The sequence below is a fragment of the Anthonomus grandis genome, chromosome 14 (assembly GCF_022605725.1).
Source record: "Anthonomus grandis grandis chromosome 14, icAntGran1.3, whole genome shotgun sequence".
NCBI lineage: Eukaryota > Metazoa > Arthropoda > Insecta > Coleoptera > Curculionidae > Anthonomus > Anthonomus grandis.
This window is the reverse complement of record NC_065559.1, coordinates 23,158,916-23,303,094: the sequence shown is the minus strand read 5'-3', so window position 1 is coordinate 23,303,094 and position 144,179 is coordinate 23,158,916. Positions and strand designations below refer to the sequence as shown.

Below are 144,179 nucleotides of genomic sequence, written 5' to 3'. Positions count from 1 at the left end.
TGATTGCAGTACCGCACCACGAGCTCCTTATTCAAATTCTCCGGGGCATACCCCGATCTTCCGCACCCAGCAGCTCTGGTCCAGCTGGACATCCAAAATCATCTCCAATAGGTTTTCTATTAAAACCGCCTGTTTGCACTCTACATTGTCCTTGATCAAGTAGGTAAAGAAAGCGACCACTACCGTCCACTGAGGTATCAGGTCCGACCGAATACTGGGCCCATAAAGGAGACGATCCATGACAAAGTGTGCTACATGTCTGCACATACGTCCCCCACCACTGTTTCGGTCATTTTTAGAAAGAGAAGTTAGTCCTGGTCGTTGCAGAGAGAGCTGAAAAATAAAAGGTATGGTCACATGTAAACGAGTGAGTCAACCCATATCCCCCACCCGCCCCACACTGTTTATCAGTAAGAAATTATATACCCCCCTTTCAAATTTTTTCATAATTTTTTTTTTTATTCGAATTCCAACTAACTATAACAGCGGATTATTCTCATCAAGTAGATCACGAAAATACCGGGTTATAAGGGAATCTGAGCAGAACTAAGAAATCGAGTATTTTTTCGACCTCGATTTTGAGGCCAAAAATGGGCTACAAAAATGCCATATCTCGGCTATCGTAGAAGATACGACCTTGCGGATGGTCTCGTTGGATTCAGAAGGACGAAACTAAGATAAGGCCGTTGGAATTTTCCCGATAGCTCCTATAGAAGCCGAGATATGAGTCTTCAAACTTTGGGTTTTTTCATTTTTCGGGTATACCCCCCCGTATCGAATTATTCACCAAAAATTGATTTTTTTCAAAATCAAACTAAGTATACCAGCGTCTTATTTGGATCACCTAAATTACGAAAACACCAGGTTATACCAGGATCCGAGCAGAACTAAGGGAATGAGAGCACTTTGAAAATCCTGAAAAAGTCGTTTTCGACGTCCGTTTTTGAGGCCAAAAATGGGCATCAAAAATGCCATATCTCGGCTATCGTAAGAGCTACGACCTTGCGGATGGTCTCGTTGGATTTAGAATGACGAAACTAAGACAAAACCGTTGGAATTTTCCCGATAGCTCCCATAGAAGCCGAGATATCGACCTTCAAAGTTTGGGTTTTTTAATTTTTCGGGTATACCCCCCCGTATCAAATTTTTTTACCAAAAATTGATTTTTTTCGAAATCAAACTAAGTATACCAGCGTCTTATTTGGATCACCTAGATTACGAAAACACCGGGTTATAACAGGATCCGAGCAGAACTAAGGGAATGAGAGCACTTTGAAAATCCTGAAAAAGTCGTTTTCGACGTCCGTTTTTGAGGCCAAAAATGGGCATCAAAAATGCCATATCTCGGCTATCGTAAGAGCTACGACCTTGCGGATGGTCTCGTTGGATTCAGAATGACGAAACTAAGACAAAACCGTTGGAATTTTCCCGATAGCTCCCATAGAAGCCGAGATATCGACCTTCAAAATTTGGGTTTTTTCATTTTTCGGGTATACCCCCCCGTATCGAATTTTTCACCAAAAATTGATTTTTTTCGAAATCAAACTAAGTATACCAGCGTCTTATTTGGATCACCTAGATTACGAAAACACCGGGTTATAACAGGATCCGAGCAGAACTAAGGGAATGAGAGCACTTTGAAAATCCTGAAAAAGTCGTTTTCGACGTCCGTTTTTGAGGCCAAAAATGGGCATCAAAAATGCCATATCTCGGCTATCGTAAGAGCTACGACCTTGCGGATGGTCTCGTTGGATTCAGAATGACGAAACTAATACAAAACCGTTGGAATTTTCCCGATAGCTCCCATAGAAGCCGAGATATCGACCTTCAAAGTTTCAGTTTTTTCATTTTTCGGGTATACCCCCCCGTATCAAATTTTTTTACCAAAAATTGATTTTTTTCGAAATCAAACTAAGTATACCAGCGTCTTATTTGGATAACCTAGATTACGAAAACACCGGGTTATAACAGGATCCGAGCAGAACTAAGGGAATGAGAGCACTTTGAAAATCCTGAAAAAGTCGTTTTCGACGTCCGTTTTTGAGGCCAAAAATGGGCTACAAAAATGCCATATCTCGGCTCTCGTAAAAGCTACGATCTTGCGGATGGTCTCGTTGGATTCAAAATGCCGAAACTAAGACAAGACCGTTGGAATTTTCCCGATAGCTCCCATAGAAGCCGAGATATGAGTCTTCAAATTTTGGGTTTTTTCATTTTTCGGGTATACCCCCCCGTATCGAATTTTTTCACCAAAAATTGATTTTTTTCAAAGTCAAACTAAGTATATTAGCGTCTTATTCTGATCACCTAGATTACGAAAACACCGGGTTATAACAGGATCCGAGCAGAACTAAGGGATTGAGAGCACTTTGAAAATCCTGAAAAAATCGTTTTCGACGTCCGTTTTTGAGGCCAAAAATGGGCTACAAAAATGCCATATCTCGGCTCTCGTAGAAGCTACGATCTTGCGGATGGTCTCGTTGGATTCAAAATGCCGAAACTAAGACAAGACCGTTGGAATTTTCCCGATAGCTCCCATAGAAGCCGAGATATGAGTCTTCAAAGTTTGGGTTTTTTCATTTTTCGGGTATACACCCCCGTATCGAATTTATTCACCAAAAATTGAATTTTTTCAAAGTCAAACTAAGTATACCAGCGTCTTATTCTGATCACCTAGATTACGAAAACACCGGGTTATAACAGGATCCGAGCAGAACTAAGGGATTGAGAGCACTTTGAAAATCCTGATATATCGTTTTCGACGTCCGTTTTTGAGGCCAAAAATGGGCTACAAAAATGCCATATCTCGGCTCTCCTAGAAGCTACGACCTTGCGGATGGTCTCGTTGGATTCAGAAGGACGAAACTAAGACAAGACCGTTGGAATTTTCCCGATAGCTCCCATAGAAGCCGAGATATGAGTCTTCAAAGTTTGGGTTTTTTCATTTTTCGGGTATACCCCCCCGTATCGAATTTTTTCACCAAAAATTGATTTTTTCGAAATTAAACTAAGTATACCAGCGTCTTATTCTGATCACCTAGATTACGAAAACACCGGGTTATAACAGGATCCGAGCAGAACTAATGGATTGAGAGCACTTTGAAAATCCTGAAAAAGTCGTTTCCGACGTCCGTTTTTGAGGCCAAAAATGGGCTACAAAAATGCCATATCTCGGCTATCGTAAGAGCTACGACCTTGCGGATGGTCTCGTTGGATTTAGAATGACGAAACTAAGACAAAACCGTTGGAATTTTCCCGATAGCTCCCATAGAAGCCGAGATATCGACCTTCAAAGTTTCAGTTTTTTCATTTTTCGGGTATACCCCCCCGTATCGAATTTTTCACCAAAAATTGATTTTTTTCGAAATCAAACTAAGTATACCAGCGTCTTATTTGGATCACCTAGATTACGAAAACACCGGGTTATAACAGGATCCGAGCAGAACTAAGGGAATGAGAGCACTTTGAAAATCATGAAAAAGTCGTTTTCGACGTCTGTTTTTGAGGCCAAAAATGGGCTACAAAAATGCCATATCTCGGCTCTCGTAGAAGCTACGACCTTGCGGATGGTCTCGTTGGATTCAGAAGGACGAAACTAAGATAAGACCGTTGGAATTTTTCCGATAGCTCCCATAGAAGCCGAGATATGACCCTTCAAAATTTGGGTTTTTTCATTTTTCGGGTATACCCCCCCGTATCGAATTTTTTCACCAAAAATTGATTTTTTCGAAATCAAACTAAGTATACCAGCGTCTTATTCTGATCACCTAGATTACGAAAACACCGGGTTATAACAGGATCCGAGCAGAACTAAGGGATTGAGAGCACTTTGAAAATCCTGAAAAAGGAGTTTTCGACGTCCGTTTTTGAGGCCAAAAATGGGCTACAAAAATGCCATATCTCGGCTCTCGAAGGAGCTACGACCTTGCGGATAGTCTCGTTGGATTCAGAAGGACGAAACTAAGATAAGACCGTTGGAATTTCTATGATAGCTCCCATAGAAGCCGAGATATCGGCCTTCAAAGTTTGGGTTTTCTCATTTTTCGGGTATATCCCCCCGTATCGAATATTTTCACCAAAAATTGATTTTTTTCAAAGTCGAACTAAGTATACCAGCGTCTTATTCTAATCACCTAGATTACGAAAACACCGGGTTATAACAGGATCCGAGCAGAACTAAGGGATTGAGAGCACTTTGAAAATCCTGAAAAAATCGTTTTCGACGTCCGTTTTTGAGGCCAAAAATGGGCTACAAAAATGCGATATCTCGGCTATCGTAAAAGCTACGATCTTGCGGATGGTCTCGTTGGATTCAAAATGCCGAAACTAAGACAAGACCGTTGGAATTTTCCCGATAGCTCCCATAGAAGCCGAGATATGAGCCTTCAAAATTTGGGTTTTTTCATTTTTCGGGTATACCCCCCCGTATCGAATTTTTTCACCAAAAATCGATTATTTCGAAATCAAACTAATTATACCAGCGTCTTATTCTGATCACCTAGATTACGAAAACACCGGGTTATACCAGGATCCGAGCAGAACTAAGGGAATGAGAGCACTTTGAAAATCCTGAAAAAGTCGTTTTCGACGTCCGTTTTTGAGGCCAAAAATGGGCTACAAAAATGCCATATCTCGGCTCTCGTAGGAGCTACGACCTTGCGGATAGTCTCGTTGGATTCAGAAGGACGAAGCTAAGATAAGACCGTTGGAATTTTCCCGATAGCACCTATAGAAGCCGAGATATCGGCCTTCAAAGTTTGGGTTTTTTCATTTTTCGGGTATACCCCCCCGTTTGGATTTTTTTCAGAAATTTTTTTTTTCGAATTCGAACTAACTATACCGACGGATTGTTCTTATCAAGTCGATCACGAAAATACCAGGTTATAACAGAATTTGAACACAAATAAGGGCATGAGACCACTTTGAAAATTCGGAAATTGTCACTTTTTGACCTCGTTTTTGAGGCCAAAAATGCCATATCTCGGATATAGCTATGACCTTGCGGATGGTCTCGTTGGATTCAGAACGACGAAACTAAGACAAAACCGTTGGAATTTCCCCGATAGCTTCCATAGAAGCCGAGATATCGGCCTTCAAAGTTTGGGTTGTTTTCATTTTTGACCCGAATTTTTGGTTCACCGAATTTTTGACCTCGTTTTTGCCAAAATGGGCTTCGCCAAAAATGGGCATCAAAAATGCCATATCTCGGCTATCGTAAAAGATACAATCTCGCGGATGGTCTCGTTGAATTCAGAATGACGAAACTAAGACAAACTCGTTGGAACTTTCCCAATAGATCCCATAGAAGCCGAGATATTGACCTCCAAAATTTGGAAATTTTCATTTTTCGGGTATGCAGCATTTTTTCACCAAAAATTGATTTTTTTCGAAATCCAACTAACTTTACCATCGGCTTGCTCGTATCACCTACATTACGAAAAAATCAATGCGTGTGAGAGAGAGACAAAGAGGGATCGGCCAGAAGCTGGAGGAAGAACTTGAACCGGGAACAAAAGACGTTCAGGCGGCCATTTTGGAAAATAAACTCTGAGTACCGGGATCTTAAGTCTGGTGTTTGGGAGGAACTGGTGACAGATAGCTCAGAAATTGCTGAACTCCGAAAAATGCCAAAATGTTGCTTAATAAATTCTGCTTATTTAAGTGAAGTCTCACTTAGGTACCTCAAAAAGTGCCTAAGATATCTTCATAAACCCTTAAGAAACAATATTGCTCTAATTTAGCCATGTTTTTTATAGAACCATTTTTAACATAGAATCATTCTATAAAGTGATCTCGATAATATCACAGCATAAAGAAACCAGCAGTCGCACTCCGCTCGAAAATGTAAGCGAACTAATAGCATCCTTAGCCATGCCGCAGCCATGTTCTCCGGATGCGGAGCTCACTGTTTATCGAACTGTGTTCATAGGTGTATCGCCTAGTTCAGCGCCGTACTTAGTGACTATTTTGATAGCGTTTTTACAAAGCGTAGCCTTTTTTATAAAAAACTTTTGTGTGTTTGTTTTGTGATTTTGATTAAAACGGCTACAGAATCGCGGGGAATGAGTCGTTGTGCGGCTGTTTAATGTAAAAACAATTCAAATAATTGTGATTTGAGTTTTTTAGATTTCCGAGAGATCAGAAAGGTAAGTACACAGCAATAAGCTTTATTGCTTGCAAATTTTAACACCCTGTATATACACCCTGAGAACGAAGAATTTCTGGACATATGTTTATATGAACTTTTTGTTTTAAAATTACTCAAAGAATGGTCTCTTAAATTTATGGTACATACCTAATTAACTTCCTGCACGTATTCTTCTATATCGTCGTTGTAAGACGTAGAAATGCGATGTTTATTTTTGTTTAAATATTTTGTTAATGTATGAACTTTATTAATATGATTATTTATTGTATTTATTATATGATTAATATTAATATGTGAAAGTTTCATTTAAGTACATAAAGAATTGATTAAGATATTTGCACAAATTAAAAAATATTACCGCATCATAAAACTCGCTTTGGATCGGTCAGTTTTGATGCAAAAAAAATAATTTTTTATATAAATTCAAACTACAAAATGCCCGTTATTATATTTTAAAAGGATCACTGAAATACCTCAAAATTATACAGGGTGTTCGAAAAATAGACGGAGATATTTCAATGGGTGATTCCTAGTAAAAAATATGAGAAAAAGTTTCTATAAACATGGGTCCGCAAATGCACAGTTTTCAAGATACAAAGTGATAAGTTTTTTTAAAAATACTAAGTTGGAAGCTTTTATTTCCCATACAGTGAAAGGAAAAACTTGAAAAAGTAGTTTCCAAAAAGAGCCATTTTCTCAAAATCTCTGAAAAATTTTGGGTTTTTATTAGGACAATAAATGATGTCTTTAAACTCAATTAAAAAACTATTTTGCATGTTTTCTCGAAATTTGGACACAACAAAAGTTATTCGCAATTTACCATGTCAATGGGGAAGAAAACAAACAATTTATACATATTCAAACATATTAATTACATGACACAATGAAAAATTACACATTAATAGAATTAATAAATTACTAAAACGTCATCCTAAAAGGTCATCTGCTGTGGAGAGAAGTGGGGCCCCTGGTGCCTTGTTGAAACAAAAGAAAAAGTGGTGGTCTATGGGGTGCATTTGTTTTCCAAGTCTCTAAATCTAATTTAAGCTATGCTGGGTTTTAAGCCATTTTAAAGTGAAAGTTTTTTCCAGTGAAATTTGCCACAGGCACACACAAAACACGACAAATATATAAACCACAACACCAATGTAAGCAAACAAGCGAGGACAAAAGTGCTATTTGCTTTAGAACACCCTGTATATCACCTTAGGAGAGTAATACCAAAATATGCAAAGAAAAACCGAGTTAACAGGTGTAGTCATGCGTGTAAATCATGCGACATTGCACCCAATGAAATGTGTTCAAATACTTTTTCCCCTATGTAAGCGTTATCAAATTTCGCAAAAACATGCACCAATGTTAACCAATAATTTCGAATGCTAAGCAACATTTGCAAATGTACAATTAATTAACAAAAATGTCACTAACCTCTGGCCTCGGAGAGGCATTTCTTGACTTCCTTTGTTAGCACTGCATTGGGCAAGAGGAGCCGCCACTGTTCTGAAACAAACGGAAAAACATATTTAAGAAAAATAGAAACCACGAGAAATATTACAAATTTCGATGGAAATTCAATAATAAAACCGACATTTTATAAGGACGTCATTAAAATGAGTGTTAAGATCCTTGCAAAGTGAAAATCGTTTTCCCGAAAAAAAACTTATGCCCCCCAATGAAATATACGCCAAAATGTAGCCACCGATTCATAGAACACGATGCAAATACTTTTTAGATGTAACTTTCAAATTCACCCAATTTTAGCACTAAAAACGCTGTTGCCCATTTATAACAACCGATCAAAATCTTACCTCGCGATTTTCGATAAAAATAACAGGTGCACACCATTGAAAATTACACCAAAACGAAGTGCGCGGTTTAGAGAACACTTTTCAAGCACTTTTTTAATTATTCCCCACATTTCCCTTTTTCGTGGACGATTTCCCAGGAGCAGTATCAGGAGTTGTGGCGTCTATCTTCGCAGCTGGTAACACTACTGAGACCGAGGTTTTGTGGTGTTCGACAAGTCAGAACTCGCCTTAAGGGCATGCGCGTTAGTAACGCGACTTACACATTAGTAACACAATCGAAGTAAATAGCGTGGTTCGATCGGGTATTTCGCACGAACTTATAAATACAGTGCGAACGTAAAGGTTGGAATAAATTCATTTAAAATTCAGGGGTATGTTCAAAAAAAAAAACGCTCGGACATGTCGATTTTTATTTTTAACTGCAGGTTTTCTTACTATAATTTTATGTATACAGGGTGGCCCAAAAATAAGTTACAGTTGTCAACGTAATTTTTTAAAATGTAAACACCTATTTTTTATTTTAGATTTAGGTTCTACATCAAATTCTAAGTACATTTCATGTACCATGTCCTATACCTAAACTCGACCGTTGACGATTGAACACAATAAAAGGCTATTTTTGGAAGAGTTATTTATATCAAGCAACCTATCAGTTATTGTTTGGTTATTTACATTTGTGGTTGGTGTTTTTGATTGTTAACTTGTCACAATTTGTTAACATCAAATAATTTTGAGTGAATTTAGTTTGATGTAGATGCCTAAGCAAAGTTTTGCTTGTGTTAAGTTTATCAAAAGATAAAATTAAAATTTTAAAAAATGGTACGTCTTAGTGAGCGAGAGCAAATAGAGATTTTGATGATGATTGGTTCTGGAAACAGGATGCGCACTCAGATGGAAGTCTGTGAAATTTATCATGTTTACCAAGTATCCTGATAGGCCACGTATATCTCAAAGTACTGTCAGTAAAATAGAACAGAAATATCGGGATTTGGGTCATGTCAGGGATAATTATACGAAAGTTCGGTCAAGTATATCAGAAGAGAAGCAACTAAATGTTTTGCTGGCAGTTGAAGAAGATTGCCATAAAACGACTCGCAATATTGCGTTAGAAAATCAGATATCCCAGACATCCGTCGTTAAGTATTTAGGTATAAATAAATGGCACCCTTACAAAGTTCAATTGGTTCATGAACTAAATGAAGATGACCCAGATAGGCGTTTAGAATTTTGTGAGAGACTTATGGACTTGTGCCATGCTAATCCACAATTTTCAAAAAAAATTGTATTTTCTGACGAGGCAACGTTTTGTCTTCATGGTAGTGTAAACCGGCAAAACTGCCGATATTGGGCTACTGAAAATCCGCACTGGATGATGGAGTGCCACAGCCAAGTCCCTCAAAAAGTAAATGTTTGGGCGGGGGTGATTGAAAACAGGGTTATAGGGCCCTTTTTCTTTGAAGGATACTTGAATGGTGAGAGGTATTTAGAGTTCTTAGAAAATGACTTGGTTCCATGCCTTGCCACTTTATACCCCGATCCAGAAGACCCGGATATATTAGATAATTCCTTATGGTATCAGCAAGATGGAGCTCCAGCCCATTACACTCGTCCCGTGCGCCAGTACCTGGATACCGTTTTCCCTGGACGTTGGATTGGTTGGAGGGGTGCAATTGAATGGCCGGCCAGATCGCCGGATCTGACTCCTTTAGATTTTTTTTGTGGGGGTATCTTAAGTCCAAAGTTTATGTTAATCGGCCAAACAACATTGAAGACTTAAAAATTAGAATAACGGAAGAAATTAGATTGATAGAACCTTCTGTTATCGATAACGTTTTACAAGAATTTCAGCATCGACTGGAATACTGCCAAGAGGTTCGTGGCAGCCATTTTCAACACTTAATAAATTAATTAAAATATTTTTATGTATTCTTGCTTGATACAAATAACTCTTCCAAAAATAGCCTTTTATTGTGTTCAATCGTCAACGGTCGAGTTTAGGTATAGGACATGGTACATGAAATGTACTTAGAATTTGATGTAGAACCTAAATCTAAAATAAAAAATAGGTGTTTACATTTAAAAAAAATACGTTGATGACCGTAACTTATTTTTGGGCCACCCTGTATACATAAAATTATAGTAAGAAAACCCGCAGTTAAAAATAAAAATCGACATGTCCGAGCGTTTTTTTTTTTAACATACCCCTGAATTTTAAATGAATTTATTCCAACCTTTACGTTCGCACTGTATATAGTTCAGTTCAGAGATCTATTAGAATCTTTGATATGCCGCGAATAGTTCGTGTGCCGGTGTTGCTCGTATTGTCACATGGCATGCATGTTTAAATCGAAAAATTTTGTGTGGAAAAAGTCATAAAGTAATATTCTAAGCGATATTTAATCATTTCATTAAATAAAAGTACATGCGCCCACGTACTATTTTGTTAGACGCCTGACCTCAGCCACAGCCACTCAAGCGTGAAAAGTTGCTCAGGTCCGGCCTTACAATTTATTTGTATTTAAAACTTTATTATTCAGGATTTTTGGGTTTAGTTTTATTAAGTTAGAAATTCAGGATAGTTGATAACAAGATAATATTTAATTTAACTTCGTAAAATGAGTTTAACCAAAAATTTTAATTTAAAAGTTTAGTTTTTAGCGCCATAGTGGGGTGTGTCAAGTGATAAGAGAATAGGTGGTACGAATTACTTAGGCCCATTTATTCTGTAGATTAAGGCATTAAATATTTACTTTTTGACACAAAAGTGTAAAATGTTTTGGTTTGTCTTCAAATTTTATACATATATTTCCTTCTTTTGGGTATTGAGATTTATTTTTACTTGGTGGTGATTGTTAATGGGGATTTTGGCTGCCATATTCAATGTTCTTTATTATTGTTTTTTTTTTAATTAATACATATTATGATATATTATTATAATAATATACTCATGAAAATCCCCCATCTCTATATTTAGTACCAAATTCTTTTGATAAAATGTAATTATGTAGTCAGAAAAGTGTAAGTTTTTTTTTAAATAAACTTTTACATTCAAAATCATCTAGCTGTCTATATTTTATGCATTTAAAAAACACAAGTTTTACTTACAAAAAACACACTTTACATCCTGAATGTAATATTTATTAATTTCTTTGCCTCATATTTATTTATTATGCATATTAGGAGAGATTAGATAAAAATTAACAAAAATAAATGCTTATACTAAAAATCTTATGCAAAACAGTACATTTAATGTATACTGGATCCTAAAACTACAGTAAGGATACTAAATACTTTTATAAATTTAACCACTCTTTTGAATCTGGCCCAAAAAGTTAATACACTTTTCTAAATTCTGTTTTTTTGCCATTGTTCTTTAGCAGTTTCTTCCATTAAAGAAGGAAACAGTTTCTCTGTTGCTCCATGGATTCCAAGTTCATCTCGCACATCAGCATATGGATACTAAAGCATTACATTATATATACTTTATTGTGTCGCTGAAGGACAAACAGGGGCAGTAAGCTGAAAAAAACAAAACTTTAAACTTGCTTAATTAATAAAAATATGATTTTCTTACTATAGCAAAAAATTGACTTTTTTCCAGAGAATGGAGGAAGAAGCAGTCTTTATTATGTTGCTGAAGGACAGCAGGGGTAGTAAGCTGTAAGAAACAAACTTTTAGACTTGTTTTCTTATTAAAAACAGTGATTTTCTTACCATAGCAAAAAAGGGTTTTTCCCAGAGGATGGTGGAAGAAGCAGTCTTTATTGTATCACTGAAGGACAAACAGGGGCAGTAAGCTGTAAAAAACAAAATTTTAAACTTGTTTAATTAATAAAAATATGGTTTTCTTACTATGGCAAAAAAGGGACTTTTTCCCAGAGAATGGAAATCATACATCAATCATAAATGTATCATACTATGTTTCGGCTAAATAATATATGGATCTTTCTTCCTCCCAAAATTTTTTAATTTTCCAAATATTCTATACACCACCCGACAATTCCATTATAGCAGCTCTTTTGTTAACCATCTTAAGCTTAAATCCATTGAAATCATTAAAATTGAGACTGAGAAATGTTTGTCCCTTGCCGATAAGGTGTCTCTATGGTCAGAACCTCATTGTTTTTTGAGAATACACACCTTTCCTTAGCAATTTGGCAATATCCGTGTCCAGTCCCTTTGATTGTCCTGCATCTTCCCTTTTTATTCTGCCTTTAATCCTTTTTTTACAGGCATATTGTACTATAGGGAACCCCTGTTAAAAACGCTGTTTTTTGCAAAGCACTACAATCATTTGTGAACTGAGGATCATTCCTTAGATTGTTATAAATATTTAAATAAATTTGTTTGGCGTCTGTACAGGGTGAGTTTTTTAAAGCGCGGAGTAGTATTATGCATTGATGATATTATTTATCGATGACGTGCTCCTGGACTATTATTTGGTTAAGCATTCTTCACATTTTAAAAATATTTTGGACTATACAGGGTGCTTCGAAAAAGCAGGGCACTACAAAAGTTAATTTTTTTAAATGGAACACCCTGTATTGCAAAACACTTTTGAATTCTTTGCGTAATTACCAATCTTTTTTGATAATGGTTTAATATGCCAAAAACTAATAGGTTAGGAGATAAATCAAATTTTGTTAAAAATTTAGAATTTGCACGCATCTCTTTAATATTAAAATTTAGCACCTAAATTTTGAATACAGACTTAATTTTTATCATCAGAAGTAAAATAAAGTTACTTTGATATGCGTGCTATGTAAAATTATTCATTTTGTTATACAGGGTGTTTTTTTTTGAAAGGCCAAACTTGCCCAACTTTAAATATAAAAATCTCTCTTATTTTAAATGAAACACCCTGTATATTTTCATGTCATCTAATAGCTTACTTAAGAGCCTATAAATTTTATTAATAATATTCTATCCCTATCTCTAATAGTTTTTGAAATATACTTATATTTCTTCATTTCGTGTTATTTTTTTCTTATAAAATGAAACAAATTTATGGACGTTTCTTTTTATTAAATTCACTTATTTTTATATAATAAAAGTTAATTTCTGTTCAACGATATGTCCTCCTTGTTCGATACAAATATTAATTCTTTTAATTATATTTTGTCAAACATGGTATAACATTCCTGGTGTTACGGTTTGACAGGCATCCCTAATTCTAATAATCATATCCTCCCTTGTAGTTGGTTTTGTTGCATAGACTTTATCTTTGAGATAACCCCACAGAAAGAAATCTAGCGGCGTAAGATCGCAAGACCTTGGCGGCCATGCAACAAATCCTCCGCGACCAATTCATCTTTGAGGATATTCTTGATCCAAATATTCCCTTACTGCACGATGAAAATGGGGAGGCGCACCATCTTGTTGAAACCACATACTTTGCCGTTCCTGGAGATTGACTTCTTCTAATAATTCAGGCAATTGCTGCTGTAAAAATACTCGATATGAATGCCCATTCAAAGGTTCATTAAAAAAATATGGTCCAATTATACGGTTATTATGGATGCCGCACCATACATTAAGGGACCAATGATTCTGGTGCTAAACCTCACGTACCCAATGAGGGTTCTCTGTTGCATAATAGTGCATATTATGCCTATTGACAGCACCATTGCTTTTAAATGTCGCCTCGTCGGAATACATAATATAGTTAACAAAATTTGGATTAATTTCAATTTTGCGAAGTAACCATTCACAAAAAGTTACACGTAGCTGAAAATCTTGATTGTGAAGTTCTTGATGCAACTTAATGTGATATGGGTGGTATTTATATTTCCGTGTTGTCCGGTTTACCGTTGTCTGCGAAACATCAGAAAGTAAGGCTAACCTACGGCTACCAATGTGGGGATCCTCCTCAATTTGCAAAAGAATTTCAAGTTCTTTACCTTTATTTGCCACCCTATTAGCAACATTACGTTTTGGCAGATCCACGCTACCAGTCGTCATAAATCGGTCCATAACAACGCGAAAACTGCGGGAATCGGGTGTGCGCCGTTGAGGATATTTTTCTCTATATAGCCTTTGAGCTAGCAGACAATTTTTATTTGCTTCACCCAAAACAAAAATCATATCAATAAATTCATTTCTTGAATAATTCATTTTTAATATTGAAAACAAATATCTAAAAAACACCTTAAAACAAATCTAACTATTAATCTCTAATTAACTAATGTAACTGTCTTTTTGTTATTGAGATTTTTTTCATTTGTTTCCACGGCGCCTTGATGGATACATAAAAAATACGAGGTGCTTCAAAACTTCAAAAGTCGGCATTGTCAGTTTTTACAGGAGAAAAACAGAAAAATCCATGATATCTCAAAAACTGTTAGATATAGAGATAGGACATTATTAATAAAATTTATAGGCTCTTAGGTAACCTATTAGATGACATGAAAATATACAGGGTGTTTCATTTAAAATAAGAGAGATTTTTATATTTAAAGTTGGGCAAGTTTGGCCTTTCAAAAAAAAACACCCTGTATAACAAAATGAATAATTTTACATAGCACGCATATCAAAGTAACTTTATTTTACTTCTGATGATAAAAATTAAGTCTGTATTCAAAATTTAGGTGCTAAATTTTAATATTAAAGAGATGCGTGCAAATTCTAAATTTTTAACAAAATTTGATTTATCTCCTAAACTATTAATTTTTGGCATATTAAACCATTATTAAAAAAGATTGGTAATTACGCAAAGAATTCAAAAATGTTTTGCAATACAGGGTGTTCCATTAAAAAAAATTAACTTTTGTAGTGCCCTGCTTTTTCGGAACACCCTGTATAGTCCAAAATATTTTTAAAATGTGAAGAATGCTTAACCAAATAATAGTCCAGGAGCACGTCATCGATAAATAATATCATCAATGCATAATACTACTCCGCGCTTTGAAAAACTCACCCTGTACTTAAACAATTACGTTTTAAAACTGCTTGATTTTCCTCTGTAGCTTCTACTTCCCTTGCTTCTTTTTGCTTCCTCAACACTATCAGAACTATGTAAGTCTAAATCACTGTCCAGATTACTCTTATTGTTTTCATCACAAATGTTATTGCCTTTCTTGTACACCCACGGCCTCCATAAGTCCGCACAAACACTTTCCTCTTCATTTGCCAAATTTTCCTGCCTATTTTCCTAGGGTCGAAACATTTTAAGGTCTTTAGGTATAGTACCAAAACAAATATAATAAAAAAACACACTTCCTCACAGTAAAAACTGCAAAAAATTAAAACGTGTAAAAAGCATAACCGGCAAAACACATCAAATAATAACCTCACATGACCCCCCTCCCAACTATTAAAGGCGATAGACCCATCCTTAAAGATCTCTTTAAAAACCCGTTGAAAGTAATACAAAAACAGCCAAAAAATTTATTTGGGTACGGCCCCGTAATTCTCAAAATCAGTAGGAATCGCCAGAACGCAGGTGTTTTATCTTTGTTTAATAGACTGGCTAAAAAGAGGTGACAAGTCTGTGAGTGCTGGAAGTGTTAAAAATATTTTGTAAGCTTGGATTTTAGTCCGCGGTCAATTTTTTGATATTATTTTCTTTCTAAAAATTGACATTTTTGAAAGAAAAATAAAAAATAGTATAAAACATGGGGTTTTACGTATATTTAAAATGATTTCATAGATAAACAATATAAAATTTTGCCATTTAAACATGTATATCATGCGATAATAAATATGACATAGGCGCACGGACTAGTTAGTGCAGTATCTGCGACACATCAAAGATTCTAATAGATCTCTGAATTGGACTTTACCACAAGACCTTAAAGAGCAACGGTCACAATTTGATTGACAGGGGGTTATGCGGGCACGGTTGCCAAGTTGACTGCAATTAAGGCAGAACTGCGGTATTTTGTCTGGTTTGAAAAATTAAGGTTTTTTTATTCTTAACCGCATTAAGCATTTAATTGATGATCTATAAATTATATGACATTAACACGAGTCTGAATATATAGCTATTAACACGAGTTTTTATGTTCGCATAATTTTAATAGAATTATTAAATGGTTTTAAATTTCTCTTGTAGGTAGGTATACCTACCCTTTATACATATATTATATATAGGATGTATAATATATGTATAAAGTGGTTAAAGTATATAACTTTATCAATATCAATATACCTAAAGATGTATGCTAAATGGTATGGTCATTAAAAAGAGTCCATTAAGATTTATACATTCAGTTATTGAATATAAAATGATTAAAATTTTATATAGTAAACACTCACAACAAGAACAGCGTTATTATAGTGATCGCATAACATACAGAATGTAATATACGAAGCTTTTATTTACTATAATATTACGTCTAAATCGAAAAGTTCTTTCCTTAGTGGATGGCTATTTGATTTTGATAATTGTTGATTTTGCTTTGTAAATGTTTGGTTGGTGCTATAAAGGTTATACCTCCATCAACTCCGATTTTAGAGAGTAAGATTTTTTTATGAGCATTACATAACATTTTCTTAGTGATTCATTTTTACCTGTTGCTTCACCTCCACCAAAATCGATCCCAAATTCTGGATGAAATAAAACTATTCTTTTGGACTAATTTTTATTAATAAATGAGAGTAATATAATTAAATATCATGTAAAGAGGAAAATAAATGGTAAATTAAAGGTGTTTCACAAATTATCTGATCTGAAATTTTTGAACCATACCTAAGCTATGCAGTGACAGCACATAAGGCGCTGCGTTAAAAAAAAGTCTATATATTGCTAACCTTTTTGCATCTTTAACATACTAATAAAGTCCAAACGATTTGAGAGAGAAAAAAACGTTGCGTGTTTTTTTTCTCTCTTGGTTGCATTTGTCTGTCTTTAACTTTTTAAAAGCTGTCCAGTAATATAAAATTAAAATCCTGTTCCTTTTCAAAATTTGTGCGTTTTGGTAAGAAATATTTCTTACAAAAATGTTGACAAAATGTAAAATTTTGTTAGTGGATAACTTTAAAAAAAAATGGAACGTAAAATTGCAGACCATTTGTCTCTATCTAAAATCGTTTTGATTTTGCTTGAGAGGAGGTTAGCTCATAGTCACTGGCCAACAAAACAAAACAAAACCTCAAAGGCCAAAAGCTACTTAAACCAAACAGAAATGTAACACGATCGGTCGCTCTTTTTCTGAAGAATCGGCAACGTTGCGCTCCTTGCCAGCTGAATTATATTTTGTGACCGTGGCTGCTTAAGGTCTTGTGACTTTACCTGAACTGCTAATGCATATGGCCACGATACCCAGAAATGACCACTGCATGGTGGCCGCCATTTTTATAGTGGTTGTGTCCTTTTGATGTTGGTCACTCTGAAAATTTTTAGTGTTGCCAACAAAAAATATATTAAATAACGGTAATGAAGTTGACGACGCTGACATTTGACATGTGAGTATAGCGGATTGCCTAGTTTTTGGCGATTTGTAAACGACGCTTGGGTATATCGTCTGGAACAGGCGATGGATCTTTCTCCTTATTTAATACGTAAATAATATATCACCATCTTTATTTAAAGGTATTTGGTTTAGTTTCTCAAAACCGAATTATTACAGCGAAGCTCTTATGTGCTCGTGAAGAATTGACAGACTCGCGTCACATAAACGTTAATAACTTAATAACGTTAATAACCACGCAAAAACTGCTTTTTTCGCGAAAACAGTCGGTGCAGCAGTTTGTGGAAAACTGACTGAGCCGAATTTTCTGAAACTCATTGATGTCAAAGGCCTTTATGCAAAGCAACTTCCAAAGGACGCTTTTTAAGATAAACCTTTTAGAAGTCGGATTTTTCTGTGAATGAATTTTGTTGACCCCGGATTTTGTTCAAAAATCGAAAAATGCAAAGAAATAGGTTTTCTGTTCATTTTAGAGTCGAATTGGTAATAACCTTTTTTAAAGGTATTTTGAAGTAGTACAGGATTAAAAAGTAAAAAATTTAAATTTTTCCATAGGGCTCTTGATAATTCGATATTTATGTTTAATAGTTTTTTCCAATTTTCTCCGATCCTATAATGACTAGAACCGATTAGTTTTGACAGACGGATATCTCTTAATATTCCCAAGAACTTTTATTTCATACAAAAAGTTGTCTGAGTTATAGTTTATTTATAAAAAAATAAAAACCATTTTTTCGAAATTTTTCGTGGGTAAAATGTACCGTGAGCAAAAACCAGTTTTCTTTTGTTTTTCCCACATTTTTACTAATATCTCAGCTTCTACAGCTTCGATTCAATTCGTTAATAGTTTCTTTTATTACTAATTTATTTCCTATTAATTCTTTTTATATTTGATTACTATTGCTTTTCAAAATAAAAATGGAAAATAAAAAAAATCGACATAAAAACCCGGTTGTCTGATCCCAATAACCTAATAAATGGGACCCTCTTTTTCCTTTATCTTGTGGCACATATAAATCGTGAAAAATTTACTTATTAAACTTTTCTAAGTTTTGAATGGCCTTTGACCCCTTGTTGCATGATTTTTTATTTTTGTCGGAAAAAATAATCATATGAATCAATGCGCACACGTAAATGGAAAAATACTTAAAAAATTATATATTGTGTTTTTATCAAAATTTTTAATAAAAAAGTGTATGTACCATATATGAAGCGCTATGCACTAACTATTTTTTAATCCATACTGAAAAAGTTTTACAAACTTATTCAGTATGGAATCGAATGAAACAATTTCTGTCTTTATTTAAGCATAGGGGTAATTTACACAATAAATGTACGTCTGGGATTTGCACTCTGAATGCTTGCATCTATTTCTGTCATTCTCTCTCCATTCTGGCAAATGATCGATTCCGTCTCTTCGAACTTCAGTTTGGGGTATTTCAGTCGTAGGGCCACGTTTCTTCTTTTGCAAATAAGCATTTTCAAGATTGGCGCTAGGTCGTCCACGTTTTCTGGTTAATACAGATTTTTCACTGTTGCATAAGGCATCTGCAATAGCCACCTTAAAATCTGCAAGTGGCATATATATATCATTTTGCCTTCTCCATAAAAGCCAAATATTTACAACGCACATGTCCATAAAATGAAAGAAAATGCCAAGATTAACCGAGCATAGAGTCTAATAAGTCTACACCTCCCATGTATCCATTATATTTCAAAATTATTGTTTGCGGGCACTCCACATTCTTGTAGCATTACTCGCTTCTAAAAAATCTTTGCTTAGTTCCCGTTGGCTGTAAACCGACGTAGGATGATAAAGTTGAGACAATTTTATTGTCATACCAGCAAACGGTACTTAACTTTACATCGTCTTTAATAGCAGTTTTCTCTTGCCAAGATCCTCGTCCAAGTTTTTTAAACTCTTTTTCTGACAGCATTTTACATCCTTGAACTCGATTCAAGCGCACAGTTCCAAGAGGATGGATACCATTCTTGGTCAAGTAAACCATAAGCGGGACGCTAGTAAACCGATTATCAAAAAAAATCTTATGATTTACGTGTTTGGGGACTCCTTCAACAAGTTTCACCACCACATTACTACTAGTTCCCAAATCAGGAGCATCGGCAGGAACGATGTTGCTCCGAGAACCAGCAAAAATGTCGAAACTGTAACTAAAGCCGGAGATTCCACTCAGCATAAATACTTTAAAGCCCCACTTGTGTGTCTTTTTTGGATTATATTGTTTGATTGTTGATCTGGCCTTAGTGGGAATAATTTGTTTATCGACCGCAATATGTTCTTCAACAGGAATTATATTTAGTCTTTCTTGTAATCTTTCTAGTAAAGGTCTTATCTTGAATAACTTATCATGACCGGGCTTGCCACGAGGTATAAAATTATCATTATTATTAAAATGTATAAATCGTTTGATTTCTTCGCACCTGTTACATGTCATGACCCTAGATATGGCAACGTGGCCTAAATGTGGTGACCAATAGTTCCTAGCTTGAGGCAATTGTATGATGGACATATATAAACACATGCCAATGAATTGTTCTATTTCATCATCTGTAAGGTTTGCGGGACGGTTTATATGTTTTTGTAAGCAATATAAATTTGATTCGGTAGTTATCGTCGATATAATTTCATTAGTCAAGAAGAACTTAAAAAACTCTGATGGTGTCTCTAAATCAGCAATCTTAAACTCATCATCAAACTCCACATCCGTTTCAGGAATGGTTGTCTCGTCATAATCTCCTTCAGGCATAGAGTCGTCACTTTCGTAGGCTAATATATTATGATGGTTTATTGGGATATTATTGTCTTTATCATCTGACAAATCGGGAAAATCACTCTCATTATCCTCCGGTACATCCCTCACATATTTGCTGTTAATTCCGTAAAATATTTTTGGATCCATCTGAAACCAACCAAACTCTTATCCGTATACAGTGGCGGCCAGCAAATTAAAAACGATACAATTTTGAATATTTTATGCTAAAATCATACGGTATATTTTCTATTTGCACATAAATGTTTTTATCACTTCATGTTAAGCTTGCACATGCATAAATATTTGGATTTGAAACAGGTTTGGAATCAGATATTTTAACAATTTAGAAATTCCTTGGACAGCTAAATAAAAACGATTCATCTTTTGTTTTTTTTTATCAATTTTTGTCGAATATGAATGTGTAGCATTTATTTATCATTTAGTTGGTGTCTCACTTAAGTAATACAAGGTCAATATAAAACAAACGTTATGGGTAAAAAAAAGAGTTGTGACCCTGAAAAAAGACAAGTAATTTTAAATTTGCTTCAAGAAGGGCATTCATACAGTAAAGTTGCAGCAATGCTAAAATGTTCCAAATTTATGGTTCATAATGCTATTAAACATTATAAAACTCACGGCACGGTTAGAAATGTACCTAGGAAGAAAAGGCCTAGAATAACAACCGCAAGAGAGGATAAAATTATGGTACGTTTAGCAAAAAAGTCGCCCCATTTAACAGCAGTAGATATCAGATGTGAAATTTATGCACAAAACGATCCGAAGCCATCAGTAAGAACAATTCGCCGCCAACTTAATGAGTTTCAACTATTTGGAAGAGTTTCCCGAAAGAAGCCACTTATCTCAAAGAAAAATCGTAAACTCCGATTGCAGTTCGCACGCGATCATTTGAGTTGGACCCTTACCCAATGGAAAAATATACTTTGGTCGGATAAAACAAAACTTAATCGCATCGGATCGGATGGTCGTACTTACGTACGAAGACCACCTGGTCAGGAATTAAATCCAAGATTCACAAAATTAACTGTTAAACATGGAGGTAGTTCAATCATGATGTGGGGCTGCATGTCATAGTATGGAGTTGGACCAATTTATAAAATAGATGGAATTATGGATCAGGAGAAATACAAATCTATATTAGAAAATGTGATGCTTCCATATGCAGAAGAAAAATTACCTATTACCTGGAAATTTCAACAGGATAATGACCCCAAGCATACAGCACGTTCAGTAAAAAGGTGGTTTGAACAAAACGTCGTTGATGTAATTGAATGGCCCTCGTGTAGTCCAGACCTCAACCCGATAGAGAATCTGTGGAATGATCTTAAAAGAATAATTCAGCCAAAGCAATTTAAAAACATGGACGAACTAGTGACAGGTGTTCAAGAAGCTTGGTATTCCATCCCAATTACTCGCTGTCAAACTTTAATAGAATCTATGCAAAGAAGATGTCTAGCAATAAAAAAAGCTAAAGGATATCCTACCAAATACTGATTTTTTTTGGTGTAAAATTAAAATATTGAATTCTTTTTTAATTTGTTGTCCATTAATTTTGTAAACATTTTTTTTTCCCTAGATTTTTGAATAGATTACTATTGATTTATGGTAGAATGTGTTTAATATGTCTAACCCTTATAAATAAATATCATTCGTAAAACTGCATAAAATGGTTTTCCAAAAAAATTAAATTTTGTGTCGTTTTTAATTAGCTGGCCGCCACTGTATGTGCATGATATCCCATATATGCATCAAAACAATGTTTCTACCTAATGTCTAAAAAAATTAAAAATATTGCTTGAACTCGCCTTCAAATGAAAGTGCAACAAATAAACTATAAACGTCTATTTTTTTTAATCACGAAACTAACTTTTTACTAAACAAAAATGACAGTTTAAAAACATAAACATCGACTACACCGACAAATATGTGATTCTCAACTGGCAAAGCGCGCCAAAAAAGCGTGCTTTGTTGCCGCGATGTCTGATATGTTTTCACGTGTTTATTCCTCGGTCCCAAATATGCTACATCATGCATTTATTTAATTTTTAGATTCTAGGATCTTAAAAATATATTAATTTTAGCTCGAAAAACTGATCCATTATCCCAAAGATGCTGGTCATACACTTTTATAAAAGGTAAAAAACACGAAATCTACAGCATCACAAATACATTTAATAAAATAACGAAGGTTACATGTTTCGCTCGACTAGAGCATCATCAGACCTAAACAATAATTAAAATTATGTAACCCGAAAACAGGAGAATTCAACAAAAACTTACCATAACATACACAAAACACTTAATATTTAAGTAAACAAAGATTACAATAAAGTGGCACTATCTATGTACAAAGAACTCAACTAAACAATCAAATCCTTTATACATTTCAGAAATCTAACCATCATTTAAGAGTCTAGAACTACTTGAGGTTATTAAAAACTAGGTGGCCATCAAAATCAATATGCTTACTTGCCTTAAAAAGAGACGATTACATAAATAAAGTAATGGATTTTCTAAACACAGAAGACTTTGAAAAGGTCGACAGAGATCCGACAGGTCCATTCTTTAATAAATTAAAAAAAGTCTTAGACATGACCTTGGTAACCTTAGAATATTTTAATTCTACAAAACAAAAACTATATCCCATGAACCCTAAAACACCTCTATTATATGGGTTGCCAAAAGTCCATAAAACTAGCATGCCAATTAGACCTGTGGTTTCCTTTGTTGACTCCCCTTGTTACCAGTTATCATCTTGGCTTAACAACGTTCTTAGAAATGTCTCAAACTTCAAAGCACCATATTCTGTAACAAATTCAGTGAATTTTGCCAAAAGCATTCAGAATGTTCACCTTCCAGATACAGCCCAGCTTATATCGCTAGACGTGAAAAACTTATTTCCAAGCATTCCACCCGCTGATTGTCTGGTCTTAGTCAAAGATCTTCTCAGGGGGAAACTTGATTCACTTTTGGTGGAAAATCTACTTTTGCTTCTTTTTACTGTGTTAGATCAAAATTTTTTCCAATTTAACAACCGTTTTTTCAAACAAAAAGAAGGTCTAGCAATGGGCTGTTTTTTATCGCCATTTCTTAGTGAAGTATTTCTTAGCAACTTAGAAACAAAAATAATGAGCAGTAATTTTTAAAATAACATCATCTTTTATAAACGGTATGTGGATGATATATGTTTCCGTGTGGATGATATGTGTTTATGTGTGATGATATGTATTTCCATAATTATGTCAACTCTCTTCACTCTAAAATTGAGTTCACAATCGAACGGGAACAGAACAACACCTTACCATTCTTAGATTTATTACTTAAGAGGGAAAGAAATAAGATATCCTTTGAAATATTTCGTAAACAAGCAACAACAGATAATATTATACAATATAATTCAACATCACTGTCCTCACATAAATTTGCTGCTATTTATTCTTTATATTACAGACTTTTTAACATCCCACTTTCTCGTGAAGCTTTTAAAAAAGAATTCCTTACCATTAAACAACTAGCAGTCAGTAACTTTTTCCCTCTTAAACCTATATATAAAATGTATTTTCAGTATGTGAACAAGTATAAATTATCATTTAATTTTATCAGACAACAAACAAACAATATCAAAACTTTTAGGTCGTTTACTTATTTTGGACCAATTTCGTCACAATTATCCCGCTTTTTTTCTCCCTTTGGCATAACCGCAGCTTTTAAAACCAATAATACCTTAAATAGACATCTAATTAAAACAAAAGATAAACTACCCCCGCTATCTTCTCCAGGAGTTTATGAGATTAGGTGTAAAGAGTGCCCTGCAGTGTACGTCGGCCAGTCTGGTAGGAAGATTTCTACTAGGATTAGTGAACACAAGGCCCAATACAATAAATTTAAAAATACCGAAATCACAGTGACCAGATCAGCTTTTGCTAATCACCTCCTCGACTCCAAACATAATTTTCCTGACAGCCAAAATATAAAAATACTGCATCAATGCAACAAAAGTAAAAAACTAGACTTGTTGGAGACAATGGAGATTAGTAAAGCTTTTAAAAGCCCAGATCTATCCTGTGTTAATGAAAGGTTTGATTTTGATGGCCACCTAGTTTTTAATAACCTCAAGTAGTTCTAGACTCTTAAATGATGGTTAGATTTCTGAAATGTATAAAGGATTTGATTGTTTAGTTGAGTTCTTTGTACATAGATAGTGCCACTTTATTGTAATCTTTGTTTACTTAAATATTAGGTGTTTTGTGTATGTTATGGTAAGTTTTTGTTGAATTCTCCTGTTTTCGGGTTACATAATTTTAATTATTGTTTAGGTCTGATGATGCTCTAGTCGAGCGAAACATGTAACCTTTGTTATTTTATTAAATGTATTTGTGATGCTGTAGATTTCGTGTTTTTTACCTTTTATAAAAGTATTAATTTTAGTATGTATCATATATGACACAAGATGCAGCAAGAGGTTAAGGTAAAAAAAATTAATTTTGAATTTGGAGCATAATTTAAAAACGTAAATGATTACTTTGAAAACAGCGATTATCCGCATACTATGGTGAATACGCCATAACGTTCACCATTACGACAGGGTATTGATTGATTATTCTGTTTCAGCGTATTTATCCTAGATGCCACTAGCGTATTATAATAAAATAAGAAGTAACATTGAATATTGGTTATATTTATACGAGTTACTTGAGAGCGGAGCGTATTGTAACACATCATGGTTCTCTGAAGCATGATACCCAGAAATAAGTAAGTAATATTTCAATGAAATTTATTTCTGAATATAATACAGTAGAACCCCGATTATCCGTGCGCGCGTTATCCGGGCGGCGGATTCTCCGTGCGGCATTTTAAATTGATCATCCGTGCGCGGATTATCCGTCTGAATGCTGAAACCGTGCAAACGCTCGTCTCGGGGAATCCCCAAGTTTCTTTCGGGGAATCCTTCGTTTATGTTTTTACCTGTTATTTTCGCCAATTTCGTCAAAAATTAATATAGTAAGCAAAACACTGCAAAAGTCTAATGTTATTTTACCAGAAGCTGTACAGATGCTAAAAGAAATCAAATTATTTTTTACACAAATGAGATCGGAAAACGGGTTTTTAGACATTATAAATGAATCTAAGAAAATTGCGGAAGAAGTAGACGCCGAAATTTCCTTTCCAGCGACTCACTCAATAAGACCAAGGAAAAAAAAAACGTTTTTTGATTATGAACACAAGGATGAGCCAATCCAATCTCCACAAATAAATTTTAAAGTAAATTTTTTTTTAATATTCTCAATATTTCAACCTCAAAATTAGATGAGAGATTTAACGATTTACAAAAACATATTGAATTATTTGGTTTTTTAAACAATTTGAAAGCATTTTCCAAACCCGAAATAATGACCTATTGTAAGAATTTAGAAGCTAAATTAACTGACCCTGAAACAAAAAATATGGACATAAATGGATAGGACCTCTATAATGAAATCGACATATTATCAATTTACATTAATGATAGAAATATTTTCTCGGCCAAAGAAATATTAATATATCTGGTTGCTAACGATTTGAAAGGCATATTTCCAAATTTATTCGTAGCTTTAAGAATATTTTTAACAATGCCAGTCACTGTAGCTCACGGGGAACGCTCATTTTCCAAACTAAAATTAATAAAAAACTACTTAAGATCCACAATGAGCCAATCAAGACTATCAAATTTATCAATAATAAGTATTAAGGAAGACATTGTTTCTAATTTAGATGTTACCGACCTAATTAGGGAATTTGCATAAATGTTAGCATTTAAACCAGGGTTCTAATTACTTTTTTTTAATTTCTTTAAATTAGTATGTAAGTAAAATATATTTTGTTTAGGTGTTTATATCGATGTAATTACATATTAATATAGAAATACTTATATAAGTAAATAATATATGCTTTTATGTATATTTTTTGTATAGATAATATCGATATATTGATTAATATATGTGTGTTTGGAATTTAATTCAATATGATTTTTTTATTACACCCTTTTTTTTAAACGTTGTACTTTGGTAAGAGCATTTTTTAAAACACTTTTTATAAAAATCACTGCAGAAGGGGCGGCAAAATTAGCTCTTGCTCCGGGCGGCAAATAGCGTAGGCTCGGCCCTGCTTGTGTCTTGCATTTATAAATTCTACATCTGCATTATGTTCCCTAAATACCAATTTATTTCTACAAAAATTTATTATTTTTTGTATGATGACTAAGCAAGCAAAAGAAAGGAACTCATTTATAATTAAACTATAATTTTAAATTTTAGGCATAAACAATAGGTAATAGGAAGTAAAATATAAGTAAAATCAAATCTAATAGTAGGTAGATACCTACAGTGGACCACAAAAGTGATGGTACAATAGACAATTTATATATAAATTTTATTTATAATTTTTATATGAAATAAAAATCAATTTTTACTTTTATGTATTTATTTTTTCCAATGCCCAACATCATAACATAAACCTATTTGCATAATATATCTAACACACAATAAACAAAAAAATAAAATAAAATTTTCTATAAAAATTTAATCCACAAAAGTCAAGGTACTCTTAATTTGTGTAAATCAAAATATGCAAGTATCTTTTAAATTTATTGTTATTTTGTTATTTGCTAATAAGAACATTCCTCTAATACTATTCTGGCATTCGTTTTCAGTATTCACTAGATTATTTCTTCTTAACTTTGACTGGTAAATACAGTGATAATCATGGGAAGAACCGAATTAAGTGTCAGTGAGCGGAAAATTATTATTAATTTGCATAGAGAGGGAAAATCATACACCAAAATTGCAGAAGTGATTAAAAGAAGCAGGTCCACTATACAAAAAGTAGTAAATCGTTTTCAAAATGAAAACAGAATTGAAAATAAAACGCGAACAGGACGTCCTCGGAAGCTGTCAGAGCGCGAATCCCGGTACATATTAAATGAAATTAAGAAGGACCCAAAGAAAAGTGCCATACAAATATCATCAGAGTTAAGAGAAATGTTTGGAGTATCTGTTCATGAAGAAACTGTTCGCCGGAAACTTAACCAGGGTGGATACAAATCCTGTAGTGCACGTAAGAAGCCCCATGTTAGCGATATTAATAGAAAAAAGAGACTGGAATTCGCTGAAAAGTACAAGTCTATTGAACTTGATTTCTGGGATAAAGTTATCTGGTCAGATGAAAGTAAATTTAACATTTTTGGGTCCGATGGTCGTGTCAAGGTGTGGAGGAAACCCGGTGAAGCTCTTAATCCGAAAAATACAATCAAAACAGTGAAACATGGAGGAGGTGGAGTAATGGTTTGGGATTGCATGGCAACTTCAGGTGTAGGAAATATTGTTTTTATCGACGAAACAATGGATCAAAAAGTATACTTAAATATTTTAAAAGAAAATTTACGTGCCAGTGCTGAAAAATTAGGGTTGCATGAGAACTATTACTTTCAACAGGATAACGACCCTAAGCACAAAGCTTATACAGTACGTCAGTGGTTGGTTTTTAATACTCCCCATCTGCTGGAAACTCCTCCCCAAAGTCCCGATCTTAATCCTATAGAACATTTATGGGATGTTTTGGGGAGAAAAATTCGGCAACATGTGATTCATAATAAATCAGACTTAAAACAGGTAATTTTAGAAGAGTGGCCAAAAATATCCAACGATGTGACGAAAAAACTAGTTCATTCAATGCCAAATCGCTTAAAAGAGGTTATTAAACTGAAGGGTTTTCCCACGCGTTATTGACAGAACTTTATTAGCCCATAGTCTGAAATGTACCTTGACTTTTGTGGATTAAATTTTTGTAAGAAATTTTATTTTATTTTTTTATTTATTGTATGTTAGATATATTATGGAAATAGGTTTATGTTATGATGTAGGGCATTAGAAAAAATAAATACATAAAAGTAAAAATTGATTTTTATTTCATAAAAAAATTATAAATAAAATTTGTATTGTAATTCTCTATTGTACCATGACTTTTCTGGGCCACTGTATTTACACTTTCCTACTTAGAAAACCAAAATGGATTGAATGATCGCCCACGTAGTATCGCTATCAAAAATAGTCTAAAATGACTAATTACATAATACTAAAGAAAATCGATGGAAAAACACAAATCACAAAAGTTCGCAATTTGCAAAAAGACAAACAAACAACAAAACTGAAAACCAACCAAACGACTCCAATTTCGGGATTCCCGAGCGGGAGTGGGAGGAGCCATGAAAAATCGATAATGCAGAGGAAGCGCCTCACTTCGTGGTTCGGCCGGAAACTAATCTTTTCATTTCACCTTGGTCGTAAAGGAATCTTTTCTATCTCCGTAGGTTAATATTTTGTTCACTAAATATTAATGGGGATACCAAGTTTATAGTGTTTATTACTGTAGTCTCTCAATCAAACATCTACAGCGAAAATATTAAAATCAAATGACGTATTGACAATCGGGAAAAACCCGAGTTAATAAATACAGAGTGCCTCGTCTATCAGAGAATAGATGAAACAAAACATTTTCCGCGCCATCTTTCGATCGATCGGACAACCTCAAAACAACCAGATACCGTTGATTGAATATTTGGGATCAAATATTCAATCAACGCTGACACGCTCCTTCCATTTAACTTTCTTTTCTTAAGGGAATTTTCTGTGGTGGCAGACTATTCCACCACATTCAACCTTTATACCGGTGCCTGATTTAGTGTAATAATAAATTTTAAATATGACATTCTAAATAAACCAGACCATAACAATCTTTAATTTGTAAAAAATGTAGAAACCGTTTATCACAAATGTTGCCACAGACTGTATTCTAATCAAAAAGCAAACACTTTTAAGCGCTATATTTGACAAAAGATAGTAGTTAATCTTTATCGAACAGAATTTGTATCCCTAAATTAGTTAGATTAATTAATTACCTTATCGGACGTATTAGTTTGTTCTGGTTCTCAGGTGGATATCAGAACATGGCGAGATTATCATTTGTTTTTTTCACAGTGTTTTTTATTTAGTGTAAGTTTTGTGTTACTACAAAAAAAATATTTTACCATATTTATCTATATTTGAAAGAACACAATGTAAGTATATAGAAGTATGGAAGATTATACAAGTACTGAATCAACATTTAATAATTTATCACATTGTCATGCCTTGAAAACGATCATATCGTACCCCTATACACATGATTTGTGGTTAAATGGTTTCTTAAAAAGAAATAATTAAATCTGAAATCGGCCTTTTTGTTAATTTTTTTTTTGTTATTATTTACGACAACGAAATGCACTTTCAATTTAATATGATAGAGTCCAGTTCAGTACAAAAAAATATTTATTCCATTAAAGCTAATGCTTCTAGCCATGACAATTTGACACTTTTTATGATAACTCCAGTTTCAAGATTTCCCAGCCTTTCGTAGACACCTTGTATATGAAATCTTTTTATAGAGATTTGTATAATATTAATATTTAAATACTTTGAAGTTTAGCTGAAGTTAAGCTTGTTTAGCTGCTTTGAAGTTGAAGATTGTTTCTTTTTCATTCGTTTCTAGTTGTAAATCTTTCCCTTTTTGTTTCTTTAAAGCCTCCTTTTGTTTTTTTTTCTGTTAATATTTCCGCCTATTTTTCATAGTTAAATAAATAAACGCCCAAGCCTTTCCGGTTCAAAAGCTCACGAACCGCCACTGATAAAAATCATGCAATTAGCAATGCTTAAATTACTACAGTAAATACTAAACACTCGTATAAGTGACATTCATACCGTCAATGTAATTTCATAAAATTGTTGTTTCAGAAATTATGGGCCACAGCCACTCGTCATCGCACAAACGGCTAAAATCAGAATCGATAACAAAAAACACCTGCGAATTCACTGAAGTTGTAGATTTAGAATTTAGCGATACAGCCATGACCGAATCACCCATCAGCTTACCAAAGCAGCAACAAACAAATAGTATGGGTTGTAATTTAAGATGTATTGCATCTAATATTGAAAATAGTAGAAATCACTCATTAACTTCGAATAAGCAAGAGATTTTTCAAATTCACTATCCCAAAGATCTGATGTCACTTGCAGAGCATGTAAAAGATATACAAAATAGTATCGAGAATATGTCGTCTGAGGACTTTTTTGTATACTTTCCAACATTAAAAGATGATTTGCATAGTTGTTGGCAAAAAGTTTATGAAATAAAAGAAACTAATTCTGATACTAAATTAAAAAAATATGAAATTATTGATCATATAAGACAGTTGCTAAGAAAACTAAATTCTAGGTTGCAAAGGAGAGGTATTAGTGAATAGCTATATTTAATGTTGTAAAATTTTACAATTGTATTTTTTATAATTTAGTTAACCTTCACAAATATTGACATATTATGGCACGTATGACATATTTTGGAAGTATGGATGTATGTTTCTTTTTATGAAACCTATTGTATAACCGTAAATATTTAATCAATAATAATACATAAACGTTCTTTCCGATGGTGTTTACTTGCTTGGAATATACCATGACTTTCCTCTGCATATTTCCACCAATAACCTGAAAATTTATAACTAAAAAAATCATTTCCCGCTTCGGATTTCCTTTTCCGGATCGCACACTCTCTATTTAAATCGAAATAAAAATTTCATTTTTCAGATTTTAGTAGCGACTGACCACACACAAGGTCTAATAAATAAAGAGATGTTTATGAAAGAGTTTTATTTCAAAAACTATTCTACAATCAAATGTTAGAAGGGTAGCATCTGTGACTATCTATCTGCAAGTGTGAAGGGATGGTGATCGCCAGAAGGTGAAACGTCGGATTCAATATTTAATCATACTGACTTATCGAGTAGAAAAAGTGACGATGAGAATGTGTTTGTCATTTTTCGTTATCTTAACAAACAAGCCGGGAAAAAATAAAAACCAAAATTGAAAATTTCCGTTTTTTTTTCCGAATATCTTCGGAATTTTTTAAAACGCAAAACGGCATTTTATTGAGCATCAAATTGCGCAACTTTGCCTTCATTTAACCGACCCTGTATCTCTTAGAGCCTGTTCAGATGAGGCGATTTACGCGCGAATAGACTCGCGCGTTTTAATTTGGGCTGTGTCCAGGCAAAGATAATTATACTAACGAATAGTTTACTATTATTTTCTTTGGTCCAGGTGCAGCGTTCTGCGCGCGAGCCCACTTGCACGTAAATCGCACGTTTTTTCCCAGATACCGCGTTTTAAGTGCGTTTCTACGCAGAGCAATTGAGAGACTAGTGGAGACCAGTTTTGAGTATGGATTTGAATACAGCGGTTGTGTTGTGGCTTGCATACCGTAAATGGAAACGTCGTAAGCGAAGAGCAAATCGACGATTTACTCTTCTCTCCGTATTGCCAGTCCTACTCTTACTCCGTATTGCCGTATGCGGAATGTTAAGCTTTTCCTACTAGGTATACAATATACTATTAACTACTTCCGTATGTCAGTTTCATCGTTTGATGATTTACTGGAAATTATTCAAAATGTTCTGGCTCCATGTGAACATTATGTAGTATGGGATACTGTTTCTGCAGAAGAAAAACTGGTAATAACTCTAAGGTAATATCTTTTATTGTGTAAACTTAAACTTAGAATTAGTTTAACAAAAATAAAAAATAATTTGAACAAAAATTAGAAACTATTTTAACAAATATTGGCAGGTAGGTACTTAACATTAACATAAAGCTAATTAGGTATTGTACAGGTCCATTAATTCAGATTCTTGGGAATCTTGTGTAGATGCCGGTGATGGAGTTGTAGCCAGGCGCTGTAGATAGAGCATTGCGTTGCACAGTGCAGTAACCTTTATTGTATGTTGACAATTGTAAAAATGGCGCAGTTGGTTGGAGGCGGCGGAGGTGGTGCAGGTACATACGAAGGTGTTGAAAGTTCTGTTGCATATCCTGTTTCTGCATAATAATCTCTCTAATGTCCACGTGATGACATTTGTGATTCATAATGATGTGCTGGAGGCAGATAGGTAGAATGAGCAGGTAAAAGCCTATTACACCGGGCTTGTTGAGCCTGAAGTACCTTCATTATTTCAATTTTGGTTCGAAGTCTATTTTCCTCAGGTACTTTGAGAAGTTTTTTGTGCAATGACAAACAAAATAGTTTTTCATCATCTGGTTCTGTTTGATTTCTTGGCTGTGGCTATATTCAGATGGTAAATTATTTTTTAGAATGCTGAGAAATTCCTCGTCGGCCGCATTTAATTTTTTCTTTCTTTTCGCCTGATGACTTTGATGATCTGATTGAGCTGCTGGTGGTCTCATTACATCTTCTCTCAGGATTTACGAAACTACTTGGCTAATTATTTTTTAATGCCACAAAATGCATTACCATGGCAGTGGAATTACTGTATTTAATGTTTAATAAATAATATAGAAACTAATTTTAAATATTTTTTTAATTTAAACTTAAAGTGTTACATACCGCATGCGCAATGATAAAAAAAATTGTTGATTGACAGCAGGCATTATGGCTCAAATCTCTTATCAAAATTAAAACTGCAGTTTTATTTAACATACCTGTCATATTCATCTCACGGGCTATTCTGCCGTCCTAAGGCAGAACCCCGTATCTACATTTTTTTTTAAATTGAGTTATCAGCAAAAGTGAACTGGTAGTGGTTTTTTTCGTACCTGTACATAACATAAACCCCGTAATTTTCATCTAAATTGAGTAAAATTTAAAAAATAATACATCGTAACTGCATAAAATAGCCAACATCCTAAGCAAAAAACTGGCATCCTAGAATTCCTTAGATAGAACCTGACAAATACACGGCGTGGGCGAGTAGTTCCGTGGTTATTTCTAAGCATTATGCACATGCCAGGTTTTTCCTAAGCTTCGGTCTTGATACGGATGTAGCTGTCAGGTTTTAACTAGGCAATAACAACAAAATTCGCGGGAGTCTAGAAATATTTATTTAGTTCTAATCAGGCAGGCATGTGTGTTAGTTGTGATTTTATGTTAGTGAGGTTTGCTATTATTTTGTGTGTTTTTTATGGATATTTTACTGAATAACCTTTAGTACATAGGTAGGTCAAAATGTGATAATATAAGAATGATGTATGTACTATTAATATTACACAGCATATATTTTTTAAACTTTAAAAACTAAAATGTCGAAGAGATCTAAGCTTATGGTCAAATTGGCCAGAGAATGTCTTTCTTTAGAAAATCATAATGTGCTTTAAAAAAGTTTAAGTTTATTATGTTTTATTAAAAAGTATTTAAGCTTCGGACAATTTTAGAACTACAAGAAAAATTAGACAAAAAAGGAACGATTAGAAAAAAGAAAAAATTCAAAGAAATAAGATGAAAAGCGTATAAAGAAAGCATTAAAAATAAACATCAGGTGACAGCATTCTGTGACAAAAATAAATGTAAAAAACAATGTATCTCTTCTATAGTCGATGAAAGGCGAAAGGAAATTAATAATAACTACTGGAATTTAACCTGGATTGAAAAGAAAACATTTATTTTAAATTCGATTTCGCGCACGAACGTAACAAGAAGAACTACTTATGTAGAAAATCCTGTGAGACAAAATTCCCTTAAATATTATTATAAAGACAGTAAAGGGGAAAAACATAATGTGTGTAAATTTTTTTTCCTTACAACCCTGGAATACAAAAGAAGTAATGATTGGGCCATTCAAAGTTCTTTAATTGGAAAAGAAAACTCTCTGATGAGTAACCTGTCCAAAGCCAAACTTGATGGACGAGGTCGTAGACCATCAGAGAAAAAAATTGATAGGAAATTTATCGAAGAACATATAGAAAGCTTCCACCCAACCATTTCCCATTATCGGCGAGAGCACGCCCCAAATCGCCGCTATCTTCCAAGTGATATAAATGCTACTTTTATGCATAAAGATTTCTTGGAGAAATATCCTCAAAATACGTGCTCATATGAAGTGTACAGGAAGATAATTAAACAAAAAAACATTTCCTTTATCCAGCTTGGTCACGAGGAATGTGAACTCTGTGAAGAATTTGAACTTCACAATTCTGAATCACTTAAACCGGACTGTGAAAATTGTGATAAATGGAATACACATAGTCTTCAAGCCAAACGATCAAGGGAATTGTATCAACAAGATTGTGAAAAACCAGAGACAAATGACACTTTAAGAGTCTCAGTTGACTTACAAAAAATAATAATGTTACCCAGGATTGAGATGTTCAAAAAGGCTATATTTTCCCGGAGATTAATTGCATATAATGAAAGTTTTGTCCCGATAGGTAAAAAAAGGAAACAATCATCACCACATGCTGTACTTTGGCATGAAGCTGTATCCGGTCGGTCTAAAGAAAACATTATAAGTTGTTTTTATTCCTTTTTCTTGCATAATAGAGATTATAAAAACTTTGTTATTTGGCTTGATGATTGTGCATCCCAGAACAAAAACTGGGCTTTCTTTACTTTTCTTATTTTTCTAGTTAATTCAGAACAGATTGCCGCAGAACACATTGTGCCAAAATATTTTGAGACTGGACACACCTTCATGTCAGCGGATAGCTTCCACGGTGGAGCTTTCACTGAAACGTCAAAAAAAACATACGATTTCCAAGATTTTGTAAGAGCAGTTGAACCCAAGGACAAATCCCCGTCCATATTTGAGTAATATTACACAAATAATTGCCAGAAAAGGCCAATTTAAACTTCAGTATATTTCATCAAAGGACAACAATTTGCATGAGCTAGATTTTTTGCAAAATAGTAAAATTAAGATCGGTATAACTTTACCAGCTTTTCAAAAAGAACCAAGAGGCGTGACAAAAGAAAAAAAAGGAAAATGTATTAAAAAATTTAAAGACTATAATTTCAAAAGAGCGTTTTCACTTCTGGGAAAATCTACCTTGTGATAGATAAATTTAAGATTTTGACATCTTTCAAAATCATTGTTTTTTGTACCACAAAGGTGTGTTGTTTTTTTGTTAAAATATTGATTTGTAATAATTGTAAATATCAGCCTTATTTGTAATACTGAAATGTGATGGAGTACCTATTAATATAATCAATATTTTAATTTGTAACTTTGAAATGTTACTGAAATAAGAATAAATGTTCTCTTTAGTAACCAGTTTTTTATTTAATTTCAGTATCCCTAATGAAAAGTTAACAAATTCCATTCAATTGAAGGAAAACCATATAAATTACCTTGTAACAATATGAAATACTTAATATAAAGCACGTATTTACATGATCTGCTACAGATACCAGGTTTTATTTAAGTCATTTTCTAGAATTCTGAAAAAAATAATATGGCATGTGCTCCAAAATTTGTTATATTTTTTAAATACATGTTTTTATTATTAATTAATATAAATTAGCTTATTTTTTGCTTATCTGTCCAAAAACTTTTTTTACGACATTTTTAGTTCAGAATACATGACATATTAAGTGTTTTTTTGATTTTATTTAAAATTAACTTTTCTGTAGATGCGTGGTTCTGACGTAGAACGGCAGTATTACGGACCAAGCCTTTTCTGTAATATCTTTTCTAGAGTATTTTTGTAAATTACTGTTATATAAGCAATGATAATTTTCGACTATACTCTATTTCAGAAATGTATAGAGCAATAAAATCTCATTAGGTAATCAAAAGTGGTACCCGGTGATCCACCAATATTTTATGCCACTACCTTAGTTAGGTATTAGTTTCAATGTAAATTTCTTTCTTTTCGTCGAGTGCAGGTAGTGCCACCCGGTTTTGGGTCAATTTATGAGTTTTGACCATTGTTATCCACTGATAAACATTGAAAACGATTCGCCAAAGGGGTGCAACTGGGATTTGTTTTTTTATGAGACTTAATATTATAATGTTACCTTATGATTTTTACCTGTCCCTCTTTTTGCATGCTACAACGAGTTAAAAGGTATCTCTTTAGAAATAAAGGCATTTAATCCATGAAAATTAAATTAAAAGTACCTATAGTAATAGCAGGTATAATACTTATAATAAATATTATAAGTACCTACGCCTATGAACGACCACGAAATTTAGCCAAACAGGACGGAAATTCCCAGTTTATTACTCTATACATTTCTGAAACAGAGTATAGTTGTACAAATTTAACAGTTTGATCAACCATTTTATACTCTATTTCAGAAGTGTGTAGAGCAATAAAACCTCATTAGGAATGCAAAAGTGGTACCTGGTGATCCACCAATATTTTATGCCACTACCTTAGTTGGGTATTAGTTTCAATGTAAAATTCTTTCTTTTCGTTGATTGCAGGTAGTGCCACCCGGTTTTGGGTCAATTTATGAGTTTTGCCCATTGTTACCCACTGATAAACATTGAACACGGTTCGCCAAAGGCGTGCAACTGGGACTTGTTTTTTACCTTATAATTAATGTACTTAAATGCTATTTTATTTTAGAAAGTTACTTTTGTTTAAATGGAATAATATATTTTTTTCACAAGTTTATTGAACATAATATGTAGAGTACAACAGTTGAAAATGTCACTTTTGGATCTGGCACTTTTTGAACAGTGTATAACAATTTTAAATTATAATAGATTGTAGTCTTCTTCGTCATCTGACGAACTGTCATCACCTATTGACATTATAATTAAAGGATCGACTGTCTGATCGATGAGGTTGTCAAGATCCCACATTTTGTCCTCTTGCTTAATTACATGCTGGACTGCTTTTCGCCAATTCTCTGGTGTCGCTTCCGTAATGGCTTGATCAAACAGTAGCTTAACATCTTTCATTTTAAAAGTCGTGTTTTGTCTTGCTACAAATCCTTTTACCTGCGCCCATATCAGTTCTATAGGATTTAGTTCGCAATGATATGGCGGTAAGCGCAGTACAGTTATATTATATTTTTCGGCTATATCTTCCACGGCGTATTTCATAAAACGAGTTTTGTGTAAGTTTGCTATTGCCAGCAGTTCTTTTTTTATCAAATTTGCTTCAAACGCAATACCTTTTGCAGTCAGCCAATCGATAATTTCTTGCTTTCTCCAACTTGAAGTTGGCGTCTTCTCTATTCGCCGTGAATGATAGCTTGCGTTATCCATAACCACCACCGAATTAGCCGGAAGAAATTTTATCATTTCACCAAAATAGTCCTCGAAAACGTCTGAGTTCATGTCTTCATGGTAATCTCCTGTGCGAGTCGACTCAAAGGCTAACCTTTGACTCAAAGACCTTCTTTTAAAAATCCCTCTTCGCTTCCAATATGTGTCGCTTCCAATAAAGTCTTTTTCCTTTTCCCGAAGGTACTTTAATACCCGTAGACAGGCCTTCTATGAAAGCTTGGCGAGCACTGGTTATATTTTTGTCTTGCCACATTTTTTGGACTATATAACCTTCGTTAATCCACGTCTCATCAAGATAAAAAACTTTCTTTTGCTCCCTGCGGTACTGCTTGATACTTCTCAAGTATTGTCGTCTCCAACAAACAATTTCGTCGCTCTCCAGTAAAAGTGCTTTGCGGTTATGCTTTTCCCAGGCAAAATCCATATTTTTTAAAGTTTTCCATAAAAGTTTTCTACTTATCAACGGAATACTGTCATCTCGGCCAAGCTCCATTAAAATTTTGTCTAGGGTGGGTATTTCCTTTTTAAAATGAAAAGAGTGAACTTTTCTTCGAATTATACATTTAGCATTTTCATCAAGGACTTTTGTAGGTCGTCTTGGCTTTTGCTTGGGAGATTCCACTTGACCTGCTACTTTTCTTTCCCGCAACAATTTGAAAATGGTGGACTTTCCAATTCCACTCATTCGAGAACATTTTTCAACAATTTCTTGCACAGTAAAACTAGGGTAATCGTGTTTTATGCAATCATGTACATTTAAAATATTAACTTTTTCACTCAGCGATAGTGGAGAATTTTTAGTACATCTTTTCGTTGGACTGAATACCTCCATTTTTTAAATATTGGGATAATAATATTGTGATTACACTACAGCGTAGCAGTGACTACTAACGTTTAAAATATGATTTAAAAGTATTTATAGTCTGTATATATTACCTGACCCCATTTTTGCATGTTACAAAGCGTTAAAAGATAGGTACCTATACAAAAGGATTAAAAGTATTTATTTAGTATTTAATCTCTTTCAAAATAAAGGCATTTAATCCGTGAAAATTAAATTCATAAATATTATAAGTACCTGCGCCTATGAACTACCACGAAATGTAGCCAAACAGAACGGAATTCCCCAGTTTATTGCTCTATACACTTCTGAAATAGAGTATAACAATTTTTAACACTCAATAAGGTTAAAAATACGAGCTGCATGCTGAAAAGGTAGCCAAGCGACTGACATTGCTGTACGCCCGGCGTATTGCAGCGAGCGTCCTTTAACGAAAACTGCATTGTTGCATGTTCTCATTTAAAACCAAGTGAGATGCACGGAAGCGTACATCAACCTACAGTCGCATATAATACGCGTCTATGATGAGAAGCTTCGTGTGCAGACGGCCTTAGTCGAGTTAATGCTAAACAAATTGCAGCAGTTAAAAGCATGAAGTCTAAGGGCGATGTTACTCCTTAGTAAAAATTCAAATTCGAATTTAGTCCCAATATTTAGTCGTCACATAAAATGAGCAGTTTTTAATTTATTAGAGCTCTTAAATAAAATGCAAACTGTTTAGATTTAACAATACTTTAATTATGTTCGATCTCAGTAATTTTTTTTTGTATTATAATTGTTATTTCAAAATTATTAAAAAAAAAAAAATAACTCTAGTTTAAAATGAGATAAATTGATGAAATCTTAAACAGACATTATTCAACCAATAAACATATAAAAAAACACATGGAAAATAAAAAGTAACGCACTATAGCTAATATTATTTGACTTAAAAGAAGATTATATACAAATATAGTTTTCAAGAAAATTTACCTACAAAAGTTAATATTTTTTTAGGGTTTTTCTTATCAGTGCAGTTCTCTGTTTGTGAGCTTCTGTAGTTAAACTTCTCTTATAAGGTTTTAACTCATCTGTTCCAAATCCTGGGGTCCACATATTGTAGTTGCGATTTAAAAATTGTTGGACATCTTTAACCTGAAATGAATTGTTAAAATTAAGTTACGATAGGGTTATTAATTAAGTTCTCTTATATTATATTTTCTGATTATTATTGCTTACTCACACCTAAACCTAGTGGCATTAATTAGTTGTAATTATTTTATAAAATAATATTGTTAAAGTGGAACGTACTATTTAGGCCAACCAAAACTATTTAAGTCAGGTAGAAAGTGTTTATAAGAAAAATAGATTATTTCTTGTTTTTGAAGGTATTTATTCGAATCGTGAGCGTTGTGCACGATTTTTGTATTTAATTCTGAAAACAAAACTCGTAATTTAACTAGGTAATGTAACTCGTAGCGCCATTTGCTTTGCGGCTACTTAAACAAAGTTATAGAAACCGCTATTAGGCTAGTTGCCTATAAAATTATATTATAAAACCCCTCCCTCAATATCCAGAAGACAAACCTTATTTTTACAAAGATCCAACATATAGGGTGTCCCAGCGAAAACGAAACAGACATTGTCGGTGTGAAAAACATTTTTTTTTCAAAAACCTAGGACACGACGATTTTTTTCGAAATAGCAAAAAATTAAACGCAGGATTTTGAGTAATTTATCTATTTTAATTTTAAACGCGCTAATTTAATTTTCTAAGAGCCCGCGCAGACTGAGAGCGGTTAGGCGTTCCGAGTTCGGCGTTCAGAGTTCTGCGTTCTATTTTTCGAGTTCTGGGGCACACATGCGGCGGTCAAATGCCAGGGTTCCAGTTTTTAGCGGAGTAAATTCGCCGGCAAAAGACGCTTCTTTTTGTTGTTTTTTTTTAAAGTAGAACCAAACGAGACTTATATAACGATACACAGAATTATGTTGGGCAACTGAAATGCACATTCACGACATCCTAGGTTGGGGCTGACTCTTTTTATAGGCCAAAAATGTGTAAAAAAATACGAAATCAAAAACGAAAAACTTTTTTATTTCTGAAAATTTTACTATACATCCTGCGGGTAAAGTAAAGTAAAATGTTTGTGTAAGTTTTCTAAAAAGAATGCAGGTTGTTAAAACTAATAGTTTACGTAATAATTAAAGTTAAAAACAAGCCGCGGCGGGGGCCGCGCCGACTCCTCGCCTCAATAGAGGAACTGCGATATACCGGATACGAACAGACGTAACAAGAAATATTTTATAGCTAGTAGATACTATTGACTATCGACTAATTGAAGGGAACGTTTAGCGTATTTATTTACTGAATTCGAGTTTATGCTTAGAACATTGAAAGGCTAGAAGTAGCATACCGTGGAACTATGGGCAGGTTTGTTTGCTTGCAACATCTCTGATGCAATAATGCCAAATGCTCATAGAGAAATGGAAAAAATCACTTTATAATATCATAAAAATTTTCAGTTGTTTCCGAAGGCTCAAAACAATACTACTGCTCCCCTTTAATAAAATATCAAGCATTTTTTTAAAGAAATTTAATAAGATACTCTATATCGAAGTCAATATACGTTAAATAAATTAAAATAAAGTACGAAGCAACGAGAAAACGGTAATGGCATCGCAACGCCGCTCGATTGCATTGTTGATGCCACCGATACAAGCACTCTCTACCAGTGACGTCGTCAACAAATATTTACCTGATAAATTTTTATTAATTATTATAGAGTTTGAGTATAAGTAATATTACCATTTACGAACTATTTATGTGTTTTTTAACGGACTTCGTTACAGGAAGGTCCTAATAAAAGGCAGCATTTTTGTCAAAGCATTTTTATGGAAATTAAATATTTTAATAATATAATATTATAGATTTCTTAATAAATCATGTTTTAAGACACAAATTTTTATTATTTTGCATAATTTTATTGTTATATTGGATAAAACTCAGTTTTACATCACTTACTTTATATCGCATAATATATACTTCTATGCTGCTGACTTTTTCAAAGGGACAGTATTGCTTCAGCGGAAAGAGTTAAAACTACAAGGATGTTCAAATTGTTTCGGTAAGGAGTAAGGAGTTGCAGGTTATAAGATTTTTATTATGAGTATTTAGTCTGTACAATGGTTTTGAGACATTTAACAGTAACCTATATAATACCTAATACCAATTATTATATGATATTAACTTATACTAAAAAACAAAGCTTACCTGAGAATAAAGACTATGTACAATAGATTAGATTAGATAGTTTATTAGTAGAAATATACAAACAAGTACTTTTACAACTCAAATAAAATATGTAGTATGTTGGGCTTTTTCGAAAATCATGTTATTATTTTTTAAGTATTTTAATAATGACTTGAGAAATCTAATTCAATTTCTTTGGCGCAAATTTGTTTGTTGCAATCTTCGAATTTTAATTTTTTGTTCTTTATTTTTTTTTCCATAATTTGGTGACAAGTGATTTAGCTTTTGAAACGGTGGAATCATCAGTGCTTAGGTCCTCAGGATATCATTTTGATTTTACCCTAGAATAATATACACAAAAATACAGTATTAAATAAAAAGAAAAAGAAAAAATTAAAAAAATATATTATGATAAACCAATTGATCAATAAAATGCATGTTATTATAAAGAATATTTGTAATATCATACATTTGATTAATTGCATTTAATCAAACAAATATAACACAATAAAATATTATATCACTTTTAAATAAGATATATAGAATAGGATGATACATGGCATAAAACTAGTAGTCTATTTTGAGTTTTTTACCTTTTCCTTGGCAGAGTCAGGGAATGTGTAGCAGTTAAACAAAAACGGCTTGGATGAGAAATAGTAATTGTTGAACTAGACCCCACGGTAACTATTAATCTCAGATGCAGTTATTGTTGATGATGAATGATCAGATCTGTAATTATACAAAATTTGGTGTATCAAGAATATTAATCTATGTTAATTATCCATACTTGTCTATATTAGCTTCACTGTTTGTACTATATACCATTTTGGAAGCTAAAGAATAAACTTCTTTAAATTAAACTTTATTAAAATTAAACTTCTTCAGGAAAACTACCCCTGCAGCTTTGAAGGGTAAATCACTTGGTAAATTAACTGAATTATCGGCTGCTGTGTTTTTAACCAGTAAATCAGAAATCCTAGTAAAAAAATTGTTTTACACACATACCTAATTTAATAAGTATTAGGTATAAATAAAGCTTATATGAGTAACACTAATACTTTTTGTGACGATTTTTTTATACTAGAAAAATATATTTAAAAAAAAATTACCTTTGAGGTAGAGCTGATTTTTTTAATAAAGTCTGGCTACTGATAATATTATTTTCCTTATATAAGAAATCACTTCCAAGGATGTGATCTGAATAAACAAATATGTTCTTTTTAATTGTGTTGATTTTCATTAATAAAATCCATTGTTCCCTGTGGGCATATATTAGGCAATCTATATTTGATATTTAATCAAAAAGCAAAAAAAATTACAGTAATAAATTAATATGTGGTGCCAATTACTATATGTATTATTGTAAGTTGCAATATGGTAAATCAAACAATAAATTATCGACCAAATTTTAGGGAAAGACAAAATTAACTTTATACATAGATATCAATATCTAAATAAGTTTCAAAATTCTTTAAAGGCAATAAAAAATTAGTAATTTCATCTATCTACCTAATATCTATATTAAAAAAACATAACTATATAGGTACATTTAAAAATATAAATATTTTGGTATTTTACGCACACTTTCACATTCAAGTTTTTATTAGGTTAATATCTATAAGATCCCCTATTCTACGTTTATGATGATGGTAACCCTATGATGTGATGTTATGAAAGTATCGGTACTTACTTGTGAAAAGATCGGCTGGAATCATCTTTTTATCATGATGCGGCACAAAGACACAAGTTTTTGCCATCCTAGCAATTTAAAAAAACACTAAAATGTGGCCTTTTTCCTTTTTAAACCAAAAATTAATGAAAATACACGAATCCCGAAAATAAACAAAGAGGTCGTTTGACAGATGACACTACGCGTATGGCTCAGGCGCTTAAGCTCCGGTGTTGTCGCTTCAAATTTTTTAGAAGCAGTTTTAGGGATAAGCATGTTAATAATTTTGTTTAAGGATATTATATTTATTCTTAAAATAGGTTAATTGTAGTATTTATTCTTTTTATTTTAAATTTTCCTATAAAATACAACACAAATAAGTTAAATTAACGTTATATTGGTTGTTAAAATATAGCTAAAAATTTCCTCCGTTGGAAATTTGCGTCGACTTGACAACAGAGAATCGGCAAATATGTTTGTAAACAAAACACCCCTCTTGCCCCTGTGCACATGTTGGACTCAAACAAAGTTGTTGTTTACTAATTCTAGCCTTTCAATGTTCTAAGAGTTTATGCAAAAATTATTTTTGTGCCAAAAATTGTCTGTGAAGTAAGTATACATAAAATATATTATACGTATTGTATAATTTATATTATTAGTTATATTTATTTTAACTAATAGTTTTAAAGACATTCATTCTTATGGAGTGCATTTTGTGTGGAAAATCAATTGATGGATTACAAGACGAATCGGTGGTTCATAAACCGACAAAACAGGGCCTACAAACCATCTGTAATGCTGCTGAGAAAAGACTGGACACTTGTGGACTACACATTTTAGAAAGGAAGCAAGCTATTTTAGATAGAACTTTAAAAATTAAGTTTCATAAAAGCTGCCGAAAAACATATACTAGTAATATAAATATTGCTTCTGCCAGCACTAGTACAACCGACAAGGAAATTGTTTGCTCTAAAACCACTAGAAGTAACACTGGTTCATTTGATATAAGAAGCATGTGCTTAATTTGTAACAAAATTGGACCTAGAAAAATTAAGCAAAAAAAAGGAAAAGTTAACTTTGGTACAAACAGGTGAGTAAAATTTTATTTCAAACAAGGTAATAAAATTAAACGAACTGATAATAATTTAAACCGTGTTTATGGCCACTCGATACAATTTTTTACTCAAACCTAAAAATATCAAATTGACAAGTTATCCTATTCTATTAAAGGTTTTATATCAGACTTGGTATGGTAGTCGGGATTGTTTAAGGTTACTGTGGGTTCATTTGGTTGATTTTGCGAGTCCGGAGAGGCCCGGATTTTCTAATTCATTCGAATGTAAAATAAGGCGAAATTCGTACAAAAATCGTTGATATTTGGGAGAATTTCACAGCAGTTCGCAATCTCAAATTAGCATTGATTCCGCTTATGGTTTAGCGTTTAGTTATATTTTTTTTTATGTTCTAGTTTCTAGTACAGCTATAAGACCTTAACCTTAACAGTTTTTTTACCATTTTTTTTCTATTTTCCTTTATAGGTTCAGGAAAAAATACGCATAAGAAAATAATTAAGGCAGCCAAACAGAAAAATGATATAATAATGATATCAAAATTATGTGGCTTCGAAGATTTATTTGCTTTCGATGCCAAATACCACAAAAGCTGCTATACTCACTACATATCGCAAAGAAATATTGAAGCCACAAAAAATAAAATTAAAAAACTTCACAGAAACAAGAAGAGTATTTTTCAGATGAATCGGATAATGCAAACGAGGAAAATTATTGTAGGATCGAAAACAGTAATGTGCAATTAATTTTACATAACGCAGCTGATATTTTAAAAAGGGAAATTCGCAACTTTCAATCTGAGTAAAAAGAGTTCCCCATGCCTAAGAATATTACTGCATCCGAATTTAAAAAACAAGTACCCAAATTACTACTTACTTTTGTGTACTAATAGATGACGATGCTTTTAACAATGTCGGTAATGAAGTGGCAGAAGCAGTTATACCTTGCAGCATTATTATGGCTCTGATTTCAAAAAAATATAAGAAGAATTACTTTCAATTTGGATTGGGACTATTTGTACATCACTTAGTTGGTAGTAAACATCTTTTGAAAACTTTATCAGATATTGGTCTCAGTTGTACCTACAATGACGTTCGACAGTTAACAACATCACTCGCGAAACAAAATGTTAATAATGATCAGGTTTATGTGCCAATAGGTATAGACATTTTTAGTCCATTAAAAAAAATTACATTCATGCAAGTATGGATAATTTTGATCTAAATGAACAGACTATTGATGGAAAAAATACAACACATAAAATGGCTATAGTTGTGTTTCAAGCGCGGAATAATGATCGAAATTTTGTACATTCAAATTTTTCCAGAGAAGGATCTTATTCGCTAAATACAGAAGAACTAGATTTTCCTTTCCAAAATATTTTAAAGTTTCACAATCCTCCTAATCCGCCCAAGCCCTCATTATTTAAACAAATTGTTCTTAAAAGACAAAAAGATTACATTTCAAAAAAAAAACAATCTAGCTTGGACACTTTGTCGACACTTTAATGGTGACATTCCATTTTGTAATTGGTCTTCATATAATAATATTTTATCTGATAATAAAATTGCCGTTTCAGATATTTTTATTATTAAAAGCCACGCCCCCTTAGTTCTCGAGGTCACGGGTAACAATTTTTCCCATTTTTTACCCCTTATCGGTGGAATTTCGAAAGATCCGTTCTTATCCGCTGCCCACATTATAAAAGGAACCCATTGGCAAAATTTCACGTTTCTAGCTATTGTAGTTTGGGCTCTGCGATGATGAGTCAATCAGTCAGGACAAACTCTTTTATAGATATCGTCTAAAATAAGGTATGACGACGACTCGTCTTGACACTTAAGATTTTAGGGGTGATTTCGCTCCCTCATAAAGGGTTGCAGGTATCAAGATGGCCTCTTAATTAATAAGTTATCACTTCGAACATAAGATTGACTTGCTCTTTAAATAAAAATATCCGAAAGAGAGTCCAAACCAGCTTTTTATTTTCACTGTTTTTAGAATTTTGAAAAGCTCTCATATCCAGAGAAATGACAGCAGCCAACTTGGCTTTCAAACTTGGCAGTTATATACAGAATTAAAAAACCTTTAAAATACAGTATCATAATGGATATGTGAAAATATTTTTTTGAAAAATGATATTTATGTAAGAACATACCAAATAAAACTACCAAGAAGAAATGTTGTAAGGAAATGTGGTGTCTTAAAAAGGTTTATTTATAATTCTTTTTTTTTCACTAAATAAAGAGGTACATTTATTATGGAATTCTCACAAAATATGTTGTTATAAATATAGAATTCAATTTAACCTATTAATACAAGATAATTTTAGATACTTCAGTAATTTGATTTAAAAAAATATAAAATATATATGTAGGTTTACAAAAGCAAATTTAAAACTGTGTATTAGATCCATATCTCAGAGGTAGTTTTATAAAGAATATATTGTTCTTATTCCGGTCATTAATTGACTGGAATTAGTTAAGGATTTATTGATCATGGGTTGTTTAAAGTAATTCACATTTAAGTTCTTATTTTTTGTAAATTTGGCCTTAATTATTTTAGCTCAACTGAAGTATTTAAAAATAATTTTAAGAAAAATATTCATGGCATTTACAGATTTAGATAAGTATAGACTGTTAACATAATCTGTTCAAGTACATAGAATTTTAAGCATTTTTATTTTTATACATATTTTGTTATTTTGTGTTTTCTTTCCTGCTTTGCATGTAATTGGGTAACAAACCTGTTGGAAATGAATGCCTTTCTTTTTTTTTGCTGGAATTCTAACTTGTATTAAACTTTGATGGTAATTTTGTAAAAAATTGCTTTTTATATATTTTTTTTAATTAATATTTGTCTCAAAAACATATTTTGGTAAGTAATTAATTATTTGTTAATAAAATGTAACTTGTAAGAAATTTCATCATGCCTCCACCCTTAAGTACATCGCTCATCACTTGACCACCTAAATGACACCTCTGTGTTTGTTGTATGTTTAAAAAAATAAAATAAAAACATAGTTGGCATCATCCATGTCTTAATGAAATAACCGACATGGCCTCTTTTTAAAAATGATCTTTGAAAACTTGATTCAAAGAAACCAGCAACTTAAATGCATGGTGAATGAAACTGAATAGCAATCCATAAATGGCTGGGTACATTTTAAAACACAGGACTGCATATCTTCCCAAATATTCAATCAATGCTATAATGTTTCCTAATTTTGTTTTAGAAATATTTCCACAATTTTCTTTTTTTTACAGATTTGGTAACAACTTTTAGGTTTATAACAATAAAGATTTTTAAATTTGAATATATATTTTCTTTAATGTTTGTATAGGTATGCTATGTAACACTTGTCTGAATGAATTCCGTAAATAAATTTTAGGTTTTAATCTGTTGCTATTTGTCTTGTGTTATTAATTTTTTTTTATTACAATAATCTATTTTAGACTAACAATTGTTTCAGTGTATTTGTTGTTTTTATAATATATTTTTTCTTATCACAGCTTTGTTAACAACACATTGGTGATTTAAACAAATAAAGCATAATTATAAAAAAATAATTTGATTTGAAACAGCAGCATTTTATATCAACAAGACTCTTAAAAGAAAGATTTCAGAACACCTTAACTACCTTAAAACTCTTCGGCATACAGAAAATGTTAGTAAATAACTTTTAAAAAATGTTAGTAAGAAAAGATAGGAGTTCCACAGTGCAATTATAAAGTGCACCTGTACACTTATCAAATTTTCCATGATAAAAAGCATTTTATTGATGTTAATTGTTAATTTGCTGTTTACCTTTTTTTTGGGCTTCAACCATGTATAAAATGATTTTATTTTTGTAAAATAAAACATTATTATTACATTTTTCTTCTGGTTAAACTAAAGCATCAATAATCAAAACATATAAAAATATGCAATCACTACAATAAAAAAATGTCTATAGTCCATTTCTTAATCCGTAGGAACACACGAAAGGATCGATAGCCATAAAACGGTCGTAAACCATTGGCGTCCCACTTTTCAAGTACATTAAGACCTGAATGTTTTCATTTGTTGGGTTTATTTAATAGTGCTAGAAATAGGCCAATTTTAGCCATAAATTCTTTGAATTACTTAAGTACTTAATGAACAAGTTCTTTTTAACCCTTATAAGTAGATATTGTCTAGTTAGGTAAATATGGAGGTATAAGTATTATAGGTACCTAAATTGTGGAATCTTAAATGCAAACAGGTAGTTATATTTTATGGCAATAATGTAGATATATCCTAAAAACTGAATTTATTTTTCAGTATTGTTGCGCATTTGTTGTAAGAATGTCAAAGTTTAGCCCCATAGTGTGTAAAGGTGTTTTAGATTTTAAAGCGAGGATTATAGTACTAAACGTACATGATGCACTTGTGCATCAAATGCCTCTAAGTACTGTTAGAAATCTAGTTTCTACATGTGCCAATATGACAGGCATAAAGCAACAATTTACAGACTTCTTAGTGACAGAAAAAGTGAAAACCGTGAGAACTTGCCTAAGAAGAGTGTAAAGAAAACTGCCGGTAGGAAGCCGATAGCAGTTGATGAGACAGCAAAGCATATCATCAGGAGGACAGTACGTTCATTTTATTTTAAGAATGAAATCCCAACTATCGACAAAATTTTGACACTTATAAAAGAAGACGAAAATGTACCAGAAATGGGAAGAAAAAAATTATGGAAAATTTTACACGAATTTTTTTTTCTTGGCAAAAGCAAAATAGAAAATCTATTTTAATAGATAAAGAAGAAATAGTCTGTTGGAGAAGAAAGTATTTAAGGCAAATTAAGGAGTATCGAAAGGAAGGAACAAACATTTATTATTTGAATGAAACCTGGCTTAACGAAGGACACACCGTGAGCAAGTGCTGGCAGGATAAAAATGTTGGAAGCTCCCGTCAGGCTTTTTTAGAAGGTTTATTGACTGGCTTGAACTCTCCTTCTGGTAAGGGCCACAGATTAATGATTACACATATTGGCAGCTACCATTCAAGATTAATAGAAAATTTACCATCATCCTGCTGGCGAAAAGGGGAAATAAGAAACTGGCTTACCGAAAAAGAAATACCTTTTGGAGATGACGCGGTAAAAGCAGAGCTTCTGACAATAGTTACAGAAAATAAATCAAAATATAAAAAACACGTTGTTGACGAAATGGCAAAACAACACAATATAACTGTACTTCGTTCGCCACCTTACCATTGTGAATTAAATCCTATAGAATTAATTTGGGCTCAAGTAAAAGGATTTGTGGCTAGAAATAATAAAACCTTTAAATTGAAAGATGTGAGAGAACTTCTGAAAGCAGCAGTGGATAATGTTACCCAAGAAAACTGGAGCAATGCTGTGAATCATGCTATAAAAAAAAAAGAAAAGATGTGGACCCTCGATAATCTTCTAGAAGGAACTGTTGAACCCTTAGTTATAACAGCAAGAATGTCTGATTAGGATGAAAGCAATGAGAGTAATGAAATGTGTGATTTATAAATTGATTTTTTTTTGTATATTTCGTAAATATTTTAATTGTAATATTTGTAAATTTGGTTAATAAATTAAAAGACCTTATATTTATGTACTTTCCTTTTATATGACAAGATATGTTTGCAGCATAGAGTTGCATTTTTTATTGGTTGGTATTAAAAAAATGAAATTTTACAACAATTTTTTAAACATTTAAAAAACAATCAAATTGCGGTATTAATCAAATTTTTATATTTCACTTTATTTGCCATAGTTTGATAATGAGGCTTTTCCACTTTTAAGAAATGTTTCTTGTTAATTTAATAAATATAGGTTATACCTACCAACCATACTTTTTCTAAAAATCTTTATCTAATAGATAATAGATAAAATCGAACATTATTTATAAATTTTTCATAACAGATATTTATTTAACTTAAAATCAATATCCATGGCAATTCCAACACTGGCAACCCATTTGTCATAAAGATGAACTCGAAACCATTGTTCCGAATTCTACGACCTATTATATTTGAGACCATACAGGACTTGTCCACTTAAAATTGGTGAAAACAGCCTGGTTTATCATTTTGTTACATGTAGGAAAATGGAAGACTCACCCTATATTTATGCTACTTCTGCATAAATAATGAGGCACTGTGCTCTCACCAAAAAGGAAATAGAGTATAGTCATGTGATTTTTTTTTAATTCAAGTTTTCCAACTGAGACTACACTACAATCACATTACAACTGGTATACTCATTAAGAAAATCATTGCTTACCTCAATACTGTTGCAATGTCTATTCTTGGCAATTAGTGCAGCTCCATTTAGACATCTATCGACAAACTCATCAACATATGACAACAAAATCTCTTCAACTTCATCTTCAAGATTTAATGTTGAATCTATCTCTTTCACTAAATCCTGTAATCTTTGCTTAGTAACGACTTGTGGTGCATCCGCCACACTTGCAGTGGTATTATTAGAACTTATGTGCTGTGAGGTTTTGGGCATCATGATTGAGTTTGGAGTATGATTTTGCTGTGGCACAGGAGTCTGATGAATAGTTTGAACACCTAAAATTATTGTATTATTATTACTTTTCCCAGTTGTGAAACCTTACAGACATTACTATAAAAGAGTAAAAAGGGTGTACTAAGACAAAATTTAAGCCCATTAAATACCTTGCACTTGCTGAGGTTCTACCATATTCTGCTGTACCATTTGGTTTTCATGCAGCATGGAATTTCCAACCACCCCATTGTTCTGTTGCAAATGCCCAACTGGCATTTGGTTGACCATTGTATTTTGTTGCTGCAAATTGTTTTGCATTACACCTATGAAATTATAGAACTTATAAATTTAAATAATATAAACAGAAGATAAAAAAAAGACGATATTTTCTTAATTTCGTGTTCACTATTATTCACTTCCACTTGCTTCTTGTTTATAATTTATTTTGTTGTTTGATTTTGAGTGATTGGTCAGATGACCAGTAGTGACAGTTGACGTTGACAAATGACAATGTGACATGTTGAATTTTTGTAGGCCTGATTTACATCAAACCTTGAGCGATCGAGGAAACCCCGAAAAAGCTTCTACTCCTCGCAGTGGCGGTTCATCGATAAAAGACGTGCGAGGTGATAATAATAATAAAAACGTTTATTAGTCACTCTTCTAAAATGGTGCGAGAGGGAGCAAATGTCCATTAATCTACATAAAATGGTAATAGTGCTATTCACCAGGGGCGAACTTAAACCGCCAAACCTGGTAGATGAAACCATCCAATTTGCCACGGAGGCGAAATATCTTGGGATAACTTTAGATAAGACGCTTAATTGGAACTCGCATCTTGAAAAAACAATCAAGAAAGCAAAACTGTCCCTATGGAACTGTCGCAGGATATGCGGCAAAGTATGGGGAATGAACCCAAAACAGATGCAGTGGTCATCAGACCGACGATATCCTACGGCTCTGTGGTGTGGTAGAGCAAAGCAACACAACAACTGGCCAAAACCAAACTTAACACCCTTCAAATTCTTGGAGGAAGTATTGCGAGGAACTGAAAAGCGATCCAGAATGTGCTAGACTACAAAAAAATCTGACCAAGAAGCAAGGCTGGACGATTAGCACCCTACGCAATGGCAAATATACAACCACAGGAAAAGAAACACTGACCGAACTTGTTCAAGTAAATTATCCTGGGTGAGTTATAAAAGACAACATAACTGTCGGTCAGGACAGTACAGAACGACGTCAATAAGCAGTCAGGAAGCTGCCAAAAAAGTTGTGACATATCAGAAGGTCAAATGGGCCATCAGCTAATTTGAACCCTAAAAATCTGCTGGCCCATTCCAGCAATGATGCAAGAAGGACCAGATATATTAATAAATAAACTAACTAAGATATTAAGGGCTAGTCTAACTTAGGGATATATCCCTTTGAGATGGAGGCTGCTTATTCTTAAGCCACATTTTTTAAACCGATAAGTCTTTTTTTTTTCTTTTGAAGACACTAGAAAAACTGCTCGACAGACACTTTAGGAACGGAACATTGGTTGAGAACCCTCTGCTGCAAGACCAATGTGCTTACACCGCAATACAGGCAAATCTGTAACTATGGCAGAAAACATCTGAGAGTATTTACGATCACCAAAAGGTATTACTAGCTGCCTTCTTGGACGTCAAAGAAGCTTTTGACAATACACCAGTTGAGTCTATTAGAAGGACCGCAGAAGAACTTGGTATAGACGTAAAAACATGCAGGTGGATAGACTGTATGCTCAGAAGCAGGATAGTAATATGCGAACTGCTGAATAAAACTCTGGAAGCCTTTGTAACTCAGAGATGTTCATAAGAAGGTGTTCTATCGCCTATCCTGTGGTGCATGGTGATGAACGGGTTGCTTATAAAACTAAGGGAACAAACTTTAGGATATGCAAATGACTTGGTGATACTAGTAAAAGAAAATTAAATACAACGCAAATGCAATGAATGCAAACTGCTCCGAACATCGTGAAAAACTGGACGGAGAGGGAAGGTTTTAAGATCAGTCTCCTTAAGTACACAATTGTACTATTTACCAAAAGATGAAAGATTGAGGACTTTATGCCACTATTCTTGAAAGGTAAAGAAATTTTTATACTGGGAAAAATTAAATATCTGATGGTTATCTTGGACTCCAAATTAAGCTGGAACCAATATCTCGAGAAAGTAACCAAGCGATCGGAATTAATTTTATTGACGACCAAACGCATGCATGGGGAAACTTGGCGATTACAGCCCAAAATGGCACACTGCATCTATACCAGTAGTGCCCATTATAACTACAAGGCTCGCATGTCTAGGCATAATAGGAGCCTTGAAATATACACCAATCGGATTTGCAAATTGCTTGAAGAAACTAGAATATCTGGACCACTAACTATAGATGCGTTAAATCTTCTGAAAATTTGCATGTCGTCGTTTTTTTGGTTTTCTTGACATTTCCCGTCCTAAAAATAGTGTAAATTCAGGAGGGCTTATTTTTATGATGGTTTATGATGGCCTGACTCCCTTAATCGCTTCTTAGATCTTGTGTTAACTAATTTTGACATAGACCTTTTAAAACATAATGTGCCGTTTGTAATAAGACCATCACCGTGCATTATTGGTCAATATTACTGCTAAGATTTTTCATGCCTCTAATCTTCCTGTCCTTAAAGATAACAGATCTAAGTTTAATTTTAGAAAAGCAGACTTTCCAAGTATATATAGTTTACTACAGGAGTGTGATTGGTCTGCGATATTGGATTCTTCTATCGTCTCAGATGCTTGCTGTACCCTTTATGATACAGTTCAAGGCATTGTTGTTTCAACTAAACCTCTTAACAAACAAAGACGACGACGTTTTCCCCCTTGGTTTACCTGGCAGATAATAAATAATATTATTAAGAAGAAAAAAGCCTTTAGAGACTTTAAATCTCATCGCACTAATTTTTATTACTCCATGTACCTCTCCTTGCGTCGGGGTATAAAGTACCAGATGGATTTAGTTTATCGAGATTATGCTTAGAACATTGAAAGGCCTTTCAATGTTCTAAGGGATCATGTTAGGCAAGCAGAGGAAAATACACATTTTGATCCATTAATCTTTTGGTCATTTGTTCATAGTAAACAGGGTACGTCACGAATTCCCGCATCTATGAAGGAGTAATTTGGTTCATATGAGGGCCCAGAGAAAATGGTGTCAGCCTTTGCCCGTTTCCTTAAGAACGTGTACAGGGACACTAACTAACAGAACACTCATGTAACATGTGACTGACTATCTTCACATTGGCCCCATCATCACCACAGATGATATTATTAGTGCTGGTAGATCCCTGAAAAATAAAATTACAGCAGGTTCCGACGGGATCCCTAGCTTTGTCGTTAAAGACTGTGTGCAGGTACTATCATTACCACTAAGTTATATATTCAATTTAATAATCCATACTGGCACGTTTCCTGAAATGTGAAAGACCGCAATAGTATGCCCTGTATTTAAAAAGGGTGATTTCAGTTTTATTAAAAACTACCGACTTATGTCGGTAAAAATTATTTTAAACAATCATCTACCGTGATATTTTTTTCATAATTCGTTCTTGACTATATATCGACCAGCATGGATTGTTCGCAGGTCGATCCTGCATTATTAATCTTTGTTGTTTTTCTCAGGAGGTATGTGCGACTATTAATGAAAAATTCCAACTAGATGCTGTATACACAGATTTCAGCAAGGCTTTTGACCAGATTGATCATTAAATATTAATAAACAAATTAATGTGTATGTATGGATTTTCAGAGATTCTTATAAAGTCAATGGTTTTCTACCTGTTTGTCAGGTAGAAAACAACTTATAGCGATCGAGAGATTTAGGTCTGTTAGCTTTACTCCAACTTCAGGGGTACCCAGATAGAGGCATAAACCACACTTTACTGTTATCACGATTTGGAGGAGTGCCCCTAGCTGAACGGCGAACGTTACATTCAATCAGTTTTCTGTGGTAGGTCATTACCAACAAAATTGATTGCCTCTTCCTTCTGGAACAATTGTCATTTCATGTAAAGACATTGGAAGCAAGGTATAAGCCTGCTTTTGCTCGCGACCAAGCTAGATAGAATATTATGTTGCATGATCCCATTTTCATTATGTCCAAAAATTTAATCACTCACCTCATCTCTGATGAGGGTGAAATAAAGAATTGTAGCATATCGCAAGTTTTAAATAATTATATGTAAAAATTTCACTATATTTGTCACCTAATTATTATGTTCTGTGCGCTGGCTGGAGGCTTGAGTAAAATTTGTTTGGAAAGTTAGAGTAATTGGCAAGTATGTATATATTTAGTTTTAATTTTTAGCTATTAAGTTATGCTTATTATATTCTAGCCTGTTTTTTGAAATGTACTTATTGGTTTAAATTTTATCATTTTATTAGGTTTTATTTTTAGTGTAACTACATATTTTTTTTGTATGCAATTGTAAATTTCCTTATATGTTCTATTGAAATTGTTAATTGATTTTCCTTTAATTGGGCATTAGTCTGTCGGAAATAAATCCTTATTATTATTATTGTTATTATAACTCTCCAGATCAAGACCTGGGGTTTCGTACTACGAGTAAAATTTTTTAATTCCCTTCCAGCCTCTGTAAGGGTTCTGCCACTATGTATATTCAAATATAAAGTTAAAGATTTCTTAATTAATAACCCTTTTGATTCATTTGAGGAATTTCATCACTCCACTGTGGCCTTTTTGGAGTCTTCTGTTTTTCATAATCACACTGTCTAGATCCTGGGCATGGTATATGAAAGCAAATCCTTTGTATATAATATATTGATTGGGGTGAATGTGCTGGTTGTAAATGGGAGACCAAATGAGGGAGCTGTAGTCCAGCCTGGATCTAACAAATGCATAGTAGAGAGTTTTGGCAGTGGCAGTGTTCGAAAAAAGTTTGCAATTTCTAATAATAAAGCCCAGTATGCGAGTAGCTCTAGAAACAGTATCTTCGATGTGAGGGATAAAAGAAAATTTTTGGTCAAAGATGACTCCAAGATCCTTAACACAGGTAGACCTAGTCAGAGACTCTCCATTAACTGAGTAATTAAAGACAACTGGACTTTTGATTCGAAAGTAGCTGGCCACATTACACTTGGAAACATTAAGGTTAAGCCGGTTCAAAGTGCACCAATGGTGTACAGTATTGCTGTTCTCTTGCAGTTGACCACAATCTGATATAGAGTCAATCCTATGGAAAAGCTTTAGGTCATCAGCATATGCTAACCGAGAGCGAAACGTTACCATTAGCGAAAACGTTAAAGAGAAGCGGGCCCAAGTTAGAGCCCTGAGGAACTTCAGAGATGGGTAAAAAACAAGCAGATCTAAAGCCTTCGACCACTACAAACTGAGAGCGGTCAACTAAATAGGAGTTAAGGAGCTTTATCAAGCGATCGGAGAATCCAAACTGGCGTTCAAGCTTATTTAATAGGATGAAGTGGTCAATCTGGTCAAAAGCCTTTTGAAAGTCTGTGTAGATAACATCGATTTGACCTCTATCATTAAGTGCTTCGCACACAAACTGAGAGAAGAATGCTAGGTTTGTAGTACATGAGCGGCCAGAAACAAAGCCATGTTGATCGTTAGCCAGAATGGACTTAACTTTGGGAAAAAATTGATTTATAAAGAGCCAACTCGAATAACTTTGAGAAATTGCACAGAATGGAAATAGGGCGGTAATTGTCTATTGTTCCAGCATCGCCCTTTTTAAAGATAGGGCAAACTTTGGCTTGCTTCCAGATATTGGGAAAAATACCTGTGTTAAGGATCAGATTCAAAATGTGAAGGAGAGTGTCTGTAAGTGCAACAGAGCAGTCCTTAGCTTAAAAAACTAGGAATTAGATCTGGGCCAGAGGTCATTTTACTTTTGAGACACTTGCTCGCCATTATAATATCGGTAGCCGCGAGCGCGATGACGTCTATGCAAGTTAAGGGAGGTTCAGAGACGACAGGATGATCGCTGGGAAGTGAGTTCGTGTATACACTCCTGAAATAATCTCCAAAAGCGGACACAATGCTGTCAGGCGTATTGTATGATTGGTTACAAAGCTTCATTGAGCCGGGGATTTAAGACTGATTACGTTTGCTTCGAATAAAAGACCAAAATTCACTCGGATCGGAGGTTATTTTGTTCTCAATACTATGGATGTACATTTTGTAGGCTTGTGCAGTTAAAGCTTTAATTGTCTTGCGCAGAGATCTAAATATCTCTAGATGATGATTAGACTTGGAAATCTTAAAATCACGTAATGCTCTTTCCTTTTTATATATATTACAAATTATGTCCCCCGAAAACCAGGGAGGGAAACGGCTTTTACGTTTTACCTTGAAGGGTACCGCTCTAGCGAAAGCGTTGTAAAAATAAGAATAATACATAAAGAACATCACATGCAGTGTTGACGCCCTGCTGCACCATGACAGGCGACCAATCAGTATCTAGCAGCAGCTAATACAAAAGCGAAAAGTTAGGCTTTCTAATATTAAATTCCTTTATTTCAGCTTTATTAAGGGGTTGGTTATTGAGAGAGATATGGCATGCATGGAATTCAAATGACAGAGAAGGATGGTAGGTATCCTCCGGGACAAGAGATGCACCGCTGTTAAGTACAGAGATATTAAAGCTTGCAAAGATTAAATCCAAACAGCGAAGATTGTTATTTACCACGTTATTGAATTGCTTATAGTTTAGGAAATCAAAAAAATTACTTAGAAGTTGACGTTTACTATTGGGAGATACCGAGTGTTCAATATAAGTGGGGACATTAAAGTCTCCCAGTATAATCATATGTTCAGAATAGATTACATTAACCATGGAAAAGGCTTCGAGAAAGCGTTCTAATTGCACGGAGTCGATGGAAGGAGGAACGTACAATACAAAAATATACAGTATGAAATGATTAAATTTGACTTTATATCCTACCAGGTCGATTTCCGGTATTTCTTCGCTGATCGCAGAGAGAGGTGGTTCAGAATTCCCAGTAGAACACCACCACCCCTTGAAGCAGCAACAAGGTCAGTTCTTCTGTCAGAACGGTACATTACGTATGAGTTGGGAAGGATTTCACCATCAAGTATATCATTTTGGAGCCAAGTTTCTGTGATGGAGATAATATCATAGCCAGAAGTAGACGCAGCACATGTTTATATTGTGTGTCTGTTAAAGTTGCTTTGTATTTATTAGTTTTACTTAGTGCTTAACGCGTGATGTATTTTTCCTTTAATTGTGGATTAATATATCTTATTGTATAGTTACCGGATGGGTTTTATTATTGTAATTTTAATTGTAAAACTTTTTTTTCTGTATTTTGACTTGTGTAAGAGTTTGTACTTTTTGGCATGAATAAATAAATAAATAAACCGTTTTTGTAAAAACGACATTCATTAAACTTCATAAAGATTTAAAAAGAAAATTAAAAATATTGTGAAGTTACTTTTTTATTTTTTTAAAGTTGCATACTTTTATATAGGTAATTTTTAGTATATTAAAATTTATTGACGAGCTCTACAAGGTGTTTTTTGACTTAATTTTGAAAACACTTTGTACAGGGTCCGGCAAAATGATCTCCCACATTTTGCGCCGCCACTAAGCCCAAATCACTAAAGAGGGAGCCAGCTTAGCGTAGTCGGTTGGCTGCGCGCGCCTTGCCATTTCTGTTGTCGCCATGGTCCAGTTCAGGGCGAGCATCGTGCCTTCGTTATCGAAACATTTTTCAAAAGTAACGAATCTGTGATTACGACACAAAGAAATTTTCGTATTCACTTCGCGCTTGGTAGACATGATCCAGTTCCAGATCGCAAAACAATACTGTTGTGGGTTTTCAAATTTTAGAGCTACAGGTTCAGCCTTAAAAAGAAAATCAACTGGTAGACCCAGAAGTGTTCGGACACCTGAAAACATTGCAGCTGTAAGAGAAGCAGTTGAACGATCTCCTAGACGTTCAGCTGTTAAACATGCCTCTGTTTTGCATTTGTCAGATCGTTCTGTGAGAAGAATTTTGCACACCGATCTGAAGTTCCACCCATACTAAATGATAATCGTGCAAGAACTTAGTGAACGGGACTGGAAAAATTGCGGAGAATGTTCCAATGATATTCTTCAAAACGTCCCACAAAATGCGCTTTTAATAACGAGTGACGAGACTCATTTCCATTTGTCTGGCTGTGTGAACGAGCAGAATTTTCGCTACTGGGCACCAGAAAATCCGCGGCAGCTCCATGAAAGGCCACTTCATAGCCAATGTGTTACCGTTTGGTGTGCTGTTGGTTCTTTTGGTGTTTGGGGTCCCTATTTTTTTGAAGAAGGAGGGGTAACGGTTACCGTAACTGCTGATCGATATGTCGACATGCTACGTAATTTTCCAAAACTTAGGGAACTTGAACATCCGGATGTGTGGTTTCAACAGGATGGGGCTACAGCTCATACGGCAAGAAGGACAATGGACCTGTTAAGGGAAATGTTTCCAGGACGCGTAATCTCGTTACGTGGAGACGTTGGGTGGCCTGCGCGTTCACCCGATCTTGCCCCATGCGACTTTTCCCTTTGGGGCTACGTGAAAGAGAAGGTTTTTCAACATCATCCCCGAACCATTGACGAATTGAAAGCAGCAATACGCCAAGAAATTACAGGAATATCGCCTCAAATTACTGCTTGAGTAATGGAAACTTTCAGAAATTAACTTCGAATGTGTGTCGAAAGAAATGGTCGCCACTTGGACTCACTGTAATTTTCAAAACTTCAAAAAATAAAAACAAAATGGCATATCATATATTTTTAGTTGATAAAAATATAATATAAATAGCATTTACATTGGCATTTTTGTTAAAAATCAAAATGTGGGAGATCATTTTGCCGGACCCTGTATATTTGATCTCGACTTGCTACGTAGAATAATAAGATTTTTTTTTCCGAAAATGTCACTACACGCCACTGATGTGGGATGGACGGTTGCAAGTCGCAACAAGTTTGACAATATCGCTGACTTATGTAATTTAGCAACATCACGTAAAATGACAGGCAAAACATTAGTTTTCCTAACCTCACATAGTTTAAAAAAATAGAATTTAAATAATGTTTTTGTTTTACGAAATAGAGTGATTAAATAACATTTATTATCTTTTAGTAACAATATTTATCATGAACAATGATGGATTTTTGATATCGTCGGCTTGTCCTATTGTCATAAAAGTTTTATGATTTATAAGGCCTACTTCACATACAATGAATATTTACTCTGTGCTGATATCTAAAAATACATTGCCTACTGTAATCAAGCAGGTAAAACTTCATTATTCGGTTAGTTTAGGAGTGAGGAAGTGCCTAGTGAGGAACTTTAGGACGATGGCCGAAAAAATCAGCCAAAACAAAACTTATGTGGCAGTGAATGCCAATGGGACTCAGGAAGGGATTAAAATTCTGAGGTTCTTTCGAAGACATAAGTCCAAAGATACTAAGACTGGCATCAAAGAAGATTTAGAGTCTGAGATTAAAGTGAAGGCAGAACCTAGAATTAGTAAATCAGATTTAAAGAGACTCTTTGCTTTAGCAAAACCTGAAAAATGGAAATTAGCAAGTAAGTATCCATAAATCTTCTTTGTTTAAAGTTTACAATGCAGTCATAGCTTCAAAGCAATACTTCCACCTGATAAACTAAAATGCTGTGACATACAGCATATTATACATTTATATAAGAGTATTGTATAATATCTATGATTTAATTTTAGTACAAATAATATATGATTCTTTTGATTCGAATCTCTATGAAGATTCGAACCGCTCAACTCTAGTGTCAATGTAATGGCATAAAAGTGAATACATCTAAGTTCTCTGTTTCTCAAGGGGAGTTACAATTGATCGCTCATTGCTATCTTTTGTAGAACACATTGATAAAATGATATCCAAGGCTCTAAGGATGTTAGGATTTGTGAACTCTGTATTGTTGATTTTATTGATCCTTTATCTGTGAGACAATTATATTGTTTCTTAATTAGATCTATTTTTGAGTACTGTTCCTCTGTATGGAATCTCCTAAGTTTAATATTATGTCTCTGCAAGGCTTTCATTATGGCTATGGAACTCTCCATGAGCACTTTTCTCTGCCCGCTCTAAGAGCTAGAAGGAGTGAAAGAGTGGTTTTTTAATGTTATGGATTCTCTAGTGGATAGAGCTCCATTGTTAGCTTTTTAGTGGAATAAAATTGAATTAAAATTATGACTTTTCGTGATACAAAAGTATACCTTAATGAAACTCATATCATATTGTAGAGGACCTTCTGGAGCATCGAAAATGGGAAAGTACAACTTTTCTTAGTAGGCCCGAACTTTGAAAATGGCCCTTAAATGTGTCCAAGCGCAAATTAAAAAAACTATGTTTTTCTAAACATTAACCATTGTATTTACATAAATATGTGACATAGAAATCTGATTCTTTTGCACAGATATAGCTTAAACATAAGCGCATCTGGTGGCAATTAAGGAATTTTAAAAATGTGAAAAGGTTTTTTGTTTTTAAGTTAGGAATATGAAATTTTCAAAATAAGGCATCCAAAACTTCACCCTGCGGTGAGTTATGCGAAATATTGATAATTTTTATACATATATATCAAATTAAATGTAGCCAGAACATATTGTGAAAAGTTTAAAAAAAAAAATTAAGTTGCTAACTGTTACAAAGATATGAATTTTTATATAAAGGCCATTGGACGCGCGCTGATGCTAGCAGTGGCTACCCGGGCTACCAGTCTAAATATAACCAAGGTTTGCAGTGCAAACTTTTTTTTGCATCTGGAAATTAAAAAAAAAAACATAAGGAGTAAGATGTAAAAAAGTTTTGTATGAGATTTACCCTAAATATTTTCCTCTTCGTCATCATCATATATGTCAGAGATGTTATGGTTCTGACAATTTTTGCAGGAACAATCACTGCAGCATTTTAACCCTTCTTTTAGGCATACACAATTATTATCAGAGCACTGTTTATCCTTGCAGAAGAGGTCCAATATTTGTCTTATATCCCCAGGTATGGGATCAGCAGTCATTAGAATGGGCTCCAGAATATGGTTAATTTTGGTCCAACCAAAATTAATGGGGTCAAGGGTAGGCATAATAGGTATGACTGGAAGTCCATATACACAGTTGCAATATGCACCTAAAATGTTTATAAGTTTTGTTTTGTAATAGTATCTAAATTTAAATTATAAGTACACTAACCTTAGTACATGCTGATAAAATGCGTCGTCTGTTGGTGGAAGTTCTGATGCGGACTTATTCGAAGTTGTTGTGAGTTGGTACCTCAGTGCATTAAGTGTGTTAATGTCCTTGTTTTTATTTTTATATAAAGCCAGTGCAAAATTTGTGGCAATATCAACTGCTTCAGTTATAGGCACGGAGTGTAGATTTGAAAGGGTTTTACATGTTTGTATATTTTTTGAAAATACGTCATAGGCTGTTTTTTTACCAATATTAAACATTGCGTTTGTTGTGTCACACCCTGTTAACACATGCAGGGCTGGTAAACACTGGCAAATTTGATATCCTAGTTTATTTACTATTTCGCATATCGAAATAATCCTTTTTTTGTTGCCTTATCCTAATTCGATCAAAAGGTCTTTTTTTTCTGAATTAGCTTTTATATATTCAGAATAGTAAAAAATTAGTAATGACAACGTCGGTATCTACAGACTTTACTAACACCTTTTCTTGAAGCATTTGATATTCATATAAAACATGAAGTATAATTCGTGTATCAGCCTCATCATGATTTGATGTCAGATCTTTTAATTCGGTAACACCATTCTTGTCAACTAAAAAACATGAGTCTGGATTCTCAAAACCACCAGCAATGATCAGAGTTTCTTCAGTTTGCAAAAGATCAGGTGAATTTTTTAGAAGATAAGCAGTCATAAATTTTAGTAGAGATCGTTTATTTTCTGACAATCTCAAAAAATTCCTAAATTTTACCACCTTCCTACATCCAGAAACTTCGTATGCATGCGCATCTGTAAAATCACCTCTTCTACGTCTTTCCAATGACTTGACGGATTCATCGTATTTATCAAAAACCACTGTTATTCTTATTTTTCCAAACTTTCGGCTTATTGAAAGAATTTGTTTCAGAAAAATACATGCGAGTTCATTAAAAGTGGAAAATGATTTTTCATTAAGTCCTTGAATAAGTACCATGCCATCTACATATTATAAGTGAATTGACAATTTGAGCTGAATTAATTGCTCCATATGGCTCAAATTTGGATAGTAATTCAGACTTAGCTGTTTTTCGCATACTTTCATCGTCATGAAATAAGCTTAATGGAACCAAAGTTAATTCATAAGACAAAAGGTCGCTTAAATTTAAAGATTTAAATCTTGCGGCTGCTATAATTCTTCTAAACATAACTTCAGTTCCCACACATTTTTTATGAGACAAGGGGTTTCTTGTTCTAATGTCCGCAAACGTGGTAACTTTTCCTTTCTTAATGGGTTCCCAAAAGCTTCCCAAACACTCCACACGCCGTGTACGAGCGCCCTTTTATAGTATACGCACGCCGGCGCCGCGCCTGCAGTTCATTTGAATTTATAGAGTGCATTTTTAGGCTTCTATTAGAAAAATCATATTTCTCTAACCGTTCAAGTTAGCAACTTAATTGGCTACATTTCATTCGATATATATGTATAAAAATTTTCAATATTTCGCATAGCTCACCGCAGGGTGAAGTTTTAGATGCCCCATTTTGAAAATTTCATATTCCTAATTTAAAAACAAAAAACCTTTTTATATTTTTAAAATTCCTTAATTGTTACCAGATGCGCTTATGTTTAAGCAAAAATTCAGATTTCTATGTCACATATTTATGTAAATACAACAGTTTATGTTTAGAAAAACGCAGTTTTTTTAATTTGCGCTTAGACACGCTTAAGGGCTATTTGCAAAGTTCGGCCCTACTAAAAAAAGTTGTACTTTATCATATCGATACCCCAGATGGTCCTCTACATGATGGTATAAGTTATATTTAGTTATACTTTTGTATCACGCACCCTTAGAAATAAGCGACTTTTAGGAGCGATTTTATTCCACTATTTATAGGATTTACTATTCCAACAAAGCAAATGAGATATGTTCAAACATTTAATCAAACCTATAGGCACACTAATCTGGGCGTAAACTCATTCATTTCAAGACCCTCTAAATTAGTGATCTTTTTTCCTATAGATGTTGACCTCTTCAGGATGCCTTTCAAGTCATTTGTGACTTTGATTAGGAGTGTTCCTTGGAAAATATTGATTTAGTTGATATTTAGTTTTGGTAAATATAATGTGTTGTGATTGAACTGTTAGGCATAAAGGATAAAGATTTTTTTTGTATTTCATAGCTTATGTTTTAAGTGCTCTGTAATATTATTAATGTAGGTAGTTACCTTGTCAGGTGTTTGCTCCAAATTTGTAATTTTTTATTATTGTAATTTAATGGGCAAGTCCCCTGAATAAATAAATAAATAAATAAATAAAAATTAACGTTTTTCTCAGTAAAGTGGTGGTAAGTATAATGGTGATCATCATCATCTTAAAATTATAACTTCATATATTGAAGTTATAATTTTTGATTTTTTTATAATTTTGATTTTTGAAAAGCACATGTGTTAAATTAATAAATATGTTGATGTATTTAAAACTTCAATCCAATAACATACAATTTGATATGACCAATGCACTTCTACACAAAAAATATATAAAATTGAAAAAAAATTGTTAACAAATTGCCCAAAAAAATAGATTTATACATCCGAAACAAATGCTGTGTCAAATAATGTAATCAAAAGTCTGAATACTAAACGGAACTTGATAGTTCAGTTCGGTATTCAAACCCAACCCAAATTTTGAGTGACACAAAAAATTTGTTTACATGCATATTCTAGTAAATGTCATTATCTACAACTTTTATTGGAACCTAAGCAACAATTTCGCAAGTTATTACAACGAAAAAGTTGAAAAACTGCATGATTGTATACCTTGCGAAACAACATGAATATGATTCGTGAATAAACAATATGTGCAAACCAATTATTTATTGATATAGACGTGTAGATAATTTGATTATCTACAGTTTGATGTATTAAAAGCCGAATTATTTCTTATTGTCATATAATTTTATATCTAAAAGTTACTGGTTATTTAAAGGCTCAGCTGAATAGCTGACACATACAGTCTTTACAATTTTACTTAATATATCAGGAATCTACTTCCTCTAAATTATCTAGCAAGATATCATACACATGAGTTGCACTATAATTAAAAGAACTGTTGAATATTTAATTAATTATAATATTTCTCCTCCTAATGAAACAATCAAAAATACAAGTTTCTGTTCCTGTATTAAGAGTTCTATGTATAAAGCATATTTGATCCATATTGTGCCCTTTGGTAACAGAGAAGTTGATTTATAAAGTAGTAATTATTTATTAATTTGCAATAATGTGATTCATACAAAAATTTTCTTAAAATCTAGTCAGATTGTTAAGATTTTCGTAGAGTTTGAAGGAATAAAAGTTGAGTCTCTTATTTTCTTCAAACTTTTAATAAAATTTAATTCTTTGCCATAATTTTACCAACCTCAATGGTCACCATTAAATTTAGGATACTTTCTGAAAAATAACTTAATTAAAAAAAAATTTTTTGTGAACATGAGACTTTTTAAACATTCTGTATATGTAAAACACACTAACACTAAACCATTTTCAGGTGCAATAGGTTTTTTAATAGTTTCAAGTTCAGTGACGATGGCCGTACCATTTAGCTTAGGTAAAGTTCTTGATATCATCTACACAAACACTAATGAATTTGATGAAGCCAAAGCTCGTCTAAATAAAGTCTGTGGGATCCTACTATGTATATTCGTATTAGGAGGCATATGTAATTTTGGAAGGGTATATTATATGTCCATAGCAGGTAAGTTTGTTAATTAGCAAATATTTAGAATTATAGAAGTTCTTAATTATTTTATGAACATCCAATTTTTGATTAACTTTTTGCAAAATTAATATTTATAAGTTTCCTATCCAATGATTTGAGCCATCCAGCTACGTTGTGTCTTGACGTTTTTTTTTGTGTTATTTATGTTTGGGTCGGCTTGTGGACTTATCTTGTGGTAATCTGACAGATTAACAAAGTAAATGTAATTGTGTTAAAATGCCATCATATCATTTTAAAACGCAGACACCGTAAAGGATGGATCGGTCGACTTGGTCCAATTTTATGGCCTCCCAGGTCTCCAGACCTAAACCCCCTCGATTTTTTTACTGGGATTGCATAAAAGAAAGGGTTTATTCTGTAAGACCAATAAATAATATTGCTGAATTATGACAGCGAATAAATGACGCAGCTCAAGATCTTAACGCGGCCAGGAATGCAAGATGGATCAAAAGGTCATTTATTAAATGAAGCCACGACTGCATTCGCGTTTGTGGTAGACAGTTCGAACATATTATTAGATTTTTAAAAATTTTTCTAAAGTTAGTAAATTTTTCTAAAGTTAGTAAAATAAGTAATACTTCATTTTAGAATAGATGTCCTATTAAATGTTTGGCAGTTTAGTTTAATTTTTGCCTTTGATCAGTAAAATGGCTATTCAGTGTTGCAAAGCTAAAAAAATTTTTAAAACATATCTGTCTTTAAGGCGTTACCATCAAAAATCTGATCCAAGAGTAGGCTTTTAGTGACCACTAGAGTGCCAATATCTCGAAAACCATCGACTTTTTACTAAGGTCATTTTATGTTTTCCCGGGTACTTATGCTCCATCAGTCCCTTCAGTATTATCTTTGACTTTTCTGTATATACAAAGGTTGATCCTAGCCATTCCTTAGGAATCATCCCTTAATCGTAAAAGATGTTAAAAAGGTCTGTCAGAAAATTGAGGAAGTGGTTATCTGTTTCGAATAGGAGTTTTATGATCTCGTCCTGTATGTTGTCGGGAACTGATGTTTTGTCGTTTTTTTGCACTTCAGATCTTGATCTCGTTTAAGTTCTTCTACGTAATCTTTCCGTTTCAGTGCCAACGAGCTTCAAGTCGTCTGATATAAGATTTCTGTCTGCATTTATTAATTTGGATGGGGATTATTGTCTTTCCTTTTAGTTGTTAACTCTTTGATCTCTTGTGTAATCTTCTATTTCTCCTTCAGCCAGCGTTTCTTCACTTCCTTTATCTTTGTTTTTATATTGCGAATTGTTTCTTAGCACTTTATTTGATTTTTGCATTTATGTTGTCTTCTTTTCTTCGTCCTATTAAGGATTTCATCTATCATTTATTCCTTCTTCTTTACGCGATCCGTGGTAACGAAAGCCGGGCGACCACTTGTCGAGGCATCTTGGCCAATCTCAGGCCAATAAGCCTGACATCCTTTCTGTTGAAGACCCTTGAGAAGGTCATTGATGGACACATCATGTGGCGTTGGAAAAACGCCTGCTCAATGTCCACCAAAAGACGCCTACCAGGCAGGTGAATCAACAGACTTAGCTCTCAACAATCTTGTAACGGGCATCAATAACTCTCTACAACAAAAGGAAGTAGCAGTGGCGGCCTTCTTAGACATAGAAGGAGCCTTCAACAACGCACTGCCACGCTCACTCTATGAATCGACAGCAGCAAAAGGATTCAGCCTTCTTATCTGCAACTGAATCAAAGCCATGCTAAGTGACTACCCGACGAGGTGAACGTGTGCGCTTCAGGACCGTGCGAGGTTGCCCACAGAGAGGGTTACTATCTCCTCTCCTGTGGTCGCTACTCGTTGATGCCCTGTTGGCCATAATTCTACTGTGAGAGTTCGAAGTCCAAGCTTGCGCAGGTGATCTGGTGATCCTGATAAAAGAAAAAATTGAGAAAGCACAAAGAGTGCTGAACATTATTCTAAAATGCTGCGAGAGGGAGGAAATGTCTATTAATCCGCATAAAATGGTAATAGTGCCAGTCACCAGAAAAAGGAATATGGTCGAGCTTAAACCGTCAATCCTAAAAGGTGAAATCATCCAATTTGCCACGGAGGCGAAATTTCTTGGGATAAGCTTAGGTAGGACGCTTAACAGAAACTCGCATCTTGACAAAACAATCAAGAAAGCAAAACTGTCCCTATGGAACTGTCGCAGGATATGCGGCAAAACTTGGGGAATGAACCCAAAAAATGCAGTGGTTATACACACATACTGTCATACCGACGATATCCTACGGCTCACAAAATTAATTAACAAAAATTACGCTAACATGGATTCCGGGACATGCTGGGCATACAAGAAATGAGGCTGCTGATAAGCTAGCCAAAAAAGAAGAAAAATCCAACCCGATAGGTCCATAACCAGGATTAGGCACAACACACAATCTCAAACCTGGTGCACATCAAAACACAGCGCTATTGGGGGGGATTACCAGGACACGACCATGTGAAGGCTTTCATACCGGACGTAACAAGGAAAGTAACAGATACTATGAAGAACTCATCAGGAAGCCCTAATGGGAATGTATACCGGCCCCTGCCTCACCACATGAATAGATTGGTGATGATTGGTTTGACGGAAATCGTTGAATGCAGACTATGCATGGAGGAAGACAAGACTGCAGAGCACATCCTATGCAGATGTCCGGCACTAAAGAGAATCAGGCAAATCATCTTCGGCAATGCTTTTCCTAAGACGGAAGACATTAATAATGCTTCTCCCAAATTATTATCGTCAAATTATCGAACTCTTAAACAGGGTGGACTTGATTGGGAAAGTATAAACACTTAGGAGTGAGCCACAATAGACCTAGGGTCGCAGTGGAGGGACACAAGGTGCCCCACTCACAACAAACCTAAGCGATCCTGTAACAGAACTGTATTTCTTTCCATTTAGCAATTACGTTCATTGAGGGTTCATTCAAGTTTCCGATGTTTCGTTTTATTGTACCTGTTCTTTAATATTAGTATCCTTTAATTTCTTAATGTTTAGTTTGGTTTTGTTAGTCTTCCCTTCTTTACCATCAGATTACCTACCACTGGGCTGAGATCCGATCGAGCGACAGTCCCGGGATAGGTTTTCACTGATTTGATTGAGTTTCTGAATGTTTCTGATATGGTGAACAAATCTGATCTTATATCTGTTTCTTTTTTTGAGGATGTAAATATCTTGTTTTTCACTTGCCAGTATTTCCTTGAAATTTATACGCAGACATTTTTAAATTATTTGAAAACCATTACTTTGTCCTCTAGCAAGTCATATTGGTCAATGGGTGGTGAAATTCGTCAAACTCTTTTCTTAAAAAGTTAATGTCGTGTTGCCAAGACTTTTCTCCTTTTTTTCTGCTACTTCTATTTTTCGATTTCAGCAAGAGCTAATGCAACCAGAACATCTTCCTCCAAATCGGAGGAAGAGGCTGCTACACTAGCTACTGCACACCTTAATAGTCGAACTTTTACAATTTTACAATTGAAAGCAAAAGTTTGTTTTAAAATTCAAAACTACATTTAAAATAGTTATTTCGCAAATTTACTGCGAAATTCCCTCCATAAAACCATTTAATAATTTAAACTCTTTCGGAACGAGTATAAACTGCCACATTAAGTTGAGAAACAATAATAGCGTTTTAAAATTCAACAGTACACTGTGTCCCATTTTGGATGAGACTGCAGGGTATCTCTGTCATTTTTTAAGATAGAGCTTTGCGGTTTTCGCGACCCTGTATCACTTTTTTGTAAAACTTTTAAAGCCACAAACAGAAATATTCTAACTACTTTTGTTCCTGAAATACAGGGCGAAAACGAAAATGTTCACTTTTGGAGATGTTATTATTTCTCAGGCCCTGTATAAGATAGAATAAAAATGAAAACTGCTTATAATAGATATTTTTACATAAAAGTCAGTGGCGTATTTATTTTTTTTTCTAATGCACTGTTTTTAAGATTGGGCACAAACTTGGTATTTTTTAAATGGAACACCCTGTATATTTTAACGTCAAATTTTTGCATTTTTTTTTCTGAATACATTGATGTATCACAACCTATTCTTTAGTAAATTTTAGCTTCAAAAATCAGAAAAATCCATATTTATTTTTGTTTTTAATAGTAGGCAACGAATTCTTACACACATGCATTTAATTATTACTTTTTTAAAACGCCATGTGATTTAAACCTGTTTATTTAACTATATTTTAAACATTAACTTAAAATATTAATATAAACATAAAAATGTTAAAAACAAAAAAAATATATCGGACCAGGTTTAACATTAAAAACTAATTAGTAATTACAAGAATCAAATTAGAAAATTAATTACAAAAACCAAAAAAAAAACAACAAATATAAATTTAATAGAACTGTTCAAACTGCTGTCCATTTTGTCTTATACAAAAACCACATACAGTCTGTATTCGTCTTAAGGCATTTAAAATTATAAAGGGTTGCCTTTGTAAGTTTATGAATGCTTCTTCAGTTGTCGCTCGGAGTTCATTTATATTATTATGCCGATTTGCATAAATTTTATTTTTTAAGTACGACCATACAAAAAAGTCCAAAACACTTAAGTCCGGTGACCTCGGGGGCCATTTGATTGGCCCGTGTGTGCCAATCCAACGTCTATCAAAATGGGCACTTAAATATTCTCTAACTACCCTTGAATTATGAGCGGGCGCTCCATCTTGCTGGAAATATATTTGATGTCGCTGGGCTAAAGGTATGTCCTCCAGCAACTCTGGCAAATTATTTTGCAATATATTTAGATATCGTTGGGCAGTTAAGCTACCCTCAAAAATTGTATATACAATTTTAGTGCCCAATACAAAACAGGAAACACTAAAACCAAATCGGCCTTGTTGCTGTCGTTCAAAAGTAATATGTTGGTTTTCTTGATACCAATGTCTGGTATTTTGCCTATTAAATATGCCACTACTGCTTATATGGGATTCGTCAGACCATATTACCTTTTTTACAAAATCCGGATCTTCATTAGTTTTGGTTAAAAACCAATTAGAAAATTCCAGTCGTTTAAACGGATCGTCAGGATGCAATTCTTGAATAATATTTATCTTATACGGTTTAAATTTATGCTTTTTTAAAATTTTTTGCACTTTTGTTTTGGAAACTCCTATCTCTTCCTCTATCTTTCTACAGGAAATTTGGGGTCTTGCTTCCACACACGCTAAAACATTAATTTCGCCAGCTTCATTTCTATCAACATGGGGTTGCCTAGGTTTTGAATAGCAGCCATAATTTAAAAGATTAGATTTTAACCGGAATACCGTAGCCCGAGATGGCTGACGTCTTTCTGGAAACCCAATAAGATCTTTTTTATTTTTTGAATTTTGTAACAAAATAAAAATAAACTAGAGCTTTACCTATTTAAATATAATTGCTGCGCCGCGTCGACATTTTCGTTAGAAAGGTTTAAACATTTTATAATATCATACTTTTCAAAATTTTGGAATTCTTTATTTTCACCGTCAGCCATCATTATTGATATGTATTGAGTCTGTTTGTGACTTAGTTTCCATGAATGCAATAAACAAAACATTTTTTTATGCATGTGTCAAAGAATTCATGGCCTACTATTAAAAAAATAAACATAAATATGGATTTTTCTAATTCTTTGAGCTAAAATTTATCAAAGATTAGGTTGTGATACATCAATGTATTCAGAAAAAAAAATGCAAAAATTTGACGTTAAAATATACAGGGTGTTCCATTTAAAAAATACCAAGTTTGTGCCCAATCTTAAAAACAGTGCATTGGGAAAAAAAATTAAATACGCCACTGACTTTTATGTAAAAATATCTATTATAAGCAGTTTTCATTTTTATTCTATCTTATACAGGGCCTGAGAAATAATAACATCTCCAAAAGTGAACATTTTCGTTTTCACCCTGTCTTTCAGGAACAAAAGTAGTTAGAATATTTCTGTTTGTGGCTTTAAAAGTTTTACAAAAAAGTGATACAGGGTCGCGAAAACCGCAAAGCTCTATCTTAAAAAATGACAGAGATACCCTGCAGTCTCATCCAAAATGGGACACAGTGTACAGTGTGCAGTCACACAGCAAAATAAGACATTGGATATTATTATTGTTATTCTGTATTGTTTTGTTATCCGGCTATTATTTTGGACAATGCGTAATCTTGTTGTAATCTTCGATTCTCTAACCTGTATACACAACAAATATGTAGAAGAAGTTTTTTAGGTTATAGAATGACGCAAGCTTTAAGGACCAAAGTATTCAACTCCATAGTAAAACAAGAGCAAGGATGGTTTGATAAACGCTCCACGGGGGAGCTTATTAACAGATTATCAGCAGATACTCAAGTCGTTGGTCAAGCCTTATCTCAAAACATATCTGACGGTTTAAGGTCAACTATTATGGTACTTACTGGCACAGGCATGATGGTATGGTGTAACACTTAAACTTTTAAACTTTAAAAAGTTGTTGATCACGTTAATTTTATTTAGCGACATTTATGTCCATGATATACGTCGTATATCTTGAAATGAGTTGTCAAGAACAAAAATTGTTGCTTTTTTTTAAAATATAGCAACACTTTACTTCCTCTTCATAATATTGCTTTTGCCAGCTTATTTTAAGCTATATCGTGTCATAGAATAAATCTTTTGATGAAGGTATACAGGCTGCTTTAGAATTTCTAGGAGTGAGTATAGGAACCCATGTTCAAAAAAATTGTGATTACTGCAGTACAGACGCCTTAGAATTTAAAAAGACGATGAATTGCCTAAATAGTATTTAATGCATTTAGTTTTTGCCTTTTGTAGATGATATCATTACAAAAATTGTTCAAAATGTCAATGTCAATGCTTAAAAATTTTATAGCTGATGATTTTAATCGATTTACCGGTTCTTGTGAGTTGTTATCTTTAAAAACAATCACAGAAATTATTTTATGTAGCTGCATTCCATATCACCTTAGTAGTGCTGCCTTATTTATGAAGTTTGCAAAAAAATAACAAAAATTAATTGTTGCTAGTCGAAAACTTTACCAATCAAAAATTTAGCGGACATGCATTTCCTATCTATATCTATGATCATACCAATATTATCCCTAAAGACAGCATCCAGGCTACAAAAAGCTTATTGCTAATCTCCGAGACAGGCTTTAAAACCAACATGCATGATACTGGTGTTGCTCAAACCATAATAGCGATGTCACATTGCTAAGGATATAAATAGAAGTACCGCTTCCGTCTGGCGGGTGCTACACGAGCAACAACTTTATCCTTAATACTTCCTTATAAAGTTTAAGGATTGACTGCAGCCGATTATCATCCTAAAGTTCATTTTTGTCAATGGCTTCTTCATCATATCGCTACACAACCAAATTTTTTACGCTGTGTTTTACGGACCGATAAAGCCCCTTGCACAAGAAGCCATATTTGTAACAGTAGGAATAGAAAGAAAAGAAAATCCCCACGCAAGTTTTCCTGGAACACATCAACAACAACGTCTGTCAACACATGGACAGGCATTTTTGTTAATTATTTAATTGAGCCATACCTTCTATCGGCACGATTACTATTACCTATTTACCGGGGTTTGGTAAATAGGTAATTATTTATAAGGTATAATAGGTTGGAGCAAGTTCTGTCAAAACTTCTTGAAAATGTTCCAATAAACATTCGACACCAAATGTAGTTTCAGCATGATGGAGTGCCGGCTCACTTTGCTGTACAAGTACATCAGAATTTGGCTCAGCGGTTTGGGCACGGTTGGATTGCCAGAGATGGAACAGTTTCTTGGCCTCCTAGGTCACCCGATTTAACGTCGCTAGATTTTTTTCCTGTGGGAACATGTAAAGTCTTTGGTTTATGAAACTCTAGTAGAAACTTAATTGGATTAATTATAGCAGCATTTGAAATCATTCAAAACGAGTATCAAATTTTTAGTCAAGTTCGCTGAAATCATGTGAGACGTTTAAATCGATGTATTCAGGTTGAAGGAAGACATTTTGAACAATTAATGTGATTATGTCATGTAGAAAAGACAAAAAATCCTAATTAGGCAATTCATCATCTTTCTAAATTTTACCGCGTTTTAAAGCCGTAGTGACACTTTTGCCAACATGGGTTACATACATAAATGTTTTCTACTGTTGCACCGAATAACCCCTAGAAGTTTGATCTCATAGTTTTGAAACACCGTGTATACAAGGCGTCCAATCTAAAATGATGTACATGTAGATATTGAAAACCGTAAAAGATATAGGGAATGAGGAAAAAAATATTCAATCAAGTGACTAAATAATCTGTCATCTAGGTCCTTGTACTCAGAATAGTCTCGGATATACAAGGTAAAAAGGAAAAAGAGCGTTTTATAAAATTCTTTATATGTTGTTTATTATAAAAGATACACTTTTTATTCTTATTATAAGGGCCATATTGAATTGTTGCATTTTCAACGTTTCCCTTAGAAGCGCTTTTCACTGTTATGTTCGGTCAAGATAAATAATTAAAATTAACAAAATTAGGATTTCATGGAAGTAGGCTTTGATATTTCTACGAGGTATTACTTAAAATTACACACCCCACAAAAATTATCGCATCACTTATTATTTCTTAAATATTTTAAATTTTTTGCCTGTTTTTTAAAATTTTATTGATATTGACAATTAAATCACCAAATAATACGACTTTTGCAACATTTATTTTAAATCAGTTCAATCTACAGAGGACAAACATTTTGATTTACCAAAACTTACAAAAATCAAAAAAACTGTACATACAAAACATGTATACAGAAAAAATGAACTTTATTTAAGCCAATGAATTTCTAATAGCGTGTGTTACCGCTCCTGGCTCTAATTACAGCTTCCATTCGTCTTCGAAGGCTTCTAAACAGGTTCTTAAGGTATTCTTGCGGCACGTTTGCCCAGAAGTCAAAAAGAACATTTTGAAGATTATCTAGTGTTCTTATTGGTGCTGGATGTTGCTGAATTTCCCATCCTAGATGGTCCCAGACATGTTCTATCGGATTAAGGTCCGGGCTACGTGCAGGCCAATCTAGGGTGGGTATCTCGACCTCTTCTAAGTATTGCCGAACAACTCTAGCAGCGTGTGGACGAGCATTATCATGCATTAGCACAGAATTATCAGCGATATATGGAATATAGGGCACTACATGGGGTTCTAGGATATCGGTTATGTACCGGTCAGCATTTAGTCTTCCACCATTCACTAGTACTAGCTCCGTGCGACCCTCAAAAGAAATTTCTCCTCAAACCATGATAGAGCCACTACCAAAGCTTTCAGTTTGACAAAAATTAACCTGATCGTGCCGTTCACCACGCCTATCTGATGAATATAGACAAAATCTTGATTCATCCGTGAATAAAATATTGGACCAATCTTGAATATTTGCGTGTTCTCTAGCAAATTGCAATCTTAAGCTAATCGATGTTCTCTGGTAAGATGTGGACCTCTAGCTGTCACTCTGGCTCGTAAACCTGCTTCTCTCAGCCTATTTCGAACTGTCTGTAGGCTTATTCGGACATTACGAGTAGCCAACAGATCTGTTTGCAGTCTTTTAGAGGTGGTATGCCTAATTCCTAAAGCCGTTAACCTTAAGTAACGATCATCTACTGCCGAAGTTACCCTTCTACGGCCTTGTCCGGGTCGTCTGGATAGTTGTCCTGTTTCTTGGTAGCGATTAACAACTCTGGATATGGTGCTTTGTTGAACTCCCATTATCGGAGCGACGTATCTTTGACTGCGGCGATTTTCTATGAGCGCAATGATACTAGCGGCTTCTTCATTAGTCACATGTCTTGTTAAACGTTCAGGCACATCCATTATTAACAATAAATTGAAATTTTCACTTTAGAATAACACTATTTACTTAGAACGTTTTCGATCTCAATGCATTCGCCAACACAGGAATAACCAACGCGAGCATTTTTGCTTCAAAAAAATATGTAAGAAATTCCGATCATTTTTTGTCCATAATAAGAAACCAGAAATATCTTTTAAGTTGATACATATACAGATTGCCCCAAAAAATATTAAAAATATCTTAAAATACTAGTGATACGATAATTTTTTGTGGGGTGTGTATTATTGATCATACACCGAATACTGCAAACGAACAAGTAACATTTTAGGATTAAAGTAGATTTTCAAATAAGCCAACGTTTTCTCGCACGCGCAACATACGTGGTCTAATTTCTGCTTCACAGAATTTTCTTATCATTTCTAGGCTTATTCTGATAACAACTTTAACAGTATGCTCCTCTTCGCTTTCGTATGGCCTACAGTGTACCACATTTTAGAGGCAACCCCATATATAAAAAATCAAGCGGTGTTATATCAGGGAATTTCGCAGGCCATTCATTGGTCCTAGGTTTCCGATTCACTTGTTGGAAAATTTGTTATGTAAAAATTCTGTGATAATACGTCAATTATTTGACGGAGCGTCGTCTTGTTGGAAACAGAAGTTTTGCAGAGTAACTACTGGAAGTTCCATAAGTGTTTTCCTTACGTTAGTTTGTCAGAGGTTCAAATATCTCTGGGAATTTAAGTTCTTATTAAAAGAAAGGCCCAATCACGTGGGTACCCACAATAGTTAACCAGGCATTAAATCCAAACATAAGTTGACGAATGAGACGTGGATTTTCATCTGACCAATAAACGGTATTTTTATGATTATTATGTATTAGTCCACAGTTGGTTGTTCATCTGCCTAAAGGACTTTTAATTACAAGTTTAGTATCTCGTTATTTTTTTGAATGAACCACTGACAAAATGCCATTCTTTTTAACGCATCGCCATTGACCGCGCAACACCTGTTGTGGCTTCAATTTGACATAAAGACGTACTAGGCGTCTCAACCACCCGTTAAATCACGAAATTTTCGTCTGGAAGTTTTTCTTTACCTTCAAAGGCAAAACTCCCGAAAGATAAAAAAAGGCTCGTCTTTCTGGATATTTATTTAAATAATGGATCGCTCATAAGAAGCTTAATTGTGCGCTCTAGAATGCGCTAGTCCTGTTGTGGGAAAAATGCGAACGTGTAACTGGTGTATGGGAATTTAGTTACGATACTGCAGTTTTTGCGTTGACAAAAATCATGCGTACCTAGTTGTTCGTCACATCTTCCGTCGACATTTTAGACTGCATGACATTAATGAGGCTCCCAGCTCAAATCTAATTAAACAGTGGGTTAGAAGATTTGAGAGATGTGGCTACGAAAAGTGTTCAGCGAATAATGAATCGATGCGTGCTGTTCCAATAATGTCGACTCACAAAGGGTCATCAGCTCTCATGATTCCGAGGACGAGGTTTGTAATTAATCTTAATTTGAAACTACACCCGTATAAGACCCAGCTAGTTCAAGAATTAAAAGCTTCGGACCTGGAAGCAAGATTACATTTTGAAAATTTAATGTTGGATACTTTTCTAAACTTTCATAATATTCATTTTCTGAAATGAAGCTCACTTCCATATAAATGGATTTGTAAATAGACAGAACTATCATTATCGAAGTTTCGAGATCCCTCGTCTAAAACATCACAATCCATTTCGCCGTTACGGTTTGGGCAGCAATTATTACGTGCAGAATTATTGGACCTTTCTTCTTTAATCGAGGCCGATCCATTACTGTAATTTCAGCTACATGGCAATTTTTTTGCACCCTATTTGCAAAAGTCGCACGACTGTAACCAAGATACTCGGTTTCAACAAGATGAAGCCACCTGCTATATAATAAACTCATTTCTCGCAGAGGCAATATTTCATGGCCCCCGCGGAGTCCTGACTTTACTCCAGCCGACTTTTTTATGGGGATACCTTATGAGTAAAGTTTATTATAATAATCCTGCAACTACTCGTATACATCAAGTAGTTGAACTAATTTCTGAAAATCTTTATGAAACCTATTCCAAAATTTCTGCACACGATTAGAGGAGTACCGTCATCACAGAGGACACAATTTGGACGATTTAATTTTTATGGCATACATTCCCATGTATTCGCTATACAGAATGGGACATCGAAAACGTACCGCAAGATTTAACTGCTAGAGAATTTTTTTTTTCAAAAACCCAAAAACACGTCAATTTTGCTTGTAAGGGGGACAACTTTTGCCCCAAAAATTATTGCAAAATCGTCAACCCCCTAAGTGGAAGTTTTTTGAAAATCGGTCAACTCGCTTAGAAACTATGAAGGATTGAAATTCGAAAAATACATTTAAAAAAAAAAACGCATAAATTAAATAGGTTTAATAAAAACTTAACGAATTTATCAAGCAAATGCTGAAAATGTTGCACGCCAACTCTCTATATTGTAATACAAATTATCTTCAAACCGTCTCGAACATTCTGAAGAACTTGTGGGGTCGCTTCGCGACAAACATCAATAATTCGTCTTCGCGGGTCTTCTAATGAGGCAGGTGGAGTGCTGTACACTTTACTTTTTATGTGTCCCCACCGAAAAAAAAAGTTTAAAAGGGTCAAGTCGAGTGATCGGGGAGGCCACTCAATTGCCACCCCTTCGACCTATACACGAACCTGGAAAGGTATTGTTTAAATAATTTCGCACATTTCGAGAGTATTGTGGAGGTTGTTGGAAAAACAATTACTCTTCAACGTATCCAGGATTGTTATCTGTGATGGCTGTTAGGGCTGGGTCTATAGTATTTTCCAGTAAATCCCAGTACATATCGCCTGTTAAATTTCCCGGAAGAAAGAAAGGATCATCACCAGGCACCAGGAATTGCCAAAAATACCAGCCTACACGTTCAATTTCTGAGGGTTTTGTGTGTGCACCTGGGGTGAAACTAAGGTACGACTAAGGTCCAATCAATAACGTCATGAAGAAGCAATAAATCCTGATAAAGCTCTAATTTATGATGGGAAATGGGAAAAGTACCTGAGATGGCTCGGAATAGTGTTGGGATGGCCCTTAAGACTTAATACTTTGCTGAAGACCTTACTTAAGATCTGGCGTAACACCTTAATTAAGGCCCTGCTTAAGATCTTAGATTTTGGAGGGCCTTTTATTAAGTGTATTAAAGTAATTTTTCACGTGTATTGCCGTGAGGTAGCCGTGAGGTCGAATCCCAACCTCAAGAAATTGAACCTGAAACCCACACTATTTGGAGAGAAAGACAAAACTTAATTTCTGGGTACCTCGTCGATGGATAATCGCACGCAGGCCCGGTTTTATAAGAATTGATAATACAACGTTGTCCCGCTTAGATTTAAGTTGCAGCGAGTATGGAAATCTAAATCTAATTTCAAAAGGCAAAGTTTTCAAATTACAAGAAAAACAATGGCAACAACAGCCAATACGTCTCAGAAAATGCTAATACGTCGAAAGTTGAAGTTGATCATGGCGTACGTGACCAATGACAAAGGAAAGACAAATAGGAAAATCACTTTAATCAGAGAGAGAAAGAAAAACAACCTGATTCCAGTAAATTGCTTAAAATTCAAAGGGAAGAACAGCTAACGCCATCTAGGAGTTCTTATTTTTTTACAAGGTCATTAACCGACTTTACACTAGATGTCCTCTCTGGGGGAACTGTCACCTTGTCGTCGGTGAGAGGGCTCAGTAACCTACAGCCAGGGAGCAATGCCGGCGGTAGCATAGCTACCGGTAGGTCCACCCATGCCGGTAAGGTCTCGACCCGTTTAGCCAACGTGGAAGATTATGGCTAAAAACCCCCGTAAACCATGATGGATTTTAAAACAAACGAAATAGTATCCCAGGTGGGTAGATCATCGCATGACAAATCCCACACCAGTAACAAGGTCAGCCTCAAGGATTCTGGGGGAGGCAAAAATTCATCCCCTCCACTCTTAATACAGAACAAATTTAAACTTCACCTAGCCACCTATAATATTCGAACAATGAGATCAACCGAACATCTGGAAGAATTAGAGGTGGAACTATCCCATATCAAATGGAACATCTTGGGCCTATGCGAAACCAGATTACCGGACGAAAAATGCACCACACTGAAATCAGGCCACCTTTTGTATCGAAACAACAGAGAGGAAAATACACACATTGGCGGAACAGCGATAATGATTCATAAGAGTATAAAGCGGCTAGTTACTAAGATGAAATCCATATCGAGTAGAGTCATTTACATAGTATTGAAGATATCGAAAAGATATAGCGTCCAAATAATTCAAGTATATGCCTCTACAAGCTCCTCACCCGATGATGAGATAGAGAGATTCTACGATGACATTTCACAAGCGCTGACAATACAAACAGCACACTACAAATACATTATTGGCGATTTCAATGCTAAACTAGGAGTACCAGCGGGAAACGGAAATCAATATGTGGGTAAATTCGGACTGGGTTGTACCAACGAACGAGGAGAAAGACTGATCAATTATCTCCAAAAAGAAAGTATGTACTGTATGAACTCCTTCTTCAAAAAATCAGAAAAGAGACATGGAGTTGTTGACAAAAGTTGGACATGGAGAAGCCCGAACTCAAGTATGAAAAACGAGATCGACTACGTACTAACCAATAAAAAGCTTACTATAAAAGACGTTTCGGCCCTAAATCGCTTTGATATTGGTAGCGATCACAGGTTGGTAAGAGCTAAAATAGAAATAAACGTGAAGAGTGAACGAAATAAGCTAATCAAAATACAACCATTTCCCACGTCAAAAACAATCCAGGAAAACCGCCAAAAATTCCAAGCTGAACTCGACAAGAAATTGTCTAATAAAGAAGCACTAAACAGCTTGAATATAAACGACCTAGAAAATAGAATAAGTACTGACAGAACGACAGCCAAAAAGATATGTGCCTCTACCAAGAAAAATAATTCAAAAATAAAAAAGGAAACTAGAGAACTCTAAGGGACTAATAACTAAGGGACGCAAATGGAAACATCAAAGAGGACAGTAAAGATTTAATGGATATCGTGGAAAATTTCTACAGCACACTGTACACAGGAGACAACCTAGAACAAGCAATCGGAGTTGATGAAACGATTCTCAATGTAGGCTCCGAAGATCTTCCTGACAGCATTGTCTCAAATGAAAAACGGTAAAGCACCAGGGGAAGATGGAATTACAGCTGAAATGATAAAACTTGGGGGAAGAACTATTGTAGAAGCAATGACCATTCTTCTTAATAAATGTATGACAGAAGGCGTGATACCTCAAGCATGGCAAAAGTCCCAGGTCATTTTACAGTACAAAAAAGGAGATAGGTTGAGATTCGACAACTATCGACCTATTAGCTTACTCCCCCACCCGTACAAACTTCTGGCAAAGATGGTAACAAATAGGCTTACAGCTAAACTAGATGCCTATCAGCCCCCGGAACAAGCTGGCTTCCGAAAAGGTCATAGCACAATAGAACACATACAATCCGTTCGCACTATAATAGAAAAATGCAACGAGTAGGTACAATGAACCACTACACCTCGCATTTGTTGACTATAATAAAGCTTTTGACTCCGTAGAGTTGTTGTGGGCTATTTTTAAGGCCATGAACGATGCAAGAATCGACTCTCGATACAAGCAGCTTCTCAAACACATATACGAAAATGCGACAATCACCGTTAAAATCTCGGAAGAGATAGAAACAAACAAAATTCAAATAAAAAGAGGAGTGAGACAAGGGGACACCATCTCCCCAAAGCTGTTTACACTGGCACTGGAAGACGTTTTTATAACTCTGGACTGGAACGAGAGAGGCATCAAAATCGACGGCAAAGATCTGAGCCATTTACGCTTTGCGGATGATATAAAACTCTTTAGCCAGAATATAATAGAATTACAGGAGATGTTGGCAGAACTTCAAAGAGAATCGAAAAGAATAGACTTAACCATGAATTTAAATAAAACAAAAGTCATGTCACCTGACAATATTCAAGTACATATAGAAGACCGAATTATTGACAACGTCGAAGAATATGTATATTTGGGACATTGCATCAAATTGGGCAAAAAAAAATCAAACTGCCGAAATAAACAGCCTCGTGTAAACTGTTACACGTCTTGAGAAATGAAACTATTCCAATTAATTTGAAAAGAAAGGTCTTCAATGCCTGCTTACTGCCCGTGATGACTTACGGAATGGAAACCATGACACTCACTGTTAAATCAGCTAACAAGCTTAGGACCACCCAAAGAGCCATAGAGCGGATGATGCTAGGAATAAGCCTAAGAGACCATATCACAAATGAGAGTATTAGACAAAGAACTTAAGTTGAAGATGTCATAACACGCATAGCCCACCTGAAATGGAGCTGGGTAGGACACGTCGCCCGACAGGACGACTTGAGGTGGTCAAGACACATCGTTCAATGGAGACCTCGCATACATAAACACAGCGTTGGCAGACCACAGTTACGCTGGCTCGATGATGTCAAAAACAAAGTGGGCAACAGATGGCACCAACTGGCACAGAACAAAGAAACATGGAAGAATATAGGGGAGACCTATGTCCAGGAGTGGACTGTGAAGGGTTGCTGAAAGAAGAAGAAGAAGACACTAGATGTCGTGATCAGTACTATCTTCATACAATATTATATTATTACATTACAAAAGCAACCAAAAAAATAAAAAGCTTTATTTACTAAAGGATTTTTATTTTGCTTTTTTTTTATTCGTAACGGAACTTGTTTCCTGAAATGTTGCTACTAACTCGCGAACAATTTTGCCAGAAAGGTGTTTGTCAGGATGGCCTTCATTAAATATCTGCGCAACCCGTTTTCCACATTTATAATTTTTAAAATAAACTTCGATTATTTCTACTCTTTCTGCAATTGAGTACACCATAATTGTTAAAAAGCAAGTCTAGCAACTAACGTACGTGATAGTTAAACCTTAGTAAACACTAAAATTAGCCAAAAACAGCAAATTGGTCAAAGGAATTAAACCTTATCATTTTAATTTAATACTTCGATGCTTTTTTAAATAAAATCGATTTACTTATTTGCATTTTTGACAAAAACGCTTTGTTGGTATTTTAGAGTTTAATATTTTTAACAGGAGTTAACTGCGAAGACGAATTAGTGATGCTTGTCGCGAAGTGACCCCACAAGTTCTTCAGAATGTTCGAGAACTCTTTGAAGATAATTTGTATTACTGTATGGAGGTTGGCGGGCAACATTTCAGCATAAGTTTTTTTTTTAAATCGATTTAATTTATGTGTTTTAAAAAAAAATTGTTTTTTGAAATTTATCATTTTATTATTAATTAATCCTTTATATTTTCTAAATGAATTGACCAATTTTCAAAAAATAAGCAGCACCGTATAGAGAATTAATAGCACCTTTTTAATAAGGTATCATTAAATCCCCATTCCCATTTGAAAAAATTTAGGGGATTAGGAAACTTAGAGGGTTGAAGATTTTGCAATCATTTTTGGGGCAAAAGTTGTCTCCCTTACAAGCAGATTTGACATGTTTTAGATTTAAAAAAAAAATCGTTAAAAAAGTTGTTATTTTGTAATAACCTTGTCCCAAAATGATTTTTTTGTGGGCCACCCTGTATATTTCTTCAGCTTCCGCTTCATTTCGACGACAGAGAATAAAACACTCCAACATATCGCATTTTTCATTTTCTTACAATTAATTACACACACTTGACACTGATAATAAATCCTACTGTGACCTGGGTAATTAGAACGGACACAAACATTGAACAAAACTGACTAAGCAGGTACTTCTAGGTAGATCTGCCACCCCTGGACCGGAACTAGTTGCCCCCGGGCCTGACTATGCCTTCCACTCCACACACACTCTAATAGGCTTTTGGATATCCTGAGAAGTGTACCTCGCTAACGAGATTTACTCCTAATTGGATGCTGCTAGATGTTGTTCTAGATGATCAAACTCATCCTCAATTTCCGCTCGATAGTTCATCACTATGGGGATATTGAAAAAAATATACTAAAGCCTACTACGATGAAATCTTAATTTCGTAAATTTTAATTAAGCGAACATAAACATATTATACAGGGTTGAACAGCTTTTTTAAAGGGAAATTTGAAAATGTACAAACTTCGGCCTCATTTAACCTAGTTGGCCTATCTAATTTATTACTATATTTACAAATTTGCGCTCATTTCTTACCCCCATTCTTGAAAATGTTATTATTTAACTTTTTTTAATAAATAGGATATAAAGTATTTTATTAAATGCACTTTTTTATTTTTTCCCCAGTATATCCGTTGCTATTCTAAGTTCAAAGAAGTAAATGGCAGATTATTTATAGGCACTTGATGGAGCAACTTTTTCCCCGTTTATTCCATCCTGTCTCTTTAACGATTTCCAATACCCCCCGTATACATCATTTAAGACTAGACACCCTGTATAGGATTTTATTTTTGATTTTATTGAAAGCAAATAAAAATTTCAATGTTGCATTTTAATCCCAGTACGCGAATAACGAAAACGAGATAGACCCTTAAAAGACCTTTCACACAACAGGTCCTTGGCAATTACTTAAGCATTTTAGTTCGAATTTACCTTCTTAAAGTTATAAAAGCAAACTTAAAATGTCCTTTTAAAGGTAAAACTCCAAGGACATCGTACCTTCCATTGTATCTTCTAACTTGATATTATTTGTTTTTACAGAGTTATCTGTGTGATGGGATTAAAATAAAACACCCTGTATATAAACATAAATGATTTTTTTTTTAGTTTTACATGTCTTATGAATTAGCCCTAGTTGGACTTGCGATAGTTCCTCCTGTTGCCGGAATAGCTGTAATATATGGACGATACGTTCGAGGTATTTCCAGAAGACTGCAAGATTCCTTAGCCGATGCTACAAAGGTAATTAAGAAATTCGCATTTAAAATTTTATTTACACACTTCACAACGAAAACACGATCACTCACTACTCTACTTTAAATTTCGCGCCAATATTCCCAAATTTACTTCACTGAACTGACATCTGACTACTATCGGTGATGCGGCCCCTTATTGTTCTATATACTCGGCAGAACGCTGTTCCGGAAGCTTCTCGCCGACCTTCGAGATGTCGTGCGGTGTGTGATTTGTGTCATTCTGGAATGACGAAGAATTAGCTGGTTTCTCGGTGATTATAATATCGTTACACTCCGTAATCTTATTTCGTTCCGAAATGATTCCAAAGATGGTGAGTGTCGATATCGGCAGAACGTTCCCCTTGCAACTGGACCTCTTGTAGAAATAACAATTAACGGTTTTCTCCAGAGAACAGCGTTGGGGAGTAACATACTCCAGTCCAAGTTATCGAGTACGCATGCAAGTTTGGGAATTAGGCTTCTCTGATCATCGGCAAGCAACTCCTCCTTTACAGAAAACAGCATCACAAACGTCCTTATAAGTTGGCTTCTGAATATGACGTCTCTTTGGTAACCAGGTAGAAGATATTTCTACCAGTCTCTTTTGGGGTTAGACCGACGTAGCTCTTGAATTTTTCTGAACCTTAGACGCAAAACTTCATCTATTGCGCTCAGCTATGTGCGAGAGCATACTCAGTTGTAGTATTAATCAAGTCTTGCTGCATTTTACAGGTCATGCCGTACCGACTCTTTCGACCATGAATTTATCGAATGTCAAATCCGACTTTCGTTGGATTTATCTCAGCGAATCGGTAAATCCATTCTTTTATTCTAACTCCGGCGATAGTAGAAGCTTCTCGGTTTGGTAGAGGATATCCCTTAACCTAGTAGAAGTAGTTCATCACAACCACGATGTACTCATTCCCTGCTTCTTATTCCGGAAAGGGACCAGCAACGTCAATAGCGATCCTGTTAAACGGATTTCATATTTTGTACTGACGCATCAAAGCCTTCTTCTTTCTCTGCGGCCCATTACTTACTGCACATACAACGCATTTCGTGTACCAGTCCCTTACAGCTGTTTTGCGATTGACGCAGTCAAATCTTTCCCCTATTTTTCCTAGAGTCTTTGCTACTCCAAGGAGTCCTCCTGGAACACCGTCATGGATTTTCTCTAGCAACTCCGAAATTCGACATTTAGGCACAACGATTTGCCTTCTTTCATCTTTGCCGTCGTGATCAACCATTTTCCGCTGCAAGAGTCCATTTTCCAAAATTAGAGAATTCCATTATGTCTAATATGACTTGACGTTGGGAGAATACTTGACAACTTCTTCCTAAGTTGGCTTTTTCCCTTGTTTTATTCAGGTTAGGACTATCTGGTTATCGGGTCTCTTAAAAAATCCCTATTTTTCCATCGACGATTGTGGTACTTAACAACTGAGCATCTTTTCGTGACCGAAATCAAACTCCTGTAGCTTCTCTATCCATCTTGCTACTTGACCTTTTGGATTTTTAAACTGAAGGACCCATTTTAAAGCTTGCATGGTCAGTTCGCACCAAGAACTTTCTCCCATAGAGGTACTTCTAACAATGCTTTATCACTTCGACGATAGATAGCAACTCTCGGCGAGTGATGCAATAATTACGCTCGGCCTTGGACAGCGTCTTAATTAAATAGCCAATGACTTTTTCTTCTTGGCCATCCTGAATTTGGGATGACACAGCTCATATGCCTACATCGCTACCGTCAGTATCCAGCACACATTTTCCTTTAGACAGGGGATAGCTCAGGACAGGTACGCTTGTCAGAGACTTTTTTAGCTAATTGAAGGCTTACTGACAGTCTTGCGACTGGAATTTTCGTTCTCCTTCTGTCAGCCTGGTCAATGGTTTTGCGATCTTGGTAAATCCCTTCACAAAGCGTCGGTAGTAAGTGCATAATCCCAAAAACTTGTGTAGGTCATACTTGTCTTTGGGAACTGGCCAACCTTTGGCAGGCCAACCTTTGGCTTTTCATCTTTGCTTTATCAACAGCAATTCCTTGACTAGAAACGACGTAACCCAGACACTGCACAGCTCTTTGAAACAGGTGATATTTCTTTGGGTTTAACTTTAATCCAGAACGTCGTAGCCTCACAAATACTTCTTCTAGATTTTTCATGGACCTACCACAATAATATCGTCAAGGTAAATCAGGCAAGTCTTCCAGGACAGTCCTCTTAAAATCGTTTCATTCAGCCGTTCAAAAGTGCAAGAATGAGGATAGCTGTGTTTTTTAGGCGCGCTATTAAGTTGCCGGTAATTTACGCAGAAGCTGGTCGAGCCGTCTTTTCTTCTTTACCAGTACCACCCGTGACAATCATGTACTGCTAAATGGTTATATGACGCCTTCCTTGGCCTTACTATCAATAATTTTATCAGCCTCTTCGCTCTTTTTTTTTTTTTCAAATACTTTATTGTCGAAAATTTGGTACATATACACGAATTTTATTGACAAAGCTTCAGAAAATAAATACAATCAAATCAGATTTTACAAAACAAATATAAAAAATTTATACAACATATAAAATGCCTAAAAAAAAAAATGCAAGAGAAAAATGGTACAAACAAAATCTTTATAAAACAAAATATATGCATGTAGACAAAGGTAGCAGAGATAAAGGGACACATAAAGGTATGTTCAAAATTAAAATTAACAGATTAAAAGCTTAGCATCTACTACACAACATCCTCAGCCTTAAAAAAGTCTTCAATCGAATAAAAGGCTTTTAGAAGCAAATATGACTTCAGTTTACAACGAAACTGGCGCAAAGACTGAACACTTCTTAATTCCACGCTAATGTGATTATAAATCATTAAACCGCGATATATAAATGAATCTTTGATAGATGTAAAATGAGGAATAGGAAGGGGAATATTATTAATCTGTCTGGTAGGATAACTGTGATGTCGGATTGGAAAACTATTCTTATTTTTGAATATTAAACATGCAGTTTCCAAAATAAATAATGATGGTAGGGTCAAAATACGGCTTTCTTTGAAAAGATTACCACAATGCATTCTAGAATGGGCCTTAAATAAACTTCTGGCAGCCCTCTTTTGCAGCACAAAAACAGACTGAAACAGATAATTTGAACATGCACCCCAAAATGGAAGAGCATACCTTAAATGCGACTCGAACAAAGCAAAGTACACATCACGAGCAACATCTCTCCCCAGTTCATGAACGGTTGCCCTAACAGAGAAGCAGCCAGAAGCAAGTTTTTTTATTTAACTTTATTATATGGTCAGAAAACTTTAAATCTTTATCAATGACTAAACCAAGAAATGCAGAATTGTCTACCATGTCCAATGCGTTCTCACCAAAATCAAGACTCTCAGCTTGAAAATTGAAACCAATAATATGGGACTTTGACATATTTAAGCAAAGTTGATTGGAATCACACCATTGCTTTAATTTCAGGAGATCGGCTGCAACATCTCTGACAAGCTGCTTGGGATCTTTATTCGACCATAAAACCGTTGTGTCGTCAGCAAACAATGTAAAATGTCCACATATGCTAAGAGTAATAAGATCATTAATGTATACAAGAAATAGAAGGGAATAGGGACCAAGAACTGACCCCTGTGGAACACCACAATCCACAGACTCCCTACCAGAAAAGTCACCATTAAGGTACACAGACTGCTCGCGATCAGACAAATAGCACTCAAACCACTTCAGTGCAACACCCCTAACTCTATAAGCAGAAAGCTTCTAAAGCAGTATCCTATGACTCACACAATCAAAAGCTTTGGACAAGTCACAGAACACCGCCGCAGTCGCCTCTCTTCTATTAACACCCTGGAGAAGTTTGGACAAGAAATCAAACATAGCGTCAGAGGTGCTTTTCCCTGATAGAAAACCAAATTGTCATCTCGAAGAACCCCTTCCCCCAGAAGAAACTTTAAAAGACGATCCTTTATAAGTCTTTCAATTAACTTAGATAAAGTAGACAAAATTGAAATCGGCCTATAGTTGGATGGACTAGAACGATCACCACCCTTATAAAGAGGCAAAATTTTTGCTAATTTTAGGCAAAGAGGAAATGTGCCCGACTGAAATGAAATATTAATAGCATCAGAAAGAGCCTGAATAGCACTCAAAGGTGTTTTCCCAATAAATTCACTGAAATACCATCGTCACTAGATGCCCTTTTCTTTTTCATCGATCCTATAGTGCAAAAAATCTCCCTGGGAGTAGTGGGGCTGAGGTAAAATGAGTTTCCACTAGTGGTAGGTAAAAATTTGAGAGGGTCATAAGTGGAAGAGAGACCCTTTGTGAGGATATCAGCAACCGAACAAAAGTACTTATTTAATATGTCAGAATCAATCTGCACTTCTTGAGAGCCATTACTTTTGGACACAACCTCATTAACAATTGACCACGCTTCGCGTTGCTCATTGGAGGAATATTTCAAACGTTTGGAATAATAGAGTCTTTTCGCTTCACACACATTTTTCCGGTAAACTTTTCAATATCTCGAGAATAGCGACAATACAAAATTATTTATCGGCTAGAACTTTTTTAAAATACCAAAAAATCTAAGATTACGACCGGAAATGCGAATACCAGGAGTTAAACATCTTTTCCGGGCCCTAAATTGATTTTTTAATGGGTGAACGGGAAAGTATCTATCAACTAACTTTGAAAGAGATGCGTGAAATGAAGCAAGAGCATCCTGCTCACAAAATATTGAGTCCCAATTAAAAGACCGACATCCTGCGTCAAAAGACCGGAAGTTCCTTGTGATGTAAATTCTACCCAAACCTCTGGATTTGTATTTTTTTCTGAATGGCACCTAAGCCAGGATGGCATTATGATCAGACAAAGCTGGATCAAATACATTACAAATTACATTCTCCTGTATATTGGAGGCAACATAGTCAATGGTTGTTGATGTGGTACCTGTTACACGCGTAGGGCTGTTAACATGCATAGAAATATTAAAAGAGGAAAGCAAATTAATTAAATCCAATATAGCCCTATTCTCCCCATCTTCAAAATCTATATTAAGATCGCCAGCAAGAATTATAGTATTTTTAGGAGAAAATCTTAAAAGGAATTGTTCAAGCCTATCTAAAAAAGTACTTATACTACTATTTGGGGACCATACATACACACAATATAATAATTGGCTTTACCAGAATAAACAATTGAGAATTCAAACTCGTTTTCGACACTAAGATCATCAAAATCGCCAAAACCAACAAAGATTGATGCACAAGAGCCACAGTGCCACCATATCCAAGGCCAGCCCTACAGAATTTGGAAGCTACAGAGTAGCCAGGAAGGGAAATTGGTTCCTCATTTCTCAACCAGTGCTCAGTAAGTAAGACAATGTTTGGAAAATTTAAACTGTCTAAAAGTATATACAAATCATCAGATTTACCGCGCAGTGATTGAATATTCAAAAGCATAATAGAAATGCAGGCGTCAAAGTTGCCTACCCTAAAAAAGAAGAATTAACCAAGGTATCAGCTGAAGTAGAGTTAAGAGTAAGAGGAGAACTATCAGAGTTAGAGCCACTGGAATGCTTATCAAAATTAACATTAGATAATGGAACGGGGGAGAGTACAAAATTTCTTTTTAACGCATAACTAACAGTGACAAACAAAACCAGACGAACATAAAGAGCACTCTTACTAATTCTAAATTTATTATTTTGAGAGTTATTGCTGAAAATTCTTACTGAAGCCCTTTGTGACTTAAGAAATCTCTTACAAATAGATACCACATGAAAATAATTAAACTTATTTGTATCATCGTAAATTAAGCTTAAAGTTAAATTAGTGAATTTACCCAAAGAAAGTAAACCATAAAAGGAGTGACAGTCAAATAAGTTGATCCTAAATCTAAGCAAACAATAATATTATCCGTACTAACATAGTCAGTGGTTAACTCAATTAGCCAGTGGTAGTCTTAGAGCTGTGCCTGCCGAATGGGTCTCGGTTGATGTCCTGTTGTGTTGAGCCACAACTTGTCGAAGTATTGTTGAAACTGCAGAGCAGTGCCCTAACTCTGTGCCCTTCTTTAATAACAGAGGAGAGATTGACATAGGTGGTTGTGCTAGTGGTAAGGCCTGCCTCTCTCAAGGACTCTCCTGATTTTTGGCACCGATTTTTCAGCTGCCTATGGTAGACATGTTCTAGGTGTGACTGGCCATAAGGCATCTCCAAATGCCTCACTAGGTGGTCGTATCCATCTTGTCCCTCTGAGGATATTCTTTGCAAGCATCTTCTCCTTTTTTTCGAGCAGCATTTCCTCTCAGGGCCAATGTAAGGACACTGGCCTTCTCCCTAGATGACCAACCGTTTGATAAATATTTCAGGACGTAGTACCATCTAATTGAGGCGATTTAAGGCGCATCAGCCCAACAGATTCCCTATTGCTTCGTTCGTATTGTTCACTTTCGAGCAACCTCACTTGCAGGTTGGCGCAATTTTCTAGTAATCCTTTTAAAACCTTCTTCTATCTTTGAAGAATTTTCTAGCAATTGAGTTTCCACCCTTGCAGCATTTGACCGATATCGCTTGCAGCAGCAAAAACAAGGTTTCCGGGTCATCGTTTTCCTAAAATTATGCGTTATGAAACCGCTCCCGCAAATCCGCTTTATTTCCTATCGTATCGAAGTCCCTTTCCTCCAGCTTTATTTTTAGCTCAGCAACTTGTAAATACAACAGTGTTGCAACAATTATTTGTTTTAACCAATGTCTGGTTGAGTGATGTCCAATTCACATCCCGCACCTGACAGCAGTATAGCGTTTTTCCCGTTCATTAGGTGTTAATTAAAACAATCGAAAATAGTCAACTATTTACACACTTCATTATGAAAACACAATCACTCATGACTACGAGGTATATTTATTTTTAGTGTACTTATTTACAACTATTTAAATTTCGCGCCAATATTCCGAACCTTACTTCACTGGACTGACAACTGACTACCATCGATGCGGCCCCTTATATACTCGGCAGAACGCTGTTCCGGAAGCTTCTCGCCAACCTTCTAAATGTCGTGTGGTGTGCGATTTGTGTCATTCCGGAATGACAGAGAATCGGCTGGTTTCTCGGTGTTTACAATATCGTTACAATACCTTAAGATAAGCATAAAGTTCTTTAATATTTATAAATTTATTCATCTCATATTAGGCTAACATCTATAGCCTGGATCTATACGTGCGCAAAGGTTTCTTTCTTTCCTTCAGGTTGACAGCTTGATATAAATTATCAATGAACCTACAAGGCCTGGCCTAGGCGGAAATGTTTCCCTTTTAGACTTGATTATCTGCTCTAACGTGCATTTTGTAATAAATAATAGAGTTAATTCAAATGTTCAACATTTATTACGTCTATTACAACAAAACTTCTAGTTGTCTTTGACGCTAGTATGAAGACTTTCGCAGGTATTTCTTTGAATAAAATTCAGAGATTAGAGGGACACAAAGTCAATGGTCTCAAAAGATGTTTATTTTTATTTTTTTTTAATGATTACACGTGTTTCGCCCTAGGGCATCGTCAGATCTAAAATAAAACAGAAAGCAACCCTAGTATAAAACCAACAATGCATAGACACAAATTACAATATAGAGATTTGACCTACCGGTAAAGCTATTGGATTAACACCACAAACATTCAAGTTAAAACAAAAATAAATACATACAAAATAAAAATAATGCTGACGTTCACATTAATAAACAAGCAGAGTGAGGTTAAGTTGAACGGGAGAACGGAAATAAAGCAAAAAATAAAATAAAAAATAAAAAGTGAAATATGACTTGGTCCAGAAATGAACCAGCGACCATCGGGTTCGTAGGCAAGCGCTTAAGTTACGTGCTATCCAGGTCGTGATAAATATTGTTAAAAATTAAATGCGGTTCGAAGGTAAAAACATCATTCACACAAGACAGTACAGGACTGCTTTTTTCCCTTGTGATCTCCGCACTCTTTAGATAACACCGCACTCACTCTCGACTTCTTCCACACTAATAAGTATAAGTTATACCCCATGCATGAACCCGAAAACACCTTTACTTTACGGTTTACCCAAGGTCCATAAGACTGGCTATCCCATTCGTCCTGTAGTTTGTTTTTTAGATTCACCTTGCTATTTACTATCCTCGTGGCTTAATAAAGTCTTAAGAGATATTACAGCATTTAATAACATTTACTCCACCAAAAATTCTATAGATTTTGCTGACACCCTTAAAAATACACCAATATCCGAAAAAATGATATTAATATCTTTAGATGTTAAAAACCTCTTTCCAAGTATACCTCCCAAGGATTGCGTTGATCTTGTCTTGAATTTGTTAAATAAAACCTCCTTACCTAAACTAATTATAGACAACCTAATCACTTTGTTATCGATTGTTCTTGACCAAAACTTTTTTAAATTTAACAATTGTTTCTTCAAACAGACCAATGGGTTGGCGATGGGCTCTTGTATGTCCCCGTTTTTAAGTGAGATTTTTATGCATAACCTGGAGAGTAGGATAATGTACAGTACCTTTGCCAAGGACATTGTTTTTTACAAACGGTATGTGGATGATGTCTGTTTGGCCTGGAGTGGGGATGAACTCGGACTGGATAATTTTTTGTATTTTTTAAACTTTCTACATCCTAACATAACTTTTACCTTGGAAAAAGAAAAGGATGGTAAGCTTCCTTTTTTAGACCCTTTGCTGACTAGAGTTAACAACAAAATCACCTTTGATATTTATAGAAAACCTTCCTCGACGGACAACATTATCCAGTTTGATTCTAATTCCTTTTTCTACCGGTTCTTCAAAATACCATTATCAGCAAGCGCCTTTCAAAAAGAGTTAGCTACAATTAAACAGATTGCAGTAAATAATGGGTTTCCATTAAGTATAATTAATAGAATTTATTTCAAATTTTATAATAAATACAAGCTCTCCTATAATTTAATCCAACATTAAAAATTCTAGATTTCATTGCCTCACTTACTTTGGTAGTATCTCCTCCCGATTTGCAAAATTTTTTAAAAACTATAATTTACGGATATAATTCAAAACTTCCAACACATTATTTAAAAAGCTCGTAAACATTAAAGATAAAAGAGAACCCTTAACCCAATCGAGAGTTTACTCACTTAACTGCGGGGAATGTAATGCCGTTTACATTGATCAGTCTGGAAGGAAAATAAAAACGAGAGTGCAGGAACACTTAAGAGAATATAATAAACACAAAGATACCGAAATCACCGAGACGAAATCGGCTTTTGCAAGTCATTTATTGTCCTCAAAACACTTTCCTTCCATCCCGGAAAATATAAAAATCCTTCATGAGTGCCCCAAGGGAAAGAAGCTTGACTTATTGGAGAAGATGGAGATCAAAAGGGCAAAAAGGGGTCCTGTACTGTCTTGTGTGAATGATGTTTACCTTCGAACCGCATTTAATTTTTAACAATATTTATCACGACCTGGATAGCACGTAAGTTAAGCGCTTGCCTACGAACCCGATGGTCGCTGGTTTATTTCTCGACCAAGTCATATTTCACTTTTTATTTTTTATTTTATTTTTTGCTTTATTTCCGTTCTCCCGTTCAACTTAACCTCACTCTGCTTGTTTTGTTTACTTTTATTTTATTTAGTTTTGACACCGGAATTAATGTGAACGTCAGCATTATTTTTATTTTGCATGTATTTGTTTTTGTTTTAACTTGAATGTTTGTGGTGAAAATTTGTGTCTATCCATTGTTGTTTTTATACTAGGGTTGCTTTCTGTTTTCTTTTATATGTGACAATGCCTTAGGGCGAAACACGTGTAATCATTTTTTTAAAAATAAATATGTTTTGAGACCATTGACTACTTTTTTGAATTTCTTTGAATAATACGATTGAAGGTGGTCCAAAACTTCATTCCGACAGTAACGCGCTTCTTAGTTAGCTACTTATTACTAGATAGTCGAAGTTTTGATTGATTGAATAAGATACATTAAGAAAGTGTTTTGCAAATTTTTGTCCACGAAGAAGAAATACTTTTCAACAAATTATATGAAGATTTAATGGTAAAAACCCTATGCAAGAGTATCAATTAAATACAGTAGATTTTGGGATTAGTTCTTCATCTTATTTTCACTAATCGAATTATAAAGCAGTTAATGAGAAGCAATCTTTTCCAGTTGCTTCTGAACTTATTTTACTGATATACAGGGTGTCTGCGAAAAGTTGGGAAATCTCGAAACTGTAGATACTACAGACCAAAATATGTAAATTGCTCCACACACATATCTTAGACCAAAAGTGAATGGTTTGTGAGATACAGGGCGTCATAGTTACAGTTTTATTTTATATTTTTCCTTATTGCTTAAGGGGTACTTTAGATTTTGGTATTAAACTCGGTGTAGGAAGGTTTTCTAGTATGAGAAACAAGGTTCTTATTTCCTATGGCAAAACTAGAGGGCTTTACTTACAGCACTAAATAACTTATAATAACATTTTCGTGCTACCCTGTCTACAACAACTTACCGTTTTCTCGTATTTCTACTATTACATTCTCGATCTGAACAAACTAATCCTTGCTGCACTCTCGAAATCATTTCATTTCTTTACGATGGTGGATGATGAAATTCTTTGTCGAAGATCACCTTCAGTTTCCACTGGCGTATCGTAAACGTGTCGTTTTAAATAACCCCAAAAGAAAAAAATCCATATGATTTAAATCTGGTGATCTAGCTGGCCATGGTACAGGTTCGGTAATATCGTCCTATACACTGCTTTGGATAAATTCTATTTAGATGCTCTCGAACTAATAAAGCAGGCCAGCAAAGGCAGTGAATTTGGTTGGCCACCTAGAAGTCCAGACTTAAACCCTCTAGACTTAAGGACATGGTTTACAAAGATGCAATTAATTCCATCGAAGAAGTACGACAGAAAACTCAAGAAGCTGATAATATTATCAAAAATAATCAACAAATGTTATTTAATATTCAAATATCTTTAAGGAGACTTCTTACAAAGTGTATTGAAGAGGAAGGCGGGCATTTTGAGCATTTACTTTGAAGTTTTCTTTTAATATTGTTACTGATTGTTATTTGTTGTCTTTACTGTTGTGACCCAGCATAGTAGTAATTTAAAAGAATAAATTCCTATTAAGCCAATGTAATAACGGTGGCTTAGGATTCGTTACGCTGAATGTTTAAAATGCAAATAACTTAAAAACTGATAGAGTTACATGAACTGAACAAGAGTACCTTTTTTAATCAAAATCGAACTGCCTTTTAGATTTTCTAGTCGTTTTAGCCATAACTGATTAGGCAAAAAAGATATGTTGTAATTTACCTAAGTAACAGGGTCTAACTAACGCCCCCTATAAATAATCCTAAATTCACCACAGAATTCGTAATTTTCATGCTAAAACACAAAAAGTCGCCAATTTTCAAGACGATACTGCTTAAAATCACAAAATTATTAAGAAATTTAAAATTAAAATTCCAACTTTAAATACCCTGTATCTCGTAAGACATGTTAAGCTCAATCGCCATATTTTGGTGTGTAGTATCTCCAGTTCAGAGATTGTCCATTCTTAATGAATCACCCTGTATAACACCAATAAGTTAAATTAACATTATTATATGCGCTGATATATAGCTGAAAATTTCTTCTTTTGAAAATGTGTGTAAACTTAACAACGGGGAATCGATGATTATGTTTGATTTTTTAACAAAATACCTCTCTTGCCCTTGTGCACATATTGAACTCAAACAAAGTTGTTGTTTACTAATTCTAGTCTTTCAATGTTCTAAGTCTACTCTGGTAATTCTGAAGTGAACTTCACGACATTTTTCCTGTACTTTAGTTAACTCCACCGTTAAAGATGAACTTTCCCTTTTGTGTGCCATAAGTTGGTCTCTGAGCTTCTTTTCCACTAAAACTGCCACTTTATTAGCCACATCTGATAAAAATGAAATGTAAAGTTAATGTTTTAATTAGCTACAAGTTGTATTAATTAAGAGTTTTTTGGCTTTTAGGTGGCAGAAGAAAGGATCTCAAATATGAGGACCGTTAAGGCGTTTGCCCAGGAGCCTAGAGAAATGGAAAATTACAAGCGTTCGATCAAAAATGTCTTAGATTTAGGATATCTGGAGGCTAAAGCTCGTGCAATTTTTTATGGAATGGTAAGTTTTTGTTTATTTCTTTCGCATAATAAAAAATATTTCTTTCTATTAACGTGCGTAAAGTGGTCACTTTAGACAGTCTTAAAAAGTTTAACATTTTATGTGCTAGTGCGTAAAAAACTTTCAGTCAGATACTATCAAAAACTAGGCGAAAATAATTAATTAAACGTAAATAGAATCCTAAAGAAACTTAATTAATCAACTTAAATTACAAAATAAAACCAAAACAGTCAAAAAACTAGATGTTCGGGCCGCTACTTCAAGGGCGTAACACTCATGTTTTTTTAAGAAAACATTTGTAATTTTGAATTTTTTTTTCCTAAATCGCCTCGTAAAGAAGAGATAATTGAATTTAAATTTATAAAGATTTGATAGGTGTCACGTAGTTATAACTAAACTGCATAGGTATAGTAAATGTTAAATACTTTGTAAACATGAATCACTGAAATCAAGAAAGGCTGATCTGCATTTGTGAAACGATTGTGTGAACAGGATGTTTGAATTCAAAAGACGCGCGTATTGGAAGACCAAACGTGAAGGGTGTGCTTCAGCATGTTACACAGTCTTCTTCTTGGCTTTACAACTCTGGATGAGTCTTAGGCGCATCCACTATTGCTCTCCATCTCCTTCGATCCTCTGCTTCCACTTGCCACTGTAGAACCACATTGATCTTCTGCCATCTGGTTTCTCAAGGAATACTGTCTTTACCAATCTGTGACATACCTTACCCCCAATTCAGAATTGTGGTGTCTGTCTGTTTTTTGCACACTCCTGTTGTTTCATCTCTATTGGGTCCAAAAATCATTCTGAGAACTTTTCTTTCCAACACAAGCTTATATATTTTCCGCTGATTGAGGGTGCAGGTGTCGCTGCCATAAGGAACTACTGGGCGAATTATTGTCCTGTATAGTTTCCCGCCGTTATTCGTACTAAGACATCTTTTTTTACTGGTTTGTTATCCGTGATTCACTTACTATTTCTAATCACAACTATAAACTTAAACTTAATTAAGATCGAATCAGGTCCCCATAGATACCCAATTTAAGATTCTTCTACTAATTTCTAGAATTTTAACAGTATGTTCTTTAAGTAGAAATATAAACGAATATAAATCGCTGAGAATAATCCGGCCAAGGCAAGGCCGTAGTAAGGTAACTGTATTGTAACATTGCTTGCCTCTTAAATCTGATCTATTTAAGCCTATCTAAATGAACTACCTTCATCTTTGCCTTCGGGCTAGGCTGATTTCTAGAGACGACATCATTAATTCTCTTCCCAATCATCAGCTTTGGTGATTTCCAAAGCTTCAAATTCATTCTGCACTTTGCTGAAATCCTGAACAGTTTGCTTTAAGGCCCTATCGGATCTTCACCCGGGTGCTTGCAATCCTTAGTCGTTTTCTGACCAATTCGTGATCAACGTGCAGTTTCATTTTTACATCATCCACATAGTCCTCCACCGTGACCTCCTCATTGCTTGAGATACCAAACACTTAAATCACATGGTAAACGATGTTCTCTGTTCTGGTGTTAACCCAGTCGTATCATGAACTGCAGACCTGTAGGCCAGCAAAAACATTGACAAGTAGAGATCCCAATTCTGTTAATGTTCATCCACCACCTTGGAAAGGTGTTCTTCGATTGTTTTATTGAATCTCTCCAGCATGCCATCGGATTGCGAATCTAAGGCTGTTGTCCGTATTTTATGAATCCCAAGCAGCTTCCAAGACATTGTCCATTAACAACTTTAACTACTGTCACCGGTTCTTGGTTGGGAAGAGCAAAGACTTCCGGCCATTTACTAAAATAATTCGTGGCGACCAGGATGTACTTATTTCTCTAACTAGTCTCTGGAAATAGACCGGCTATATCGATGGCGATTCATTACACTTCTTCATCCTAGCCCTGGATCTTGTGTTTAGAGCCTTGCACATGTCGATCATTTTCGGCACCATGATTTTACATCTTCACAGTAGTTAACCTAGTAGAACCTGTCCCGGATTTTATACAGAGTCATATTTGCTCTACTATGCATCTCCTCCAGGACCTGGTTAACTTTCTTCCTTGGTATCACTGTTTCTTAACAATTTTTTCATCGGGGCTCTCATCAGCAACCCATCCTCAAGGACTAGTAAATCCCAATACGCCCATAGTGTCTTAAATATCAAATCTCTATCCGAAACGTCACTCCATTTCGATCTTGGTCTGCCGTTTTCCTTCTCTTGAAGAATTGCTGACATATCTTGGTCTTCACGTTGGTCTTTTATTAACTCAGCAGTACTCCATCCTTCACTAACCTCAAATTCTAGACTCCCTTTATATGCCACACCTTCCCGTTTTTTTATTTTCGCACAATACTTGTGTATTGTGGCCACGAACTTAATAAATATACCTGGACTGCTAATGCATATGGCCACGACACCCAAAAATCACCACTGCCTAGGAACCGCCATTTTTATAGTGGTTGTGTCCTTTTGATGTTGGTCACTCTGAATATTTTTAGTGTTGCCAACAAAAAATATATTTAATGAAGTTGACGACGCTGACGTTTGACGTGTGAGTATAGCGGATTGCCTAGTTTTTGGCGATTTGTAAACGACGCTTGGGTATATCATCTGGAACAGGCGTTGTATCTTCCTCCTTATTTAATACGTGAATAATGTATCACCATCTTTATTTAAAGGTATTTGGTTCACTGTTTCTCAAAACCGAATTATTGTGAATTGTCTGTCTGTGTTGTTTATGATAGAATAATATATTTTTATGTAAATAGAAGGTGGATGACATTGTTTGACAGGTGGAATGCTGGTGTTTTGACGGGTGACCATTCTAATATATCGTTGCACTGGACTTTACTATATAAACCCTTGTTAATTACAAACCCTCATAAAATCATCTATATTTTGATTTTTATAGATGGTTGTACCTATTAATGTGGAAACACGCTGTACATGGAAGGAAAGTACTCGTATTAGTAAAAATAAAAAGAAAATAAAAGTGTTTTTAACTGAATTTGTTAAGTAAATACAAGCAAAAATTTAAATGAAGATCATCATTTTCATGTTATTAGGATTTATAAGATTCATGTTTAAGTTTAGATTTATAAGATTCAAGATTATCAGAATAATAAAACAAATATTTTAAAGTGCATGCATCTATTCCAAGTTGTTGAAACTTTGTCTCATTTTAGGTGAGGATTACTTTCTTTCATAAATTTTAACGAAATTTCTAAAGAAGTACAAGAAAAATCACAGATCTAACGCAACTATCTTAAATTCTTACCTATATGTAACTTTCTATTCTATTTTTGTAAACATAATCTTTAATTTAACCAAACCTAATTTAATTAAACCTTTTAACCAAATTAAAACCTCAAAAACTTTAATTGTTTTGTTTCCCTACAATTGGCGCAACTAAAATTTATCAGAGTGACCAACATCGAAAGGACACAATCACGCAAAATAGCGGCTCACTAGTAGTGGTCATTTACTGTTCGTGATAAAGCGCCTACGTTGTTATGCAGTTTACCCGACTGATGTTTAATGTTAAAGTTATACTGTTGTTTCTCTAACCATGGTGCGACTTGTCCTTATGGTTGTTTCATTTGCAACAACCATTTTACGGCTGCATGGTCTGTCCTAACCAGAAACTTTTGTCCATATTAAGTATTTATGGAAATGGTTTACCGTTCTGACAATAGCTAGAACGTCTCTCTTCGTGACCCAAAAATTTCTTTTTAGCTTCGACAAGATTCTGCTAAAATACTCGATGACTTGTTCCTCGCCATTCTGGACTTGTGATACCATAGCTCCAATACCAATATTGCTTGCGTCTATATCCAAAATAAACTTGCCTTGTTGTTCTTAGTATCCCAATGTGGGACTGGCAGCTTTTATCCTTCGAAAAGCAAGATCACACTCCGTGTTCCATTGAAAATTGGATTTAAGTTTTGTCAATCTATGTAAAGGGGCAGAAATACTGACAAATCCTTCGACAAACCTTCGATAGTATGTGTAGAGCCCAAAAAAACTTTTTAACTCAGGTTTATCGCGAGGTCTCGGCTAAAGTTTTGATGCTTTCAATTTTTTCCACTTCAATTTGTATTCCTTCTGACGATGTCACATGTGCAAGAAAATTCACTTTCTGTTGAAAGAGTGAGCACTTCTTTGAGTTCAATTTAAGCTGGGCATTCTGGATTTTGTTACAAACTGCTTTTAGGTTTTCGAGGTGTTCATCAAAAGTTTTTCCAATTACGAGAACATCGTCAAGGTAAACAAAGCATGTCTTTCATGTCATTCCTCGCAGTAAAAATTCCATTAATCTCTCGAACGTAGCGGGAGCATTACACAGACCAAATAGCAAATGGCATAACATTAAAATTATAGAGGTGATTTCCAGTAAAAAACGCAGTTTTCGCTTCGTCTTTTTCCTGAATGCCCACTTGCCAATATCCACTTTTGAGATCCAATGTCAAAAGCGTATCGTCAATTGTAGGAAGTGAGTCAAAAAAAATAATTAAATAAACGTCATTAGGTTTTCTATAGTCCACACAAAATCTAGTTGATCTATCCTTTTTCGTCAACGACTGGAGAAAATCATGGATGTTTGACTCCTCGATAATCGCCTCCTTAATCATGTATAAGGGACTGTGCTTTCTGCTGTTGAGTAGTCTTCTAGGTGGCTGACGGATTGGTTGATTAATTCCATTATTTATTTTATGCTTAACTATTCCAGTCCTTTTAGTTTTACCATTAGGCTGTTCAAAGATCTCGCTGTGCTCGATGGTGAAGTGTTTACCCTTAATCAATTCATCCGGAGAAAGATGTTTCCAATCCTCTACGAAGCTGTCCAGATTTGTGTCCAGTCTCTTGGTCAAAGAAATCGCGCAACCTTCTTCACATCTGGACACAGATCTTACTGGTTGGTATAAAGCCACCAAGTCACCCTTGCTTATCTTAAGGCTATTGGGGAGGATGTTGGGAATCCTTATGGGAATATCACATTCTGATATTACCAGTGATTTTGCCACAAGGTATTTACATTTTCTTGTCCTTGGAGCAATCCAATGCGGCTCCCAGAATTTTTCTCCAATCTTCCAAAAATGATCTTCTCACTATTGCAACCTACCCAAACAGAATCTGCTGACACAACTTCACTTGAAGTGGAACAAATAAATTCTTTCGAACCGAATCTTATAATATTAGCCTGTTGTCAAATGAGATTCCGTGCGTTCTATTAAGATCTATTCCCACTCATCTTCTATATCAGCCACCAATACCTTGTGACTTGAAGTGAGACTTTCCAGTGGATAAGGACTTCCATTTCCCCAGTAACGTTGGCCGAGTCTCCAATCACCGTGCGCAGCGTCAATTTCCGAGATAAGAGGGCTCAATGTTTAGTCCGATCTTTCATTAGGTTCCGCTTCAATGGTCAGGCTTTCAGCATATTTTCCCAGGCTTCTGATGGACATAATTCCGGAGCCTTTATCTTCACAAGCCAACATCCGTCCCTTGGTGCTGAGTTAATTTAGTTTTCCTGATTGGTTCGATCTCTGGATGACTCGACAGTCACGTTTCATGTGTCCATTGCGTCCGCATCGATAGCACTGAATACCTTGGCAGCGAGGAAGCTGCTGGATACCTTCTTTTAATTTCTGCTTACCTTGATGATCTCTGTACACAGATTTTGTAGACCATCACTATTGGCTTCACCCTTATTCTCTTCGATGGAAACAGCTCTGATCTTTGGCCTGGAAATGTTATATACCGCTTCAATTTCGAGAACTTTATCCAGCGCTTCACTGCAATTTAGTGATGCGCAGCATTCGTTGGATTTCTTGTTTCTAATGCCATATACGAAATATTGGGCAGCAAGTTCATCTTGGGATTACTCAGAGGTTTCTGGGTAGGCCAGATCAGTAAGGTGTCTTATATCTGCCTCAAGTTATTGTAAAGTTTTCCCGCCTTTTTGATGGCTAGATTTTACTTGAAATTGGTGGTTTGGCTGCCTTCGATGTGGGTCGCCAAATCTTTTCTCTAGGGCTATGGCCAATATCTGATAGTCAATCCCTGCAGATTTACCACCAAAGCAGTTGCTTTATCTCCATTATCCTAGTAATTGGCTGATGAAGTTGCTTCAAAATTATCGCTTGTACAGGGTGAGTTTTTCAAAGCGCGGAGTAGTATTATGCATTGATGATATTATTTATCGATGACGTGCTCCTGGACTATTATTTGGTTAAGCATTCTTCACATTTTAAAAATATTTTGGACTATACAGAGTGCTCCGAAAAAGCAAGTCACTACAAAAGTTAATTTTTTTTAATGGAACACCCTGTATTGCAAAACATTTTTGAATTCTTTGCGTAATTACCAATCTTTTTTGATAATGGTTTAATATGCCAAAAACTAATAGTTTAGGAGATAAATCAAATTTTGTTAAAAATTTAGAATTTGCACGCATCTCTTTAATATTAAAATTTAGCACCTAAATTTTGAATACAGACTTAATTTTTATCATCAGAAGTAAAATAAAGTTACTTTGATATGCGTGCTATGTAAGATTATTCATTTTGTTATTACAGGGTGTTTTTTTTGAAAGGCCAAACTTGCCCAACTTTAAATATAAAAATCTCTCTTATTTTAAATGAAACACCCTGTATATTTTCATGTCATCTAATAGCTTACTTAAGAGCCTATAAATTTTATTAATAATATTCTATCCCTATCTCTAATAGTTTTTGAAATATACTTATATTTCTTCATTTCGTGTTATTTTTTTCTTATAAAATGAAACAAATTTATGGACGTTTCTTTTTATTAAATTCACTTATTTTTATATAATAAAAGTTAATTTCTGTTCAACAAATGTTCAAAGATATGTCCTCCTTGTTCGATACAAATATTAATTCTTTTAATTATATTTTGTCGAACATGGTATAACATTCCTGGTGTTACGGTTTGACAGGCATCCCTAATTCTAATAATCATATCCTCCCTTGTAGTTGGTTTTGTTGCATAGACTTTATCTTTGAGATAACCCCACAGAAAGAAATCTAGCGGCGTAAGATCGCAAGACCTTGGCGGCCATGCAACAAATCCTCCGCGACCAATCCATCTTTGAGGATATTCTTGATCCAAATATTCCCTTACTGCACGATGAAAATGGGGAGGCGCACCATCTTGTTGAAACCACATACTTTGCCGTTCCTGGAGATTGACTTCTTCTAATAATTCAGGCAATTGCTGCTGTAAAAATACTCGATATGAATGCCCATTCAAAGGTTCATTAAAAAAATATGGTCCAATTATACGGTTATTATGGATGCCGCACCATACATTAAGGGACCAATGATTCTGGTGCTGAACCTCACGTACCCAATGAGGGTTCTCTGTTGCATAATAGTGCATATTATGCCTATTGACAGCACCATTGCTTTTAAATGTCGCCTCGTCGGAATACATAATATAGTTAACAAAATTTGGATTAATTTCAATTTTGCGAAGTAACCATTCACAAAAAGTTACACGTAGCTGAAAATCTTGATTGTGAAGTTCTTGATGCAACTTAATGTGATTTATGTGGTGGTATTTATATTTCCGTGTTGTCCGGTTTACCGTTGTCTGCGAAACATCAGAAAGTAAGGCTAACCTACGGCTACCAATGTGGGGATCCCCCTCAATTTGCAAAAGAATTTCAAGTTCTTTCCCTTCATTTGCCACCCTATTAGCAACATTACGTTTTGGCAGATCCACGCTACCAGTCGTCATAAATCGGTCCATAGCAACGCGAAAACTGCGGGAATCGGGTGTGCGCCGTTGAGGATATTTTTCTCTATATAGCCTTTGAGCTAGCAGACAATTTTTATTTGCTTCACCCAAAACAAAAATCATATCAATAAATTCATTTCTTGAATAATTCATTTTTAATATTGAAAACAAATATCTAAAAAACACCTTAAAACAAATCTAACTATTAATCTTTAATTAACTAATGTAACTGTCTTTTTGTTATTGAGATTTTTTTCATTTGTTTCCACGGCGCCTTGATGGATACATAAAAAATACGAGGTGCTTCAAAACTTTAAGTCGGCATTGTCAGTTTTTACAGGAGAAAAACAGAAAAATCCATGATATCTCAAAAACTGTTAGATATAAAGATAAAACATTATTAATAAAATTTATAGGCTTTTAAGTAAGCTATTAGATGACATGAAAATATACAGGGTGTTTCATTTAAAATAAGAGAGATTTTTATATTTAAAGTTGGGCAAGTTTGGCCTTTCAAAAAAACACCCTGTATAACAAAATGAATAATTTTACATAGCACGCATATCACAATAACTTTATTTTACTTCTGGTGATAAAAATTAAGTCTGTATTCAAAATTTAGGTGCTAAATTTTAATATTAAAGAGATGCGTGCAAATTCTAAATTTTTAACAAAATTTGATTTATCTCCTAAACTATTAGTTTTTGGCATATTAAACCATTATCAAAAAAGATTGGTAATTACGCAAAGAATTCAAAAATGTTTTGCAATACAGGGTGTTCCATTTAAAAAAATTAACTTTTGTAGTGCCCTGCTTTTTCGGAACACCCTGTATAGTCCAAAATATTTTTAAAATGTGAAGAATGCTTAACCAAATAATAGTCCAGGAGCACGTCATCGATAAATAATATCATCAATGCATAATACTACTCCGCGCTTTGAAAAACTCACCCTGTACATTGCCCAAGAAGTCGGGCCGTCAAACGTCAAACGAGGTTTTATATGGTTTCCTTTTTATTCGGGTAATTTCGAACTGTAAGTCATTTACACAATCCTTTATGCTCCCCATCTTGTTTCATAGTGGAAGGTGTCCCAGACCCAAGACACTCGGACTGTTGTCCTCCTCGTCCAGCGTATCTCTGCACTCTTGAACCAGTTTGGAACTGGTCCTGGGTGTTTGGACGGTCTTTGACTTCTTCCCTTGTGGACACCTCTAGAATAGCGAACACTTTCGCTTGAAAGACCCATCAAATGTTTCCCAATCTGATCGTAGCCAGTATTTTGAGTGGATATTCGTCAAAACCAACAGAGTTTCACGGTTGTAGAAGTAGTTTTTGATTGTCACACTAATATCTTTTCAATAGGACCCATATTTGAGACATACACAAATGCATATAATAAGGAAGTAATAGTATATAGAATCGTGGTGTCAATTAGAATATTAAATTGCTTTATAAGAGTGTTCACAATTGTTTCTATATTTTCTTCTATTTGTTGACATTTGACTTTGAAATTTTTTACGCGCTGGTGGTAAAGTAATTTTGGATAAAGGATCATTTTACACACTTGTTACATAAATAAGTATTATTTTGTAGACAGGTTTCAGTGGTCATGTGATAATAATATCGGTTCTGTATTATGGCGGTGTGATGGTATCTGCCGGACAAATAACTGTAGGAAACCTATCCTCTTTCCTCCTATATGCAGCTTATATCGGTGTTTCGGTCGGGGGATTATCGAGTTTTTACACAGAATTAAATAAATCTATTGGTGCCGCTCAGAGAATATGGGAAATAATGGATAGGACTCCCGCAATACCTGTTTCAGGTTGGATTACTTTGTTGAAGCATTCGATTCAAATAATATACGTTATGAACATTTAGGTGGCATTACTCCTATTCAAGATCCAAATGGACACATAGAGTATAAAAATGTCAAGTTTAGTTACCCATCTAGAAAAGATATAGAAATATTTAAAAATCTGGAATTAAATATTTCATCAGGAAAAATGGTAGCTGTAGTAGGACCTAGTGGATCAGGTAATATATATACATTTTTTTTGGTGTTTTTTAGAGAGAATATACTATGTGGTTCAGGGTAAAGGGAACGCTATAACTACTCTGTGTTTTAAACAAGACAAATGAAATTTGGTGTGTAGATATTTTACGTAAATGCTAATGCTAGCGTTTTTTACCGCTCGTTTAGGTGTGAATTAAATACTCGATGCGCAAAAATAGGCGTCAACTGATTTATTACACACGTACACATTAAACACGATGATGTGCAGGCAATCATCATCATCCAGCCTTGTGCGTTTGAAGTTGAACATAGGCCTCCCTTAAATTAATCCAGTTGTATGGGTTCCGAGCTTCTTGTAGCAAATTGGCAGCGATTTTCTTAACATCATCTGTGCATCGTGTAGGTGGTCTGTCTCTACTCCTTTTGTCAGCTCTCCTTCTTTAAGTGGACACAATTGTTTAATCACTGGAGAGTACTAGTGAACTATATTTATTCTTTCATCGAAGGATCGCAGCTTATATGTCACTGAACCAATGTACTGAATAAATGAGATAAACTTGTACAATACAAAACATGCTCATTCATATACTTAATTTAACGTTATTTTCACTCACTTGTTAAGCTTCTTAGCAAGTAACTTCACTCACTTCTTACTAACTAGGAACAATGATAGTTATACTCTAATCACAATGAGTTAAGTACTTTAACCTATTGCATCAACACACGACGACCGAACTCATAACCCACATCAAATCATATTTTATTCAATCCATAATCTACAAATTATAGTTTATAACTAAAAATAGTAATTGAAAGATGTCGTCCATATTCTTAAAGAGATCTTGATATAAATAAATCAAAAGACAACACAAATTCTAGGTCTCAAAATAATTATTTTATTAGTTAAATTGATGACACGTGTTTCGCTCCTAAGAACATCATCAGACCTTAAGAAGGTAAAATACGACCGACTGGGTCAATTATACACACACGCTCTCTTTTTTTGATTTGTAAAAATAGTAAAGCAAGATGGACGGTTAGTCTGTGTTTGTTTTCATGCTTTAAAATGACGAGATAACAAAAGGTAACAGAAAATATAAATGTAGTGCTATAACAATATGGGCTAAAAACCATATAAGAAAAAAACAATGAATAAGCAATAAACTCATAAACAATGAATTACCTTTATGTTTCCACTAATTTATATACAAAGTTATGTATATTATACACTTAAAATTAAAGATTAAAATCAGGTTGGGCAATAATTTTACAAAATGGTTAAATTTTTTAATTTGTACGATGCATATTATACATTTTAGGAGCAGAGTAAATTATATTTCTTTGACAGGTCGTTTTGTTAATATTTGGTATGTTGTTCTATTGCTTTAATATAGCTCGGGTTTTAAAAAAAAATAACACATTCTGAGATTTTAACACCGCTTACCTTTTTGCTCATTAATTTTTTACTCACTTAATTTGTTATTTAGTTCATCTTCATTCTTATTTATTGCCCTATTTAATGCCAAATTGGCATTATGAATAATGCTTAAGGATCTCTGAGACATTGTCACTCTATAATTTTTTAGTCATATAAATTGCTGTAAGTTCTTTTCTATAATTTGCTGTGGTGTAACTGATTTTTTTTTAATATTAAATTTTACGTAGCATCAAGGCACATCTGATCTAACCACAACAAACGACAGAATAACTGCCACCTGTTACGTCTGCAAAAATAGGGTTAAGTTCATAACCACTGCAGCCCGTGGTGTGACTTAACATTAGTAAAATAGTAATTTTAATGACATTCAATAGACTTAAACCAAATAAAAAGGGATTTATAATATGATACTTAACCCAAAAATAAACAAAAAAAAATTGGATTAAACCCATGTTCGCTCTAAGGGACAGTGTACGTATAACCTTTAGATTATTAATATTTATATTAATTTAATATATTAATTTTTTTTTTTAATATCTGATTATGTTCCTATATCAATTTTTTGTCGTCAACAATCTATACATGGAGGAACCATGATCTTGGCTAGGCAAACAATTGAAACGATTTTTTGTAATATTGATAAGTATGATAATCTTCTGTTAGAGAATGTTTTTTCTTTTTGTAAGCGTTTTAATTTATATATTCTTTGTGTTTATAGGCCACCTACAGGAGATATTGCTATGTTTCTGGACAAACTTGATTCTCTTTTATCCCAGTTGTCCCTACACTCTAAGGTGATATTGGCTGGTGACTTTAATATCAACTACACTGATGAAACCTTGCCACGTACTTCTCTTTTAAGTATTTTAAATTCTTACGACTTGAAAATGCACGTTCTTTCTCCCACACGAATAACTTCTTCATCTGCAACTACAATTCTTACTATTTCTGTACAAATTTTGATGACGTTTTATGCACAGTACTCCCATCTGGTATTTCCGACCATGAAGCTATTCTTGCTAAAATGCCATATAATACTGTATCATCTTCATCTCATTATATGGGAAGAATTTTCAGCAGGAGAAATTTCAATGCTTTTTCTGCTGCTACAGCTTCGGTAAATTGGAATGCACGTGAAACGGCTTCTGACCCACTTACTTTATTTTTATAAGTGCTGTGTGATAAGATCAATCAGTGCTTTCCTAAAATGAGTCTTAAAAGTAAGAAACGAAAACCATGGGTTACAAAAGGCCTTAGAATTTCAGCTAAAAACCTCCGTTTTTTGACTAAATTATGCAAATATACCACAAATGAAAATATCCTTGTATATCATCAGAAATACCGTAGTCTGTACAGAAAGACAATTAAAGCAGCAAAATCTAATTATTATAGGGATCGCTTAAATATGTCATCAAATAGGCAAAGAGAGTGTTGGTCGATTATTAATGATTTTAGACATTGCCATAGAAAAGTATCTGAACCGGAGTTAAGACCTGACATTTTAAACCACTATTATTGTGATATACCTAATATCTTGCTCAAGGGCATTCGTAGTAACATTCATCCCTTACACTATCTTCAACAAGTGTCGGTTGAGCATTCATTTTTCTTTCATCCTTTCGAACTTACCGAAGTAAAAAATGAAATCAAACGCCTAAAAAACCATAAATCATCTGGAGCTGATGGGATATCTTCGAGGTTGTTACTCTTTTTGCCTGATTCAGCCTTAAATGCTTTAGTTTTTGCCATAAACAATTCTTTACATATTGGCATTTTTCCTTTATGTTTAAAAGAGGCAGTGGTTATCCCTCTTCATAAGGATAGAGATTTGGATCAGCTTTGTAATTTCCGTCCCATTTCTATTTTGTCTACCCTCTCTAAGATAGTTGAAAAACTTGCAAAAAGCAGAATTTTCTCCTTTTTATATCATAATGGCATTTTGTCTGCAAATCAGTTTGGATATCAAGCCGGTAAAGGGACTCATGATGCTGTTTTTAGCTTTTTGGAGAGCGTCTATGTGTCCTTGAATTCTGGAGAGTCATCCGCGGCAGTGTTTTATGATCTATCCAAAGCATTTGACTGTGTGGATCATGGAATACTGTTATCTAAGCTCGATAAATATGGTTTTAGGGACGTAGCGTTGTGACGCAAGTCCTATCTATCAAATTGTACTCAGAAAGTTACAGTGTCTGGGCTTTGTCTGCTTCTAGGTCCCTAAAATGCGGCGTTCCCCAGGATTCAGTGTTGGGACCACTGTTATTTTTACTGTATGTGGATGACTTGAGTTCATTGAAACTGCAGGGCAAGGTGGTTCAGTTTGCTGAAGATACCACCATACTATGGAGCCATAAAAATTCTGATTATATTAAGACTTGCATCCTTGAAGACCTTCAGATTTTATCAGGGTGGTGTGCTTCCAATAGTCTCGTGTTTAATGTAAGAAAGACGTCTATTATGGGGTTTAAGTGCGATGTTCAGGGTCTGATGTTTGACGAAAATTCCCTCTTGCAGAATGAAGAGTGCTGCAAGTTCCTAGGAATTACCATTGATGGTCGCCTTCGGTTTGAAGATCATATTTTACATTTAGCTGGGAAATTATCTTCTGGATGTTTTGCAGTAAAAATGGCTAAACAAGAGCTGGGAGGGGTGGTTTACTTTTCACTTATTGAATCTCATATTCGGTATGGCTTGCCTTTTTGGGGTTTAACCAATAAGGGGCTACTTAACATTGTCTTTGTTATTCAAAAAAAAACAGTTAGATACCTGTGTTCTGCTAAGTAAAGAGATTCTTGCAAACCCCTCTTCATTTCTGAAAAAATCCTAACTCTTTTTTCACTTTTTATCTTAGAAACAGCTGCTCTTATTCGCAAAATTCCCAAAATACCCTCTGACACTGGCCATTTGACTCGTCGTGTAAATGATGTTCCCCTGCTTATTCCTACGTCTTCCCTTACCAAAAACTCATTAATTTACATAAGTAAAAAAATTTACAATCATGTTCCTCTATGTGTTAGACATATATCGGATGTTAAGAAATTTAAAAGAGAATTAAAGTCGCTTTTATTGGCTAAGGCATATTATAACCTGGATGACTTTTTTTAATGATAGGTTTTAACCTTGGACATGTTGGAGAGTTTTTTTTTTCCTTTTTTCTTCTCTAGTTTTGTCAACAAGTTTACCTTTATTTAGTAATTGATTGTTTTATTTAGTTATCTTTAAATCAAGTATGTTCAAAAAGTTTTGTCTTCTTGTGTTTAATTTTGTTCATTGTCTTGTCAATTTTTGAAATTGTATTTTTGTTTTGTTTTTTTAGCTTGTAGGATGCTTGTACACAAGATTATTCTTACGTAATATAGCACATTTTTTTTCTTTCTTTTTTTCTTTAATACTATTTAGATAATTCGAAATTTTTAATTGACTTGTGTAACAGTTATATTCTTTTTTGCACCAATAAATGAATTGAATTGTTAGTAGTATCTAGATAGAAAATAATAAAATTCGGTAATCAATCAATTAGGGCGATTTTCCGTTAAACCAAACTGACTAAAAACAACTAAATGCGTTAAAAAATTAGCATTTACGTGACATACCAAATTTCATTTGTTTCATTTAAAACAAATCCTGATCACCTGGCATAATAATATTAAACAGTGCTTTCATTTCAAAACGAACCACCTTTAATATCTTCTTCAAAAAAAACTTCTTAAAAAAAACACGTCAATTTAAATATACAGGGAAATGTTTAATTTTATATTTGACAAAGTTCTGTCAATCGCCTTCTCACCTCCAGTTAACCTCACTTTGATATCTTAAATGGAGTGAACCCCCATCGTGTGATATATCATTGTAAGCAGCAAAATATTTATTCCCCAGTGCTAAAAAAAATTAAATCGGTTGACGTACCAGGGAATAGTGACCAAAAATGTCTGGTAATAAAAGACATTTAATCAACTTAAATTTTGGTAGGTCAAACCATTACCTCATATTGTCACACATTATTTTAAATGCCAAACAATTTTCCATCATACTTCGCCAAGAAAAATGATGCAGCTTGAAGCGATTTAGCAGTAAAAATATATACTAATTAACATAGATAACCTTAATGAACAGTTTCCAGGGATGTGGATTGGCAGGTGTGTTGTTATTAAATGGCCTGCACGGTCGCCAGACTTAACCCCCACTAGATTTTTTCCTTTGGGGGTATTTAAAATGTTTCTAAAATTTCACCTGAAAATAATAATAATTTAAAGGATCGAATTACTTGCGAATGTTTATAGCGTCAATGTTTTCAAAACAGACTTTATTATTGTCTCGCGCATAACGGAGCACATTTTGAGCACCTAATAAAATAAATTTTGTGAACTGATTAAATTGTTTATTTTTTAAACATCTTTTTACACCCTTACTGTTTATACGTCTGTTTTTATTTATTTATTTAGAAGGAACAGTACCCCTGTTAACTAACCTTCCCCTTTATACATGGTGATTTTTAAGTTGATACTTTTTCTTTAACTGTGTATAGAACTCGGTAAAATAAACATTTTTTTCAAATAATTTTATTCAAAAAATCGAAAAATAAAAAAATTGCATTGCCAAAATGTTATAAAACGAGTCCAATACCGTCCTCTCTAATTTAAATAAGTTGTTCAAAGTTGTCACCATTAACTTCAACACAACGATTTGCTCGACTTAACCGCTGTTCCGTAACGGCACGCAATAGAGAAATCGGTTTTTGTCTAACTGTTGCCGCAGCCTGCTCAATACGTGCTATTAGTTCTTCTTGTGTGTCGATAGGCGTCTTGAAAACTAAACTTTTCATATACCCCCACAAAAAAAAGTCACATGGATTTAGGTCTGGCGACCTTGGTGGCCATGCAACTGGTCCATTTCGGCCAATCCACCGATTTGGGTAACTTATGTCCAAAAATTCGCTCACTTCTCGTCTAAAATGGACAGGTGCTCCATCCTGCAGGAGCCACATAGCTTGCCTGATATTCAGTGGCACGTCTTCTAACAGAACAGGCAGATTATTTTGCAAAAAGTCCAAATAAACATCGCCCGTCAAACGGTCTGGTAAGATAAATGGTCCAACAAGTATCTCATTTACAATTCCTGCCCACACATTAGTAGAAAAGCGGTGTTGAAAATTGGTTCTGCGAATTGCATAGGGATTATCAACAGACCAAACATGCGTATTTCGAAAATTGTTGATAATTTTCATGTTGTTGTAGGAACCATTCACAAAACTGAACTCTGCAAGGGAAGTCTTCAGGCAATAGCGCTTGGACACGTTGAACGTGAAAGGGATTAAATTGATTCTCGCGCAATGTTGTCCATACTTTTGTTTGACTTAATCCGACCTGCCCTGCAACAACTCGAGTACTTGTTGTTGGATCTTCTTCGATGAGATTTAAAATTTGTTCTTCCCTATGAACATTTTCAGGTCTCCTTCCTCTTCCTGCATGCCCTCCACGATGTTCCCGTAAATCGCCAGTATCCCTAGCCCGTAGATTTATGAAACTTCTGGGTGTAGGATGATTCCGCAAACGAAAGCGGTCTGCGTATAATACCGAAGCAGCAGCAGCACTTTGAAGACACTCTGCATAAATAAGCAACATATCCACAAGTTTATTGTTTTCATAACGATGTGCCATTTTTAGGATTTGCAAATTTAAAATTAACAACAATAAACCAAAAGTGTCTAAGACTAACTGATCGGTACAATGCGTGATCGATAATACAAAAATGCGAGCAAAAACTAAATATAAACAGACGATGAAAAACAAACCCACATTCACTTTTTTTATTCTGTATGTCCCTTGTTTTTGAGTGTATCGAAAAAAGTTATTTGAAAAAAAATTATATTTTACCGAGTTCTATACACAGTTAAAAAAAAAGTATCAAATTAAAAATCACCCTGTATATTATCTTTATACTTACACATTTACATTTTACAGTTTTAAAGAAGTAAACAAATTTTATTTTCCTAAGTCCTAAATACTGAATTTGCAATATTCTAGCAGATTTACCAAGTTGATACAAAGATAATAATGAACAGAATATTGCAACCTACACCTAGATAACCTAATATCTGTATGTGCTAAGGTCGCAACACATATGCTCTCCAACAATCGTCGATTTAAGAATAATACTAAAATTAGGATTAAAGTTTAAAATTCAAATAGTTAGAGCTAAGTAAAATAAAAAGTAAAAGACACACCACTTACGGACAGTTAGCAATACAACAAATAGCAATATAACTAGCAATACGGACAGTTAAAAATATGCGCTCCCTTTTTTACATTAGGAAATACGCTATGATCAATGCAACATTTTTAAATTATTATAACAGATACCGCAAGATTTACAGAAACTCAATCAAAATGGCTAAGTGGACCTACTTTTAAAGGAGGATAAATAATTCCTCCAACAGAGCAAAAGAGTCTTGGAAGATTTTAAATGAGCTAAGGGGCAAAAACAATATCTTGGTTATTCCAAGTACCTTAGATTCCAATGTCCTCAATTCCTTCTACTGTGATATTGCTAGTAACCTTGCAGCCAATCTCTCACAAAAAATAGATCCCAGGAGCTATCTCAGCAATGTGGTAGTAGCCGAATCTTTCTTTTTTGCCCCCACAAGTGTAGAAGAGCTTTAAACAGTTAATGGTTAATATTAAGAATAAGAGTTCATCAGGTTGGGATGGGCTTTCTCTTAAAATATTTTCTGCTTTACCTCTTGTTGCTTTGCAAGTCTTGGCCGAGTCAATTAACTTTTCATTTATGTCTGGAGTTTTCCCAGAGTGCTTAAAAATGATTGTTCCTCTTTACAAGGATGGCGATCGCGACTGTCCTTCTAACTTTGGACCTATAGCATTATTGCCTACTTTAGCCAAGATAGTGGAACGGCTCGTTAAGGTGAAATGGTTTCATTTTTAAATAGGTTTGGCCTATTGAGTCTTTAGCAGTTTGGCTTTCGTGAGTCTGTGAGCACAAATGATGCTATCTTTAGCTTTCTAGAGCACCTGTACAACCGACTGAATGTTGGTGAAGTTGCAGCAGCGGTATTCTGTGACTTGTCCAAGGCATTTGACTGCGTGAGTCACAGAGTGCAGCTGATGAAACTTGACCTCTATGGTTTCAGAGGAACTGCCCTTGAGTGGTTTCGTTCCTACTTATCAAATCGTGTCCAGGCTGTCAAATTTAATGGTGGTATCTCTAAGGAAGTTAATATAAATGTGGGTGTTCCGCAAGGATCAGTACTTGGTCCTTTACTTTTTCTCATTTATCTGAACGACCTGCCACAACTGCAGGTTACTGGCAAATTTACATTGTTTGCCGATGATACCACCATCCTCTGGCACGACTCTGATGTTTCTCAAATGGAGGCCGATATACGCGCAGATTTGTTAAAAATAAAAGACTGGTGTGATGCAAATTTTTTGACATTTAATGTTTCCAAAACAAATATCCTTAATTTTAAATATAATACAAATGATATATGTTTAAATAATGAAGCCATCACCATGCCACCGTTCAGTAAGTTTTTGGGTCTTTCCATAGACAAGTTCCTTAAATTTGAAGACCATATTGTGAATATATGTAGAAAAGTCTCATCAGGCTGCTACGCCCTAGGGGTTATTGCCACCAGTCTTAATTTCTCCATCGCCAGATCTGCATACTTCGCGATTCTCGAGTCGCACCTTCAATATGGAATTTGCTTTTGAGGTTCATGTTCAAATTCACCTTTTAGTTCAGTGTTTGTACTCCAGAAAAGGGCCATTAAATATCTACGTGGGGCCTCGTGACTCATGTCGCCCGCTTTTTGTAAGTCATAATATTTTAACCCTGTCTTGTATTTTTATTTTGGAAACAGTTTGCTTAGTTTTTAGAAAATATAAAAAACAGGAACTCCACTTAGGAAGCCACTATAATACGCGACAAAATTATTTGTTGAGGCCCATTCCTCATTTTGCACTTGTCCATAGCTCTATCATATATGGAGGTAGAAAGCTGTTCAATAAACTTCCACTAGAAATAAGACAACTTAAGACTGGAAAAAGCCTACGTACAAGGACGAAAATATTTCTTGCTCGTAAAGCGTACAAGTTTTATATAATTTTATTTTATTTTAAATTATTTTCTCATTTTTATTCCTTTAATGTACAGTCTGTTGGCTTTGTCTACAACTTCTATGTTTATATTGACAATAAAACATTTTTGAGTTTGAGCTTGAAAACCAAACAAATTAAGCTTATCTGAATGAGTTGTGTATTCACCCACTGAATAAAAAGGGTGCTGAACAAAAAACCTCCTTGATACTGGCTTGAATTGCCTGTACTCCTCTAACTTCTTAATTTCATCGGGTAATGTATTGTATATTTTGACACACATATAATAGGGACTCATTTCATACATGGTTGTCTTATGTCTAGGCACTGCAAAATCGAATCTGTCTTGTCTTATTACTGTTAATATTTAAATCTCAAGAGATGTTCATGTTTGGAAGCAAAACAGCATACTTTGCACAAGTAAAGAGACTATATTGTCATAATTCCAAATTTTTTAAACAAAGGACCACAGTGCTCTCGAAAAGGGGATCCACACATTGTTGGTATAATTCTCTTTTGAATAACAAATGTTCTTTTTATGTACATAGGCTATACGTGAATGTAAATATGCATAATAAAACTGAATTATTGATTCCTTAATGACAATGTTTTTTAAGTCGTAAATAGCGAAGTTTGCCGATATTACCTTTTTACATATTTCATTCAAAACTTTTGTGTAAAGTTAGACTGAAAAACTTAGTTTCGTCCGATTCATATACAATAATTCCATCGATATTCATCGCATATCATTATCAATGCTGCATCTGTAGAGTTTGCAAGATCTAAGGCTATTTTACAGTTCTTGTGGGACGCAAGACTTATCATCGGCAAACTGGTCTAGTAGCAAAACACAATAAAGAAAAGTGGGGATTAAAGTGAGGTTAGCTGCAGGTGAGGAGATGATTGACAGAACTTTGTCAAATATAAAATTAAACGTCCCCCTGTATATCTAAATTGACGTGTTTTTTTTTTTTAAGAAGTGATTAACTTATTCCTTAGGTAAAAGTACTTTAGCTGCTTTATTGCTAAGACTTTACGATCCTCAAGACGGTGGTGTGTATTTAGACGGGCAAAATATCAAAGACTTAGATCCAAGCTGGGTGAGAAAGCATATAGGAACAGTCAGCCAGGAACCAGTATTATTCTCAAGGTAAATGTAATTTTTGAATCAGTCGACAACAGTTGGTCTCGATTACTGCATCATTACAAAATCTCTTTAACTTTTAGCTCAATTCGAGAGAATATTTTGTATAGTGCTGAAGATCCAGAAAAAATAACCGAAGAAGAACTGATAAAAGTCGCCAAAGAAGCAAACGTATACGAGTTTGTCCAACAGTTACCGGAAGGTTTTGAAACCGTGGTTGGAGAAAGGGGAGTCATGCTAAGTGGTGGACAGAAGCAAAGAGTAGCCATAGCTAGGGCTCTTATAAAGAATCCCAAAATTTTGCTTTTGGATGAAGCAACAAGGTATTTAAATTCTCTTAGCTTCGAAACGCGCTTTTTTAAATTTTCTAGCACTTAGAGGATGATTTTTTTATGTTTATTTTTTAGTATAAATCAAATCAAAATATGCTTTATTGTCATAAGAGATAATCTTGTCGACAAAGCTGTATGGGAAGAATGGCATTACCATACATAGGTACAAACAAAAAAAAACACATATCCAATACACAAATCATACATAAGTATAAAATAGCAACTAAAATAATGCTCAAAAAAGAAAATCTCTTACAACAAAACTTAAGTACTACATACACATTTCTGACAGGGCACAGACAAATATTCGTCAGAAAATATATAATGTCATATGTTAAAATCTATCTAAAAAGAAGTCATTTACTTCATAGTAGCTTCTTGCAACCAACAATTTTTTAACCCTTTTCCTAAAGACTCTAGTACTTTGCACTTCCTTAATATCCGCTGGAAGATGATTAAACATTTTTTTACCATCAAATATAAATGACCTTTTTATTAATGAGTTTGAGGGTACCGGCAAAATCACATCATTAGCCCTTCTGCTGCTATAATGGTGCCTATCTCCAACATTGAGATCTCTGTACTTTTTGTGAATTAAGCACACCGTTTTCAGTATAAATAAAGGCAACGTAAGGATTTTGTGAGTAATAAAAAGTTCTCTATACATGAATCTCTTATATCTACTTTGCAAATATATCTGATAGCCCTCTTTTCCAAGATAAAAACACTCATAAATAATTGATTGGTACACGCACCCCAAAAACACATACCATACCTCAGATGTGAGTCAATCAGTGCAAAATAGGCATTCCTGGCCATACCAAACTCTGCTTCTCTTATTATGATTTTAAGGGCATAACAATTACACGCCAACTTGTTGCACAATAATCTGATATGACTTTCAAACTTCAATTTGTTGTCAAGACTTATTCTCATTTAAATTGTTTAAATCAATGTTTCCAAGGCAAACTCGGCTCAAACTGCATTTAAAGTTCATGACATTTGTTTTAAGAACATTTAAAGTTTATTGCAGTCGCACCATTTTTTAATTTTGGCTAAATCCCTATTTACTGTATTATTTAGGTTTTCAACACTAACATCATGCCAAAGTACCGTTGCATCATCTGCAATTTGAATAAATATACCTTGTATATCAAGGTTTGCCATATCATTTATATATATCAGAAACAAAATGGGATCCAATACTGATCCCTGTGGGACACCATGTGAAACAGGCTGCTGTTTTGAGGAGGAACCACCTGAGGAAACACTTTGATACTTATCCTTCAAATACGATGCGAACCTTTGCAGAGCCGGCCCCCGAAAAGCATAACGCTCAAGCTTCCACAGCAGTATTCCGTGATCAACACAATCAAAGGCCTTGAATGAATGAATTGTCGAAGCAGTGGGCTGCCAAGGCAGTTGTGCATATAGGTCTCCTGATGGACCCGTCATGCCCTACCGGGGGTTACCAGAGCCCAACGGCCTTAGAGAAACCGATAAAGTTCTCTGGTCTGAAAGACTTAAAGTCACTCGGTACACTGAAAGTGTTACCCAAGTATTTGAACCAGGCGCGCGTGAGTGCTGGGCACTCCCCAACTACATGGTCAACGGTTTCATCCTCCTCACAGCACCATCGGCATTCCGCAATACCGATAGTATGGAGATGGCTTCTTAAGTGCCAGTGTCTTTTTAGGCGTAGTAGATTTTTGGTGAGACAGGCAGAGGGCCCACCTATCTGCGCTTTGGCCTGTCTCATACCAGGAGACTCAGTCCATCTTCGGTGGGTTCACTTGTCCAGCAGACCCTTCATTGACGCGACCGCAACGCATTTGGCGATACCAACTATGGGTTCCGGCAATAACACCTCTACAAAAGGACAAAGCGCTCCAAAAAATTTTGCTCGTGACGTCACGCGTTTGGGCCATGCACTTCGGGTTGCTTTTCGGGTGAATTCAGCTGTTGACGCTGCCGTTGTTCGTACGCGGAAGGCTGCCTGCAACGCTGCCAGACTTTGCAGATTGACGTGAACGTTAGGATGCTCTATTACTATCTTAAAATAATTAAATCTATATCTTTAACTGCTCTTACTTTACAATTTAGTTAAAAAAAAGAGTGCATCCTTATTTCTCTTTTTATAATTTAAACTTCCATTTTTTCAAATTTTATCATTTATCTACTTAATACCTTGTTACTTGCCAATAGGAGTGCTTTCTATATAAATCTGACAACGGCGCATCCACCAGTTGTGCCACCTGATGAAACGAGAGGTTAGGTTGTTTATATTTATGTTCTGTGGTTGCCGGTATTTCTGACGAGATCCACAGTAAACATTAGCTCATTTTTGTGTTTTTTTCTAAATCGGAACTGTTTATTTCCGCGAATCGTGTATGTTAATATTTATGTAAAGTCTTCGCGTACTTTTAAATCGCAAAATCGTATTTTCGGATTAGAAAAATCCTCGGAAAAACCGGTTCTCCCGCGCGCCGCGGATTTATTTGTTTATATCAGACTTTAATACTTTAGTTCGTGTTTAATTTAATGTTTTTCTCCTAGTTCGGCTTGTAGTTAATACCAGAGTGTAAATATGCCTCAAAAGTGTTGTGTTCCGGGTTGTAACGGACACTATAAAAACGGACCTAAAGTGCATGTCTTCGGTTTTCCTAAGGATATAAATCTAAGGCGAAAATGGGTAAAGCCAAGTAAAGATGAAAGGTTTAAAAATATTGATGAGTTGAAGTTAGCAAAAGCCCTTGAATTAAGCAAAATTGACTTTGGCAAGCATGAGAAACAAAATAATTTTGACAGTTTTGAAGAGTTTATTGAAAAATTTTCTGCTTTTAAACTACTGAAAGATTGATTTACTGCTCACAGTGAGTCTCAAGACAGCAAAAAGCTAACAATTTATAAAATTGAATACACACCTGGTCCATGCATTAATTGGGCAATTGTTGTCGGCGGTTGGTTGAATCGGACTTGGGGCCCGATGATTTCAATGACTATTTTTCTAATATTGCTGAGAAGTTACTGGAAGCAGTTCCCAGTGACGGCGATCCATTGCAGTATCTTAATCGGAATGCTATCAACCAATCATTCTTTTTCCACCCTGTAGATGCCACCGAGGTCCTTGAAACAATTCAGTGCTTGAAGAATCATAGGTCTTCGGGTTCCGATGGTATCTCTTCACGTCTGCTGTTACTTCTGCCTGCGAGCGCTTTGGGTGCTTTGGTTTAGGCAGTCAATCAGTCATTTCTTCAGGGCGAGTTCCCATCCTGTTTAAAGGAAGCTATGATTATCCCTCTTCATAAGGGTGGTAGCTTGGACCGACCCTCTAACTTCCGTCCCATATCAATTTTGTCTACCCTCGCCAAGGTTCTTGAGCGGCTTGCAAAAAAGAGAATTGTCTCTTTTTTGACCAAATACAATGTGCTGTCCCCTAATCAGTATGGATTTCAGTCATCTAGGGGCACGCAGGATGCCATTTTCAGATTCTTGGAGAATGTGTATCTATCTATGAACTCCAAGGAGGCTGCAGCAGCGGTGTTCTGTGATCTGTCCAAGGCCTTTGATTGTGTGGATCATGGAATACTGCTGTCAAAGCTTGATTTTTATGGATTTAGGGGAGTGGCTTTGGGGTGGTTGAAGTCATACCTGTCTGGCCGCACACAGAGGGTGGTTGCATCTGGATTTTCGTCAGGGATAGCACATCTTAAATGTGGTGTACCTCAAGGGTCAGTGTTGGGTCCTATTTTGTTTTTATTATACGTTAATGACTTAAGCTCTCTATCACTGCATGGACTAATGGTTCAGTTTGCCGATGATACTACAATTCAGTGGCATAACAAAGATCAAAAAGTAGTCAGATCTCTCATAGTAGAGGACCTTCACAAAATTAAAGAGTGGTGCATCTGCAATCAGCTTGTATTCAATGTTGATAAGACTTTTGTTCTGGGCTTTAAGTGTAATGTAGAGGGTTTTTTGTTTGATGAGCAGAGCCCACCACATGGTAGGGATTATTGTCGATTTCTCGGCCTCTTCATTGATGAGAGTTTAAGGTTTGACAACCACGTTTTGGGCCTCGCTGCTAAACTTTCTTCTGGTTGTTTTGCAGTCAGGGTTGCCAGGCATGAGTTGGGGGGGTTGTTTGCTCGTTCAGTTTATTTCGCCTTAATAGACTCTCATATCCGTTATGGGTTGCCATTTTGGGGATTGTGCTCCAAGGGACTCCTTAACATAATTTTTACTATTCAGAAAAAAGCATTAAGGTATCTGTGTGGTGTTGGTCTAAGAGTCTCTTGTAAACCTCTTTTTGTAGCTGAAAGAATTTTAACAGTTTTCTCACTCTTTATATTGGAAACTGCAACACTCATACATAAGTCCGTAAGTCCACCATCCTGTACCAGTCATAATACTCGTCAAGTGGGCAACTTATCTCTTCCAATCCCCACCTCCTCACTTACGAGAAACTCTCTTATATTTATTAGTCGTAAAATATTTAATCATGTTCCTTTTTCGATTAGGACTGTTACAGACCTTAAAAAGTTTAGGAGAGAACTAAAGAAATTAATCTTACCAAAAGCTTACTACAGCATTGAAGAGTATTTTAACGATTCATTTTAATATTTAAAATTATTTGGTTTTGTCTTTGTTTATATAAAATATGCTTCTATGTACAATCAAAATCGATTCTGTATTCTGTTTTTGTCCTGTATAACCAAATAAATACTTGTATTATAAATTCTAGGATTAGGAAGTTTTTAGCATAAGTTTGTAAACTTGGCAAATAAAGTATATTTTGACTTTGACTAAATGTTGAAACTTTTTTATATAGCGAGCCAGTTTGTGTTTTAACATCAAAATTTAAAACTCCATATACTTCCCATAGTTTAGATAATTTATATGCAATACTTGAAGCAATAGACCTTACTATTATTACCCTGCCTTTGGAGGAAAATGTTACCAATAATGACAACCCTGACTGTGACTTAAATCCAAATACTGCTACCGAGACTGCTACCAATACCCTTGGCAATACTATTCTCGATCATGCCAAACCATCAAATGACATAAATAAAATGAAACGTGTGTTCGATTTTGTGTCAGACATACTAAAAAGTTTTAAAAACATTCAAGATAACAAAATAGTGCATGCTTTAGATTTTATTTGTGAACAATTAGCTTTGCTTACAACTGCAAAGGAAAGGTACAGATATTCTGATATTAAGTACTACAACAATTTTGACTTCTATAATATATACTATTTGTCCTCAGGCGTACAAGTATTTAAGAGATTATGGATCCCTAATTTTACCACATCCTCAAACTATAATGGGTATTTGTAACAAACACATGACCGACCCCCACATAGTTGAAAAAAAAATGCTTTTAACTTATGCCCGAAATGTGTTTAGTTTACTAAAGGATCATGAGAGATTTGTGACACTACTTTTTGATGAAATTCATATTGACCCTTACATGGACTATAAAGGCGGTAATATCACTGGAACATCAGTCAATAATAAGTCTCTATCTTTCTTGGCATTTACTTTTATGATTACAAGTGTGTGTTCCAGCTTTAAGGAAGTAGTTCACATAGCTCCCATCTCCAAAATTACATCAGACATACTTCATAATTTTATTAAGACAATTATTGAAAATTTAGAGGAGATTGGATACATAGTTTTTTAATAGTGTGATAATAATGCCACAGGAACGCTAATTATTATATAATAATGTAACGGGAAAGCCATTAGTCATTTTTCAACTGCAGACCAACTTAGCATTGTTTATCCTCATCCCATAGATAATCAGAGACCATTATTTTACCTATTTGACACACTTCACTTACTTAAATGTGTATTTAATAATTGGCTTAACTCTAAACCAGACCAAAAATTTTATTTTCCTGATTTTGACACCTCGAAGAAAAAATGTGCTTTTTTTTCTGCAATTAAAAAATTACATGAACTGGAGTATACCTAAGCTTTTTAAGCTTTTAAAGTCAATATATGTATTTATGTGTATATAATAACATTTTTTACTAACATGAACTATTTACATTTTTTATATTTTTATGTTGATATTTACATTTTTTATATATATTTGAAATATTTCTGTATTACTAAGACTATGGTGACTAAGGAACTCACTTAGCAATGAAAAGCTTTCGATTTCTCTCTTACCAAAACAAGTAATCCAAAAATCTAATTTTCTTTTAAAGGCAGTTATTTTGTTGTTGGTATTGAAAACTGTTGTCTGTTTTCCTTGTAGTGACAGGTTTAATTCGTTAAGTTTTCCAAACATGTCTGCTAAAAATGCTAGTCTAAATAACCAGCTTTTATCGAACAAACGGTCTTTTAAATTAAAAGGAACATCTGTAAGAGAAGCTTCTAATTCTGTTCTTAGTTCAAAAAGCCTTGTCAAAGTTTTACCCCGAGACAACCATCTCACTTCAGTATGGAGCAATAGTGGTTTATGATCGCTACCATAATCTTGACATAATATTGAGAACAATCGGGATTGTAGTGGACGTGACTTGACAAAATTAATTATTTTTACTGACTCAACAGGAACCAATTTTAAATTTGGTGGCATTTTCTTAACCGCGAGTGATTGTCTATGCAGGATGCAGTGGCTGGAACTACAATTTGGCGCTTTCATTTTTATTCGTGATATTGCTCCTGCTGTTCTACCTGTCATTGCAAATATCAATGCAATCATTCCAATCGAGTTGGTTTTCTTCAAAAAATATGTTAATCGTGTTAAAAATTTCTTCTCCGGTTGTGTTAGTAGGCAGCGATGAGCACATAAACAAGTCTTCTTCGAGTGAATGTTTATATGGATATCGCACAATTACTAGCAAGATGGCCAGTCCAGCAACTTCAGTCGAATCATCCATTTGCAAGACGAATTTGTTATTTTGTAGCCGTGAAACCAGTTCTTGTTTTATGTTCGAAAGCGGCACTATAGAAAGATGCTTTACAGATTTTTCGTCGAGCATATATTTTGTTATGTCTACTAGACATGGTTTTATTAGCTTTTTCTCCGTGGCCTGTTCAATCACAGTCTGAGTCGCATATGTCATAGTTTTTTGGCTTCTTAATAATTGTTTTTTTTAACGTAGAAAAAATTCTTTACTTTTGTTGTTGAAGTCGGGATGTACATACAGTTTCTAAATGTCGGCGCATCTTAGCAGGTACCATAGAACTATTAGGAAGGAGTTTGCTGCACAACATATAAAGAGGTGAGCCGTTGGAATCAACAAATCCGAGATTAATGTATGATTCGTCATACTTTCGTTTTTTCACCTTCAGTGTGTCATTAGATGTTTTACTACTTGAACTTAAAACCTTAAAACTAGAACTTGACGCCGTCATATCACCTTGATTTGAATTTGACGCATCATCCAAGCGAACCACATTTTTTGCAACACCTTTAAGCCAGCGCTCCATTCTTTTTTAACACTAATTTGATTTGGTCAATTTTATGACATAGTATCTCTATGTTATAGAATAGTATCTCTTGACGCACGAAATACAAGATTTTACAACCACTATGAACAACAACAAGACAAGCGATCATAAAATACTGAGCGCGGTGTGAGTAAATTTTGCGGTAAAGTCCAGTTCAGAGATCTATTAGAATCTTTGATGTGTCCCAGATGCCGCACTAACTAGTCCGTGCGCCTATGTCATATTTATTGTTGCATGATATATATGTTTAAATGGCAAAATTTTATATTGTCTATCTATGAAATCATTTTAAATATACGTAAAACCCCATGTTTTATACTATTTTTTATTTTTCTTTCGAAAATTTCAATTTTTAGAAAGAAAATAATATCACAAGAAAATAATATCAAAAAATTGACCGCGGACTAAAATCCAAGCATCTTACAAAATATTTTAAACACTTCCAGCACTCACAGACTTGTCACCTCTTTTTAGCCAGTCTATTAAACAAAGATAAAACACCTGCGTTCTGACAATTCCTACTTTAGGCTGTGCAAGTGATTGTGTATCTCTCTCTATCCCACTGAATTTAAGAATTACGGGGCCGTACCCAAATAAATTTTTGGACCGTTTTTGTATTATTTTCGTCGTGTTTTTAAAGAGATCTTTACGGATGGGTCTATCGCCTTTAAAATAGTTGTTGGATGGGTCTATCAGCTTTAATAGTTGGGAGGGGGGCCATGTGAGGTTATTATTTGATGTGTTTTGCCGGTTATGCTTTTTACACGTTTATGAAAGTAAAGAATTTAGAATTTGGCCTGTATTCCTGTAAATTTTTTGCAGTTTTTACTGTGAGGAACAGTGTTTTTTTATTTGTGTTTGTGGATTTGTTTTGGTATTATACCTAAAGACCTTAAAATGTTTCGACCCTGGAAAAATAGGCAGGAAAATTTGGCAAATGAAGAGGAAACTGTTTGTGCGGGCTTATGGAGACCGTGGGTGTACAAGAAAGACAATAACATTTGTGATAAAAACAATAAGAGTGATCTGGGCAGTGATTTAGACTTACATAGTTCTGATAGTTCATTTTCTAGTATTGAGGAAGCAAAAAGAAGCAAGGGAAGTAGAAGCTACAGAGGAAATCAAGCAGTTTTAAAAGAACAAATTTATCTTAATATCTATAACAATCTAAGGAATGATACTCAGTTCACAAATGATTGTAGTGCTTTGCAAAAAATAGCGTTTTTAACAGGGGTTCCCTATAGTACAATATGCCTGTAAAAAAAAGGATTAAACACAGAATAAAAAGGAAAGATGCAGGACAATCAAAGGGACTTGACATGGATATTGCCAAATTGCTAAGGAAAGGTGTGTATTCTAAATACAAAAACAATGAGGTTCTGACCATATAGACACCTTATCGGCAAGGGACAAACATTTCTCAGTCTCAACCTTGCGGAGATACCTGATAAAACTTGGATTTAAGCTTAAGATGGTTAACAAAAGAGCTGCTGTAATGGAATTGTCAGGTGGTGTATAGAATATTTGAGGAAAATTAAAAAAATTTGGGAGGAAGAAAGATCCATATATTATTTAGCCGAAACATGATATGATACATTTATGATTGATGTATGATTTCCATTCTCTAGGAAAAAAGTCTCTTTTTTGCCATAGTAAGAAAACCATATTTTTATTAATAAAACAAGTTTAAAATTTTGTTTTTTACAGCTTACTGCCCCTGTTGTCCTTCAGTGATACAATAAAGACTGCTTCTTCCACCATTCTCTGGGAAAAACCCTGTTTTGCTATGGTAAGAAAAACACTGTTTTTAATAAGAAAACAAATCTAAAATTTTGTTTTTTACAGCTTACTGCCCCTGTTGTCCTTCAGCAACACAATGAAGACTGCTTCTTCCTCCATTCTCTGGAAAAAAGTCCCTTTTTTGCCATAGTAAGAAAATCCTATTTTTATTAATTAAACAAGTTTAAAGTTTTGTTTTTTTCAGCTTACTGCCCCTGTTTGTCCTTCAGCGACACAATAAAGTATATATAATGTAATGCTTTAGAATCCATATGCTGATGTGCGAGATGAAGTTGGAATCCATGGCGGCAACAGAGAAACTGTTTTCTTCCTTAACGGAAGAAACTGCTAAAGAACAATGGCAAAAAAAACAGAATTTAGAAAATTTGTATTTTCTACTTTAACTTTTTGGGCCAGATTCAAAAGAGTGGTTAAATTTATAAAAGTATTTAGTATCCTCACTGTAGTTTTAGGATCCAGTATCCAGTATACTTAAAATGTAGTGTTTTGTATAAGATTTTTAGTTTTTAGTATAAGCATTTATTTTTGTTAATTTTTATCTAATCTCTCCTAATATGCATAATAACTAAATACGAGGCAAACAAATTAATAAATATGTTAGGGATGTAAGGTGTGTTTTTTTTTATAAGTAAAACTTTTGTCTTTTAATGGCATAAAGTATAGACAGCCAGATGATTTTTAATGTAAAAGTTTATTTAAAAAAATATACTTCCAATTTTCTGACTACATAATTACTTTTTATCAAAAGAAGTTGGTACTAAATATAGAGATGGGGGGTTTTCATGAGTATATTATTATAATAATATATCATAATATGTATTAATTAAAAAAAACTATAATAAAGGACATTGAATATGGCAGCCACAATCCCCATTAATAATCACCACCATGTAAAAATAAATCTCCATTCCCAAAAAAAGGAAATATATAAAATTTGAAGACAAACCAAAACATTTTACACTTTTGTGTCAAAAAGTAACTATTTAATGCCTTAATCCACAGAATAAATGGGCCTAAGTAATTTGTCACCTACTCTCTCATTAAACTCAAAAATGCTTTATTGTCAATATAAACATAGAAGTTGTAGACAAAGCCAATAGACTGTACATTAAAGGAATAAAAATGACAAACTAATTTAAAATAAAATAAAATTATATAGTAAAACTTTGAAAAATACTTAAATGCTAATCATTAAAAATTCATCATAGTTTAGGTGCTACATAGTTTAGTACGCTTTACTAGCAAGAAATATTTTCTTCCTTGTACGTAGGCTTTTTTCAGTCTTAAGTTGTCTTATTTCTAGTGGAAGTTTATTAAACAGCTTTCTACCTCCATATATGATAGAGCTACGGACAAGTTCAAAATGAGGAATGGGTAGCCTCAACAAATAGTTTTGTCGCGTATTATAGTGGCTTCCTAAGTGTTTCCAAAATAGAGTTTTCAAAATTAGAAGTTTCCAAAATAAAAATACAACACAGGGTTAAAATATTATGACTTACAAAAAGCGGGCGACATGAATCACGAGGCTTGGCCCCACATAGATATCTAATGGCCCCTTTTTGGATTACAAACACTGAACTAAAAAGTGAATTTGAACATGAACCCCAAAAGCAAATTCCATATCGAAAGTGCGACTCGATAATCGCGAAGTATGCAGATCTGGCGATGGAGAAATTAAGACTGGTGGCAATAACCCTTAGGGCGTAGCAGCCTGATGAGACTTTTCTACATACATTCACAATATGGTCTTCAAATTAAAGGAACTTGTCTATGGAAAGACCCAAAAACTTACTGAACGGTGGCATGTTGATGGCTTCATTATTTAAACATATATCATTTGTATTACATTTAAGGATATTTGTTTTGGAAACATTAAATGTCAAAAAATTTGCATCACACCAGTCTTTTATTTTTAAAAAATCTGCACGTATATTGGGCTCCATTTGAGAAACATCAGAGTCGTGCCAGAGGATGGTGGTATCATCGGCACACCAGTTACCTGCAGTTGTGGCAGATCGTTCACATAAATGAGAAAAATTAAAAGACCAAGTACTGATCCTTGCGGAACACCCACATTTATATTAAGTTCCTTAGACATACCACCATTAAAGTTGACAGCCTGGACACGATTTGATAAGTAGGAACGAAACCACTCAAGGGCAGTTCCCCTGAAACCATAGAGCTCCAGTTTCATCAGCAGCACTCTATGACTCATGCAGTCAAATGCCTTGGACAAGTCACAGAATACCGCTGCTGCAACTTCACCAACATTCAGTCGGTTGTACAGGTGCTCTAGAAAGCTAAAGATAGTATCATTTGTGCTCACAGACTCACGAAAGCCAAACTGCTGAAGACTCAATAGGCCAAATCTATTTGAAAATGAAACCATCCTCACCTTAACGAGCCGTTCCACTATCTTGGCTAAAGTAGGCAATAACTTTAGTTACGTAGTAACTTACTTAGTTTTCTATTTCGTTTTTTAATATTGACAACAGGAAAAGCAGTGTTAAAATTATTTAATACTATTTGATGAATGCTATGCAGTGGGTTAACAGTAGTCAATACATTATTCCAACTTGACATATTGCAAAGCAAAGAGACTTGACTTGTTATAAGGGACTGATGGCGCTAAAAACTAAACTTATGGAATTAAAATTTTTGGTTAAACTCATTTAACGTACTTAAATCTTATATTTAAATTAAATATTATCTTGCTATCAACTATCCTGAATTTCTAACTTAATAAAACTAAACCCAAAAATCCCGAATAATAAAGTTTTAAATGCAAATAAATTTTAAGGCCGGACCTGTGCAACTTTTCACGCTTGAGTGGCTGTGACTAAGGTCAGGCGTTTAACAAAATAGTACGTGGGCACATGCAGTCACATTTTACGAATCAAATGTATAAATTCTTAAAAAAATGCTTAAAACATTTATTTATTTAATGAAATGATTAAATATCGCTTAGAATAATACTTTATGACTCTTTCCACATAAAATTTTGCGGTTTAAAGATGCATGTCATGTGATAATACAAGCAACACTGGCACACGGACTATTTGCGGTACATCAAAGATTCTAATAGATCTCTGAACTGAACTATACGTTGCTTGATTAATAAATTCTCCGCGCCAAACAATCCTCCTTTATATTATACCAGCAACCATCGAATCATCTCGAATTCCTCAGAAACTTCGGAGAGCCAGACGATTTTCTCCGAAGTACGCGACGACGCACGAGCACGAGAAACAGCGCGACGAACCGAGGTCATTCGATTGCTTATAGTCCGGGGGCGAATGGTGTAATGTAATAGGTCGAGCATTTTCTTAATAATACATATATTAAATTTTCGTATATGTACCAGTAACACCTATAAGTAGGCGTTTCGTTTTGGTGGTTTATTTTTATCTTAGGTAACTTTATTCTTATAGGGTCCACTTTAATGACTGCTGGCGGAGCCCTACCGGAGGTTTCGGGGTGCACACTTTGAGTAACGCTGCTCTAGGCGAAATGTTGCAGAACTCGTAGAGAGTTTTGCATCTGGAATATCATAATTTCGTATATTTGCTTCCAAACTACAATATTCTCGCGGAGCGATCTGGGTGTACTGTTCAAGATTAAACCTGGCTGCTAGCTTAGTGCATTCGCCTTTTGTCGTATGGCGAAACGGACCAGAGTTTCATTGTTCACCATATACGACTACTAATTGTCCTTCTAACTTTTAATAAAATCTAAGGTTATTGGAGTAACTTTCATTAACTTACTCATAAAAAAGTTTCCACGAACCACAACTGCTGAAAGCAAATACGTTATTCCAACCCGAGTGACACACATCCCACTTTTGCTATTGCATATGCTTTCAGACACTATGTAATTTCCTATAATCTGCGATTTCGTTTCCATACCGAGTCGCCTTGACTCCTTTTACTTTAGGAAATTATGGAAACACCTTGTTATAATTAATTTTAATATCATTTTCAGTGCGCTGGATGCTCAATCCGAAAGACTAGTCCAAGAAGCGTTAGAACGCGTCATGAAGGGTCGAACTGTCCTTATCATCGCCCATAGATTATCGACGATTCAAAATGCCGACACGATTGCCGTTCTCCAGGATGGCGAAATTATTGAGCGCGGAAACTATCACGAGTTACTACAGAAAGAGACTGGTGCTTTTAGGGAATTGATGAAACATCAAGCTTTTCAAAGTTAATGATGTGATGGAATGTGTTTGTGGAAGAAATTTTTTTTTAGAAAGTCAAAAAATGATACATACGCCGTTCAAATTTTTAATTGTTATGGCGAACGTATGTAATATACTAATTATGTAATTAAAAGATGGTTTCAAGATTTATAGATAAACTGTTGTTTTTTTTTAATTCACATCCATAATGGTGTATTTCATAATAAATAGCTTGTATTCTATTCGCCAACAATAGAGGGTGGCTCATCGTACACAGTCCAGCGAGATTTACGGCTTTGAATGCGAATATTTAAACAAATATTCGGACTCGTATATTTTTTTTTTTGGCGGGGATATAAGATATTATCCCTCTCCGCCCCCTTTATCTTTTGAATTGACGAGAAGGTGCCATTTTGACAAATAAAATTAAATAAAAAACGGGGTCATGCAAACCATCGTTTGACAGCTCCCACTGAATGCCTTATGATCTTAGAATAAGTCATTACTTCAAAGGCAGCCTTTCAAAATCTTATTTTTCGCATTTTTATTTCCATTTAAAATAATTAAACGTTAGGTAACACAGAAATGTAACTATTTCACTATAAAAAATGTTGAAAATCTGCGCCATTAACTTCAAGAGAGTAAAATAATCTATTGGAGAACTCTTCACGGACATTTGGGAAAGTGGCAACATCAATATTGCGACATGCATCAATTATTCTTTGATGTAGATCGAAGAGAGATTCTGGCTGGATGACGTAGACTTTTGGTTTCAAGTAGCGCCATAAAAAAAAAGTTCAGGCGTGTAAGATCGGGTGACCTGGCTGGCCATTCGGTAGGCCCTCGACGACCAATCCACCGATTAGAGTATATAGAATAGATTCTTCGCGACGGCGACCGGCGACAGCGACCAAGCGACAATGGTCGCCTGTCGGTTGGCGACCTACAGCATACGAAACTACGCGGCAAAGCTACGCGACCCATACTAAACTCAGTGCAGATTATAAACTAAAGGTGGTTGGGTTTCAAGTATGTTGAGTGTTTAAACTACAAATAGAAAAAGAATTATTCAGCAGTTATTGGAGGATGAAGAAGATGATTTAGTTATTATGTTATTAACTATGCCTCCGAAAAAAGCAAAGAGGAAAATCGACTCAATTTTTACATCGCGAGAAGAAGAAGGGTGCTTTCAAATACTTATAAAACGGCACTTAAATTACAAAGAAGAGAAATTCAGAAAATATTGCCGGTTAAATCATAAACAGTTTAATTTCATACTCAATTTAATAAATGAAGACATCAGACCAAAACGAAATGGCCCACCAACAATAATTACAAGTGCTCAAAAACTTTTCCTTACATTGAGGTAAGAAAATAATTATCATCATATTGTGTAGATCCTAGATAATCACTAGCATCCGATACCACATGATCCGATAGTGAGGTAGTTAAGTTAGTAGGCTCGAGAATTGGAGAGGACACACTGTTAGGAGAATTTGGCGTCTGATTTATTGTAGAGGTGGTTGTATTATCTGATATGGAATAGCTTTGATTCGAATGTGAAGTAAAAGAAATGTTACTTCAATTTGAATTTTGATTAAGGTTCTTTAATTCATACTCAGCCATTAAATTAAAAACTTTAGTTTTAGCCTCGACTCTTAGTTCAGGTGTTAATTTATTTAAAATTGACCCGATATGAGAGCAAAATGAATTAATTCCATCTACATCTGCAGCTGGCTGATGTGGCTCCTGTGCCATCACGGCATTCATTTCATTTTGTCTCAGTTTGTCTCTCTCTTTCCAATACTCTATTAAAGATGCATATGCATTATTATTTTCCTGTTGACGTTTTCTGCATTTTTTCCCTAATCCACTCGTTCCAGCTGTGAGTGTTCCTATTCCGGTTGCCCTTTCATTGTTTGTCCGTTCACCGCTTACCTTGTCTCTATTGGTCCTCAATCTGCTTGTCTCAGCTGTGCCTATTCCTGCTAGTTCATTTTCCAATTCATTCGTTCTTCTTTCACTTCTCTCTTCTGTATCAATTGTCAGTCCACCAGTTGCCGTGTTTGTTTCTTCACTGTTTTCTTCACATTCAATGTTTTCATCTTGGACAGACGCAATACTGGTCCTTTCTGTAGGAATTTTATCCAGGAAGCGAAGTCGCTCAAACAACAGCCACTTTGTGGTTTTTGAAGAAGTTGAAGATCCCGTGGGCAATTTATTTTTACGTTTGCATCTATTGTAGGAATCTCTTATATACTTCCACCTTTTTTTGCATTCGTTACCTGTAACAAACAATTTTGTTTCAGATTTATAGCCACTGGAGTATCATATGCTTCATTGGAGTTTACTTATCGAATATCGGCAAGTTATATTAGCAGAATAATCAAGGACGTACTTGCAAGCCTACGAAAGAATTTAGTGCCACTTTTATTACCGACACCTACAGAAAATAATTTGAAGAATGTTGCAAATAACTTTTGGAATCGATGGAATTTTCCCAATTGCTTCGGGGCTATCGACGGTAAACATGTGCGGGTTAAGGCTCCTAATAACAGTGGTTCTCTGTTTTTTAATTATAAAGAATATTATTCGATTGTGCTTTTGGCGGTGGTAGACGCCAATTACAAGTTTATTGCAGTTGACGTGGGCTCTTATGGTAAAGAGGGAGACAGCGGAATTTTCCACAAATCAGGCATAGGAAAAAAAATTGCTCGGGATCAATTTAATGCCCCGAAGCCCGCAAATTTACCAGGAACAGATATTGTACTTCCACACTTTTTAGTGGGTGATGAAGCGTTTGCCCTTGACACGTATATGATGAAGCCATATTATAGAAATGATGCGAGAGTGGATCGTGATAAAGCTATCTTCAACTACAGACTATGCCGTGCTAGAAGAGTGACAGAGAATTCATTTGCATTGTTATCACAGGTATTTCGAATATTTTACACACCGATATCAATCAGACCAGAGGTAGTTAATGACTTAATTTTGACCGCTTGTTGTCTGCATAATCTATTACGAGATGCTTATTTAGAACGAAATGACATTCCTTATTATAAAGATGACCCAAAGATATCCCGGCCTACAGACAACATGATACCATCAACCCGGTTTGGTGGCTTTGCAAACCAAGCGGCATTTCAAATTCGGGATTCATTAAAATCATTTTTCTTGCATCCAGCCGGTCAAGTTTCATGGCAAGAAAATAGTATAAATAGAAGAAATTAGTGTTTTCCTACAGTAATTTATTGTAGTATTTAAAATTGCGTACAAGAACTATACATATTATTGTACCACCAAAGTTTCGAGAAAAATATAGAAACATGAGGAGGTACTTACTTGTTTTATTCAGTGTTTGTCCAATTTCCTCCCAAATATTGTCCCTTACAACGTTATCTTTATAAGATTGCAGCTGTACATTGTATAAGGGTGGGTTTTTATTGGTTAATTCTATTAATATCTCATCCTCTTGTGATGAAAAAGTCGCCATTTTCACGTGCTTTTCGCTAAAGTCGCCCCGCAGCACTGCCTCGGGTGCGACCACGTCGCGTGTCGCAGGACGTTCGTGGGCCGCGCCTACATGTCGCGCGACTCGGTCGATTATCCCTGTCAGTGCTACATATAAATCCACGTGAAGCAGTAGGTCGCGGTCGTGGGTCGCAGTCGCTGGTCGCCGTCGCTAGGAACCGAATCCTACCTTAAGTATTAGTTGTTCTGTTGGGTTCTTTTTATAAAACTCGTTAGTTGTTGGTTTATTACATTTATTAACCACGAGAGAGAGATACATAATACATAAAGCACCTAGGACGGTCAAAAACTATCCTCTCACAAGCCCGATCAGGCCACCTGCCGCTAACCAATAGCGAGTCGCCCTTGGCGTAGGGATATTCAGGGTTGTCGTAATTAGAATAAATGTACAGTATTAAGCCTGACAGAACATTAGTCAAATATTCTCTAACATTTCTGCTAAAGCGAGGCGGTGCCCGATCTTGTTAAGAAATCAGTGGTTCTACTGCATTTTCCAACATGTTTAAGTAAAGGTAAAAGAGAGGCCCAACAATGTGATTCCCTAATATGCCAGCCCACACATTTATTTTTTTTGGGTATTGTGTGTGTGTTTCACGAAATATGTGGGGATTTACCTCGCTTTAATAACGGACATTTTGTCTATGATCATTACCATTAAAGAAAAAGTACATTCATCACTGAAACCAATGTTCTTCACATAAGTAGGCTGGCGTCTTATTTTCTCGGTTATTACTTCGCAGAATTTCATACGTCGATCAGGATCATCTTCTGTCAATTTATTTTTATACGGATGAAATACATGTTTTTTAAGTACTCTTTTCACAGTAACAGAAGATACATCACACGTGTCACCAACTGTGGAAGTAGACTGCTATAATAATCCCCTGTTTTTCTTCTGGATAGCTGGGACGCCCTGGATTTTTCCTACTGGCAACACTCAATTTCTGAATTAGCTCACGAATATATTGTCGATATACTACCCGGTCAGAAGAGCAAACATTAAGAATTAGAAATGGGAATATCACCCTTAACGAATATACCTACACCTCCTCCACGGTAACCACGATCCATTCTGTACAATAAATACCCATTAATATGTAGATCTTGATTTAAAACTCGATCATTCAGCCAAGTCTCTGAAACACTCAAAATATCCAAATTTAAATCTGAAATTGAGTCTTTAACGGCATGGTACCAAAGATCAAATGTTTACATGGCCAAACTTTATGTTTTGTGATGTTATGATGAGTTTGATTATTAAACAAATTTATTGCGTGAAACTTTATTAATGCTATTGCTAAACAACAGTAATAACTCGCGTATATGTTCTTGTGCTCAAACGGGCTAGACTAGAACTACTCAATCGGGGCGGTGTCCTGAACTTTCTACTGCAATAGGGGCCAATCAGTTATCGATCCTACGATCTGTTCAACACTGTGAACCTTTTTGGCTCATGGAGGGTGTCTACAGAAATCGGAGGAACACTGACTGGGACTACTTTCGAGAGGAATTAGTCGGCGGGATCTTGTGGACATATCGACAAGGTACACCCTCTCGGTGGACACTGAGATCGGGACTGTCAACCTGACTCGTAATACAAAAGTCGCGGTATTCGAGGGCAGCTGTCCACTCAGACGGAGATCCGAAAACGCTGAGAATGCATGGTGGAACAATAGCACGGAAAAACACCGTAACACTATACGCGCCGGCTTCTTCGCAGGGCAGTTCAAACTCTAAAAGACATTGCTGGAGGAGGTACGCCTGTGCAAGGTACTGTCCAAGGACCCTGGTTCTAAAATTGGGTCGCTGTCACTTCCAGATAGCGGCTTTACAGCATATGAGCGGGAGGCATTGGAGGTCATCCTACGAACTCACGTTCCAAGCTTCAACTTGTCCAACGAACAAAGGTTAACATTTTCTAACCCTAATTTTTTGGGACGTGATGTCGTCAAGACATGATGTGTGCGGATGTCTGGAAAATATTTTGAAATATACTAGGTGCTTCAAAAAAGTAAGCCGATATAAGAGGCATTTTTTAAATGAAGTGCCATTCATTTTATTTCATTGTGGGGACCATCTTAGGCTACTTAGTTAGCTTAGTATATGCGCTAAATACAGGGTGTTTCAGAAGTATGACATCAAACTTCTAGGGGTTGTTCAGTGCAACAGTAGAATCCATTTGAGTATAGGAACCCATGTCCGGAAATGTGTCACTACGCCACTACGGCCCTAAGACGCGTTTAAATTTAGAAAAAATATTAATTACCTAAATAGGATCTGATGCATTTATTTTTACCTTTTGTATATGACACCATCACAACAATTGTTCAAAATGTCTTCCTCCAACCTCAATACACCGATTTAAACGCCGCACATGATTTCGGCGGACTACACTAAAAATTTGATCCTCGTTTTAAATGATTTCAAATGCTGCTGTTATTCGTCCAATTAAGTTTAGCTTTGATTCTACTAGAGTTTCGTAGACTAAAGACTTTACATGTCCCCACAAGAAAAAATCGAGCGACGTTAAATCGGGTGACCTGGGAGGCCAAGAAACTGCTCCACCTCTAGCAATCCAACGGTGCCCAAACCGTTGAGCCAAATACTCGCGTACTTGTACAGCAAAGTGAGCCGGCGCTCCATCATGCTGAAACCACATTTGCTATCTAACGTTTAGTGGAACATTTTCAAGGAGTTCTGGGAGAACTTCCTCCAAGAAACGCAGATGAATAGGTCCTGTTAACCGTTCCGGTAGAAGGTAAGGCCCAATTAAATAATCATCAACAATGCCTGCCCATACGTTGATAGACCAACGATTCTGATGTTTTCTTGGAAAAATTGCATAAGGATTTTCTTCGTCTCAAACTTTTTGTATCCAGGATGCTGTCGTTCGGGATAACGTTCATGATACAACCGCGATGCTGCTCGTGCATTGCAGTTTGTTGCTCCGTATGCCAAATGCATATCCGCCAATTCTTGATTGGTAAAGTTTTCCATTAGCAATAAGTGTTTAAAAATTGTAAGCTATAAAATTTTTAAACATGACATTGAGAATTGACATTGATAAGCGTTGATTTTAAACAATTTTTGTTATGGTATCATGTACAAAAGGTAAAAATAAATGCAGCAGATCCTATTTAGGTAATTAATGTTTTTTTATAAATTTTAACGCGTCTTAGGGTCGTAGTGGCGTAGTGATGCATTTCCGGACATGGGTTCCTATTCTCAAATGAATTCTTTTGTTGCACTGAACAACCCCCCGAAGTTTGATCTTATAGTTCTGAAACACCGTGTATAGCTACTTTCTCGTGCGCAGTTTGACAGCAATAATTTGTTTTTCAAAAAAAAATAAAAAATCACTACATTATTTGTCCTCGCACAGCGTACTAGCTCCTGAGGCATAGGGTAATTTTTTTAATAAAATAACTATTTACGATAACACACCTAATTTAATTTTAATGTAATACTTTCATAAAAAATTGTCAAAACGTGGGCAACGTTCCATTTCAATACATAAATTAATTATTGTTTCGAAGTTCCAACGAGTCCTAGAGAATATGCCTACCTTCTGTTTAATTATTTCATAATTGTCAATAATCTGTTGTCTCAGCTCTTCATGGTTATTTACAGGAACCTTGTAAACGAGACATTTTAGGTAACCAAAAAATAAAAGTAAAGAAAAAATCCGTTTAGATCTGGTGATCTGGGAGGCCATTGCACAAACCCACCGCGTCCAATCCATCTTTCATGGAAATTTTGATATAAATGTACTCTTACTGCTCAATTGAAATGGGGTGGAGCGCCGTCTTGTAGCATCTAGTAGATTGGACTCATTTCTTAAAAAGTAGACCTCACCATTTAACCTTTGCGGGAAAAAATGTGTCCCTATTAAATGATCGTCGAACATTGTTTATGAGGTAAACCTACTAGCTATCTCTAGTAGTTTTTAAAATATTCACGATAATTTATCTGTAGATATAATTTTTTTAACTAAGAACCAGAAATTCTAATTAATAGTACTTGTTGTTCCCAATATTTTGTTTTTCTAAACACACTTTTGACATTTTTGATAGAAATACGACTTTTGTGTGTTTATTATCAACTAAATATTCAATTATTTGAATTTCCGTACCTTTGTTTCTAAAGCAAGTTTTGTTTAAAAGATTTTTAAATGAAAATTGCATATAAAATGCATTTTAACAAGCACGAACTTGTTGACATGATATTTGCGCTGGATGAATGTGAAAAAAATTGCTTTTAGCCTTTCGAATGTATGGGACGCGTCATCCTGGTAAGAGATATGTCCGGATGAAAAATCCTTTAGGAGGTTATTAGCGAGATTCGTGGAGACAGGGAATATTTGTTACCCAAGGGTAGAAAGAATAACGACCGTTACTAATCAGGAGCAAGAGTTAAATGTGTTATTAACTGTAACCGATTATCCTCACCTTAAGTCAGATAACCATCGGAAGAGTAGTTGGAATAAGTGAAAGATCAGTGCAACGAATTTTAAAAAGGAACCATTTTCATCCATACCACATCCATGAACATCAAGCACTTTTTGATAGGGATATACAAAACCGACTTGAATTGTGTACTTAAAGCAGACATAAATTACAAAAGGACCCCCTGTTTTTTAATGATGTCCTATTTACAGATGAGGCAACATTTCATAAAAATTGATCGCTAAATAGACATAACTTTCACTATCCGAAAAGCCCTTCCTCATGCATTCATTCGACATCATGCGGCAGATCGACTGCCAGCATAGGTGGTCATTAAATGTGTGGGGTGGAATTATTGGAAGCACTATTATCTTAATGGAGAAATTGTACCTTCAATTCTTACAAAATGAACTGCCTGGATTACTTGCGAATGTTTCATTAATCACTAGAAACCGAATGTGGTTTTAACAGGACGGAGCCCCTGCACATTTTTCTCGAAATGTCACTGAACATTTGAACGATCAATCAATCAATGCTTTATTGTCAAGAAATTGTTACAATTTGTAGACAAAGCTGTAAAACAAAAAAGACACAAAAATACAAACAAAACACAATTAAAGAAAAGAAAAACAAAACAAAATTTAAAAAAATAAATAAATAAATAAATAGAATAGAATAGAATATCTACAATATATACAGATTAATACAATTTAAAAATTGTAAGTAGTCAAAAATATTATTATAAAATATACAATTTAATGTATAGAATGTCAAAAAAAAATCATTAAAAAATCACTCTATGTTAAAAAAAAAATTTAAAAATGTTTAAAAAAGTAAAAAATGAGAAATTAGCTACACAAAGCAGTATACCTAAACATGTACAGATAGTAAATATACATAATCAGCTAGTGCGAAATTTCAAATCAATGATTACAAAAAAAAAATCGATGCTGAACCGTGTTTGCGTATTAGACAAACGGGCGCAAATATGAATAAAGATGGAAGAGTTAATATTTGAAATTTTTTGAAGAAATGCTGGCAATGACTTCTGTATTTAAGTCTCAGTGTATAACGTAGATCTCTCTTTTGTAGTCTAAAAATACGGTCAAATTGAGTTGCACTACATGTACCCCAGAATGAAAGGGCGTATCGAAGGTGCGATTCAAAAAGGGCAAAATAAACTGTTCTAGAAGTCAGGACAGTAGGACAGGCTAAGCTCCTTAGAAATTGATCTTAACGCAAAACAAGCGGAACTTAATTTTCTTGATAAAGAGTCAATATGTGTGTCCCATTTTAACGAGTTGTCAACAGTTAGCCCTAAAAACTTTACAGAATCAACTTCGTCAATTGTTGCGTTACCAAGTACAAAAGATTGCAAGGTATTTTTATAGGACAACATTTTAGTTTTGGAAATGTTGAGACAAAGGAGATTAGAGTCGCACCATGATTTGATAGTAGTTAAATCACTTGATACGGTTCTATGAAGTGTAGAAATATCCGGATTACTCCAGGTAAAATTAGTATCATCAGCAAATAGACAGACTTTACCGTTAATATTTAGATTAGCAATGTCATTAATGAAGATAAGAAACAAAATAAGTACGGAACCTTGAGGCACTCCACTTTGTATTGGCTTGCAAGAAGACATAGTCGAATCAATTCTCACAGCTTGACTTCTGTTATTGAGGTACGACTTAAACCATTCAAAAGGCACTCCTCTGAACCCGTAATATTGCAACTTTTTTAATAAGATGTCATGATTAACACAATCAAAGGCTTTAGAAAAATCACAGAAAATTGTTGCTGTAGGGTGTTGGTTGTTTAAGCTAGAGTATACATTATTAAAAAGAGAAAACATAGCATCATTTGTGCATTTATTATTTAAAAATCCAAATTGATGGGAAGTAAGTATTTTATATTTTAGCAAAAATGATAGAAGTCTTTTTTTAACCAATCTTTCAATAATTTTTGAAAGTGTGGGAAGAAGAGCGATTGGGCGATAGTTGGAAGACTGATCTTTGTCTCCTCGTTTATGTAGTGGAATTATTATCGCCAACTTAAGGCAGTTAGGAAAAACACCTTTTTGAAAAGACTGATTAATTAGAGTAATAAGATGACATAATGTACATTCGGGCAGATTTGAAAACATTTTGAGAGTAAGTCCATCAATTCCAGAAGAGCCTTTGTTTTTGATTTCCCTAATTGAACTGCAAAGCTCTGGTAATACTACGGGCGTAAAGAAAAAAACTGGAAATTCTCATTTGCGAGGGGAAGATATGGAAGTAGATCATGGGAAGGAGTTATGGTACTCATTAAATTATTTGCCTCATTTACAAAATAATCATTAAGGTTCTCGGATGAAGTGGAGATAGTATTCGACAAAGAAGGCTTATTTCTCAAAGCATTAACAATCGACCATGTTTTCTTAGCCACATTTTTAGATTTAGCCAGTCTCCTATTATAGTAAATATCCTTGGCGGCTTCTAAAGTTCTCTGATAAATCTTTTTGTAAAGTCTTACGTATTCATCAAAAAAAGCGCTGTCTGAAAATTTCTTAAGATGAGATAATAGGCGCATGTTCTTAGCAGATGTACGCAAGCCTTGATTAGACCAGGGGTTATGTTGCTTCTTTTTAAGAGGTGTCAAAGGAAAGGATTTGTGAGAAAGACTAGATAGCGTTTTTACAAATCTACAGAATTCTGAATCAACGTCGTCAGAGAGAATATTCCAGTCAGTTGATTGACAAAGGTGCCTAAAATGTAAAAAAATTTTATCCGAAAAAATACGGCCTAATTTGCGTGGATCATTTTTACTTTTAGATTTAGTTATGGAAAACTTTGTTAACACTGCTTCATGGTCTGAGAAACCGGAGCTTAAGACAGTACAATCGACGAAATCTGGCTCAAAGGAAGAATATACGACATAATCTATTGTACTAGAGCTGGTTTTAGTTATTCTGGTAGGTGATTTAATGTGAATGATTAAGCCAAAAGAGTCGAAAATGGACTGGAGAGATTCTTGAGCAGCACACACACTAGAAAAATCAATGTTTAGGTCGCCACATAAAATGAGTTTGCTTTTTAACGGCAGAGACTCAAGCAAGCTTAGTAATTTTTGGAAAAAAACATTTACGTCAGCATCAAGTGTTCTGTAAATACAAACAACGTAAAGATCAAAATTATTATTGTAGACAATGGAAAATTCAAATATTTTTTCAGAAACTAAATTATCGAACTTGGTTACCATTTAAAATTCGTTGCTAGTAGATAATATCACAGTACCTCCATGAGTTAGATTTGTTCTATCAAATCTGGCAACTGTAGTGTAATTATCCACCATCACAGGCTCACCAACATGCAACCAATGTTCAGTTATGACAACGATTTCTGGAAAATAAAGCTCTTCTAGTAAAAGAAATAAATCATTAGTTTTATGTCTTAAGGACTGAATATTTAGAGAGAAAATACTAAGCTTGCCATTGTCCAGTATTTCAGAGGGTGCTTGATCCTCTGTTCGCGTCAAGTATGTGATCTTTGAAGGAAAATGTATTGGAAGGAACGGACCTATTAATTGGCCAGCTAGATCGCCTGACTTAACAAAATGAGATTTTTTTCTTATAATGTTTTATAAAAGAAGTTGTTTATAGAAATCCACCTACAACGGCAGTAGACATGGAGCTGAGAATACGAGATGAGTTTGCTCAAGTAACTCCACAAAATGTTACATGAAGTAGAAAGAAGTTTTCAGCAACGTATTAATTTATGTTTTGAACAAAACGGAGGACATATTGAAACACACGATGTAATAATAATAAAATGTTTAATATTTTTAATATGCTCGTTTAACTATGATTGTGAAAACGACTAAAGCTAGCTAATATGTTTACATAATAAAAAAAATCATTTGTTAATACTTCATTACATGCGTAAAAAATATACAGGGTTCCATTTGAAAAAAGCCAAAAATAAAATTTTGAAATTGTTTGAAACACCTTATATATATCGGCTATACGTATTTTTTTAAGAATATTAAGATAAGGATTTGTTTTGATTGGTAATAGGCTTGGTATTAAGTTACTGTCAACGATCGGCGGTACGGCCGTCCATTAATTATTTTTATGAGTCTGGGTTCATGTTGATTTTTAGTGAAGTTTATTTAGAAATAAAATAAAGGACATGACTCAATATCTTTTAAGAAATATCGAGAGAGTGGAACGAAGCCGGGAATGAATGCTTGGAGAAGCATAAAGGAAAAGAACAGGCTTTTGAGAGAACTGATGATAGATAGACCGGCTTCGGATCACTAGTTCTTTTATTTTATTCGCGACGGTACTTTATACTGACGTAATTAAGTGTGTATTTTCACGAATTGTGAGTTTTACTTATAACGAACATGTCCGCCGAAAATAATAATACTGAATCTCCGACATTAGAAGTGGGATGTTTTAATAATGTTTGCCGGGCAGCTTCTTGATTGTCACACAATTTAACAGAGTTTTGCGAGTTTTTTTTTTGTAAGAACATACAGAGGAGCGGCAGTTTTAGAAAAACTTGGCATAAGCTGTCGAAACTACGAAGCCAAAGCTAAAAACTGGCAAACCTGTGTAGGAGTTTTGAGAATTGGCAAATTACTTAGTGCAGAAATGTTGGCAGTGTTAGGACGAAGCTCACTACCTCGAACTAGATACCCCAGGTACTAAACTCCAGTTTTAAGAAATTTGCACTTTTTTAAATTGAATAAAAATCCGGCATCTGCCAAAACAGATAAAACCTCTAATTATATTGGCCTCTAATAACTCTGAAACCCTAGAACGCACAATCTCACGCTCAACGGGAGCTAAACGATAGGGTCTACATTGGACAAAATTCAACGTCAGTATCAATTTAGCATTCATTTTTAGCATTCCCGCTCAAACCCTTTAGAGAAAGCATACAGTCTCTATACTTTCCATTTGACAAAACTAAAACACTATGTTTAATCAAAGATCAGTCAGATCCTGAATCAAAAAGAAAAGGAACAATCTTACCATTTTTGGCTTTCATTTGTCCTTGCGGCAATACCTGCACTTCAATCAAGTTGACCCACCTTTATTCATATCGAGGTTTGCTAGTAGAAGCTTGCTTCTCTTTATCAGGACAACTGGTTGCAATATGCCCTGGTTTTCCACAAGTAAAACACGTAACAGACTTTACGATCTTGCTATCGTGCACTACTCGCCTATTCACAGATTACAGATCACTAGCCACATTCATTTTGCACTGATAAGCCTTATGTCCAATTTTGCCACAAACACGACACTTGCTCAGAAATGATGATTGTTCCTTCTTGTCTGGCTGAGTAAGGGCACGACGCTTCGAACTAATCT

At 34.8% G+C, this 144,179-nt stretch overlaps 2 protein-coding genes and 2 long non-coding RNA genes across 4 annotated transcripts in view; 2 read left to right on the top strand and 2 right to left on the bottom strand.

Moving 5' to 3' along the window:
• LOC126744547 (uncharacterized) overlaps positions 1-8,120 on the bottom strand; it is an 11,247-nt gene extending 3,127 nt beyond the window's left edge. Inside the window, exons 1-3 of the long non-coding RNA XR_007663221.1 lie at positions 7,957-8,120; positions 7,577-7,648; positions 1-333 (exon numbers count right to left, since the gene is read on the bottom strand). The exon at positions 1-333 is cut by the window's left edge and continues 45 nt beyond it. This is a non-coding gene — a long non-coding RNA (uncharacterized LOC126744547). The remainder of the gene's footprint in view (positions 334-7,576; positions 7,649-7,956) is intronic.
• A 30,690-nt stretch (positions 8,121-38,810) lies between these two features.
• LOC126744525 (transcription initiation factor TFIID subunit 12) lies at positions 38,811-51,051 on the bottom strand. Its single transcript, XM_050451963.1, has 3 exons — positions 50,747-51,051; positions 50,343-50,638; positions 38,811-39,228 (listed from the first exon to the last, which is right to left on the bottom strand). Exons 1-3 carry the CDS (start codon positions 50,892-50,894, stop codon positions 39,076-39,078), a joined length of 597 nt encoding a protein of 198 aa, XP_050307920.1. The 5' UTR covers positions 50,895-51,051; the 3' UTR covers positions 38,811-39,075.
• An 8,627-nt stretch (positions 51,052-59,678) lies between these two features.
• Positions 59,679-131,014, top strand: LOC126744520 (ATP-binding cassette sub-family B member 10, mitochondrial). The gene is made up of 10 exons (XM_050451957.1): positions 59,679-60,205; positions 65,367-65,573; positions 71,819-72,021; positions 84,262-84,396; positions 96,428-96,574; positions 105,938-106,169; positions 106,226-106,381; positions 116,907-117,057; positions 117,135-117,374; positions 130,637-131,014. The coding sequence occupies exons 1-10, from the start codon at positions 59,854-59,856 to the stop codon at positions 130,863-130,865; spliced, it is 2,052 nt and encodes a 683-aa protein (XP_050307914.1). The 5' UTR covers positions 59,679-59,853; the 3' UTR covers positions 130,866-131,014.
• LOC126744526 (uncharacterized) lies at positions 123,507-127,159 on the top strand. Its single transcript, XR_007663215.1, has 4 exons — positions 123,507-126,507; positions 126,563-126,644; positions 126,701-126,784; positions 126,840-127,159. It is a non-coding gene; the product is annotated as an uncharacterized LOC126744526 (long non-coding RNA).
• Positions 131,015-144,179: the final 13,165 nt, after the last annotated feature.

Excerpts from the sequence above, each read along its gene's own strand:
- LOC126744520 (XM_050451957.1), top strand. The coding sequence starts at position 59,854 with ATGAATATTTACTCTGTGCTGATATCTAAAAATACATTGCCTACTGTA. Across the intron at positions 65,574-71,818 it reads ATATTATATGTCCATAGCAG|GTTATAGAATGACGCAAGCT; the intron begins GTAAGTTTGTTA and ends GAAGTTTTTTAG. Across the intron at positions 106,382-116,906 it reads AGTAGGACCTAGTGGATCAG|GTAAAAGTACTTTAGCTGCT; the intron begins GTAATATATATA and ends CTTATTCCTTAG.
- LOC126744525 (XM_050451963.1), bottom strand. The coding sequence starts at position 50,894 with ATGCAAAACAATTTGCAGCAACAAAATACAATGGTCAACCAAATGCCA. Across the intron at positions 50,639-50,746 it reads AGAACCTCAGCAAGTGCAAG|GTGTTCAAACTATTCATCAG; the intron begins GTATTTAATGGG and ends CAATAATTTTAG. Across the intron at positions 39,229-50,342 it reads GACATTGCAACAGTATTGAG|GTTAAAGATGTCCAACAATT; the intron begins GTAAGCAATGAT and ends AATTCATTTCAG.